The sequence below is a fragment of the Chiroxiphia lanceolata genome, chromosome 5 (assembly GCF_009829145.1).
Source record: "Chiroxiphia lanceolata isolate bChiLan1 chromosome 5, bChiLan1.pri, whole genome shotgun sequence".
Classification (NCBI taxonomy): domain Eukaryota; kingdom Metazoa; phylum Chordata; class Aves; order Passeriformes; family Pipridae; genus Chiroxiphia; species Chiroxiphia lanceolata.
In genome coordinates, this window is record NC_045641.1 from 52557274 (window position 1) to 52672891 (window position 115618).

The 115618-nt window shown below is 41.1% G+C and overlaps 4 protein-coding genes across 21 annotated transcripts; 2 read left to right on the forward strand and 2 right to left on the reverse strand.

Moving 5' to 3' along the window:
- Window positions 1-20888: 20888 nt before the first annotated feature.
- Window positions 20889-33580, reverse strand: CSF2RB (colony stimulating factor 2 receptor subunit beta). Of its 4 annotated transcripts, XM_032689098.1 has the most exons (14): window positions 33428-33579; window positions 32337-32467; window positions 30758-30887; window positions 28591-28775; window positions 28116-28264; window positions 26885-27056; window positions 26668-26800; window positions 26406-26566; window positions 25367-25512; window positions 25091-25265; window positions 23971-24061; window positions 23618-23687; window positions 22378-22481; window positions 20889-22101 (listed from the first exon to the last, which is right to left on the reverse strand). In XM_032689098.1, the coding sequence occupies exons 2-14, from the start codon at window positions 32404-32406 to the stop codon at window positions 20904-20906; spliced, it is 2784 nt and encodes a 927-aa protein (XP_032544989.1). In that variant the 5' UTR covers window positions 32407-32467; window positions 33428-33579; the 3' UTR covers window positions 20889-20903. The 4 variants fall into 4 exon arrangements, with proteins under 4 accessions (XP_032544989.1, XP_032544986.1, XP_032544988.1 ...); XM_032689095.1 differs by having other exon boundaries at window positions 26668-27056; window positions 33428-33580; XM_032689097.1 differs by having other exon boundaries at window positions 26668-27056; window positions 33310-33580.
- A 1352-nt stretch (window positions 33581-34932) lies between these two features.
- NCF4 (neutrophil cytosolic factor 4) lies at window positions 34933-91222 on the reverse strand. Of its 12 annotated transcripts, none has more exons than XM_032689537.1 (13): window positions 91075-91222; window positions 88660-88669; window positions 88443-88569; window positions 43665-43749; window positions 42341-42494; window positions 41971-42041; window positions 40452-40579; window positions 39410-39467; window positions 37756-37854; window positions 36887-37017; window positions 36728-36793; window positions 35730-35951; window positions 34933-35357 (listed from the first exon to the last, which is right to left on the reverse strand). In XM_032689537.1, exons 5-13 carry the CDS (start codon window positions 42492-42494, stop codon window positions 35348-35350), a joined length of 939 nt encoding a protein of 312 aa, XP_032545428.1. In that variant the 5' UTR covers window positions 43665-43749; window positions 88443-88569; window positions 88660-88669; window positions 91075-91222; the 3' UTR covers window positions 34933-35347. The 12 variants fall into 12 exon arrangements, with proteins under 12 accessions (XP_032545428.1, XP_032545422.1, XP_032545425.1 ...); XM_032689531.1 differs by lacking the exons at window positions 88443-88569; window positions 88660-88669; window positions 91075-91222 and adding exons at window positions 45942-46035; window positions 46838-46931; window positions 90926-90970; XM_032689534.1 differs by lacking the exon at window positions 88660-88669.
- Window positions 68216-81705, forward strand: PVALB (parvalbumin). Of its 4 annotated transcripts, none has more exons than XM_032689547.1 (5): window positions 68216-68301; window positions 71911-71978; window positions 73954-74086; window positions 74550-74659; window positions 81668-81705. In XM_032689547.1, the coding sequence occupies exons 2-5, from the start codon at window positions 71918-71920 to the stop codon at window positions 81688-81690; spliced, it is 327 nt and encodes a 108-aa protein (XP_032545438.1). In that variant the 5' UTR covers window positions 68216-68301; window positions 71911-71917; the 3' UTR covers window positions 81691-81705. The 4 variants fall into 4 exon arrangements, with proteins under 4 accessions (XP_032545438.1, XP_032545435.1, XP_032545436.1 ...); XM_032689544.1 differs by lacking the exon at window positions 81668-81705 and adding an exon at window positions 80001-81627 and having other exon boundaries at window positions 68220-68301; XM_032689545.1 differs by lacking the exons at window positions 68216-68301; window positions 81668-81705 and adding exons at window positions 71217-71235; window positions 80001-81627.
- A 27-nt stretch (window positions 91223-91249) lies between the features above and the next one.
- On the forward strand, window positions 91250-102047 carry IFT27 (intraflagellar transport 27). Its single transcript, XM_032689542.1, has 7 exons — window positions 91250-91391; window positions 94662-94741; window positions 95800-95859; window positions 96528-96587; window positions 97534-97651; window positions 97953-98062; window positions 98254-102047. Exons 1-7 carry the CDS (start codon window positions 91358-91360, stop codon window positions 98350-98352), a joined length of 561 nt encoding a protein of 186 aa, XP_032545433.1. The 5' UTR covers window positions 91250-91357; the 3' UTR covers window positions 98353-102047.
- The last annotated feature ends 13571 nt before the right edge of the window (window positions 102048-115618 follow it).

The following is a 115618-nucleotide window of genomic DNA, read 5'->3' on the forward strand; positions in this document are numbered from 1 at the left end:
TCTGCACACCATTCTAATTCTGTTGTTGTATCTGTCACATGGAGAATTTCAGGGAGCAGCAGTAATGTGTGAAAGCAAATGGAAATTGAGTTGAGAAGAGGAGGCATCAGTGCATTCACTAAAGCCCACACTATTTGCAGGCCAAGCAAATGAAAAACCAAACAACAGCTTATCCCACCTAAAGAGAATAGGAAAGCTGCAAGAAGCCCAGGACTTCTTCAACCTGCAAATCACCCCACAATGTGCACAGACCCTTACTGAAGCTCTCATAAGCCTTACTTGTCCCTGACAGCCCTTTCCCTAACTCAAAGATAAGTGTCGCTCAGAGAGAAACCTGTCCACCATACAGTCTGTACTATCTGAAATTCAAGAGCATATTTGGACAGTAAGCAAGGATCACCCAAGGGCTTGAATGATACAGGACATGCAGGGTCTTTAGAGCTTCCTGATGTGTTTTTCTCACAAGTTTAATGGTCCTTATTGCAGGATTCTGCCTTCCAGCTCCAAAGTGTAGCAGTTTGGTGTGGCAATCACAAAGTACATTTCTGGCAATAGCAATGCCCTGATCTTTCCCATCTGGTCCTAAGCTTTTCCCACTTTAAAAGATTGATGCTTTGCTCCCTGATATGAACTGTTTTGGGATAGAATTAGGATTGTTATTTCACCGTTGGCTGGTGATTAGATAACAATATGCTGACTTTGTTAAAGTAGTGAAGGAGGTTAAAATTTAACTAATATAATAATCAAGTGATAATCATTTTCCACCACCAATAATTAACCATTTGGACTTCTGATATTTCCAGGCACATGTCCAAGCCTTTGAAATTAAGGAAACTGGCCAAACGGCAGCTTGTAGAAACCTCCCTATGGGTTTGCTTTGTACATCAGTACTAACTGGCTCCTGCCTGAGCACATGCCACACTAGCTCCGGCTGAAAAGTGCAGCTCTGTAGGAACAGGCTGTTCTCTGTGTTGCAGCCAGCTCTGATGGCCAATATAACTCCAGGTACATAATAAACGCTGTCTTCTGAGACCACAGCAGGTCCTAATCCAGAAAACATGGAGCTGAGCAGAAATCTACTGATGTTGTTTGGCATACTGGAAGCAGGCAGTTCAGGGCACAAGCAGCTAATACACAACATATAATGTGGGCTGAATCTGCACGTAGAATTACAGATCTGTTTCTACTAGACATTAAAAATGCCTATTAGCCATTAGAAATAGACACTAGGGCAGGCAGACTGCAGGATTATGGTACAGCTTGAGGTAAATACCCTCTTGCTGTCTGTGAAGGGCTCATAAAGAGACTGGATCAGAAGGGAAATGGACTGAAATGTCCTGTTGGTGCACCACTGTGCACAAACTGTGCATTTTCTCTTGCGGTGGAATGAAGTCACTTGGTGTGCTTTTTACAAATTACAATATTTTATAAGCACTTAAATAGTATAAAATACTTGGCATTCTATAATGCACTCAAATGGTGACAGTTGTTTGATGATAAACATAGATGTGGCAATCCCCCTTCCTCTTCTTTGCTTTGCCAACTGTTACAGATCAGCCAGGGACAAACACTTTCAGAGAGAGGTGACACACTGAAAGCTGCAGAGATAGTTGAGATGATAGCTTTCAGTGAGGCAGCACAGCCTCTGGGAACAATCAATAACTGAAGTCTCTGAGTGCTGAACAGACAAATTTAGCCAGAACCTTCGTCTGGACCACTGCCCTGCGTGCACTCTGTGTTGACTAGAGTGCTTTAGCTACCTGAACATGTGTAGTCAAAACCAGCTTTGGAATCTCCAAGTATCATGCCATATGAAGTTAGACAAGAATAAGCCAAAATAAGTGCTCACTGCAGCTGAAATCTCTCTTCTATCCATTCTTCTGCTCTCATTCCTTCTTGTTTGCTTTGTGCAGGTGTTGACACTTCCCTACGCATCCTCTGAACTGAGTCAACTTGATAAACCACCAGAAAATCAATACAGAAGAAAAAAAAAACAAAGCAAAACAAAAACACAAACGAAGTTAATAGGTTAACAAATTAAATTTTCTAAGCAAAGGACCTTGTTGCAGACAAAGAGATGCAGATGTTGAGGAAGGAGAGTGGAAAGACAGTGGAGGGGGAAATGGCCTTTCCCTGCCTTTTTAATGCAGTGAGAAATTAATTTGCCTCCGCTATTTTGTCTCACTGGACTCAGTGCTTTGCAGCCCAGGTAGCCTGTATTTACGTGATTTTACACGGTCTGGTCATTAGGTGGCAGCTCTGAGCCAATGTTTTTATCTGACAGGGCAGAACTTGGGGGGAAAAGTGAGATTTTCTCTGGTTTAGCTAAACCATTCACCAAAATTGCTATTTAAGAACTGTTTTGGCCATCTATAAAGTCAATACACTTGAAATAAAGATAATTATACTATAAAGATTTGAAACAGAAGGGATCCGTTGCATCTAAACTTCTGCAGCACTCTCCTCTTTACTTTTTCTTGCAGTAATGGCTATTTCCAAGTTCAGGCTTATGCATGCCTGCAGTCGAGGCACAGACTATTTTGCAGGATATCACTTTTAATAAGGATTTCCTGTTCTCCAAACAATATTTTTTTCTTTTCATTTAACCCTCTAACCTCTGCCTATCTCACGTTATCCTGAACAATTCCAACCTTTGGTATCTCCACTGTGTATGACTTTGAATAGCTCATATAAAGAGATGGTGACAACTGTAAGAACAGAAGACAGTCACTGCAAAAAACTCTTATCAGAGTCTTCAGCCTGCTATTCAATTCAATCCTTTGTGCTGTAAAGCTTGCACAGAAGTAAAACTTAAATTCAGAGCTACATCTATCCTGAGGTAAGCCCAGTATTCCTAAAAGAATGGAGTACTTACTGCTGATCCTGCCTATAATGGGATAAAAGAGAAATCCAGCACTGCTTGAGGTGTCAAGAGATCACAACAAAAAGGGAGTGGGTGGACTTCAGTGGATTTCACTCTTGGGCACTGGGTTTAAAATACAATTGTGTCTTATGTTTGAAGGTATTCAAAACAGTTATTCATCCAGAGAGAATGGTGATTTGAGGGTTAGGAATTACCAATGTAGTTCCCCTTGATACTGGTAGAGCAAAGGAGCCATGCAGCAAGAAAGTTAAAAAAAAAAAATCCAAACTCAAATAGTTCATTCCTCACAGTTTGCTTTGGGTTTTGTTTGCCACAGACTCCTCTCTGACAGAGGCAAGACTTCATGGACTGAAGCTGCCAAGAGCAGTGACCTGGTAGGAGAGGTGGGATCACTGCAATTGGAAAAAACATCTCCTTACAGATGGAGAATGGGCTCTCTCAGCTCTGGGCAAAACAGGGGCGAGGGCTACGTTACCAAGAAACTTTCAGGTTCTGTTTCTGATTTTAGTAAACAGGCCTACTGATTTTTATGCTGAGTTGCTATTTTACCCCTTTTAATAACATTCTTTTTTGTTTAAACCCTTGGATTCATTGCTCCTGAGCAGGAAAACTGATTATCCAAGCTCATTATGTGCCCAAGCAAAATCATTTTCTTTTCCTATAACCTGAGAGCCTTGAACTGAAATTGATTAACTATTTTTAGAAAGAAGTCCTAGCTAAATCTGGCTTCTTCCCCTGCCAATCTCACCTGTCAGGGGAGTGCAAAACAAGCCTATCTAAATGGAGGTGCATGGAAATTATGACTTGTCCCTTTTACCAAATACATTAATATAACTAAGAAAGAGGTAGGTTTATTTGAGATCTTTCACCATGTTGGATTAGAATCAGGAGAGGAGAGGTAGCATTTGTGGAAAGAAAATGTGATTATGATGGCGTCATTTTTCAAATTTTCGGATTGGTTCTCTAAGACACCTACAACTCCAGAAGGCTTTTCTGAATCTCAGAGCTGGCTACTTTCCTTTTCCAACAGCTTTCTTAGGGCTCTGAAGACCTGAAAGATCTTTGTGCGTTTTCTTCCTTGTCCCTGATGAATCCACCATCATGTGTGGGCTCTCTGATCATTTTAATGCATTTACAAAACTTATTTACTGGGTGTGATGGGTTGACCATGGCTGGCCTCCAGATGCCATATATTCTCATCCTTCCCTCCCAGTTGTGCAGCAGTTTTTACCCTTTCTTAAATATGTTATCAGAGAGGTGCTACTAAGTCACTCTGTCACTTGCCCTCCTCAACTGGACAGAGGGAGAGGAAAACTGTTACAGTGCTGCCAGAATTAAATATGACTACACAGATCTCCAATACAGGTTCTTCAGGAAAAAAAAATACTCCTTTTCAAAAAATATATAAGGATATTTTTGTGGGTTCTGAGTGTCTGTGGGGGGTTGAAGGGCCTCCAAACACATCCAGGTGCAACTCAGGAGAAGAGGTTGGTGCTTGACCTCAAACTGTGACCATGACACCGGTTTTTCCAGGAGAAAACTCAAGGCAAGGGTGGTCACTGGGAGGCTGGATGAAAAAAGCACAGGACTTAGCTGCTACTGACAGCTCTCCAACTAGCAGCTCTCTGAGGTGCTAATACAACAGAAGATGACCTACACTGTCTTCCAGGAAGCTACAAGGAATCTTTGGCCCCATCTCTTATACACTCCTCATAAGATGCAAGCCTTGAACTTTTCTGTGCCACAGGAAAAGATCAACTGTTTGCTACCAACTACAAGTGTTCCTATTCCAAGATATGCAAGCACAATTCAGCTTTTGAGAAAAACTATATTTTTCCTGTAAATAAAGCAGGGCCAGGGACCATTCTCTGGCCCCCTGGCAAAATGACCCAGATCAGCTATGTCTGCAGACTTGCTGGTCTCCTTGGTCTCCCACAGAGTCTCTGCAGTCTAAAACACAGCTAAAGTTTTGTGTCTCTGTTCTTCATTTCAAAGTGCACTGTGACCACTGTGTTATAGCTGTACTGGCAGTGAAAAGGCATGTGTGCTGCATAGCCTGGGTGCAAAGCCTTTCAGAATACTGTTGTAGGACACTGGACACAGCCTACCCTGGTACAGTCGTGTCCATGGGGACAGTGGAAATGGTTGCTATGCTGTGCTATCTCCCAAAAGGTGCCAGGCTGTTATCTTGGAGAGCACTAGTTGGCACAGGCCAAACCATGGCAGGGAGAGTGCTGACAACAAAGCAGTGCAAGCAGTTACAAGGCATTGTGTGATACTACATCTTGGCCCTGACTTATTTAGGAGTAATAAGTCAGGCAATGTGACTGCTAGCATCAGCATTTATGAAGCTCACAAGCTTTCAGGGATACTTTTCAGTTAGTTTTTCAAAATAAAGGTCCTCTGTCTCTTACAAGCACTGAATGTGACACAAGAAAAAGGGAGAAGACAACAGTTTCCAAGAAGTTACAAACAAACCCATCTTTCCTTCACACGACTTAGAAAAGTATATATTAGAAGAGCTGACTCTTCCTCCTAAGAGCCAGATGATTATCATGAAACCCAAGAGTCAATTGAATTTGTGTCAGCTTCCTCGACTGCTCTGCAAGCTAGGATATTTTCCCAAATAGAGCATCATAGTCACCTTCCCACTCTGTCTTTGAAGGCGTGACACAAATTTGAGGCATTATGGACAATTTGGAGCTATTTCTGATCACACTAGCTAGGAACAATGCAGCATTTCTTTGTTTACATTCCACTTTCAAAGTCAGACTTTGCTTCAAGGAACAAAAAGTATGTCATTTCTGGGAGATGAGGAGGTAAGGGAATATGTGTATTTTTGTGAGAGGGAAGCTGAGTTTGGGCAGGCTGGGAGGAATTCAGCCAACATGTTTACCACCTTATTAGGTCAACATCTTTTATCTAAACCTATTTCCAAAGGAAATACAGAGGAAGAAAGGAATCAGGTTTCTATCTTCCAACTTCCATCCAGGGAAGTCAAGGTCTGGACCTGTAGTGATTCCTTACAATTTCCATAGGTGTTTGAAAGGTGTACACAGGCTTAGGATATAAACAGGTGAGAATGCTTCGTCCTTCCTATTGCAATGGGTGATATCCATGTGCAGCCTGCTCTCACCCTATGGTTAGTAAGGAATCTTGCAAGAAAGGAGTAGGGGGTGGGCTGCTTACTCACCCTTTCAGCACTTGAAGGTAGTTTATTTGCCTCAGAAGATTACTGAGCTCCTCAGAAGTGTTCTGCCAACTGAAGACCGCCTGACTGGCTGCCACTGGCCAAAAATAAATATTGCAATACTTCTGAGAAAAGAGAGATTGCGTTAAGGCCAGGAAGAGCCAGGAGCCATGGGCATAACACCAGCAGCACATTTGTGATAGACACTTAGGACAAGAACAAGCTTCCAGGCATTCACACTGTGTAATTAGATTTACAGACTTATCAACCTGTGTTTTAGAAGTAATCTTTTCTAAGTAACTTTTGTCCAAATAACCTTGCTGTTCTGATTTTTAGGACCATTGTGTTTGCCCATGTAAACACAGTAGAAACGTTGATAGAGGCAGTCTCACGTAGATGGACACACCACTCTGAAAGTATTCCTGGCATCTTCATAACCCCTGGATTTGCTCTAACATTTCAATCAACTTTTCCCTCCTTCATCCTTGCTCCTTGCTCCAGTCTGCAGTTCCTTTTTGTATTTCAGCCTTCGTTCTCTAGCTGGAACAAGCTGAGATCCTTTTCTCTTTGATCTTCACTAGCAATGTTGCTGTACTGCAACGATGTGGGGTGGGCAGCTGCCTTGTTGAGTGAACCCAGATAGCTCATGGCTGCACCTCACTCCAGCCCCAGCTGAGAGAATGTAGCTTTCTACAGAGGCTTTTCAGCCATCAGCAGTTGCTTTTACTGACACGTTTGCAGGCAGCAGCACCTGAAATGGAACACATGGAATTTCTCAGTGCATTTACCAACCTACTCTTTTTCCCCACCGTGAATCATCTCCAGAGACTGAAAACATGGTTGTTTTTTGCAATGTAAGAAGTCTCAGCTTTTTAACGTTTCTTAGTTCTCTACATCTTCGTTTTCTACTCAAATGCAATAAACCAGTAGACCACTAAATAACAGAAAATCCATACCCATGAATGTTGACAGCACTCCCTGTGTACGGGGAAGCAGCAAAGCTGTTCTGCATTTCTTGTTACTGTGAGATTAAACAGTTGTCAATGAGGCCAATGCCTTGCTGTCACCCTCAGCTCCCAGCTCACCTTCCCCAAGCAAGCAAAGTTTGCAGCTTCCATAGCAGAAGGCTTGGCAGTTTACATGTGTACATATGTCTGTTGTGCTGTGCTTACACTGGAGAAGTCAAAGAAGGTAGACCAGAGAAATATAGCCACCAGCTGGGACAGAGGTTTTGTGAGGACTGCGGGACTGCAGAGCTCCTACAAACAGAATTTATTTTTTTTTTTGCGCACTGTGGTGTCCCTTGTGCCACAGGAACATTTCTGTGGTTTGAGACCTCAATCCACAGCAAACTGCTAACATTTGGAATGTGATTCAATACTGAAGGGATAGTAAGAGCCACCTTCTCCATTGACTTCACAGCTGTAAGGTCAATTCATGAATGAATCCTACAGCTCTTTCTCAAGAATAATAGCAAGATAACTTCTCCCTGTTCTTATTTCATGTGTTTTCTTCCCACCCTCCAATCTCTATCCTGTTTATTCCTCCATCTCTAGCTTCTACTATTATATTTTTTTTCTCTTTCTCCTATCTCTTCCTTATTCTCTGTTCCTTCCTCTCCCTCATACTCTCCAGTTTGACTGTTCTGTTTTCAGCTTGAAAGGAAGCAGAAGTAACAAAAAGATAGTGCAAGACATATCTACTATCTCTGAGAGGAAACCCAGTGAGAAAAACAACTTCTGTTTTTCTCACAGTTTGTTTTGCAGAAATTATTTTAACTTAGCTATGCTCTTGCTGGCATAAGGAAGAAGCAGCCTTCTTTACCAATCTGATTAGTTTTATCACCACTGTCTCTACTGTAACACATTTTTCTCCACTTGAGTGCAATAATTAACACGTCCTGCTATATTTTGTGTGTATGCTATCACAGCAAAGGCAGGGGAGAGTGATTGAAAAGATAATGAAACCAACTGGATTAGCATGCTCTCTTTCCTGTTCTTCCTCATCCTGTACAGATCCAGCTTTCTCCCTAGCCTGGACATAACACTGGTGTCTGCAAGCTGGATACTGTGCTGGCTGCAAGATCACTTCACTGTCCTTTTGATCAGCTCCATCTCTTAGGTTCATCAGCCAAGCCTCTTTAGACCCTTCACAGAACACCAGCCAGGAACTTAGTTTTAACAGCAGTTGTTAAAGTTCAGAATCACATTCATGAATTGATGAGCCTCAGAACACTCCATCCATATGCAAGTTGTAAGAGGTATGTAGTTGTGACAGCACTGTGGGGTCCTCATTGGGATGCTCTCTGAAAAGAGGAAACAATCAGAAGACGGATCAGGCTAAAGGAAACAGTGGGAAATGGTAAAATGAACACAAGTTATTCTACACTGGAGAAGGCAGAGACAAAGAAATGAGGAGCTGGATGATGAGGTCTGTGAGGAATATCCCTGATATTGATCCCTACTGCATGTATTTCACCAATAAAAATTGGCCCTTCGTGGGAGAGTGGCAAGAAGTCTCCAGCCTCAGCTGCTGCTGTTAAGAGCTGATGGACTGTTGCTACATTGTCATTTATCAGAATTTTATTGTGAGTCTTTGAACTGAGAAAGTTTCAACTTTCTGAACACATTTGTTTGTAAATCAAAATGGTGATGCAAAAAAAGTAAGATTCTGGTTTACAACCTGCAAAGAAAATCTGGAATTGTTTTGTAATTGGTAAAATTAATTTTCAATAAATATTCTAATTCAAAAGATAAGTCCAAAGGGTTAAGCTTGATGTTTGGAATTCATTGGACTTCATACCTTTGAATCAAAAGGGCCTTATAACACTGGCTAAAACCTCAAACATGTTTTTCTCTTTCCCTTCCCCACCCCCAGACAGGAATCACAGCCATTCCCATACAGTGAACTATCATGTAAGATTTCTGATTGTACCTCTGTCTTCCTGAGCTGCAGAGGCCTGATGCCCCATGAAAGTCCAACACAGATGGAAAACTGTCCAGCAAGTGTGAGTATAACACAGAAAGCCTAACAGAGCAGCTCTCCCCAGTAAGAAGCCTGTTGTTGGAGGAAATGACAAACTGGATATGCTGAACAGGGATTTATTTAGCCAAGCACTCACATCAGCATCAGTGTCCTAGGATAAGCATAGTTCTGAGTCCTGGTAATTCTCTGCATGTTTTGCAATAAACAAGGGTCCAAGCTGAATGGGAAGACCCTCAGGACCTAAGCAGTGTAGTGTTGACTCTTCTACCCCTTAACAAGAGAAAGAGTCTGGCAGACATCTAGAGACATAACTTCTAAAAACAATTATAGATTTTTTAAAAGCCAAACAAATGCTCTTACCAATCCACTGCTCTTCTAACAGTTGAAAGAGGTCTCAGTAAAAAGTCAGTAAGGGCAAGATATGAGTGAGTGATTTATTGTTTAAGGCAAAAAAACCTCAGATGCATTATTAAGCAGGACATTCAGCTTTGCCTTTGTGGGTTGTTTTAATTTGGTGAATACATTCCTGTGCTCACTGAATAAGCCCACTTGCCTTAGCAAGGAAGCTTAGCTCTAGGAAGTCATATCAAAACGACACCTAACAATGGGACAGGCAAAGTCACAGCTCACTCTGGTAACAGTCAGACCTACTCAAGTGTGAAACTTCATGACTAGTCAGTTTAAGTAAATATACTGTCACGCTTTGAACACTGTCAACCCATGAAGTTTGGGGTCTTCCCTAAATACCATTCACAACTCTCCCACTGATACACCTGTGGAGAGTTGGGATATGTGTGTACTCTCACAGAGCCTCCTTCTCTTTCTGTCAACAAGATGAAAATAGAAAATAAAGGCAGGATGAAGAAATGCCAGGCTAAGGGAAAAGGAGCAATAATAGAAAAGGAAGGAGGAAAAAAAGAGTCCGAAACTCACATCTAGTAGTTCCAACCCCCAAACCCAAACAAGGAGCCAGAATAAAATTGATTATGAGCTCTCTCATCTTTACAGCTTTGCATGCAAGCATGATTTTATGTTAGGACAATTCCTGGCATCACTGACTGTTCTTCCTCAAATGAATGCTCAGCAGTCACTGTTGTTCCTTCTTTGTCACTGAATGTAGCTGAAATCAAAACTCTGTGGTTAGGTGGGAGTCTTGGGCTTTTTAGGCCCCAAACCACCTCTTCAATCAGCACTGGTGTCATGTCTCAGAGTAGCTTCATATGCAGATGATTAATAGGCAAACTTTCTGCCTCTTCACCATAGGACAAGGACTGCTGTTTGGAACTAATGATAGGAATTTCTACCTTCTCCCTTCACCTTGAGAGTAATAAATAACCCCTAGGTTCTGAGAAGGAATTAATTATCCATGTTGGTTCACACATCTGATTCATAAAAAGTACACTCCACTGAAACATAGCTCCGTTGAACCATGAACCTGTCCAAAAAGAACCACTTCCCTACCTTTCTTACCACTCTTGCTCTCAAAAACACACTACTGGTGAATTGAGAGATCTAGTCCTCCTATTTCTTCCCTTTAAGACCTGATTCACAGGGCTGTTAGGGGTGAGAGGGCTTGTTTGTTAGGGGTGAGAGGGCTCCTTGCCAATTCCTTCCCCACAGTAACAGCATGTGGGCCTCACCTGAATGCTGAGTGGTCTTCAAGGCAGGTGTTATTTGACTGTCTCATCTCACACACTGAGTCAGTGCAGACGTACCTGTCAGTGGGACACCCAGAGCCCAACCCCTCCCAGCAGAGCCTGGACTCCGCTTTTCCCTTTCAGTTGTGCTGTTGTAGTCTTCAACACCAGCAGCAGGTTTGATTTCACAGAATCCTAGAATGGGTAGGTTTGGGAGGGACCAAACTTATCATCTGATCTGCCCCTCCTGCTCAAGAAGGGTCATCCTAGAGCACGTTGCACAGATTTGCATCCAGGTGGTTCTGGAATATCTCCAGTGAGGGAGACTCCACAATCTCTCTGGGCAACCTCTTCCAGGGTGTGGTCACCCACACAGCAAAGTTCTTCCTCATGCTCATGTGGTACTTACTGTCCCACATCAGTTTCTGCCTGAAAGATTTGTTCTCTCTGACATTCTTGACTTTAGCATAGATCCTGCAGTTAGGTTCCTGATTAGATGTATAAAATTAAGAGGAATAGGGAAGTTCACTGTTCACTGTTACACTTTGCTTAAACAATTTCCCAGAAGAGTGATATTTTTCTGCAAATGAGACGTAATGATCTCTTGACAGAGGCTGAACTTTACCACTTGTTCCCTTTTCTGTTGATCTGCACTCAGAACCTGTCCTTTAAATCATCATTCTCCTTGTGTGCAATGCTTTCTGAAATTCATTTCCATGGAATTAAATGGTCATTAAATAAAATATTAGTTTATGTTGTCAGTGTTGTCTTAAAGACACATTCTTGCTAAGCCTGACATGTATAAAACTGTCTCCATCCAGTAACAATAGAACTGTGGATTCTGCTTAAACCAAACCCACACAGTTGGGGGATAAAAATTCAAGCCACACTCTGACTATATATTTAAGTGATATCACTCTGCATCAGTAGAAGTGAGGAAAATACACTCAAATGGAGACAGTGTAATTTAACATATATTTAGATCTTTTTAATCTCAGGAAAAAAATGAAGGGGAGTGGTGGCATTTAGATAAGTGAGAGGCAGTGAAGTCTCTTACTGTTTTCTCCAGCCTAGATTGCAACCTCTTTGAAGAGAGCACTGTAGTTTTGGGCAGTACTTTCAGCAATTGAAAGTAGCAGAGCTCAGGCAACTTTGGATTACATCTTCCACAGCATAGACAATTTTTCGTGAATCAGTGCCAGCTGGAAGTGCTTTACAAATAAAAAATTAAAAAAGTAAAAGAAAAACAGAGTGGGCCAAAGAGAGGAAGAAGAAGGGAAAGGCACTTGACAATAATTTTCAGGATATATTGTAAAACTTAATGTTGTACACAGTGTACAGACATGAACTTGAGAGTGAAGATTTCTTATCTTCACATTTCCCAAAGGACACACATGCACTCTCCTTCTTCATACTTTCCCAGATCAAAAAAAAAAAAAAAAGAGAGAGAGAGAAAGGGAGATGTGTAAGCTTATCCTTCCAGTTTTTTCTTAACAGGCAGAAGAATTATCCCACTTAGATGGAGAGACCTCAGTGGTGAAAAAAATGAGGACTGGTAGTGAATATCCATGCACTATGTCTCTTGAAACTTCAGTCATTCATAAGTAATTGCTTTTTTCCTTTTCATGCTTGTTAAGCACACCCGCACTGTGTGTGATTCCAAGCAATACTTTGTTACTCCTCTCACTTAATTTGCTCCAATTAAGTTTTGGCATCCCTAGACACAAAGAATCTACCTATCAGATGGAGTGTTTTTGCAACAGAGCAATGCTTGGTGAACATGAGATTAAAGTTCCCTTGAGTAGAACTGAGGCACGTCTGTTCAGCAAAGCTGCTACGATAACTTGGTCTTGCATGGAATGTGACGGTATCACTGACAGCAAATTCACCATGTTGGTCTCATGGCAGAGTCTGGCACTAGCAGTTACCTTGTTAGTTTGCACAAAAATGACTGTTCCAAGACATAACTGTGCTAAAAAGGCCCGAAGAGCTTTGGCTTGGGAAAGGTGAAAGGCAACTTCCTCTGTATAGTCAGGCTGTGAAGCCTTTCTTTTTAAAGGCTGCACAAAATTAACTGGTGTGTTAATTTCTATCTAAAGTGGTATCAAGTAAGAACCCTTAGCAGCACCTTAGGGCAGAGGTTCAAGAAAACTCTTCTGATACAGTGACCAAGTAGGAGGGATCAGTCTGCTCTGTTTGCTGACGCATAGTGAAAGCAACTTTCATGGGAATATATAAAAAGCAGGGCTACTGGGATGGGCTCTGATCAGAAACACTTTGATTAATCCTTTCAGAAAACACAGAATTGTGAATTGACAAGACACACAAAAAGGCCATTTGTAAATCTGTCAAAAACTTTTATCCCAAAGAGACACTTAATTGTACTGAATAGATGGACAAGTCAAGCCTTTCAGCTCCAAGACAGGACATGAAGATGAAGACAAATCATCCTTTAGACACTGTGTGGGTCTTGACATATCCATATAGGCCATCCATAGCCTCTCTTGCACTCAGTGGAAGTTTTGTCAGGCATGTGATGTCATGGATTGATATCACAGTAGCCAGGCATCATCTGCTGGATTTAGCCTTCACCCCCAGGAGCAGGTCACCTCCCAAAAGGAGATCCTGAGTTACATGAACACTACCAACACTGCACCATGAGTTACTCAACAAGTAGCATGTGCAGCAAGGGCTGATAGGTGTCTTTGGTAGGACGGGTTCCCTTCAGGAGCAGAAAAATGGAAAATATCTCCTTCATTTCTCATGACCAATACAAACATGGACAAACATTTTGCTTGAAAAGACACGTGCAGTTGAAAAGACAATGTAGCACAAGGAATCTAGGCATGCCCTCAGTAAGTGCTAAGAAAGACCCATTGGCGGTGGCTCATACCCACACTACCAACAAAGAAACAGCAGGTGAGAGGTCCTGAAAGCAAAGTTTAAACTGGGAGGCTGAAAAGGCAGTCCTACATAGTAGCATTCTTCAATGGTCCTGCTTCTATACACTCTGTCAGATAACGGAGTCTCAGTGCATGATTGATTAAACCATGTAGGGAAAGAGGGATTATATTTAATCATATCTGGTAAAACTTCGAAGCAGATTAAGTGTATACAAGTTGGGTTCCACCCAATAAAAACAGAATCAGTGCTGCTGACATTTAAGATTAAAGACACTATGAGGCAATTCTAAAATGAAAACCAAGGAAATTATGCCAGATGTGGAAAGTAAATTGTTCAGATTGATCTATTTGTGTGTTCTGAAACCACAGAAAGCCTATGACTCAGAAAAAGGGATAGAACAGAGGGTAAGAAAAACAGAAACAAAAACAACCTGGGTAAGCAGAGCATATAAAACTATACAACCAAATCAAGACAAATGCCCAAATATGTCTGTATAAATATTTGCCTTTAAAAATACATTTTAAATGGCAGAATCATTGGCAAATGTCTTAAAAAAAAATTAATAGGCATTAAGGAATGTTGATGAAAAGAGTAGATTCAGTAGAACACTAATGCACAGGTTTTCCAGGACAAGGCAAAGGTTAGAGTTCTGGAATGGGACCACAGACTCCACTCAACTGTTAGCGAACACTTTGACACGGCTTTTGTCTACACCAAAGAGAAAGCAAGGGATAGTTTCCAATATGCAGTGTGGAAAAGGCCTTCTACTGTTGGGGAAAGAGACTGGGTACACAAATCTTCCATGACTGCTCTTACAGCCAGAAAGGAACCTTGATCTACTTTATTTGCTGGTACGGATCTAGTCACAGAGTCTACCTTTTTAGACACTGTGAATGATTGCTTCTTGCAGTTATTTGTGAAAGCACTCATGAGAATGCAAAGAAACTGATTTAGTCCTGAATAATATACAAGACCTAGTACAAGTTGAAACGGCGAAAGCCACAAGTTTTCTACAATAATATTTTTAGGAAAAGACTGGCAAAAATAAAATAAGCCCAAGAAGCTGTTAAAGAATCAAATGTGACAAAGAAGCTGTTTAAAGAATCATATAAAAATTTAGAAGTGCACTTAGGCCTTTCATAAGTCTCCCATGCTATGAAATTATGGTTATCATAGCCTTAATGTTCTGAAAAAGTAAATGAGGCAAGACACATAGAGAAAAAGGATAACTTATAATGATCTTTTCCAACTACATCCTTCTGTTTAATAAAACATAATTACTTTCTTTACAAGCCTTGCATAACCTATATTCATACTCAATTGCTTTCTTATCATATGAATCTGTAAAGGAAATTGAACAGTTAATTGCCAAACAAATAATTGAGGTAAATAATCAATTGAGGCTTTGACAGGCCTCAACATCAGAGAAAAAGAAATACCAAATGAAAGCTTTGGAGGTGTACTCAGAAAAGAATCCAGGCAACTGCTGACCAAATAAATAATTGAGGCTTTGACAGGCCTCAACATCAGAGAAAAAGAAATACCAAATGAAAGCTTTGGAGGTGTACTCAGAAAAGAATCCAGGAAACTGCTGACCAATCACGCTGACTTTTGTACAGGATAGGTGATACAAACTATAATGAAAAATAAAAATAGTAGAGAAAAATCTTCCGGGGAAGAATTAACATCTCCCTATAAAAGAGAATAGTCGTGCTTATAAAGCTGGTAGAGTTGTTGGAAGAACTCAAGAAGCAAATGAGTACAGGGTTATCCAATCAGTGCATCATACCTAGATGTCTAAAAAGCTTGAAGTCTCTAAAAAATGCATTTCTAAGAAACGAAAAGATAAAAGGAAGGTTATCATGGAAATTAAAGTCATTTAAAGAGAGAAAACAAGTGGGAAAAATTAATGGCTAGTTTTCATATTGCAGGAAAGATTTAAGTGATGTCTCCCAGGAGAATTATGATCTTCAACATAATTATAAATTATGTGTAAGACTGAGTGATGAGAAATCTCTTACCTGAGAGATCTGAGTGACTGAAAAGGCAAAATTTTATCCGGGTTACTCCAACCTAATGATGAGGGAGAAAACACTAAGTTATTAGGTATAAATGGGATTTGACATTAGAATCATAGAACCAGGGATTCATAGAATGCTTTGGGTTGGAAGGATCCAAACTATCTACCATGGGCAGGGACATCTTCCATTAGACCAGGTATCTCAGAGCCCCATCCAACTTGGCCTTGAAGCTTCTAATGAAGAGCCATCCACAACTTATTTGGGCTGCCAGTTTCTGTGTCTTGCCAGCCTCATTTAAAAAAATTTCTTCTTCTAAATCTATCCTCTTTCAGTTTAAAACTGCTGCCCATTTTTCTGTCACTGTAGACCTTGGTAAAATGTCTCTCTCTGTCTTTCTTATAAACTGCCTTTAAATATTGAAAGACCATAACAACGTGACCCTGCAGCCTTCTCCAGGCTGAATAACCCCAACTCTCTCAGCCTGTCATCAGAAGAGAGGTTCTCCAGCCCTCCAATCATCTTCATGGCCTCCTCTGGTCCCACTCTAACAGGTCCACATCTTTCTTGCTCTGGAGACCCCAGAGCTGGATACAGCACTCCAGGTGGGGTCTTATGAGAGCAGAGCAGAGGTGCAGAATCATCTCCCTCAACCTTCTGGCCACACTGCTTTTGATGCAGCCCGGGATACTCCTGGTTTTCTGGCCTGTAAGTGCACATTGAAATATAGAAACATAGACATTCACGTGACTGAAAAAAAATAATTTTAACTATACAACAAGACCTAAGAACCTGTTAGAGCAGACAAATAATAATGGGAGAGTCCAGTTATCATAGACTGTCTAAATAACATGTTTTCTTGAATTCAGTTCTGATTATCTCATATCTGAATTAATACTGTAGAATACTGTGCAGAAACAGAAAAAGTACAAAGTTGTTAGAAGAGTTACATGATCTATAGGAAGAGAGACTAATTACTATGGAATTCTTCAGCTTGGAAAAAAAAACAACTGAGAAATTATTTGACAGAAGTTTGTAGCATCTCAAACAAGAGATGGTGAATAAGGAATGATGGTTTATAAACTCTTCTAGAACAAAAGCTAAGGAGCAACTTACCATGCAATTGGCACAAAATGAGTTCAGGAAAATGTGGGCATTATTTTTTTGTTTGTATGGTTTTATTTATAAACAAATTTAGTAATACTTTCCTATCAGACATTATGAAGCCAACAATTAAGTGGTTTTAGAAAGGAGTTAGTTGAACCTCTAAAGGCAAGAGACATGAAGCACATATTGTCTACAACACCTTAGATGTAACCTCCAATTCTGGAATGCTCTGGGCCAGATACCAGGTAAATGTATCAGTTGAGGATTTACTTACTTTCTGGATACTGTTTCATGTTTACTACACTCGGGCTTTAAGCATCCACTGCAAATGTTGGCAAAGACAGAATACTGGGCTAGATGGAATGATTGTTTAGATCTAATGTGTTAGTCTTATCTTCCTATACTACAGTCTCTGCTGCAATTAGAAGGGAGGAAAAGGGTGTCTTTAGATGCTTCATGAATCTCTCATGAACCTGCAGTGAATGAAATAAACTTGAAAATGTGTGTCAACATCTTATATACGTCCGAATGCTGCAGGGCAAACAGCTTAGAAGATGAAAAAGTACTCATCTCAAAACTTTGCAGTGTATGTGCATGCTGTGAACCAGGAGCTGGAAAATTTTGAAAAAGAGAATAGGAAAAGCCACCCACTTGTTTCAGACAGCTTTAGAACTCCTTCTCTGGACAAACAAATTATCCTTCAAGAAGGAGGACCATATGCTTCTCTATCAAAGAGCTGGAAAGTACAAAACAAATCTGCAGAGGTTTTGAATTAAAGCTGGCTCATATTGAGTGAGTTTGCAGAGGAGTTTGGGCTCACCCACTGAACATCATGGTGAAACATCTATTGTGTAATATGAGGAGTTGTTAGGATCCAGATTGTAGCATATGGAATCCTGGTAGGCCCTTGAAAAGGCTTGTAAAAAGGGCCAAAAGAGGCACAAGTGCTACTTATTCCCCATGTAGAGAATGTGACACATTGTGTTTCTTTTCATGGAAATTTCATCTCCAGAGTGAGAGCAGAAGGGAGCAAGCAGAGAGTGAGGAGAAGAGGCAGTGATCATTCAGTGGAGCTCTATGGGAGTAAGGCTGTGTGTACAACGTGCTTGTGAACAAGAAACCAAAAGGACTGCAGGATCAGTTAGGTTTGTTTTCCGTTACCCTGTAGAGGTACAGGATTCTATGATTTTATGATTCTCAGAAATTCTCCAGCTGTCATTCCTTGAGGTCTTGGAGGGCTTTCCACTGCAGGTTTCTTTTTCTAGCAAACCATTCAGCTCCATTTTCCTTCCTTACATAAAAGACAAACCCTTAGATAGCAGGAACAAAACAACAGAGCAGTTCAGCATTGACCTTATTTAGAACCACTGAGAACACAATATACTTCCTCCCCTAATCTCATACAAATTCAGGTAATACGTTTCTGGTTGATGAAGATTATGATACGGAATACTAAAGTGATTACTTCAGAGCAATGAAAAGAAAAATGTCTGCTGTTGAAACACGGGCAGAATCTTTTATGCTTGAGTGGGCAGTAAGGAAAGGGTTGCAATAATCTCATAACTGTATATATACTGCAGTGTAAATAGAGAGCTGTAAAATATGATTTACAGTATTGAGATGCTTACCTCTCTTTTTTTGACTGTATCAGAAACATAGGTAGCTCATCACACAGATATACAGGCTGTGGGGCTGGAACTACTTAGTGAGAAGCCGTACAGAGAGGGGCATGTCATAATTGGCTCCTGAATCATCACAATGATGATTCCTCTCCTGCATATTAGTGCCTAGCACTGGGAAAGGTAACAGCAACCTGTTTTTGCACAGTAACTTTGGGGCTTAAGCTAATGATCAGGAAGTTGAAGACCTGGGACTCATGACAGCTTCTAAGTCTTGAATCACCACACCAGGTTACAGTATTGTAAAATGCTTTTTACCACCAGCACTGCACCTGGATCTCATGCAGAAGAGCATGGAAGATTCATAGGATCAGCACCAGAAGAAGTTTATGGAAGTTTTGATTTGGTAACCCAGTAAAAAGTGTATTCCTCTGGCACAGCAGAACTGTAGATTATGAGCCCTGCTTCCAACATTCATTACAGATTTTATTTAATAACACTTAAATGGATATTGAACAAGGAGTCCCTAGAGCAGAAATTCATTTTGCCCTAAACCGATTGTTATAGTTGCAAAGAAAACCACTGCTCAGTTCCCCTAGTTTGACAGTGGCATGTTACTCTGCAAGTTCCAGGTTTCTGAAGTGATCTTCAGACGATAATATCCACTCTGTGGATATTAAGTGCTTGTGTCTGTAAATCCTGTCTCCAAAATCAGCCTCTGCAAATGCCCAGTGAAGTGCGGAGAGACAAAAGGAACAGAGAGCTCTTAGAGTGCTGATGACAATGCAAATGGGCTCCATTCAAAAGCCACTGAGTTGAATAGAAGTTCTCCCACTCACTAATCTTCTTGATTATCAAACCCCAGCAATTCAAGGCCCAGGAAAGTGATGCATATCTAAGATGTGAAACCAGATACAAAATTTGCATATGAATTTAAGCATCTCCTTTTACGACCCTATTAGAGCACAATCATACAACCTGGAAGAAATTAATTGTGCCACTCTAGAAAGGCCAAAAAAATACATTGGTTACAAAAGGTCTACATTGAAAATCTCGTGAAGTGGTCATCAATATTCTCTATCAGAGGCTATAACTGCGTGTCTTTTGCTGTCAAGAACACCAAACTCAATTTGCACACCTTTCAGATTTAAAATGGTATTTCTGAGAATGAAATCCTCAAAAAACAATTCATTTCACTGCAATTTCTGAATCAGCGCTGTCCCATTAACCCAGCAGGAGGAATCAGCTGGCAGAAACACAGAACTCATTATCTCTGTCAAATAATATAGCAAAGTCAGGAGAAAGTGTCCTGCCTCACAGGTGGCATAGCTAACATACAGAATTTTTTGAGGCCTGATCAAACAAGCTAATAGTAATTTTATTGTAACCACAGTATTTTAACATGAAAGGAAATATTTATATGAAGAAATAATATTTTTATTAGTACAGATTTTATATTTGAAAAAAGAATTTTTTTTTTTGGAATGCAAGTCCGCCTTCAGGTCTGAAATCAAAGCCTTTTCGCTGGTCACAAAGTCACAGCTCTGAACAAAGGCTCTTTCCTTACACCACTTTCTTTACAGCAAAACTAGGAAAAAAATGTCTCCTCTTTCTCAACACATCTTATTACTCAGGAAAAAAAAACGAAGAATCAATTACACAGTTAAGATTAAGAATATTATGTATAAACAGTCAATGAACTTAAAATAATATGGTATTTTAACACTTATAAATAGAAAAGCTGCAGCAGATTTAAGCTTATGCAGCTTCCCAACATTTCTTGTGTGCCATTTTCTGTTACCTGCCCCACTCCCTCTCTCTCACTGAACCTTAAGAGTCCTTGGGTTTTCTTTCAGCCATGTTTCTTCTTCCAAATGGTTCTCTACAGCCTACTTTATGTATCCCACTAATGTTACCTTCTTATCCTTAACATTTGCTGTGATATACTGCACATTAACATTAAGAAAGCTTTCCTGGACTTCAACATTTTTTTTTTCACATTTTATAGTTACCCTTCTATAACTATCCTGTTTTTTGATTTTTAGGTTTTGGGGGTTTTTTGCCTTAGACAATACCTATTTCATGCCATAGTGGAAAGGTAGAGATATGAAAGTCCCTTGGTGACTTTTAGATCTATTTTATAAACACACAGAAGTTCAACAAAATTGCTCTTAAGAATCTAAGTTTTCTTTCCAAGGTTTCCAAGCTTATCTTCTTCTGTTAAGTCTGCATTTCCTGCAATCAGTTTTGCCAGGCAATCTGGTAAAATTGCAAGATGATTGTGGTTTGTCACAGGATCATAAGGAGGATAAACTGCTCATTGTGGATAAGTCAAAAAGTTTAAAAAACACCAAAGGCAAATACATGTATTTCATGCCAAATGTGTGAAGAGCACTGAGAATGATACTGAGCTACTTCAAGTTTTTCCATATGTTGGACTGGAAGCTTGAAAATGAAACTGGTGTTTATTCGTTTCTTGGTTTGAAGGTTCATTTTCATCAGACAGTTGCAGCCTCTTTCAGTTATCAGTCTCTTCAGTATTGATTAGTATTTGCCCATTTAACAGATTTCTTTGATCCTCAAAGATTGCTGCCAGGAAAAGTAGTCATCTGATTTCAGGATTTTGAAAAGCTGAATAGCCTGCATTTTTGATACATCCTTTTCTTTGCCAGTGATGGAGTCATCATCAGATACAGGCTTCCCAAGTGTTGTCTTGCCCTCAGAAGGTTTCTTGACTTGTTGGTCTTCTTGACCACTATCCATCTTCACACTGGGTTTTAGGCTGTGAAAGCAATAGTCACCAACCTGGCAAAGGAAAACTGGCTCAGTGCTGTCAGGGTTCAACACCACTAAGTTACCCTCTGACAACGGCTGCTTTCTAGGAAGACCATTTTCCTTCTGTAAGACAGGCAAAGGAATCTTTGTGGCTTCTGAATGTCTGTTGAGGCCTAAAGGCACAGTAAGATAGTCTCCAAACCTCTCCAGGTGCAATTCAGGAGAAGAGGTTGGTGCTTGACCTGAAACTTGGACCATGACACCAGTTTTCCCAGGAGAAAACTCATGGCAAGAGTGGTCACCGAGGGGCTGGGGCTTCTGTGAGCCACCAGGTGACTCCCCAGCAGTGACAAGTGGAGGATGGGTGGAGGCACTGGCTGATGGCAGTAACAGGCTCTCTGTGGTGATGTACTCCAAGGGACACTGCTGAGGAGATGTGGTACAGCTGAGAGCTTTTGGAGAGCTTTCTTCTTCTGTTTCCCTCTTGGTGCCTTTCCTACAGGCTGGTGGGGCCGGTGAGACTTCTTCCTTATCGCTGAGGTGCTGCATCATTTCCTTCTGATCTGTGAGTAGGTAGGGCTTTGGAGGACCTGCTCCTGGTTCTTCTTGCCTCTGTGGAGCCTGAGGACAGTCTTCCCTTGGGAGAGTCACATACTGAAGGGAAACTGATTTCTTACGGAGTCCCACCTGGTCCAGTTCCAAGGACTGATGTATATCAGGGTGGGAGGACATCACTGGATTGTACAAGTATGGACCATTGAAAGCAAAGCAAGGGATTGCTGTGTGGGAAGCAATACTTGCGTCAGCACTGTTTTTCCTTGAAACAGGAAAGGAATGACCAGCAATCTGACTAGAGCAGAAAACTGGGGCATGCTCTGCCTCATTTAAAGCATGGTATGAGTTCTGTAGATCCGGTGCAACAAGGGAAACATCCATCTTTTCAGTCTGCCCTTCAGGGCACTCTGCCAAAGTCTTCACCTGCCTGAAAGGGGGAAAGTTAAAAGTTGCTCATGAGAGAGATTATTGTGGTAAACATTAAACATAAAACAAGCTTATCTGAAAAACACATAGCTAAACACAGGCTTAGAAAACAGTTTTCTTGGAGATGCAGCCTAACCCAGGTAATAAACAATTGTATCCCTTTCTCAAAAGCAACCTGTACAGGCTTTTTAGTGACAGAGCATTTGATTGTATCCTGCCATGATGCAGGGAGTTCTTAGAGGCTATCATCCACAGTGTCACTGTGCTGTTCACTCACCTGTCCAGAACTTGAAGGAAACTAGCCTGCTCCATCTTCTCTGAAGGGTTGTATTTGTTGAAGTCCAGCTGGTTGCTTGTTGGCCAGTTTCCCAACTGTGGTTTCTGAAAATGAAAAAGCAGACATGACCGAAGAGCAGTGTCTCACTGGCCGTAGAATCAGAAACAGGAACTGTACGTTCCTCATGGACAAAGGTACAGTTTGCTGTGTGAAGAACCGGCTGAAGGGCAGGGCCTCAAAGGTTTTAGTGAATGGGGCTACATCTGGCTGGTGATCAGTCACCAGCAGTGTACCTCAGAATGCAGTTCTAGGGCCAGTTCAATATATTTATCAATGATCTGGATGCAGGATTTGAGGGCACCATTAGCAAGTCTGCTGACAATCCCAAAGTGGGAGATGCTGTTGGCTCTCTCAAGGGACAAGAGGCCTTGCAGAGGGATCTAGATAGATTGGAGCATTGGACAATCATCAATGGAATGAAATTTAACAAGTCCAAATGCCAGATTCTCCACCTGGGACAGCATGATGCTGGGTACAAGTACAAATTAGGAAAGGAGTAGCTGGAGAGCAGCCCTGCAGAAAGGGCTGGGGGTGCTGGCTCAAATCAGTGTGCACCCTGACATCCAGGAGGGAAAACTCTGTCCTGGGGGTCTTCAAAGATGGCATCATCAGCCAGTCGAAGAGGCAATTATCCTGCTGTATTTAGCAATAGTGTGGCCTCACCTTGAGTACTGTGTGAAGTTCTGGGTCCCAGAATTTAAGAAGGATTTTAAGGTACTCAAATGCATCCAGAGGAGGACAACAAAGCTGGTAAAAAGGCTATTTTGGAGAAAAGGAGCATGTCAGGCAACCTCACCTCTCTCTATAGCTTTATGAGGAGGGAAAGTCGAGAGGAAGGTGCTGATCTCTTCTTCTGGATATTCAGTGATCAGCATTAGCTAATTAAGTTTGCTAATGACACTGGATTATTTCAGTCAGTTAAAATTTTAAAGTACTGAAAATTTTCTAGCTTGATTTTACGTCACAGTGGTGCTGACAAGCGCAGCACAAAGAAGTCTGCTGGAATAAATATAACACTATTACGTTGAGTAGGACCAGCACTTCTCCTAAAAATAATTCGTCATCTAATGAAGATAACCATTCATTGTGGACTAGGAAACAAGAAAGGCTCTTAAGATTTCTGGAAGTCCTGAAAAAGAGAGAGAAATAATGAACCCTTCAAGTTACAGTTCCCTCTTACCCCCACGTAGCTCTGGATCAGGAGACTCTTTCTGGGGTTTGGAATATTTTCCTCCCACATTTTCTTCTTCCTGCAGCAACAACACAGAGTTTTCAAGATTTGCTTCTCAATGTGACTGCAACCAGAAAAGACTGCACCCCATACACTGTGCTGCTCTGCACAGTGAGGCACCACCAAGGCGATGGCACAGCACCAACCCAGCTCTCACCCTTGCACAGACATGGACAAGGCTGCCCACCAAGGTTCATCTCCACATAGACATCTATCTCATGGGGGACAAGAAGTGCCTTAGCCTTTATGCCACCCACATGGCCAACAGGCTGCTGAATATCCTAGTTGCAACGCAAGCCTACCTGAGGAAATATTTATAGCTGCAACAAGCAACTATTAGCAAAGTGATGATGAGAGCTGGGAGCATCACTGGGAGAACCACTGGTGGCAGAACTGAAACAGAGAAAAGAGAAATAGGTATCCACCTGTTGAGTGGCCATTTCCTATAACAGGTTTTTCACTCTGGTCACTCTTCACACAGGAAGATCAGGAAAACGCAGGGGTTATGTCAAAAGACAGGATCATAAGGCTTTCAAACCGTTGGAATACCCTCCAAAGCAGGACAGACCAAACATGGCCTGTACAGCTTACTGACCAAAGGAGTTCATTGTTACCTTTACTGATACATTTTTTAGTTCTTACTGACGTCAGAGTAAACAATTCATGCTATTAAGAAAATGGTTAGAAACCTCAGTCCATCCTGAACAACAGACATGTCTCCAGGCACCTTAGGTCTGCCTGACTCTACAGTTCTGAAGAAATGGGGTCTCAGAGATTTTCTAAGAGCTTTCTCTGCTATCAGCAACAACAGCACACCAATTTCTTCCTGAGTATACTCATCAAAATTTGCCTAACAGTATCACTGCTACAAGTTTCCTCAGAACAAATCATGTCAGATCATATTACTTTGGGCACAAGACTGTATGAGGGTAGATATTCTGCCTCTCAGTCAAGAAACAGCAAAAACATGTAAAGGTTTTATCTCCAGCATACACTACTGTGTATTTTACACAACCCTATAGTCACTGTGCAAATATAAAAAACTGATGGCTTATATTCTGTCTTCTTTCAGTCTCAGGCTCTTCAGTCACTGACAGCAGAATGCACTACTGGAACCAGGAAACAAAGATGATCTTTTGGGCAGGATCTCTGTTTCATTTTCCGTGTCGAAAACTTTATGGTTAGTTGTACTCACCTTATGAAGGCAAGTATGAAAGAAGCTTAAAAGGTCATTCACCTTATTCACTGGCATTGGTGATGTACTGCAAGGATGCAGGCAGAGAAGCTACCTTAAGTGACTCCAGATAGCTCATGGCTGCACCTCACTCCAACCTCAGCTGAGAGCATATATTTTTCTCAAGAGGCATTTCAGTCATTAACAGTCCATGAAAACCTTACAAAAGCAGCCTGCATGAAAAGTACCATTCTCAGTCTTCCAGGTGAACTCCTCGCTCCATTCACTCCAAGGCCCCTCATAATCCAGGGGCATATTCACCCTTGCACGCATTTTCCCCCTATATTCTGTAGATGCTGCCAGCATCTGCAGAGTGAAGATGAAAGGAGGTTCGTCATTGCTGATATTTAACTTCTGGAGAGTCTGGAAAGAGGAAATAAGCACAAATGGCAAGGTAAGAAGAAGTTTCTTTCCCTTTGTCCAGCAAAGAAATATCCAGGACTCCTGCACTTTGTGAAAGTTACCTTTTCATATTGGTTGTTTTCCCAGTATTCAACTTGATATCTCTGTGTTATGAAGTTGTATCCCATAGTGTGTTTTACCCATCTCAGTTCATACTCTTGGTTCTCTGTTGCTTTTACTGACACGTTTGCAGGCGGCAGCACCTGAACTGGAATACATGGAATGTCTCAGGGCAACCTACTGGGCCACTGGAAAAAGTGATTCACTTTTCCCCCACTGCAAATCACTTCCAGAGACTGAAAACATGGTTGTTTTGTGCAATGTAAGAAGTCTCAGCTTTTTAACATTTCTTAATTCTCTACATCTTCATTTTCTACTCAAATACAATAAACCAGTAGACCACTAAATAACAGAAAATCCATACCCATGAATGTTGACAGCACTCCCTGGGTACAGGGAGGCAGTGAAGCAATAGGTGAAACATCGTTACTGGTCCACCACATTTCCAGAGATTTTCATCTCTCTTGGAGCTACCTCCTGATATTTTCACCCTCTGCAAGGAGCTCTCCCATCTTTAGTCTGCAAAAAATAGCTCAAATACCTCCAGATACATGTAGGTAGAAATGATCCATCTGGTGCACCTCACTAGGCAGAGGATTCCTACCTCATAGAGTATTCCGGGAGCCAAGGCACAAACCCACAAGAGCTCCACTGGCTTCTTGAGAAATCACATAGTGACACAATCCCCACAAACACCTCTCACCACAGCTCCCTGTCACCTGGGACACTCTTGAAGGTCAATCACAGAGAAGTCAGCAGGGTGAAAATCACTCATTGATAAGCTCTGGGTTACAACCTGAATTTCTGCACAGCAGTTTCTGTCACCATCACCTTCCTCAGAGTAACAAGTGCCACTGAGGAACTCCACACTTACATCCCAGAGCTCTGACCTGACACAGTTCCTTTCTTCATCAGTAATTGATTCTTCTTCTCCCTACTCCCTTTTCTTCCTTGCCACTGTCTTCAGCCCCACTTGCTCAGACAGGCATCTCTCCAAGAAAGAAGGAAAGAGAAGAAGGAAGAAACAACACAGTAACTAACTGTTCTTGTAGCTTTCAATCAGTTTCTCCTCCGTCTTGGCCCGGACAGACACCTTGTACTGGCTCTGGCTGCTGGAATTGCTAACAAGGATCTCACAGCTCTGCACCACATACGGGATGTGGGGCAAAGTCTTCTCATGCACAGGAGAGCATTCCTCTTCTCTGAGGGGAAGAAAAGAGGTTGAACTGAGATCAGGGGAATGGGGCGGAGCAGAAACCCCATAGGAGAGGCACAGACATGCTGCCATGGGCAGAGCACGTACTCTGATGATGGAGTGGCCCTGAAGAACAAGCCAAAGAGGACAGAGGTGGTGATCGCTTTCTTCACTTCCCAGCTGCAGGTCAGACGATCTCCACCATTGAAGAGGCAGCGAAGGTTCCTGGGCTGAAGGCCACCTTCAATGAAACAAGTGACAGGAAAGGTCTGGCTTCTCAGCCAGAGCTTCCAACCCTGCACAACCCCTCTCCATCCTATACTACCTTCAGGGGTCTTCCATGATGCCTCCATGCTCCACTCACTGTACTGCCCAGAGAAGCCACTGGCCTGCCCCGGTCTGGCTCGCACACGGGCAATGTAGCTGCTCCCTGGGACGAGGTCCTCACGGCTGAGATTGCAGTGAGTGGTGTTGGAGAGCAAGAGTGAGGCAGCTCCCTGTTATCGGGGGATAAAAGGGAATGGAAGGGAGGGAGGAAATTGGGGAGTTGGGGAATGGAGAAGAGGGGTGGAGGGGGGAAAGAGTGAGAGGAGGTGACTGCCAGCTGGCATCTCTCAACAGTCCCACACATGCAGTGGTCCATGGCCATGCTGCCATGCAGTGGTCCTTACTCCCATACTAGAGGGGCTTCAGCACACATGCTGCCAGCATGGCACAGGAAGGCTGAGGCACAGGCGCTCTCAGGTACAATCTCTCCCAACAAGTAGGCCAACTTCTGCAGCTTGCAGAGTCCTGACTGTGTTCACCTCCAGCTACACATGTTCATAACTCTCAGTGCAGAATTATGTGGGAATCTGGACAGGATACTTCCCTTAAAAACTAAAGATTAAGCTGACAGATACAGAAGAGAAACATCTGAAGATCCAGGGAAACAATAGAGCAAAGGATATGGACTCCTAAAAACTAAAAATTAAAAAACAGACAGACAACCAAAAAAAACCCCAACAAAACAAAACAACAAAAAATAAAAACGAAAAAAAAACCTAAAAAAAAAATTCCCAACAACACAGCCAACCAACCAAACAAAACAAAACAAAACAAAACAAAACAAAACAAAACAAAACAAACAAACAACAAAAAACTCCACCAAAAAACTCCAAAACATATCTTTCTCCATGGGGGAGCAATTTCAAATGTATTTTGCCATTTTCCCCTCATGAACCCACAGCCTCCTGTTGGAACATGATTTAATTCAATTTGGGAGGGATTCAGGGCAAAATCAATTCCAACTGAAAACCCAAGCACAGCACCCCTTTTTGGTTTTTTTCAGTGGAGAAGAGAGCTTTGCTTTCAGTTCATGACAAATGGTATTTCACTGGGCAAGTCACTTGCAAATAGAAAGAGAGCCCCTTCTGCCTGACCCAAAAAACATTTGTTGCATCTTCTTAGTACCTGAGAATGGAAAGGCCATTAATTCACACAACTTTTACCACAGACTTTCAATTGCCCAAAATGGTGCAGCCCAACCCAGGACAGCTCAGCTCCTTCACTCTTACCTCCCAGGACTCCCATTCCCGCTTGTAAGTGACTTCATACTCCAGTGCATTGCCCAGCATTTGGCTTTCATCAGCTGTTTTCCAGGTCAGCAAGAAGTCTCCTGATGTCATCAAGCTGACTGAGAGGTTCTGAGGAGGATGGGGCTGGACTGGAAGGTGATGGTACAACACATGAGTAGAGACAGTGAGGGAAGGACACAAAGAGGGGAAGAGAACACCTAGGTAAGCTTCCCCATTTCCAGAGTATGTTATCCCTGCCACACTAAGTATCTTCCGACTAACTCTTGAGATGATACCAGGTCCAGCTGCTCCCAGAAACTTGCCTTTTCCTCTCCCTGACCCACCCTTTCAATGTGGAACTCTTTGGCAGTTTTCACGATGGAAGTGGAATTCAGTTCTTGGCTGAATGGCAAATACAGTCCCAAAGATCCTTAAAATTCATTGGAAAATGAGAATTTGGTATTTTAAGTCTTACCATTTTGGAAAAGATCAACATTTAGTTCTGCTTGAAGCATCTTGTTAGGTTTGAAGCCATAAATATCTTCTACCCCCATTCCAAAATAGTCTGTAGAGTTGCGACAAACCCAGCGCACATACACATCAGGAGTCTCGTGTAAGTCATTTTCTGTCTGGCGTTTGCAATACATCTCCTTGTTCTCCCTGTGTATAAAGTCATCTATAAAGATCTGATCTGGAGACCTACAGTTAACACAAAATTAAATACCTGAAACCAATTTCACCCCATTCTGTTGTTATCATTTACTAAGGCACTTATATCCTCTTCTCACCGTATCTATTAGTCCTGTTTTGCATCAGTTGATATGACAAATATTTTTAACACCACGATTTTTGCCAAGTGCCTCCCCATTTCGAAGTTGTACAGCAGAATGCTACATTTTAGTACCAGTCTGTTATTGTTACTTTTTAGCCTAGCTCTATATAATCTCATATTTTAGGTGAGAAATAGTATGATGAAAATTAATGTCATGTAAATGCACCTTTTACTCAAAGTGAAAGGCAGTAAAGTTCTGATGATCCTTAGCTTATTGAAGACATTCATTTTGCAGTCCCAAAAAGACACTTAAAAAAAGATTGTCCAACCAAAATGTACTTCTGTATCCTTTGTAGTTCTGTTCTGACAAGGGACCTCAAACATTCATTAAAGAGTTCATCCAAAATGTTAATCATTCTTTCAGATAGCCTTTCTCCAGGCCAAGGAACATCATGAAAATTAGAAACAGTATTTTAAACTAGGCAGGAGAGGGAAATATTTGTGTGTTTGCAGCAGCCTTAGCTGCTGGAGAGAAGTGTTACTTTTTTTTGTACTCTCTGGAATTATTTTGTGCTTGTGGCTTCATGCCCAGTATATTATATTGTTCCAGTTCACATGAGAAATATTAACTTGCAAATATTTAAGGCCAAATGCTGTCTTCCAGGATAAGATGGAGTCTTCTAGCCAACTATATGTCAGCAAGCATTATTCAGCACTATTGCTAGTTTTAAAAGTTGAGTATCAGCAAGGAAACCAGGGAAATTGCTGAAATATGGGTGGGACTGACCATACATGTGCATAACCTCAAACAAAAGAGTCAGCCCAAGGGTTGTGAAGTCCTAAAGATATTTCTGTCTACTCACCATTACCCTATAGTTTGGGATTTAATCAACTATTCTTCATCTATGAGCCGATGGTGTTTAATTGCTGGCTGTTTTGATTTCAGCTGTGTGATTGTCCATGTTTAATACTGATGAGTTCAGTCATGTTTCATGATCCACACACTCCATCAAGTAACAATGTTGCAGAGAATCCTCCAAAAGTCCAAGTAACTTTATATCATCTTTTCCCAGAAGCCTTAACTTCAAGGTCCTGTTCCAAAGTTCTTCCACTGATTTCAGTTGCTTTTAGATCTATTAATTCTCTCTTGTTTGCAATAAAATTAAGAGTTCTTTCTCTTTACTTTCCTTCCTGTATCCCCATACTCTAAATCATTTTCTTCTCAGCCATCCATCTTTGCCTTCCTCTCTCCCCTAACTATTCCTCCCTTCTGTCCTTTCTTACCCTCACAATCGATCCAGTCTGATGATTCGGTTCCCTTTTCAAAAGGAAACAGATGTAACAGAGAGATACTGTCATAAACACACCAGTATCTCTGGGAGGAAAACCGATAGCACAGATGAACTTACCAGTCTTCTCTATCTCACAAACACAGAGTCTATGCATGTTGCTCAGAAGTGATCAAAACCACACTCTCAGTGATGCTTCTAAATTGACAAAATGACACGGGGAATGCCTTCTTCCTTTTGGGTTTATAAAAACTGTCCTTCATGCTCACATTTTTCTGACACCATCTTCTGCCCTCCATTATTAGCATCCTATATGCCCCATCTTATTTCTAATCTATTATCTCACAACAAAATCATGGAAAATGATTGTAAAGGTGAAAAAAATAACTCCACTAGCATGGCCTATTCATTATTCCTTTCCTGAATGAGGCCTCAGAAGCAGGTACAACTTTTGTTTTAACCTGATGACAGAAAGAGGTGGGCATGTTTTCTTAAAATCTGCCTGCTGGTCTCTAGGATTCCAAGTTATGGCCAGTTTCCCTTTGGTCTTTTATCCAGCTCAGCATATTATAGGTACTTACATTATAACATCATCCCTGTGGTAAAGAATCATACCAACAAGGTCATGAGCATCTGATTGCTCCATCCACGTGCAGGTGACCTGTGAATTGTAGTCATTCAAGCAGCTCAAGCTTTTCATAGGGGTGCTCTCTGAGAAAGGAATTCAGGAAAAGAAAAAAAAAAAAGATGCAGTGACTACAAACGTAAATAGTGAGAGATAGTAGGAGTACAAAACAGGTAAGGCACTGATAACAGTACTTTCCTCTTGCCACCAGAAAATTATAGAATTGTAGGATGGTTTGGGTTGGAAGGGACATTAAAGATCATCAAGTTCCAACCCCCCTGCCATGGACAGGGACACCTTCCACTAGGCCAGGTTGCTAAGAGCCCTGAACTTGGCCCTGAACACCTCCAGTGATTGGGCACAATTCAGTGAAAATATGTACAGAGTTGTGGCCATTCTGCACATCTCTACAATACACAAGTGTCCAAACCAAGCTATAACTACCCACAGTTGAGAACTTTGTGCCTGCAAGGAGTATAGTTCCAGCCAAGGTATCACTTTTCCAACACTGATTATTTCCAAGGATTAGTAGACACCACGGACAGCAGGCACATAGCAATCATTTCATCTTTGTTGTGTTGGTGTATAGACTTCTTTGCCACTAACTTCCTAGTAAACATTATGATGTTAGAAAGGTATATTTAAAAGTGAGATGCTCTGAGAATAGTCTTGTTATGACTCAGAATAATGCCCAAACTAATTTACTGGAACTAGATTCATGATCCAGAAACAGCTAGACCTCTCGTGAGAGATAAATGTTTTTTTAAAGTTCACAATTGTTAAGTTGGAAAATACAGACTTGCCTCTAGCACACGCACTAGGAGGCAAGTTGCTTTCTTATCCTGCTTAATTTTCTCTGCAGGTAATATCTGTGCTGTGCTATTGGGATATTGCAGCTTCAGATGACAAAGATATCAGTGTGCATACATGAGTGTGCTCCCTCAAGTAGTTTTTCATGATGAGAGCTACTATCAGCTTATTTAAGGGCTTTTTAGGGGTAAAGAGTAGTTCTCATTGCATGAGAAAGGAAAGATATTAAACTCAGAAACACAAGCAGTGGATATGGCAGATGGTCTCTTTATCTGTCAGCAATTCCACAGGAAGAAAATCAGGTCATCTGGATGTTGCTCTTGGTAGCCCCCACCACCCTGTCTTGTGTCTGTCCACATGACTACACTCCTGTACAGTTCCATGGGAATTATGCAGCCCTTCATTTTCCTGTTTTCACTAATTGTCAGGGTCTACTCCTCCTTTCCATTCATTCATTATCCAGTCAGTTTATTTATCTCATCCATTTATCCAGTGTTTCACCTGTCCTTGCCACCAACATATAACCGATTTGTCTGCACATGCACCTGCTACACACTGGTTTTAGTCACAATGTCTGTTCTCCTATAGTAAAGAAGACGGTATAGAAGGAAGCAGAAAAGCAAGCAAAAAATGAGGAAGATCATTAGCTGAAAGAAGCAAACAGATACAAAAAGAAAGGCAATGAAGGAAGGAAAGATAAAAGAGAATATAAATTTGAATGTCACCTCGAATGGCTTGAACACTGAAGACCAAATACAGGTTCAGCAGCAGGATGAAAGTCTCTTTCATGTTCATACTGTCCTTTGCCAGCAGGCTTGATCCTAATTCAGATCATAGTCTTCTGCTTACTGTAGAGCTGCTTGTTTTCATTTCACATAAAGAGAAGTAAAAGTGAATGAGGGAACTTCTTTTATATTTGTGTTGGAGTGGTATTCAGAAAGAACTTCTACCAAGCATTTATTGTAGGACAAAATTCATGTCTTCTTGTTGTGTGAGCTTGCAATACAAGCAAAGAATGAAGCAAATGCACATTTGCAGGAATTCTGTCAGCTGAGTAGCAACAAGAAACATTCCTGATCTGTGAAGAGAACTCAGCCTTCAAATTTATTTATCTTTCTCCTCTTTATGCTCAAAGCCTTCCTAATGAGCCACTACAGTGTTCTGTTTTTTACCCTTCCTCAAAAATATGATCTCCAACCACATAATTCCTGGGAGCTATAGTGGTTGAATTTCCATATTCGTTCACTTTCAGATTTTTCATCAACATGCTACTTTTCTAGCTGCTCCCCAAACAATTTGCAAATTGCAGACATAATGCCAAAGAAACTATTTTCTTTGGTGATTGTAGAGAGTGAGAGTAGATTGAGCAGTTCCAAGACCACGGACCACACCATACTGGAATTCAAGTCCTTTTGGCCATTTCTCATTGCTCTCTCAAAAGCATAATGCACTCACCTACTTAAGTACATTGCAGATCTGAGACTTTTTTCTACTTTAGGGGAGCATGGAAAAACTCCTTTTAAATTCCTATTGACTTCCAGACTCTTGAACATCAATTCCTCATGCGAGAAACAACTGGCTGAGCCAATGATATTGAATAGTCATTACAGCTAAGGAATCCCTTGGTCACTCACAAGCCTTTGTATTAGGACAGACTCTACCATTTTGCTTCCCCCAGAAAGGAAGCCATTCCCTTACCTGGACCCAGAGACGTCTGTGAGGCAGATCATTCAACCTGATGGGTGAATCTCCCTGTCCAGCCTGCCCCCACAGCACCAGAATCCTCTGATGCAGAAACCAGCAAACCCACACTTGCCTAGAACTGGAGACAGAAGGTATCAACCAAGCACAGGATTTTCTTGGCAAGTAAGTCTTCAAAATAAATGCTGCATCTTCTGTGCCTCAGAAATGCCATTTTCAGAGAAGCAGAGCCCACCCCTTCAAGGGAAGTCTATGCAATTTCTTGTAAAATAGGAAGTCTGTAGTTCCTATTTTAGCCCCCAGAGCATGCACTTAAATGGCACTAAGGGAAGGGAGGGAAAGGAAGTTTGTCAATCTGCGTGTTAGCAATTAACAGATCATGGGACTAATGTATTTTAAGAAAAAGAAAGGATTGACTGCAGCAGAAGTAAGGAAGACAAAGAAAGAATTTCTGGTGTTCACTCCAGTGCTGTTTCTTGCTTTAATCTAGACTAAACAATCTTCATGGCAGGGTTGGACTTTCCTTTGTACGTCTATATTGAGGACTAGTGAACTACCTTTATTTCTGTAGCCCTTTAATTTGAGCAATATTTCTAAAAGCAAGTTTTACCTATTTCAACAACAATTAATAAGTGCTAGAGTACGTAGAAGAAACAAAAGAAAATTGATGAGAAGAGTTGATCTGAAGTTATCCTACGACCAAGGCAGCCATGGTCTTTTAATCCAACTTTAAAATTTAGGCCAGTAGCCTTCAATAATAAGATCTCTAGGAAAGTTAGGTAGCCATAAGGAAAACATACACTCACGTTTTTGCTCTGGGGGGTGAACTATGGAAGACTGAGCCCCCAGATAAAGAATACAACTGCTAGAGTCTGTCTATCCTGCGCTGATATATACTACACCTCCTCTAAATTCCTGGAGCATTGACCAAAACCACAGTTAGCTCAGTTACGCTCTCACCAGAACTGCAGCAATAAACAAGGAAAAAAAAGTATAATGTGAATAAGAGAAACATGCAGAGCAAGATGAAGAACATGAGAATATCTGAGGAAACTGTGTGTCAGGAGGTGTCTATATAAAACCTACAGACAAGAAGGGGAATATGTGACTTTGCTGGATGGGCAGAATTTACTTTGTACGGAGTATAAAGGCAGAGAGGAATTATCCTGCTCTGATTTTCAGAGGCCAGTATGTTTATGTTCTTCCCCCACCCTTAGAAAAGAGGTTTCTTGTTTCCCAATAGACATTTTCCCTCCCTCCCCTTCCTCTCTGAAAATGTTCCTCCGTTTTCAGACATACATGCTGCATTGCTGTTTACATCACAGGATCTAGCTGTAAGTGAAAATCTTCAGATGTCATTTGCTCTGTTAAACTCCAAGAACAGGTAACAAGTAATCCTGCACACCAGAAGCTTTGCAGACCATGCATGTCATTAGGTTTCAAACTTACAGTGTATTTTCTTATGTATCACAGCATGTAAGATCACTGACATTATCATTGCATATTGCTTCATTTCCTTTCTAAACTGTAATGTCTTTGAAGCAGGAAGTTACATTTTGTAATAGTTCAGTAAAATAATGTCAACCAAATCCCCCCCCCAAAAAAAACCCCACTTTTAAATAAAAATTGATAAACTCATATTTAACTTTATTTGTTGAAGAATCTGATACAGTAATTTCTTGTTAGTTCTCCTTTGAAACGAAGCGTCCGAAAGCAGAAGATAGACAGAGAATAAACTCTTGTTTGAATAGGCATCATGCATGTTTTCCCAGAATGCAGAAATAAGTAGTCTGTACAATTACAAAAAGGTCTATGAGGAACACCACAGGTGTACTAAGTTTGATTCAAAAAATTCAATATATTGGGCAATGGAAAGAAGAAAGCTAAGGTGGGCTGCAATTTCTTCACTGAAGTACAAAAAAGTTTTCTTAATCCTTCTAGAACAAACTCTGAATGCCTGGTCAGACAGACAGAAACATGACAGAAATAGTTATGCGCTGGCACACAATGTTCATATCAGCAAACGAAGAGAAAATTATGGCAATCTAGAAAAAAAGAAAAGTTTATGAAGGCATTCTGGACAAATAATTAGCTCTGGGAGTGAGTATAGAGATCAGAGCAGGTCTTGGGACTCCGGACATCTCTATTGCAGGCTAACACTGACTTGCTTTGTGAATATGGCCAGTGATTTTATTTCTCTATTCCTCACCTACTCTGGTTTCTATGTAGATGTCTCTATCGCAGAGGAGTGCTAAAAAGCTGTAGAAGCTAAGTACAGATTTTACATTGAAAGGTAACATATTACTAAAAATTACTCTTTTCAAGGTCACTTCAAAGCCATAATAAAGGAAACTGAAGAGAGGGATTATTAAAGGACTGTATAGCTACCTACTGGAATATATCTATCTAGCACTTACATTGTTCCTGTTTGAGTAGCATCTATTCCTGGACTAGTGTTGTAGACACCCAAGTCATCTTTGTGAGTGATGTGCAACCTCCAAGGAAAAAAGTGCTTCTCAGAGGGCCTTCTCCTGCTCTGAGATACCATGAGTTCAACATCCTCATCGGAGAGCAACCGGATCAGATCCCCGTCAAGGTCCCGATAATTCAAAGCAATGTCATCTTGGTCAAACTCCCTCCTGGTAGAAAAGGAATGAATTGATCCCCAGAAATCAAGGAATGCCTGGGAGGTGCTACATGATGAACAATATACTGACAATCTAATTAACTCTGCTAAAAGCCACACAAAGCCTTGCATGTGTTGGCATTCTTGATACAGCTAGTACTGGAAATTATACAGCCACATTCGTGCTGCGCTGGGTTTAAGCTAAGAAATCTATCAGAACCAAGAACCATTTCCAGTAACACCACACAAATGGTACAATTAATCTGTATGTTTGATAAAATTCCCATACAAAAAATGCTGACTGTAGTTACTACCCACTTTTGCCTACTTATAGTTGCTTTTTTCCTGAGGAGTGTAAGAGTATTAGCATGGGTGTTCTATTACTAATATTTGATGTTCTAAAGTGTTGATATTCAACACTAGATCAAGTTAGTTTAACAGTAGTTTAGCAGGTGTTAGAAGGTGAAGTCCTGCATCCTGAAGAAGTGTATTAGGCAAAAGATGTTTTCAAGGGGTCATTGCTCTGATCTTAGAACAAAAATGGAAACTTCTACACAGCATAAGTGAATCAGAAGTGTGGGTCATTCCATACTTATTGACAATTCCAGGAAGACAGGTGTTTGCACAGATTGCCCTGGGCCAAGTCAAAGTATAACTTCTTCAAGACGTTTAAAAGTATTTCACACCCAAAACCTGGTGATGACCAAGTAGAATGTGAAAAATCTAGGACTGGCATAAACTTGACAAATGTTTAAGTATTAAATATACAACTAACTGCTTGCATTGTACCTCATCAATTCCATGAGATCTTTGAATGATGGAATGCTGCTCAGATCCTCTTCCACTGAGATATCCCTGTAATCAGAACAAATCTATTCTTTACATATCATGAAAAGAGAATTATTGGTGTTTCTTCAGCAATAATATGGAACACTATTTTCTTATTACCTGATAGTGCTCACAGTCTCACTGTGGTAATAACAGCGGACTTTATTGACTGTGTCTTCCTGCTGTGGTAAATCTTTTATGATCTTCACAAAAGCACATGGGAAAATCCCAGTGGCATCATTAGCAGTTCCCTGGAATGATGGGAAATATTAGAATCAAGAAAACCACGCCATTTTGGCCACATGCATAAGTTCTGGAATTCAATTAATTTCCACAGAAACGACAATAAGAATTTTTCTGCTATAATCCAGAAAAGAAAGGCTATGGAAGTGACCTGATGGCATCCCTACAAAAAGATTATACAATTGCATAGTCAAATACCAGGCAGGAGAGTGAAACAGTGTGTAAAAAATGAAAGTCAGATGGTTAGCAAGGAAGGCTGTGGTGTTTGAGCAAGCAGAGATATCGTATCAGCAAACACGCAGTATGTTCTCCTCATCCTCTTTCAGAAGACTGCTGCATTACCCAAGTTCTCTCTAATCAGGCTGACGTGTGTTGTGGTATGAAGCATGAAGCATACAGCAACTCACCCTGAGGCAAGAAACCAATTAATCACTGAAATGGAGTTTCCATCTCCTTTCTGTGGCCTTTCTGTGTTCTAATCACTTCCAAAGAATTTAAGAACATTCCAGCAGAAAAAAGTGCAAATGAAAACTGAAGTCTGGAGGGCAGAAAATTTGGAATCTAAAAACCATCAAGGAACATCCAATTACAAATTTGGAATCAAGGATTTATTCTTGACAGTAAGACCTGATTATGGTAGAGTTTCTCCTTGAAAGGAGGAGACAGGTCACAAGGTTTAGGAGAACCCTTTCTACTCATATACGTCAAGGTATGCTAATAATTCAGTATTGCTCTTGCAGTCTTACCTCCAACCAGTCTTTATTTACTCTGCTGAGTAGGTAGATCAAGTCTCCCTTCTTGAAGCTGAGTTCCAGTTTATTGGTTCCAGGAAAATCAAACAGTGCCTATGGAAAGTAATAACATTGAATTTATTAATTCACAGAATTACAAAAGTAAATCTTTTTTTCTGTTCTGTACTTGAGGTGAAAGCATAAAGTAGCAAGATAGTGTGCATTTTGTCATCACAGACCTATTTCTGGGATACGGTCACATATATTTGACCACAGTCTGCAGTTCTCACAATTTCTTCTCCTACTCAGCACACACGAAAATGCTTTGAAGAAATAGTGAAAGCACTAGGATAAACATGGCCCTGAGAGAACTGCATGCTAGGATTCTTAAAGTGGCAGAACCTTGAGCACCAGAGAAATATACATAAGCTGAAAACACTTAAGAGCAAATAAGACAACAGAGCTGAAGGCAACTGACAGCTTGAAATCCTGAGAATTGAAGAGATATATTATTTCTGGTTGCAGCTTTACAACTTTTAGATTCGCTGTAAAATATCATAAAAAGCCTTAAAAAATTGCAGAACTGTTGTGTCCTAATTTAAGGGTAAGTAACTGTTGCTCTTACATCTAGCTTTCAGGTCTGTATGCTGAACTGAGAGATTTGGGGAAGCCTGGGAAATTGACACGTAGTTAAAATGGAACTTAGATGTCCTCTTCAGGGGGAAAAAAAAAAAGGAAGTGAGTACATGCTGCCATCCTAACAAACTGTTCTTGGATAATTAATGTTGCTGAGTTACAAAAATGCACATCTCCCCCATTGTCCTTAGAGAACATGATAGCAATTTAAACACTCTTAGAGGAGCAAAAACGAAAAGGTGTTCTCTGTTCTGTGTTGAGATAGTTCTTTCAGTCTTGTTAATGCCAAAGTTCTCCCAACAATAAAAAATAAAATACAATGGCTACTGTTGTGCTCATGTGTCTATTTAATAGCTCTTTCAAAAGCTTTTTTCACCTCTTGAAAAGTTTTGGTAGGTATAATTGATATTAATCAATTCATAGATAAAACCCAAGAGGTATGACTGTTCCAAGATCTGTCACTGTCAGTGTGAAAACCAAAACCAACAAACCTCAAAGCATTTGATGGCCTTTTTTAATCTTACATATCAAAGTTCCAGTAAGCAAGACGATGCTCAGACAAGTACTGGTTACAAAGCAGTCCCATGTGCTTAATACTGAGACAACATACCACAAAAGACAAGGGTATAGGCACTTTTCAGTAGAACACTTATGCTACAGAAAATACTGAGATGCCTCACCTGCAAAAGCTTTTAAACATATGCTGAAGTCAATGAAGCTGAAACTTGTGCTTGTTATAAATTTAATTTATGGTTATCACTATGCAAATATGCACCATTTGGCAGCAAGCTGTACATGTCTCGTTTTTGAATGTCCTGTCGTTCTGACTTCACAATGGACCTTCTTACTACTCAAGTGACGAGGAACAAAACACTTCTTTCCATCCTTTGTTTCACTCCCTGGTGTTAAAATCAATTGTTTTTCTCTGTTGATTTCACTTTCTTCCCCCAGGTTCTAATTGGAAAAGGCAACTTGATGGATGAGGTACCAAAGTTAATCTCCTATCCTGTGACAGGTTGTGCAGAGTACTCACCTCAGCCCGCGGAGCTGCTGTGCGGTCAAAAACAGGCACTTGATGTGAAATGCTTTTACTGCAAAGGAAGGGGACAGCAGGGAGATAAACATGCCTTTCTAGTCATAAAAAATGCTACACAATCAGTAATACAGTGTCTGCATTTTTACTATTTAAGAGGCAGGTAAGCCACAGACCACTGGAGAAACTGCATGAAAATTAATCTGTGTGCAGCACTGAAGTAAAAAAATATGGATGCAACAACATTGCCCTAGTTCCCTCAGTTTCAGTTCAGAGTAGCAGCAATCTAATGGTGTCTGCTGCTGAGAACAGATGGAATTTTCAACACAGTCAGTATCCTGGACTTCCACAGCACTGCTCAGCCCCCCTACTCTGCCTTCTGGGCATCTCTGTTTCTAGCATTTATGGCATTTAGTTCAAACTCTGTCATCATACACATATGCAATTTCTGCAGTGTTTGAGGTAAGTGAAAAGGAAGCGGGTCCATCTTTGCTATGCTGAAAGGAGAATTAATTTGTCTAAAGGGTAATGAAGTATGGTGTCTACTTAACAGTTCTCCAAAGGGATGTCAATGATGCTATGTAGGACAGGCCCCTGTTTAGACAAAGGACAGAAACAAATTAAATATTCAGTTTCATTTAGTGTCTGAACCAGATCTCACTGAATTCATTGCCAAAACTCACATTGACTTCAGTGGTGCAAGCCTATGTCATTAAGCTTGGCCTGTATATTCTGCACATTATAATAGAGATTACCATTAAAGAAATACAGGCAGATAGAACTGGACAGTATTTTTTAAAAGCAAGCTATAGTCTCCTTTTGGAATTTTCCTTTAATGCAAGTACCACATCAACTTTAAAAATCTGAGGTTACTGAAAAGAAGAAATGCTCTGTGTTCACTCCACCACAAAGATCCTCATATTGGGAATTCATGGATTCACATGGGAAACACAGTGGTGACCCTCATCTCTCTCTCTCCCCCCCAAAACTGGACAGCATCTTTTACATCAAGAAATGCTGAAAAAACATGTCAATCACTTACACTCGGCGTGTCCGAGGGCGAAGCCGTCTCAGTCTGTGAGGCACCTGCTCGCTATCGAAGGTTGAGTGGTAGAAGAACAGCCGTACATCTTCATCCATCAACACCCAAGCAGGGAGGCAAAGTAGGTTCTGTGCCAAGAGCAAGGAGGAAGCAGAGTGTAGCAGTGGGAGAGACCAATTCTCTATTTATTTACATGCAACAAATATGCCTCTCTGACCTACAGGATCACGAAGGATATTCATTACTGCCAGAAATCTCTCTCCTCTCCCTTCTCACTCAGCAGGACACAGCTGAACAGCTGACAGTTTCTCTTCTTTACTCCTGGAGTTGGCCAATGTATTGCTTCACTCTTTTTGTACCTGATTTACTGCAGGAGTAAATTGGTTTTTGTGTTTCCCTTCGGAACATGAATGACTGTGGAAAAAAGGTAATCTTAAATCATGTAAGCCTTGGCCAGTGCTTCAAGCTTTTAGTGATTTGAAGTCAGGTCTTCAGTTAACCTGCACACAAAGAATTTCTCTCCTTGATATTTACTGGATGCATCTTCACTGTAGAGCAGGTATAACCAGAAGCCCACCTGTCCTGATTCTGGCTGTGACAGAGCCAGTTTTCTTCTTAGTAGCTGGTACAGCACTGTGTGTTGGATTTAGCTTGAGAATGATGTTGGTAACACACTACTGTTTTAGTTGCTTCTAACTAGTGGCTTACTAAACCAAGGACTTTTTAGTTTCCATGCTCTGCTAGTGAGGAGCTACACAAGAAACCAGGAGGGATCATGGCCAGGACAGCTGATCCAAACTGGTCAAAGGGATATTCCATGCCATAGAATGCTCAGTATATAAACTGTAAGGAGTTGGCTTGGAGCCACTGGTCACTGCTCAGAGGACTGGCTGGGTATCAGTCAGCAAGTAGTGAGCAATTGTATTGTGCATCACCTGTTTGGTTTTATCTTTAGTTTTATTTCTCTCTGTCTTTTTCACTATCTCCCTTTAAATAACAATTATTAGGATTATATTTTACTTTATCTCAATTATTAAACTTTTCTTATCTCAACCCATGGGTTTCACCTTTTTCTGATTCTCCTCCCTATTCTGTTACAGGAGGGAGCAAGTGACTGCACAGTATTTAGTTGGTGGGCAAGGTTAAAACACAACCCACACACCATTCTCCCAGTCTTTTAGATGTACATACTAATTCTGTATTCATGCAGCACCTGGAGATTCACCATTTCCTCATACATCTCGGGTTGGGGGTTTTTTTTTGCTAAGGATATCTATCTGTACACAAAGGGAGTGAGTGAGCCTCTGTGAACAGTGTACTCCAGCAGATCCTACAGTCTGAACAATCTGGGGAAGAGGACTGCAGGTTGTACCATAGTGTGCACACTGTGTATTCAGAAAAATCAATACAGAGAGAAGCAGATACCTAGGATTGTAACAGTACTGTCTCTCTTAGCTGATTTCAAGGGGTAAATATCTGCAGTGCTCAGTGCATTCTCCACCTTAAAATTAGGTTTTACCTTCATGTAGACATTCAGGATAGGAATCCTGTTCTCAGCAATTTCCCTTTTGGCACCAACAAAAACTTTTCCTGGAAAATATAAAACCTGTGACAGTTATTGAAGAAAAAACAAAGGAGGTTGTCAGAGAAATTAAGCAATCAGGAGAAAATAGGATCTCCAAGAAAATACATATTTTCTAAAGCATTTTATGTTTCTAAATGAACTTTACCACAAGTGAAAGTACTGCCAATGGAACTTGACTTCTCTGGCATCTACAGCTGGGAACTAGTTCCTTGTCACAACTAGTTCCCTCAATGAACTCCTCTTTGGGACAGCCTGGGGCTGATAAAGCTGTTAATCATGGAAAGACTTGGTACTGACAGCTTACCTGGCAATACAGGGAGTGTGCAGGTGAATGGGCTATTATCACTCTCTGGCCCATATCTCTCCTCTAGTTTGGTGTGCAGGGCATAGAACTCACGATAGCGTCGGAAAATCAGGTATCTGCCACGACCTTTAAGCTTTACTTCAATGACAAACATCTGAAACAGAGAAGAGGGATTCAGGCTGATATTCATACTCATAAATGCTTACCAAATGAAAGTAAGGCAATAGGATCATAAGATCAGTGCTCCATTAGAGGGAATATTCTCTTAGGGGCAGAGTGGAAAGCAAGCTTTCAGTTAAGCATCTGCAGACTCAAGAACTAGAAAATAACATGTTAGGACCAGCGTTGCATATTTGTAGGTCCAGATTTCCCATGATGCATATCCCTGTGGCTGCTTTACTTTGTGTTATATAATCTTAAAAGGAAACATGAAATGACTAGATTCTACTTCATGCTTACACTCCTTCCCTCAGTGACAAACAAATCACATTAGGGAGGTAAATACAAATATTTTACAGTGAGATGCTTTGGACATCTAAGTCTATAGACAGGCATCTAAATGAATTGATTTTCAGAGTTGAAAGCATTCATACTTCTTTTTGACTTTAAGGTACACAATTTCAGAAATTATGGTCTGACTGCCTCCAACCAGTATTTTATTTCTTATCTCCTGACAAAATTGCTTTGCTCTAAAGAAACCTATGATTTCCATACACTGACCTTTGAGCCACATTGCAGCCAGATCCTTCAGAAAACATAAAGACAGAACAATCAAACATCACTACATTCCAGACTAAAACCTGCATACTGCAGTGGGAAGGGTTTATGAGCAAAGTCTCCAGCAGAATTCAGACTGAGCTGGTCATATTCAAAATCTTCAGAACCTTAGTGCTTTTCCCTACTATTCCCTTCTTGTGTGCTCTTTCATATTTTATTAATATGCTATCTTCTGTGGAGATGGGAGCATCCTAACTTGCCAGTACTAAGGAATAACGACTCTGCCCTTCTACCCTTCTTGAACTCCTTTACCACTCTCTTCAGCAAAGTACAGCACTCCAACAGGAAAAATTGGAGATTAGGTAAGAATTTAGAAAACAAGTGATGTTAGAGGATACCTCTGTCACATTTCACTCAGAAAATAAATTTTTAGACTAAATCTATGATAGACTATCTCCATTCTAGAAAAAACAAGCACTGAGAAGTTTTCCACATGGAACTATTCATGGCAAAAAGCAATTACACCGGATTAACTGCATTTTGCTTCCCACGACCAAACCAGTCACAGATGAAGGCATATAGGGATAGAATGAATCTCCCTTCTTACGAAGTAGTTTGTAAAGCCTTTCTTCTCCTCAATATCTGCAATGTTAGCTGAAACAGGTACATCATCTGGAAGCTGGTCAAAATCACTGTGAAGCAAGAACAAAAGATTTAGGTTACTCATACTGGTATTAGCCTTCAAGGTCTCTGTGCCATACAGAACAAAGGCAATATCACATTATCTACTATCAAAATCAAGAAGTTAGAAAATGCTGGTGTCTTTCTCTTCCTCTGGAGGTCTGATCTCAAGATTTCAAGTTTCTGTAAGTTCAGCAAAGTCGGTGACCACTGTGAGGATTCAACATGCCTGAAAACCACCCTTATCATTCCTAGGCTTTCTAGAGGAGCAGAACTACAAAAAAAAAACCGCTTGAGCTGCTAAGCTTTTCCTGCAAAATGTGATCAACTGTGGATGCATTCTTAATCCTTCCTACAGCATTTAGAAGACTTATAGTAATAACTCTGCAGCAGTATATCTTATTCTAAGGAGATCATTATATACCATGATTTATGCTGTTATTATTACTGCATTACTGTAGGGAAAAGGAAACAGTTCTGAGAAAAGAGCTTGTTGTGTTAGGTGCTGTAGAAACTGATAGCACAAAGCTAATTCCTAAAAACCTTACACTCCGTGTGCAAGATGCATACAATGTACCTTGTACATATAAGATAAGAAACAAAGGATAAGCACAAACAGAAAAAGAGCAAAGAAAGACAAACATAGTATTATTCTATATCATAACTAGTGGTGCCTGCACCAGCTGTCAAAATTTTATTACATTTTCTTGTAAACATCACAATAAAGCAAACTCTTAAAGAGGCTTTAAAAAAGAATGAGTAGGCTAGCAAATATTTACAGGGAGATCTCCCAGTCACAATAGATAAGATTCATCACAGAATCATAGAATACTCTGAGTTGGAAGGGACCCACAAGGGTCATTGAATCCAGCTCTTAAGCCCGTACGGGGATCGAACCCGTGACCTTGGCATTAACCTTCACAGCAGACAACCTGAAGTAAGAGCAAAGACACTTGTTTGGAAACATCAAAAATGTGTGAAGGAACATATGATAGTAGGCAGGGTTAGAAAAACCTTTGCAGATCTTAGAAAGTATTGGATTTGAAGCAAAAGAGAAGGAAGGATCCTCGCAGAAACACCTAAAGAGCAGCCATATGAGGGAAACAACTGAGCTGTAGGCAGCTTAGGCCTTGAATTTGAGCAGTTATGAGATTGTAAAGGAATGTAAACACTGAAGATGAAAAAACAGAAAAGGAAGAAGAACTGCAGTAAATAACAGGTGTTGTTTTGAGAGTTGCCAGCACGTGAAGGAATGCTGACCACCTATTAGAAAAGGAGCTTAGGCACGTGAACAAGAACACTTAACCAATGAGATATGGTATATTTGCGCGTGGACAGAAGGAAAAGACTATAAAACTAAGCCTTCCATAAATAAAGTGCTCGCTGCCTGTCAACTGACTGAGTGTGTGTTTTTGTGGCCGCTGCAGCCATATTACTACAAAGTCATATTACTTGTCTATAATGCCCACACAACATAACAGCAAGGATTGGCAGGTGCTTTTTTGTCTGTGACCTTCTCCCTGGTACAACAGCTCTGACAAGCAGAAGACAAATTCACCTTTGCTTCAGTCTTATAATTCAGTGTTGTTAGAGGGGTATTTATATTAACACCTAAGTAAAAAGCATCAGGAATGAGGAAAAAAGGGTAACAAATTAGGTAGAGAGAAACTTTTAAAAGGATCATCTAAGAAATTCCAAGCTGACATAATGTTAAATATTCCGATAATACAAAAAAAAAAGCTGTCAGTTCTCTCTGTTTATCCTGCCAGGAGAATATCCCAAGCAGGTGTTTCCATTTGAAAGGATGAAGTAATGATGCAAGGTCTTCAATAGTTTGCTGTTTGAGGAGAATGCCATGAATCACCACCACCCACAACACAGTAAATACTATCCCTTACTGTGAAGAGGGATGTGGTTATGGAGATATAATTAGTCATATCACAAACCCCAGTAAAAGGGAAACTGTTTGTAGCTATAAAGAGGACAATTACCCATTATGGCCTAGGTGCTGACTATTCCTCACAAAAAGAAGAAAGTCCACTCCAACCTAAGAAATGGACTGCTCCACGCTGACCAGCCTAATAGTGTGGAAGCTAGAATAACAAGAAAAATCACCAAAGATGCTTGCATCCAAATTAAACAAACAGATCACAGCAGTTACATGAGGCTTGTGGGGGAGCAGGAGGAGGGAGAGACACGCTACCTCTTTTCTCGCAGCTGTCGGGGAAGAGACATGGCTTCAGCTTCTTGAATCCAGGTGGCTAAGCTCTACTCCTCTGCTTCTTGGACAATCCCTGGTTGAATAGGATGAACAAAGTCAAATTCTTCCTGTGTGAAATAAGACTCCTTTGCAAGGCCTCAGAGATCTTTTTTTAATGTTTCAGAGTCAGACGATTTCTCCTGTATCTCCCCACCCCCACAAGATTGAGGAAGTACCAGAGAAAAAACAGTCATAAAGAAAGACTGTTCTGTCATGTATCAAAACTGCCACAGTTGAGAAACCAAAAGTCCAACAAAAAGCAGAAACTATGAGCCACATATTCTGTTGTCCACCTCACCACCAGAACACTTGCCTCTGTTGAAAGCCAGAATGAGTGGGCTCAACAAATTCTGTTTTTTCAGCTAAAATATCCCCATATGCATCCCTACACTAATGTTCATAAGCTAGGATGAATACTTCTGATCCCTTCTTGAGGCTCTGTGATTCCTGAGAATTCTCCTTTTCATGGACCAAGAGCCAGGAGGTGGAGCTAAAGAATAAATTTTCAAATGGGAACAGAAAGTGTCATCAGAAAATTCAACCTTGTCAAACATATGGTATCAGACACAGGAGACGAGCTTTGAAGGATGGATCAATGTAAGGGAGATGTAAGTCCTTGAAAGATAGAGACCTTTTCATCTTCATACACTCAAAACAATCCACATTTGCCACATACAAAGATAAGGTAATGGCTCGCTCTGCCTTGTACTCGAATGGTAGTGATAGAGCATTTGTATAAAATCAGCTGACAATTTTTCAAGAAGAAAATAAAAGCAAGAAAGTGATGAAGAGCTCATCATTTCCTAACACTGTAGATAAGTTGCAACACAGCTTATCCACCTTAGTCAAAAGCTGTCATGGGTATCTGCCTCTCCATTTCAGACTCTTCCATTTTCATGTTCAATACGTATTTGCTTCCTTCTCCTCCTTCCGCTGTCAGGCACAAAAATTCCCATCTGAATGGACAAAAAATCAACTGGCATCCTTCAAAATAAAATTCTATTTACAACTGTAATTATCAGCCTTGAGAGTAACTGCATTTCACTGCATTTTAATGAAGTAAATTCTTCACCCATCTCTTTTTTGTGGGTAACTGAAGGCACCACTATAGAATTGGAGAGGGGATATAGTGCCTCTTGATGAGAAGGGACCAGGAGAACCTACAAAATTCTGAACTGCATTTTCTGAGTGCTACTCTGAGCTTCCAACACAGACTTAGCAGAGTTGTTTTAAGTGATGATGTTGGACCTAAGTATTTCCACAGAACTTCACACTCTGATGTATACTCTACTTTCTTGATTAGGCCTGCTAAACGTGCAGTCCTCATGTAACCCTAAATCAGGCTCATTATACTCTTCCCTTGAGTGAGAGAGACAATAATCAAGTTTTATAACTGCAGTCCTCTTGCTCTCTCCTGACATTCAGAAGGAAATAGGAAGAGATCACCTTGACCAGAATTCTTAATCACAATATCAATGTATACGAACTCTTGAAAATTCAGGGGAGCCCTCCTGACACACACAAAAAGATGTGGAAAGCACAAGACCTGTGTAAACTTTAATAGAAGCAAAAGAGAAAGGTGCTTCTAAGGTACCTTTCTATTTGATGAATATCATAGTTTTGATATGAAAATCGTAAAAAGGTTATTCTAATGTTTTCAAATCTCTTGGAAGAGAATATAAATACAATGCACATACATTTTTTTAGTAGACAGAGGATATGACATAATACAAAAATACTTGCTCATTGTTTACCTGGAGATGTGGCTTTTCAAGAACAAGTCGACAGACAACCTCACAGACAAATTGTCTATGCAACTGCTTTGCTGTAAGCTGAGAAAAACTAATTGAGAGCAGCTCAATTCCACTACTCTCTACTTGAGCTTACAGCCAGTAATAATGCTAACCTGACAGAACAATGCTAAACCTGTTAAGAAAGTTTACGATTCTGCAATGTATTCTTGTTCTAAACTCAGTCAGAGCCAAGACTTTCTTTTCTGACAAAAGGCAAATTCCTACCTCAGAAGATTGATTAGAGGAATCACCAAGGCTGTGAGACTAAGATTGGAAACACTACTTTGCCAAATCAGTGCCTCAACTACCAGCGGTTTTCTCTCTATTCCTGTTGTGCTACTGTAGCAGAAGTAACAGTTTCTGTTATTTAGGCTGAGAAAATAGTCTGAGTCTAGTCAAATCCACATGCTCTCTCTGCTAAAATAATTATTTTATGAATGAAATAAATGTCCATTACAAAACTGATACCTTAATGACAGTACCCACATCAAGAAATATGCCTCTGCTAGAAAAGTAACCAATGTCATCAGCTGACATGGTCAACTCCCAGTTTTGAGAAAACCCATCAATACACCGTGTCTGGCACAGTCATTATGGCCCTATGCACCGGCCCTTATACATATGCAAGAGAAAGCAGGCATCCATCCAAGTGCAAGAAATAGGAACAAATTAATTAATTAAAGGAGACTACTAAGAAAATCCTCAGATGGCTGAATCATGACCATATGCTGACACCATGACACGCCTATTCACAGTTCACAACCTACTATATTATTTTAGACATGTATGCCTGTGAGCTGTGAAATCATGGTCTTCTGTCTAATGCACAAGTTGTTAGAAAATACATGTACAAGGATATCCAGCACCTTGGAAACCTGAGAGTATCAGCTATAACCGAACAACCAGAGCAAGCATGGAATTTTAATGAAAAATAAGAAAGTAGTCTCAAATCACTAAAGATGCGTGAACCACTAGTAAAAGGTAAATCAAAAAAATCGTACCAGAAATACTCAGCTGAGTCAAGTTCTGATGGTAGCACTACATACCATCTCTACTAGGACAGCACTACTATACCATTTTGTCTGTGCATGTCTGTACACTCTAGAATAATGGCTTCTCTCTGGTGCACCTAACATTAGAAAAGAGCTGTGTAGTTATGCTCATCAGCCATAGAATAAATCTGTTAAGTGATAGGATAAAGCACACAAGAATAACATTTTTAAAATATGTCTGATCTCACCACAGATTAATCTGCAAAGGAAAAAATGATTTAACAACCACTGCAAGGAAGCTGAACATCAAGTAGAAACACATTGGTTTGCAAGATACTTACATTCAACATTTTGTTTTCACAGGTTATATGGAATATTTGTTTCTGTACCATACACATCATTAACAGTTGAGTGTTTTGACCCCTGGGTTGCTTGAGACTGAGCAACACCTGTGATAACACTGATTTTGGGTTCTTTAATAATACTTGTACATATATTTAATTTATGGTTACCATCAGCTTGACAGTATGCTTTAATAGACTTTTACAATATTTATCTTCAAATATAGAGATGTTTAAACTCACTATTACAGCACATGAATAATTAATTAGAGCTATGCAAAATATTTGGACAAAAGTTACATAAGATAAGCTACTCATGTCTGCCCTGCAATCTTCAGAACGTTTTTGCAGGTAGTGCTCCAAAATACTTAGGAGGCAGTTGGCCTAATGGGAACAAGACCCTCTTTCTTTGCTATATGCTTTCAGGACAGCTGAAAATAAACCCATTAAAAAAAAAAAATTGAAGTTGTCCTACCTTTCTGAACTTCTTGGGAAAAAAACAAGGAGGACATAAGTTGAGCTGATTGGTTTTGTATTATTCATTAGATAACAACTCAGCTCATAATGTCTGAGTGCATGGATACTCTCCCGGTCACACGTTGTGCTGGGAGGAAAAAAGGCACAGGAGTATAGATATATAGAAATTTGGAAGTTTGCTTTGACTTAAATCTGGACACAGTTTCCATTACTGTTTTTTAGGGTGAAAAGCAACCAGTAGTCATTTACAAAAAAGGACTCTGTTCATGCCCTGCTGATATAAACACAACTAAATAATCCATCTTGAACTAAAGAAATTTAAAGGTCAGCATCTAACACTGTTCCTGGTAGCGAATTTGATGGTGCCATTTCTAGAATAAATTACTACTCAACATGAAAGGGCTTTACAGAACCAAACATTAAAGAAAGAGCAGCCTTTTTTTAAATGACATTTTTCTCAAAACTTCAAACTAAATCACGTACCTGAATCTTGGCTTTTGCAACCTCTATTGCTTTAGCAAAGCAAGGAATAAGTATTGCAGGGAAAAAACCCACTCTGAAAAGTGAGGTTTTTCTTTAGACCTTATCAGCTATATTGGAAATATGCATTCAACAGTTCCATTCTGGCGTTTGATAGTTCATGATGCAATAGCCAGATCTTGTCACCTTTTCTTACGTAGAGCAATATCACAAGCAGTATTATGATCTTCCTCACTGTGGAAAACAATTCTTCTTTTAAAATAAACCTGCTTCCTTTAAAAATACTTTAACAATATATAGGATTTCTCTCTGACATAGTAGAATAACTTGGATTGGAAGAGTTAGAAGTAACTTCTCCTTAATGAGCAATCGGGCTTTCTATTCTTGCATAGCTTGGGTGGATGCCCAGGACTAGGCTGAGTGAGAAAAATGGAAGCTCAGGAACAGCAACAGAATGTTCCTTCATCCAGATAGCATATCACTTCCAGGATAAGAGGCAAATAAGGAAGATATAGGGCAGAGCTTGTCACTACTATTGTGCATGACAGATGTGGGCTGGAAGTATCCCTATGCTCCAGTCAGCTACATCAATGTCAAAATCTGGTAACTGGCCATTGCAGACAAAGAAGCAGGAAAGAATTTCTATGTCTACAACCATTCCTCCAGAAGTTTAAAACCTAGTTTTAGCGCATAGCAGCAGTGCATCTTTGTGGCAGGAGAGTCTTTGTGTTTTAAGTCTCCTAATCATCTTGAGAATCAAAAATCTGCCAGAGTTACTGCTGCTCAAGACAAAGAAAATCCTGCTTCATCTATTTCACAAGTTCAAAAGACCTGTTAAAATTACTCAAAAAAAAAAAAAATATTCACTGAACTTTCCCAAGTTGCAAAATAGGGTTGGGATTTGCTAAAATTTGTGCAGTGCTGCATTCAAACCATCCTACGCTGTTACTAACAGTTTAATTTCCCCAACCATTTGACAAAATCCTGTGACCAAATTCCTTTTACTTAATTTAGAAACTTTAGATGAGTGCCTTTAGTTGAGTGAAGTTTTCTGAACAGTGAACAGAGATGGGTACCACTGGCCAGTAAATCAGACCTCAAGTGGGCCAACTCCACCTGTGAAGGTTTTATCTGTCCCCTAGGAATATACATAAATTATAAAATAGCTATATTCCCAGTTTTGTCACCTCAGGTTTCTGAAGGTAAGGAATTAAATCTGTCCCTTACTGTGGACCTAGTTATTACTGGTACAAAGGTACCTTCCCATTTGGGACTCAGCTATATTTGGATATGCACTTTTACACTGGTATAATTGTCTTTACCCTAGGGGAGTTGTACTACTTAAGCTACACCGATATAGTCAAAGAAGCACAATTTTCTGGTGCAGAAATATCCAGTCTGCTCATTATAGAGAGTTTATTTTCTAATGGTTCATAAATTGGGACAATATTCCTTAATAAAATCAGGGGGCAAGGGGGCTAGAGATTAGGATAGGCAGGCAAGTGGCAAATATAGAGGCAATAAATATCAAGGTCCTGTAATTTTCAAAATTCTGCCAGTATTCCTCACAGTATATACTTGCAGCCTGTCTCATCTGCTGCCTCACCTACTGGTCGTTTATTGCCTTTATTTCTTGAAAGATAAACTTGTAGAACGAGTCCGCCAATTACTATACTAATAAGAAATTCAATCCCAAATCAGTGGCCAGTCTGTCCATTTCAAGTGTGGAAGGCTGGAGTTTGTGTCTCCCATACCTCAAAAGGCAGAAGGCTGCCTCGTTATGTGAAGCCAGGTCTAAATAAGAGACCTTTCAACTGCCACAGCCAGTTCAGCCACTGGCTTGCTGTGTGTGATTCCTTCTGCCTTAGCTCTGCCATCTGTAAAATAGGGCTGACTAATACTTTTCTCATGAGGGTGAAAGTGAGAAGGAAAAATGCTCAATAGAGGTATAATTCTTTGGGAAAGTCAGGTGAAAAGTGAGAAACTACAGCCATTATCCTCAGCAACCCACCTGCACTCAAAATCACCTGCAGTGCAAACAGAAACAATATAAAAATGTAGTTCTTTCAAAACGTGCCAGCAATGCTCCAATGCCAGGCCTTAGAACAGATGCTCAAACCCTTAAAAAAGACTGTAGTGGCTAAACTATCACATACGTTAAACAGCAGTAGCTAATGGGCCTGTCCTACCATGGAAAAGAACAAGGAAAGGAAACTAAGAACAGCTTTCTGCCTAGAGTGCTACCTAATCTGGGAATATCATTCTGCTGGCAGATTGCTTCAATAATCTGAGCCAAACAAAGTTAGTGGGGGACTGTGAAATTGTGATTTCAAGAAATGAGTATGTGGTGATGGTATCAGCTTAGGAAATTCCCTGTCCTCACATACTCTTGTTTTTTCCTGCCCCACAGCATGGCACCTCTGAGGCTCTGCTGCAAAATACATCAGCTAGCTAATCCAGCTGTAAAAACGTTTTTTTCTAAACTGCAGATCAATTTCCCAGCCCAGCTCACAGCACAGACATCAATAGGGAGAACGAATGAGGAGGAATACATTAAACCAGCACTGCCTGATAACTTTGTCTTACAAAGTTGGAAAAACACAGCAAATGTATGTGTGCACATGTACATCTCCAAACAATTCATTTATGTCTCCTGACAACCCATCTCCACATACAGATACTAATGTAACCTCTTTCACACATATGCTTCAGGGCAACATAACATTGGTGTGGCAAGAATTTTACTACTTTTATGATGTAAGAAAGAAGCCAAAACACACACTCTAACCATGACTTCTTCTGTAATAGCTTTTCTGAATGAGATAGCTGCTACTCAGATAGTATCTATAGAATCCAGTCCTTGAATAGCTGCTCCTCTCTACTTCAGTGCCTTTGCCCTGTTTGCCTGCTATTTATTTATTTTTCCAGATTTCACTACAAACAACTTGTATAAGCTGTTGCATGACGTAAATGTAGTGCCATAACAGTGGGTTTCTCATCAGGAATCAGACCACAGGAAGGTGGAAAGGAAGGCAGAAAATTATGTCAGCAGCACTTCTTCATGACTGAAAAGCACCTTCCTTGTGAAAAGGCAAAGAATAAAAAATCTTCAGAATAAAGGAAAAGCAGGAAGGGGGGAGGAAGGGAATGAAAACCAAACATCCCTATTACTAAAACATGCAGTAAAATCTATTCACTACCCAAACAGTTTTTACTCCAAACCAGCCAGTTATGACACTCTCAGATATGTCTGCTGCAAAACAGTAAAAGGTAGAGGGGGATTGATGTCCCGTTCCAGTTCTTTCTGTTCCACGTCTCGCCTCTTGAGTTCTGCTGAATGTGACATTTTTCCCTGGCACCTAATACACAGAACTCTGCTGCTAATTTTATGCACAGAATTCTCAAGCTGAGTAATTTGAGGCCAGAGACTCCTCCAAGAGCCTGCCAGACAGAGTGCACACCCTTCAACACTGCTTCTGCTGTAGAGAAATGGGGGATGGGAGAAGGAAATGAGCCAAACAAGAAACAAAAAACAAGCTTCCAAACTTGCCCAAGATGTTTAGCTGATTTTTGGCTCTTAGATCTACCAGGGATCTATCTCCAGCTCTCTCTGTCCTGTTTGTCAACAGATGGTCCAGTGGATTTCCCAGCAATTACAAAGACTCATTCAGCTTAAGATGCACAGTTTTCCCCTTTTTTTCCCACATTAGGTTATGTCTGGCTGCTCTAAAACTAAATCAGGTTTTTGGACACAATGCTCTTTTAATACTACCCCGATGAGATAGAGTAAGAAGTGATTTCTGCAATATTATAATCAAGGATTTAAAAGAGAATCTGGTTTCTCTTTTCCCCACCCCAGTTAACATCTCTGCATCTCACAGAGATAGCCTGCACTGTAATATATTCCACTAAATGAGGATGAACAAGTAACCTTAAAAATATGGGCTGATGTACTTAAAAGGGGGTTGAACCTGATGTATCCCCATTAACTGATCAGAAAAGGCTTTATGCCAAATGCCCCTCTTTGCTTCCAGCTAACTGAAGAAATCTTTGCTGATGCCTTTTATTGGAATCATCTACTTTCCACAGTAGAGAAAATATTGAATTAGACCCATTTTCAATACTACTTACTTCTACTTTGGTGCCAATAACGCTAGAAGGAGAAAATACCACACCACTGTCTTCTCCCTACTCCAACTTTCTTTCTCTTGACGGTATCCACAACACATAGTCAGTGGACTTCAGGTTAAAAAGAAAAACAAAAAAGAACTTTGATAACGGAATTATATCAATAACTTCTCCTACTGCAAACACTTCACACCAGAACAAAATAAACCGCACTGCCTAAAGACTTCTTTAGATGGTACAGCATCCTCCTCACCAATGCTTCTCTGATAATTATGTTGACCAGCAGTATCAAGAGAACATCACAAGCTTTAGCATCCAGAGAACTTTCTTAGCAGTTTGTCCCATCGTGAAATATGTACCTGTGCAGAGAGAAGAAGGGAAGGACTGGGAAGAGTAATGTAGTCCTTTATTCCATATCTGGGGTGTCAGATAAACAAAACATGAGGCATAAAAGTCAGATAACTTCATATGCTGATCTGCTACAGCCATCAACATGTTCCACTGCAGAAAAAGAAGAGAGTGAGAGGAAAAATAGGGACAGTGCACAGCTGACAAAAAGAGGAACATAGAAGAAAAAATAGGGATGTGTAGAAACAATCAAATGTAAGGAAGGATTGGGAAAAATCCATCTTTCCTCTAAAAAAGTGCAGTGTATTTCTAAACTTGACCCACATGTGTCTAGCTATCTAATTTATGAGACATGAAGCTGACCAGCCAGCAGGCTGGCCATAAATTATATCTCTTAGATATGCCAGGATAATTTAGATCAGGAGATAGGAAGGGGAAACTGATGAATAAAAATTTTGATCTTACCCTTCAGGGAGCTGCCTGGAATATACTGTGTTGGTACCTAGAAGTCTTTAGGTGTCCTGAGGTGGTAATATGCCTTGCCAAGACCTCTCCATTATAAAAGCTAATAGATCACAGCCTTTTTTCCACTGTCTGACAGCATGTCTGCCTAGCACAACTATACTTTCAGATCCACAATACATGCGATTTTGCAGACCAGGCTTAAGTAAAGGCTATCTTTGTTTAGTGCAAAAAAGAGAAGACCAATAGGGAGATATAACTGTTAATCCAACTAAACAAAGTGGATTGAAGAGAAAACACAGCTAGACCCTTCTCCTAGGTGGACAATGAAAGGACAGGACACAGAATCTCAAGATGCAACAAGCAAAAAAATCTCACTGGACATAAGAAAAAATAATTCAACATGACACTGGAACAAGGGCCTAGAATGGCTATGGGATCTCCATCTGGGGAAATGTGCAAACTTTGACTAGACAAATTTGACCTATCCTTTATATTATGTCAGCTTTGAGCAATTCATTGCACGGATCACATCCAGTGGCCCCTTCTAACCTTATTTGTTCTATATTCAGATATCAGATGCTAACTTCAGCTAACCAAAGTCTCCATCAGTTACTGGTCAAATTATCCAAAACAATCTGCTTGACCTAAATTAAAATCTCACATGCATTTGGCAACTGTGAACACTTCAGATAGTCTATAGTACTGTGCTATAAAATTAAATTTCTTGTATAAAAAGAAAAAAAAAAGAATGGGAGAAAGGAATGGGAGGAAAGACAAGTTCTAAAACTAACACTTCTAAAGTCATTACTTTAATAACTTCATAACCAAATGTATTGATGGATATTCTCAGATTGGATTGCCAGGAAGAAGCAATCAACTGATCTACATGCCTTGCTTATACTACCTACTTTATGCATCTGAAAATACTTTTTGAACTCCAACTTTTCCTTCTTCACCATTTTCCCCTTATGGTGCTAATCCCTCTCCAAGCCCATCTTCTTCCTCAACATGCTTCCCTTTTCACATCACCTTTTATTGTCCTTTTTGATCCCAATCTCACCCTTTATTCTTCTAGTCTTGAATCTCTGAGTTGGAAAATAATTTCTTAAGGCAAAGAGAAGCCCAAAACAGCTTTGGGCCTGCTTCTGCTTTGTCAGCTCCCTTGTCATCAAGTCTATCAAGTGTGTGGGGAAGCTTTGGAATGACAAAGAAAGCCTTAAACTGACCTGGTAATCCCAGGGAAAACCTGGTCTGCACTAATGATACTTGTAAAATAATCAGGGGAGCTAGATGCCTAAAGTTCCTCAGAGCAGCCTTCCTCAAATGTCACCTGACACATCAAGTATTCAGTGCTCAGAATGGGGGGAGGAGGGAAATATGTCTGCCATGAAAATGAATAGAGCAAGCACTAGACCTGCACTAATTTTATTAACAATTAATTAATTGCTAATTAATTAATTGTAATTAATAAACTTCTTCAGGTTTTCTTTTGCCTTAGTAGCTTGGCTCCCATTACCCTCAGTCTCTTTATTCCTGCTAATGCTGTGGCCTTTAGACATCAAGAGTCATAGTGTAAGAAACAAAAGGGTAATAGACACTTAGCATGCCTGGCTATATGCCTGACACAGTGAAACAAAGGATGAAGAAAAATTTACACAACTTGAAATTGGACTCTTTAGGCTGTTAACCAATGAACAATCAGAAAGTCTGCAGAGTTTTATGGATATACCTGGTTCAGAGAACAAGAATCACAGAAGATAACACTTTCACCATATAACTACAAAACTCCGATTGGTATTTCAGATATAACTTGAAAAGTCAGGGACATTTTGCTCTCAGTTACAGAAAAGTCACTGTTGACATACATTTGAATGCCAGATACAGGGGTTACCAGTCCACCTACATCATGATGTAAATATACAAAGAGTTTATGAACATCAGAAATTTTTATACTAGAAAAATCATTAGTTTCTCTCACTCTTGAATCCATATTTTGATTCATCAAAGCAGACCTGTATTTCTACTCTGAATACTGTCTTTCCAATAGTTACGAAACAAAAAAAAATTTTAATACACGCTTGCCTTGGCAATATAGTTCACATTCTTACTGATGATTGTCTTATGCTTTCAAAGTCTATCAGATTTAGCTAGGCTAACAGCAGACACTCTACTTTTACATATAATCCTTCTTCAAATCTCAATAAACTCTTTGTTAAGATAATAGCCATCCAGCTGCTAAACTCACAAGATAATTAAACAGTCTGTGAAAGGGCATTTCTTTTTAAGCAGCTTTAAATTTTATCAAATGATTGCTCCTTCTTAGTTTGAATAATAATTATTCAAATACTTTTTTCTTTTTAACCTTTTCTCACCTAAGTTCTCTCTTGGGCTCTTGGCCAATAAAAAAATTAATCTATAGCAGATAGCAGGATAGCAGAAGGCGGCCTGAAGAAGGCAGGAAAAAAAGGCATTAAATAGTTACTGGATTCTCATTTAGGTTACAAATCTAGCTTGAGAGGGACTATTCACGGTTTAAAAGTTATGGATAAAGAAGACTGTGCAAGATCACAGTGCCTTTGGCATAAGAATTTTTTCTCACTATGAGACATAGAAGTACAATACTTACAAAAGGCCCCAGTTACAGTTCAATATAGAAAATGTGGTGCACTGTAAAAAAAGTTAGAAGGAGCATCTAGGAAGAGAAACTTCTAGTAATTTCTAATAAGTCTATTCTGTAAATAAATATCTGTCTGAGTTTTCCTGTATTGATTTGGTTTGAGTCTCCATTTTTGACTGGACATATAAAGTACTGGTCAACATGTCTACTTTTACTATCCATAGGTAGATTTAAAAAGATGTGGTAGCCACGCTCTAAGAATTTACACTTGAATTAATGCTGCCACAGAAGTCCGAAGACTTTATACAAATGTGAAAGTCCTTAAGAAAGATATAATGGGGAAAATGATTTAACAATAGCTATTTTTAAAGGGCTAGCAAATTATCTAGAACTACAGGAGAAGGATGTTTGCTATATGCTATTGATTCCAGTCAAGATATCCTCTCCTTCATTTTGTAAAGTGAACAACTCCCTTAAATACTCACATATTTGGCTTTCTTTTTCAAAGTGTCTATATCTATGAAAATCTCTTCTTGCCCAAAACCAACCTATTTATTTCTCTAAACTCAGACTGTATGGTGTGCTATCATTCTAAGGCAGACTTTAGCAGATGTTTTTGTTTTGCTGTCTCATTTTCAGGCTCCTTTTAAGGAGCTATTAGTCTTTACGGTTCCCTAATCCCCCAACTAAATTTATCAGCAGTTGATTGCAGCCAAGAGTTAAGCTAAATTAAACTTTGAAATCCCTGTACAGTGTATCAGATGCACTTTTGGGGTAGGGAGCAGAAAGCTCCAAATGTTCCACTTATCAAAAGGTAGGAGAACCATGATTTTGTCTACGAGTTTGTCAAAGCTTCCATACATTTTTCAAGATGGTAACAATTTCCCTAATTTTATATGAGCAAGCACTCCACTGTGGAAACAACTTGTCATTTAACTTCACATCAAGTGTGTACATACATGCATACCCTTAATTTTTCACATAGGTATATACTTTCCTCTACAAATGTGTATATTGTATATGGAGGAGGTATGTACACATACACACTTAGGTTAAGGCTGCGTGCATGTTTGAGACATCTGGTCCAACTGACACCCATGATGAAAAGGTATTTATCTACATCTCTCTCTCTCAGCGTGTTCCCCAGTCTCCATCCTCACACACTCAATCATTCCCTTGTTTGCTTCTCTTACACACTCATAAGTACTTATCAGAAGAGATATCTCTCCTGCCTTTAGTGAGTAATAATATACAGTGTTTTTAAAAATGTGCATGTCAGCATCAATAGTTGATTAGTTTTGATGACAATCTATAATCATCCCTTATTATTTCAAAACTGTGAATTTTGTGGTTCTTCTGTGTCAGAAGATGGACACTTATGTATCCTTACATATATACACACACACTAAAAAACAAACAACAAAAACAACAACAAACAAACAAACAAACAAAAACAAACACCAAAAAAAAAACCTCAAAACAAAAACCCAAACCAAAACATAAATAGGACAGTCCAGTACCTACTCTTTCTTATAAAGAAAAAAGCACATGCATTAAATATGGAAGCTTAAGAGGAAATGGCGTATGATAGAGATTTATTACAGACAGTAATTGCAATCTAAAACATCAGTAGTTTTCAGAAGTCACTGATATCTAACAAGAGATCAGTACCCACATAGATTTACAGTGTCAATTAAGTCCCTAACAAATTGGCCTTTTGTCTACAAAGTAATTATTCAATGGTATTAATTGATCCCCATTGCATTGCAGTTCCTGAGAAAAGCTCTAGAAAAGGGACCTGGTGAAATCTCCATTAAAAACATCACAAGAGTCTCAACGACAACAGTGGAAGATGGTTCAGATCCTAAAAAGACAACTAAGTTGAGAGTGCAGCTCCCTGGATATAAAAGTAATTCTTGCAAACCAGGTTACACTAAACTGGTGAAATAAAAACAAACTTCCTCCCCAGAGACTTCATAGCATTTACTCTGAGGCCAAATCAAAGATTTGTTTCCAAAATCATTTGTCTATCCTTTCCATAAGTTGTTTTTTCTTAGGAGAGAAATTGTGTGTCTAAAGTGTGATTTCTGCTGTCTGTATTCCCATGGCTACTAGAAACCGCTAGAAAGGGAGCTGGGCACATCACATAAAGTGTCAGGCTAACAAATACCAACACAACAGCTCAGAGAAACAGACACTTTCTCCCACCTTCATCCTCCCATATCACACTATAAGAAAAGGGAAAAAATAAATCAACAGAAAACTAGCCAAAACCATATAAGGGGATCAAATGTGTCCTTCAGAAATGTAAGCTTATCTAAAAATAGGATGAAAGGCTAAGCAAGTCACTTGTTTTTACTCATAGCAGTAATAAAGGTTCTTGTAAGGGATTTGCACAAGTTCTGTGCTGTTAGAGCAGCATCTGTCTCCTCATTGCCGGAGAAAAATGGTGGCGAGGATTTAGAGCATGTATAACCTGAGAGAGAAATCATCTGTCATTCCCTCACAGGGCATTAGCAAACTTTCCCTCTCCTGGGAGAAGGCAGAGCCACTCTCTTTTCCCTGTCTCTTGTGACCACAGCTTTAAGCATTGTTACAATATGCCTATATTTCATGCTTATGAATAATATTAATAATTGGAACAAATCCATCTCTATTAAGAAAGAGTAAAAAAAGCCCAGTTGGAAAGCGAAAACATGCTGTGCAATAAACAGGGTGAACCTGGTAGCAAAGAAAAGGTCAAGTAACAAACAGATCCTCTGTGTGAAAGGGATGATCCCTTTGCTCCACCGAAGTCAAACTGCTGTCACAAGCAATACCTCTCACCATCAAGACCTAGAGCAACAAAAAGGGAAAGGACGGCCCATTCTGGAAGATATCATCCCAGGACAGGATGTAACATGCAATTTCTTGTGCCACTGTACTGTGTGGTCTCATGTAAACAGTGGATTTCTCAGCATTTCAGTTGTCTGCCCTTTAACAGGAGTAAGTGTTGGAAAAATGAGTTCTTAGGCAGCCAGGCTATAGTAATGGAAGACATGGAGGGGCGCTACCTCAGAGATCAACAAGGTTTTTAGTATGCTCTGATACTTGTTTTTTCCTTCCCCAGTTGAAGAGTAGAATTGTCAACAGAAGTGCAGAAAAATAACAGAGATGATACATTTCAAAGAGGCAAAATGCTGCCAACCAACACATCATTTGTGTCTTGTGGGTCTCTCCTTCATCCACAAGCAAGATATTAATGTCCGATTTTCTGAAATATTTCATTCTTCTTCAAGACAGCAGCTTCTGTGTCCCACTGAGATCAAAACTCAAAGGCCCTGGGAGGCTACTGCCTCTTACAAATAACTGTCAAAATACCATAACATGAGCTAAAAGTGCTGATGCATCTGTACCACATGCTGTGTGGATGTTCCACTTCTAGATTACAACATACAAGCCTTTTTTTACCTACACAAGGAATATACATACAAACTTCTGAAAGGAGGAATGCAAAAATGCCCTCAGTAAGGTGATTGCTACAAGAGATTGCCACTACGAACCTTTTTGGGAAGGAGAAACAATACAAACATCCAAGAAAAAAAAATTATGCCCATAATGAGGATTGATTCAGATGTGCATAATATAAAAAATGTAATATAAACATAATATAAGTTTCTATAAAATGGGTTAGTCCAATAAATATTTTTTTTGCAAATAATATTTTAAACTATAAGAATAAACTTTTTCACTTTCTGAGGAAACTAAAGAAATCCCAATACATAAGATTATGAACAAGGTGATAAGATGATTATCAGAAGGAATCTCTAAAAGGAAATTGTAAGAAGAAGTTGTGATACACTGGAAATGGCAGAGAAAACATACTTCCCTTAGGAATATGCCTGTGAGTCTTTCTTTAATAATTTTTTCTCATTAATTCAGAGGATAAGGATGTTACAAGAAACAAACTCAATTTTTCAATTTGACATTTACCTGAGGGAATCCCAGGTGAATGCTGCTGGACAAGCTAACACTTGAATGTCTGTCCATTCTCTTAAGAAGTTTAGAATAGGCAGCAAGAGTAGAGGTTTCCTTCCTGAAGTCTTCTCCTTAGGCAACCTAAAGAGATGAAGAAAAGAAAGCACAGGAGAATTCAGTGTTTGGGTCTGATTTAGGCCATGAACTACATGGATATATGTTTTGAGTGCACATAAGTTTGTTTTGTGTGTATCTGCTTATTAACAACTGGACCGATGCTGTTCAACTCATTTCATCAGGGTGACTGAAACAGCACTACAGATTTATTTACTGTTATTTTCCTTGACTGGATTCAAATCATGAATTAAACTTGAGAAGATGTCTCATTTACCAATTATGTAAATGGAAGAATTGTTTTCTAATGAAATATTGGCAATAAATAAACAGCTGACACAACAGTGTTCCTGTTCTGTAGTAGTTATAGACTTCCTTAGCTAGCAATTTCCACCTGGGAGGTTGGCAGGAAAAGCCCAAACTTGCCATTTGAGCATCACTGCTATAAAATTCTTCCCACTTGCTGTTAATCCAGAAAGATATGACTCCCTCACAAACCTCTAGCTTTTAAATCCATCTCACTGTGCACTAACAGCTCTGAAATGAATTATAAAAGCGTAAGAAAAAAAAAAAGGGAAAAAACCCAACAGATTAATTAAAGAATAACTATCTAAATTTGGATTATCACAGGATTCCAACTGCTAAAACTAAAGTCCAATTTCCCCCAAAGCTGTTTACCCTGATCTAAGTACTTTGACTGTTCTCCCACCAGCAGCCTAGTATAAATAGGAATAAGTAATGAAGCCATGGCTCTGCTGTGCTAGTTTTTCTGGAATATAATCCCTGTGGTAATAATTACATGGGTTTATCCATCCCAGTGTGAACACCACCAGAGTGTCAATTATGACAAATATCTGATACCCACAAGTGTCTGTTGTAAAGAAAACCAACTGTTTCCATTCTCTTAACCTTGGGGTCAAGGTTTCCCACTGGGACTAACAGCTTTTTTTCCTGCTGTAAATATCCATTTGAGATTTGCTAGGAGGTGTTATGATACACAGACCTACTCTTTTAGCACTAGCTTTTTTTCTTCTTGGGTAATTTGAGCCTAACTCTCCCCAGGGGTTTACACCTATCTCTTTTTTTCATTTGTATTATCTCCTTTGGGTGAGACATTTCACTTTCTTTTCCACACCATTTGCAGTACAAGCTGGAGAGTCCCCAAAGCCCCTTGGTAGCATGGACTATTAGTGACCTGTTTCTCACCTCTGGGATATCACTTGCAGCCATTTGCTGTTTTCAGCTTTTGAGACAATTATCAGAGGAATGGAAAAATCAGTAAAACCGGAACCACTAAGCTTCTATCCTAGGAATACAGACTTCTCCAAGGCAAACCAAAGAATAGGCCACTGCAGAAGGAAATGATGATTAGTATGTCTAAAATAATGGACATTTTCAGTCACAGAGTAGTAGTATAAAATACACATATACCTAACCCAGTATACTCATATGAAGCCTAAAGAGGGCATATATGAACTCAAGAGCATTGTATAAGCAAAGAGTCAGAGTACACGTGGAGTGAACATTTAAGGTTTATATTAGGAAAAAAAAGACTTTTTTTTTTTTTTATGGGTACTGTAAGTCATTCTTTTAGTTGATTTACTTTCCATATACATTCTGGCCACCTGATCCTTCCACTTTTCACATGTATGTGGTATTATAAACCACGCTGAGGAAAATAAGAACTACCATTGTGGATCAAAATTATTTCCTTCCAGTTATCTAACCCAGCATCCTGTCCCCAACAGTGGACATAGAAAAAAGCCTTTGAAGGAACATTATGATGCTTTTACCTAATACCATCCCAAATCTCAACTACTTTAGCTCAGGAGCTTCACAAGCTGGATGTGGCCTGTAGGAGTTTGGTCACTTTCAATGGATCTCTTCCATGAATTTACCCATTCTCCTCTCCAACATATAAAAGTACTCATCATCACAACAGCCTTGGCAGACTAAATGTAATAGATGCTACATTCTTTAGTAAGTAAATTTATCTTTTGAAAAAGCTACAGGTTGTATTAACAAACCTGAAAAGTTTAGTGGTACTTTTGTCATCAGAGGTTTCTCCTAAAATTCTGGGAAACTTCTAATGTGGGTATCAACATTTCATCTTCCCAATAATTACCCGCTGTCATACTAATTAAAACTCATATTTACTCCTATTCCTCCAAAAGGCTTTCAGTACAGGATTTCTGGAATCCTGAATCAATGTACTGTATGGTTTATGGTTATAGAGAGCACCTAAGGTGTCTCATTTCAGCTAAGGATAGCAATATGATATTTCTTCCGTTTTTAGAAGTAAGATGAAAGGGGACAATTTACCTAGGACCTTGTGAAAAGGGGCAGGTTTGATAGCAGGAGCAGGAGGAAGAAATGTACACCTATGTCATAACTTAGAGACAAAACACCAAAGAAAATACTGCCTTTGTAAGGATTCCTGTCCTGCCTCTAAACATAGGTGAGACCAGCACTGAGCTTTGTCTTAGAGGAAATAAAGAACTTCCTATGTAATAAATATTGGCTATAAAATGTTTCAAAATCTTTTTAAACAAAATATACTGCAGGCATACAAAATATTTTTTTAAAATATTTTAAATTGTTGTATGAATTCTTTCCAAATCTACATGTCCTGTGGATGGGTTAGTACCCACCAACATATACATAGTATATACATGTTGGACTGCAGCAAATTTGCCTGATTTATCATTCTTATATAACAGGGTGGAGTCTATAACAAGCAGTTTAGAATACTCTACAAGCTCAGACAGCAAAGGAACTCCATATTATGCTGTGCACCACAGTATCAAGAAGATGCCAGCAAAACAAGGGGAATACAAAAAAACAAATAAGAAAAATTATTACAGGTCTAGAGAGGCTGATTCATGAGAAAAGGTGTAACATAAATAATTTTGTATAGCTTAGCTTACCCAAGGACTGAAGAATATTATAACTGTTTGTAAAATCAAATGAAAAGCGTAAGCACCAAGAGAGACAAGAAAAAGAAGGCTGATCCAGAGACTTATATGAGCTACTGATGCGATAAAAATATATAAGAGAAAATTTAGCTGGCAACCAAGAAACATCTCTTATCAATAAAGTCTTTTGTCAATAAAGCCTCTAAAATTTTAGAATGCACTTTCAAATAAAAAAAAAAATCATATGACTTTGAGCCAGCAGTGTGCCTAAGTGTCCAAGAAGGCCAATGGCATCCTGGCTTGTGTCAAAAATAGTGAGGTCAGCAGGACTAGGGCAGTGACTGTCTCCTTGTACTCAGCACTGATGTGGTTGCACCCTGAATCCGGTGTCCAGTTTTTGGTCCCTGATTACAAGAAGGACATTGAGGCACTGGACCATGTCCAGAGAAGGGCAACAGACCTTGTGAAGGGTCTGGAGCACAAGCCCTATGAGGAGAGGCTGAATGAGCTGGGGTTGTTTAGCCTCCAGAGGAGAAGGGTCGTGATGACCTTATCACTCTCTAAACTACCTGAAAGGAAATTGTAGCCAGGTGGGTGTCAGCTTCTTCTCCCAGACAACCAGTGACAGGACAAGAGCAAATGGCCTCAAGCTGAACCAAGGGAGGTTCAGTTTGGACATTAGGAAGAATTTCTTCCCTGAAAGGGTGGTTAAGCGTTGGAACATTCTGCCCAGGGAAGTGGCAGAGTAACCATCCCAGGAAGTGTTCAAGAAATGACTGGATGTGGCACTTTGTGCTGGTGGTGTTCAGCCAAAGGTTGAATTTTATGATCTTGGAGATCTTTTCCAACCTTAATCATTCTATCATTCCATTATTTCTTTAACAAATAAGGAAAAGAAACGGTGAGTAAAAGATGGCTGGCTGGTAAACCTGAAGACTGAAGTTGCTTGTTATAACACAAGTAGTAGACATGGGGGATAGCAGCAGGGTAAGCTTCCTTTTTAAGGTGCTATGCTAATGCTGTGATGATACCATGCAGAATATTGGTATATTGGCTGATAGGGACCTGGACCACCTTATTATTCAGACTACAGTTATTTATGTGTGGTGGGAAAGAGGAAAAAAATTATAATGGATGGTCATCCCCAACTCTGTATTGTACATGTATCCTAAAGGGGAAACCCAGTCCTTATCTTTTCCTGAATGAACGTAATTGAGATGATAGTAATATGTAACCACATTACCAAAACTAAGGAGTGCTGTAATACAAACTTCCTCCCTAAATTCTATCATTTCACACAGGTGAACTCTCAGTGAGCCTGTTGCCACAATTCTCCGTGTCTTTCAGTTTCAGGCAGATTTTTACAAATAATCTAGATGTGTCAGATTTTGATTGTATTCTTCTTATTTTAAAAAAATGAACAAAATGCCTTTTAATTAAATACTTGACATGTAACAAAGACGTCACTATATGGTCAATGTGGTCATAAATCTGCTTCTCCCTTTGTAAATAAGCTTTAGTAAGAACTAACTAAAAGGATAAGAAAGGATTTCCACTAATCAGGATTGCTTTCACATGGCTGAATTACACAGAGGAATCACAATGACTAGTCCTGCACTTGCTCTTCTGTCACCAGTGGAGAAATGCACTCATTCCAGTGGAGCAGACAGAAATGGAAGCCACACTCCATTAGCCAGAAAGACAGTCCTACAATCCTTATCCTCTCTAAGCTGCCAAAAGAAGGAGAAAAGTTGTTCTGCCAGCTACCAAATGGAAATGAAGCATCCCGCTAGCAACCATGAAATACTGGTATCCCTAAACCAGAGTCTAATCTTGGTACTACATCAAGGGTTTATAATATGTGACAGTTTAAGGCAAACCCCACATCACTGAATTTAGCAAACAGCATACTATTATTACACTACTCCAAAGGTGGCACACCAATTGGTTGAAACATCTGAACCCACATGAGTCAGCTGTCTCACACTGTAATTATCACCTGCTCTGAGCCAGAGCACGGACACAGTGTGAGAAATAAAGGAGGCTACTGAAAAGTAATATTATTTTCTCTACTACTGAAGCACACTGAAAATTCAAAAATCACTACAGGAAGTGTAATAAAAAAAAAAAAAGAGAGAGAGAGAGAGAACACTAAAATGATTGAATTAACCTTTGTCATGTTTGATTCAATAAAGCTACCTCTTTAGAAATTATCTAAAGCTGCTGGAGTACTTCCAATTTATCAAAGAACTCAGCATCAAAATTATATTGGCAGTAGAGAAATATTTTTAAATATTCCTATCCCATACATATCTCATTTATCCTTCCTCACTTCTAGGATCAATTAACCAAGCTAGAAAAATCAAATTTCAGTTTCACAGAACCTGCCCTTCCCCAAAGATAATTTCCATTGTATCACAAAAATCTTGGTTGCTTTTTAACCTAAGCAATGTTGGGTTTGACTATTGAAACAGAAAAGATCTTCTTTTTTTATTCATAAATATACTCCAGGTAAAAATGATGCATAATCCTTTATAAAACGTTTTCCTTTGCCAGAAAAACATTAAATATCAGAGAAAGTGTCCCCAGACGGATTACAGAATAGCAAATACCTCTCAATGGCATTTTTAGTTTTGTTATTATTGCTTGACAGAGTAAAAATAGAAGTGTCTTCAAAGGTGTCTTTCCCTGGAATAAGCAACTCAGCATAAAGAAAATTTATATGCTGAAAAAGTTACAGTCAATGTATTATGACTGTATATATCATATCTCTTCATTTACAATGTCTTGTCTCTCCTAAGAAAGCTCAGGTTGTAAATTTTTTAGACTTCTATAGCACCTTGCCCAATGGGGCCCTGAATGCAGATTTTGGATGCCCCTTTAAGTATGAGCAATCAGAATTACACAATTGAGTTTGCTGTTGCCTGCAGGAAAAAAATATTTCTGACTTCCTTCAAGGCCAAGCCGTAAGGTTGAATGTTGCAGCTTCAAGCGCAGGAGGCAATTTAGAGCTGTTCCATTTTGTTTCAAATAGTATCTGCCAGGGCTAAAGAGAGAAAAGGACAAATTCCCGAGAGTGTCTTTGTTCCCCTCACTCGGATGAGGGCATTACATCTTCCTATCCCCTTTCTTCATGAGCAGAGTCCCATCTCTCGAACTGAACGTCCTGATTCATCGTGATCTCCCCGATGCCACTTTCATCTGATGTATGATTCACGGCCCTTTATAAAATGTTTTCCCTTGCTAGAAATACATTAAATATCAGGAAACGTGTGCCCAGATGGATTACAGAATGGCAAATAGGTCTCAATGGCATTTTTATTGTTATTTGCCTATTTGCGTCGAAATAGCTCATTTATACCGCTTGCCTCTCCCCTTAACACTAAAGTTTCAAGCGGACCATCAGTTTGCCAAGGTAATGAGTTTTCACAGCCAGGGGAAGGTAAGCGCCAAGGATTATTAATAGTGTTCTTCGATTAGTTAAGGGAAAGATAAATGTGACACCGCCAACAAACCCCCTGAATATCTGATACCAGTGAGGAGTGGGTATCACCTGCCGAAAATAGAAAGAGCGAGAGAGATTATATAAGTGGGGTTCCTACCCCGAGTTCCACCTCTTTTTGACCACCTCCCTATCTCACACCCTTTTCAAGCGTGCTTAGCAGAGATCCAAGTGGTAAGTAGTAAGAAAATGCTCAAACTTCCACAGCAAACGTGGATTCACCAGCTCCTGACAAGAAGCAGGACCTTCGCCCGAAGGAAATCAAACTAGGATATCTTCCATCCTTCCGACCCCATCCCCCTTTCCACAAACAAAAGCTCGGAAACAAAGAGATGCAAATCTCTCAAACACTGAGGAATGGCTTCCCGCAGAGGAGACTTCAAAGGAGAAGATAAGACCATTAAAAAGGAGTAAATAACTGAACACATTGAGGGGGCAATGAGGAGAAAAGGAGGGGAGAAAGTGAAAATAACAAAAGAAAGTGAACGAGAACGCAAGAAAGGACTCGGCGAGCAGAATTTACTGAAATGTCCAGCCGTGAACTGGCAAAAAAACCCTAACATCCAAAACACATAGAGAAATGGCATCTCTCCTGCACACACGATCGCAAGTGATGAGATGAGGCTGCTCTCTTTGGCGTGGTCATTAGAAAGCTAAAGGAAATGTTTCACTCTTTTTGCTAAGGACCACCGTCTTTCTACTTCAGTGTTTGGCGTGCGGGCTTCGTGATGTTCAGGAAACTCTCCCTGAATTGTTTGCCTTTGGCAAGGGTGGGTCGATTTCTACTTAATTTATTTGGTCGTTTACTTAGTAAGAATTTCATCATTCTGGCGCTGGTGGAAGGGGGAGTCGATCTACATGAAAGCTTCTGGGCAGACAACTTGGAAATCCACGGTGTGGATTTTGCAAATAGTTCGGGCAGGAAAACTGGCAAAATCTCAGAGGTAAAGGAAAACGCGTCATTCATCTCTCAGGGATGATGAAAAAAGGTGAAGGGTCGAGTGTGAAACCGCCAATTCGTGAAACGCCTTTTTTATTAGAATAACAGTTTTGACTACGGCTTGGTGTTACAAGCTTCTGGAAGTTTGCTAGTTGTACTTAAACAGGGGCGGTGCTCAGCTTAGAGATGGGCCCCAGTCGCTCTCCCATGCCAGATTCCCAGCTGTCCGCTTTGCAAACCTGTGTGTCGCTGCTTTCACTTTTCTGGCCATGGAGGGTACACGGCTTCTGAGCAAGGGGACAGGGAGCTGAGGGAAATGTTATTTACGCTCTACAGATGGCTCCACCTGATCTGAAGCCTCGTTTTTCTGACACCTCTCACTTTTCGCCTCCACAGCATGATTAGGCCGTAGAGCCCTCACAGATCCGATGACGGAGGGAAAGCTGGGCAGTTCGCGCGTCGTTAGGGATGCGGAGGGAGCCGTCGGGCTCCCATCCCCAGGACACAGACACGGAATGCGCCTCTGGCCGGCTTGCTTGGCATGAGGCTAGTTAACCTGATAGGCGTCTGACAGCACAGCAGGCAGCGCTGCGCATCGCTTCTGCCAGCTACCTGCTTGAGTTACCCCCAGGGCAGCCTTCCAAATGTACTCTGCCTTGTCAGCAGAGCGGGGTTAACACCGAAACACGAGTCACCCGCAACGACAGCATCTTCACTGGCGGGAGGTCAGGTGCGTTCCTGTTGGTAGGGACCTAAAGGGAGGCTCTGTGCCTCCAAGAACGAGGGTACCTCAACAACGGGTTTGCAAAAGGTTCATAAAGGAGAAAAACCTGCGGAGCCTGAGGCCCATCTCCTCTTCAGACCTCACCGATGCTGTACGCAACGAAGGAGGGTGATGCAGTATCGGCGCCACCTGCACTGGGAGCAAGAAGGGATTCTTCTCTTTTCCCTCAGTTAAGAAGAAGTAAAGGAACGCCAATGACATAAGGTCTCGACATTTATCTCTGGCAAATAGTTGTATATTGATTGGTCTACACTTAAATTATGTGTAAAATGGACTAACGACAAGGGTTTAACCTGTTCTACAACGAGGCGTTTTCAACTCAGCCCTCCAAGCTGAACTCCACTAAAGCAAGAGACCCGAGTACGCCGAGTACTGTCTTTGCTGCACCTTTCAACCTCCCACATCCGAAACAAGGGGGGCTGCTGACCCACGTAGGAAGGTGCGTGGAGCTCTTCTGTGGGGCTGCGGTTTATCTCGTTTCAGCGCCCCAGCGCTCAGCCTCTCTTTCCCTGTGGATCAAGGAAGGATGCGTCCAGCCTGGGGAGAGGGACTCGGCTCCCCCATCCATCTCCTTGTTTGTCCTCGGAGAAAACTAGGCATCCCTCATACCTCAGGAAATACACGGAAAAGGGGGGAGAAGGGGGACTTCCAACCAGAGAAAACCGACAGTCCCTCCCACAACGAAGAGACGCTGTTTAAAAAAAGAAAAGGGAAAAAAAAGGGGGGGAGACCCCAATGTCACCTCCTCCTCCGTCCTTCTGCGCTCAGTGGCATGGTAATGATTCACCCATTATAGCTGTACTTGGGCCGCGGAAATAAAGGATGGGGCTTTTACTTTTGAAAGTACAGAGCAATTACTGCAGCGCGACCCGAGGTTCTGCACCAGCCGTCCCCTTTTCGAGGCCGCTCTCCGGCGGCCCCATTCAGAGGAAAGGTGTGATCGTGGCAGCGGGACCGGGCCGTACCCGCTGATCGCGCCCGGGGATCTCGCTGCCACCGCTCTGTCCTCCCCCGTCTCTCCTGGAGCAGCGATGCCAGTATTCCTGCAGAGATCTGCCCTACTACTGGGCCCAAACCTTGGCTATCTCAGCCTAATGGCTCCTGCCCAAACTCTGAGAGCAAGTTGGACTTCTTGCCATATTTCCCTTGAAAAATGGGCACAGATTCTTGGAGAAAAAGAAACAAACCTAGAAAACACATTACAAATCCTAAATCCTTTTTTTTTTTTGATGCTACCGTAGAGTGCCCGGTCCCGCCTGAGAAGCCCACTACCTCACAGGAGCTCCGCACGAGCATGTTGTCACCTTGCATCTCGTTTCGCCATATATCACGGAAGATTCTGCAGCATATTGTGTATTACAAACGGGATCTGTAGGATTCGCAGGCATGTGATAATTAATTCAGCGAGGATGATGCTTAATATGGACTGGCCCGAAAGAAACGAGGTCTAAAAGGAATATGTGTGTGAAGGGGAGGGGGAAGGGAGAAGGGGGAGATGTTTGAAGTGTTTGAACGATAAGGCAAATGTTCAAAAGCTACATTATATTTGCTTCTCGACCTGAAGAGCAGCTTGAAGCTTGGCATATGCTGCAGTTCCTTACTCATCACCGAATATAACGGGTAAAGCTCGTCCTGACTTACTAAAGGAAAAGGCTCTGCTCTGCACCACTAGTTTGTCCACCGCACCCGAGGACTTGACCTTGGCAAAACTCTTTCTCCAGCCGGTATCTCAGCAGACTCTGGCACTGCTCCAGTAAGGCTTAGGCTCCAGCCTCCCAGGGAGCGACCCCCACTCGCGTCCTCCCCCACCCCAGTCCCCTCAAAGGCATCCCCGTGCCCTCTCTTTAGCTGAACCCTCGCGTCTGTGGACTACTTGGTGCTCTGCAAACTGGAGAGCGACAGCCCACGGCACTTATCCACGCAGAGCTATAGAGCTGGCACAGGTCCAGCCTTTCCCGGTGTGCCATCCCCACACAGCACTGCAGCTTTGGTCATATGAGCAGAAATGATGAGAAAAGCACTTTTTAATCTTTTCGCACTTGCTTCCCTGTTCAAACAGTTGCAGGATGGCTATGACTGACGTGCTCAGCGCTGAGGATATCAAGAAGGCTGTGGGAGCCTTTTCAGGTAAGTGCTTTTTTCTTTTTTTTTCTTCTCTCTTTTCCCTCTTTCATCTCTTCAGCTTAGGATAGCAGTGCATTTATTTAAGCTATGGGAAGATTAGAGGAACCGGCTAGACAAAATTTCAAATGAGGATGTGTTTTCAAAAGTGCAGTGAATGCCTCTGACAGGTTTATGAAGTACAAGGCTGCATTCTCAGCAAAGTTGTCCTGCACGTTACAGAGGTGAAATATTTATTTTAAAGGAAAGCAAGCAGTAACAGCAGATAGACGTTGCTTCTACGGAGAGGATACTTTCAAAGGGAACAAAACCCTCGACGAACCACTCTGCATTATATCTTGATGTGGGATGGGAATTCAGCAGTGGATGTCGGCAGCTTCCCACTCACATTGCTGAAATTCAGTTTCAGGTATTACAGAACTCTGTTTCCCATTTCAAGGAGATAAGAAACCGCTCTTGTACTTCCTATGCGGAAACCCCGGGTGGATTTAGCTTTTCGGGATGGAGCAGAAGGCAACAGTAGAGCAAGCGGGTGCACTGCTCGACTGCAGAAGCTCTCTGCAGGGCGAATGGCTGCAGCGGTCCACACTTTCCTCTCAGACTCCTCCGGGTTTCAGATATTCCTTATCCATCTCATTCATCGTGACCCCTAAAACTGACAGCAAACCCTCTTCTCTGTGCTTACAGAGATTCAGGTAGTTAAGGTTGCTTTCAAAGAAACGCTAGAAATCGTGCTCCCGGATGCACGTTCTCCACCCCCTCCCCCAAACTACCTGGCTGACCGCACCAGCCCGGAGAGACGCCTCTGTCTGTCCTGGTCTGTGCGATGACCTTCCCGAACAGACAGAAGCGCAAAACCCGCTGAGCCCGACTCATCTCAGCAGCCGGAGAGTCGAGGGGACTGACAAACTGCTTTGCTCAATTGAGCAGCTGTTTTACTCATTAGCTTCCATTGTCCTATGGCCATCTCCAAGTCTCGGAGCAGATGCAATTAGCAGCAAGTAATGACAGATCTCAGCCAGGCAGATCACGAAAGACTGAGCTTCCTTAATTTTATGTAATGGGAAAATTTAATGCGGCGGGAATAAGAATGCACGGGGAAGGGGAAAAAAAGTCCACCGCAGGTTTTGGAGGTCACTGTATCGGATTTCTAATCCACATCACAGTCATTACACTACCTGGGTGGGACAAAAGCGGGTGCGGTTAAAGGACAGGAGAGGTGGAGCAGGTAAACTCATTTATCTCGGCTCCGATTTCAAGGGCTCCGGGTTGTTTAGGTTTTTTTTTCCTCCCCGGAGACCGTTCCTCACAAGGTCTTGCAGGCAGCGCGCCGTGCAGCACTCCCTTGCAGGATCTGAGCTCACACACCACGATTGCACGTACCTTTTAGCGGTTGAAGTGCAACACTGATTTCTAGTAAGTCTCCAGGAAAAAAACGAAACAGAGCTGAAATAGTCGTGTGTTCTGAAACACTTCTCGCAATGCTAGGCTCCATGGTTGAGCAAGAGCTTTTTTGGGGGTTGTTTTTTTCCCAAGGGTGGAAATGTCAAAAAGTGACAGCCATGTAACAGTCAGAGCCTGCCCTCAAATGTCTGTTCTGACTTAAAACTTATCAAAAATAAAATAAATAAAAAATGTTTAAGGCACTGAAATGAGACTAAGCAGGTTAGAACTCAGCTCCCAACTCTATCACAGACTTCTTGTATGACCTTGAGCAAGTCTCGTACCCCTGTAGCTCAGCTCTTCATTTGCAAAACGGAGGCATTGCCCCTCTCCCCCTGCGTTTATTTCCATTAGCACCTGTGAAGCATGGACGACTACACTGCATACAGTGTCACATCCAGCTCCTACCACAGCTGGGCTCGACTGTTCCTCCCAGGACAGGACAAAGAGCAGCATGGAAAAAAAAAAACCACGGGTGTGGGTTGCTGTACGTTTCAATTATTTTTCTAAGCATTTCTCTGGTTTTCATCTCTTATAGCGGCTGAATCTTTTAACTACAAGAAGTTTTTCGAGATGGTAGGATTGAAAAAGAAGAGTCCAGAAGATGTGAAGAAGGTTTTTCATATTCTTGATAAAGATCGAAGTGGCTTCATTGAAGAGGAAGAACTGAAGTAAGTAAAGATACATCCTTTCTCTAATAACCCCACCTTAAGAGTCTAATTCCCTGTGGGGTTGGTTTGTTTGTTTGTTTGTTTGGTGGGTTTTTTTGGGGGCGAGTTGTTAACAAGAATCTAGGTAATAACATACAATTCAAGCTCTTGACTAGTATTTGTGTGCAATGTGAGCTGTTTGCTAAGCATATGATCTTAAAGTGTGTTGGAGATATGTAGCTGTAACTTCGATTGTAGGATGCCTGAAACACATGAATGGTCAATACCTTACAGATAGTTCTTCAGCCAAATGCAGTTTCAGAGTAAAGTGCTTCTCCTGAATGTTAAAGAAGGTCAGGAACAGAAGATACAACCCTGGATTCCAACTTGCATATCAAATCAGTGGTAAAAAAAATATGCAGTGTAACTGCTCTGGGAAAAAAAAAACAACCCAACTTTCCTTTTTTCCTTGCCTCCTCTTCAGGTTTGTACTGAAGGGCTTTACCCCAGAAGGAAGAGACCTATCAGACAAAGAAACGAAGGCTCTCCTGGCTGCTGGAGACAAGGACGGTGATGGTAAAATTGGCGCTGAGGGTATGTGATTAGAGGAGTAAACTTTGACAGTAACATTCGAATATTACTCTTATATACAAGAACTGAGAAAACCTAGGGATCACTGGGGGCTGTGACCTTCTGAAGGACACAGTTTGGGTTTAATGAAATGCCAAGTCCTGCTACATTTGCCATGCCTTGCTTGGAGGCTTTTAGGGAAGAGGATCGGAGTTCTGACACTAGAGGGGGCAAGAATTCACAGAACCCAGGCTGTGGTTCAGGCACAATACAGCGCAGGACTAAGTACCCATCCAAATTCTAGTTCAATTAGTTTAATTTGTCTGTTATCAGTGGAGTGAGGATCAGGACACTTCAATTTCAAAGGTCCAGGCTCGACTATAAAACTTAGAAAGAAAAAAAGCTGGGTACCAGCATTTCTGCTTGATTAGTTAGCAGGAAAGTAATGCATGACTTAGCAAAGCAATGCTCTTAAAATTCAAAGCACACCCATTTTGCTACAGACTTTCTATACAATAACAGTCTATCCAGCTTATGCTAGTGTTTATGTGGGTCTTCACAGCTAAGAAAGCTTGTCACTCCCTTTTACTGAATATGAGAAATACAAGAAAAAAACAACTTTTCCTCTCCTGCAAAAAACTACTCCTGTTTACTATTCCCCCTTTGGATGAATCAGTTTAGCTCATATAAAAAGTTTTTCCTTTTTCCTCTTTCTGGGAGGTGAGAGTGAGTGACACACATTGGAAGAGACATGAAGAGATGCGATTCTGAACTAAAACTTTCCTCATTGCAGAAGATAGTAGAAGTTTGTGGCCAGAGTACTAAGTCACCTAGAAGCAGGCAGTTGCTAAGTTTTTGCCATATTGATAAGCCGTATCATAAGTTAAAATCTAAAAAAATACCTAAAATGCTCATATCTCTCTGTGTTATCTAATCTCTGGGATTTGTAAAAAGATGGAATTAAAAAAAAAAGAAACAAAAAGCAAAAAGCAAAACACAGTAAACTAACATACTCTCTAATTTAGAAGCTGAAAAAATGACACACAACATCAGCCACTGACATATTAGTCAGGTGATACATTAGCTGAACTGCCCATTCATAGCACATTGGCATATCAGTGACTATGCCCCTGTTCCTAGACCAAAGTCTCTTAATTTCTCAGATTATGACTACAGTATGGTTGCAGAGGAGCAGTTGTGCAGCATTTCGGGGAGGCTCCTGCTAAACTTTAGCAGCACTGCTGAATCCAATATGGGTATAATTATTTGAAATTTCATTATAATATAATTTTATTCATTATTCTTTATTATATGGGTCTTCCTTATACACATTAAAATTAGTGATTAATAGTACTACTGGGCAAGATTTTCAAAAGAATACCTAATCCAGGTAAGTAAGCTTATAGCTGATTCACCAACCTCACATTAGATAAATTTTCAGCTATTCCAGAAGACTGCAAGCCAAATCAAAATCAGTCTCAACTGGAATAAAAGAACTATATTGCAGAATGATTTTGGCTTATATGAGAGAATACAGCATTAATATTTTTACTTAAGATTGACCACTTTTTTCTTAAAGTTGAAACAATGCCTGAAAGCCAATACATTGTAATAAAGCAATATGAAATGCCTCTTCTCCTTATCTCTGTCTTCTACAACTTTTATTGTTCCTTAACTTTGAAATGGAATTACTCTCAATTTACACTTGATAATGAGAAGAGAATGATGTGCCTTTTTCTTCTGCTTCTTGTGACTATATCTCTATCGTACAACACTACGAAGTTTCTTTTCTATTTCTTAAATTTGACTTCAACAGCAAATTGTTACACCAGAAATGCTTGAAATACATTCCCCATTTGGGACTGTGCCCAAAGGATGAGGAGGACAGACACTTCTCAGCTTTTCCTTTGGTTCATAAATCCAGTTCCAGAATATAACCACATAGGTAAATAAAACATAAAGTCACGAATGTACATTGCATTCATATTCAGCATTGCAATGCTGTATTTTTGTTGCAAACTGTTTGTTTCCCGGTAACTGAATTGTCAGGCATCCCTTTTACCCCTTGTTTCAAGCACCAGCTTCAAACAACACTATATGGTCACAAGCATGCAGCCTTTCACAGGGGTTAATGTTAATTCTCCAGATGGCCCTTGAACGCTGTCCCTCAGGAGCCCAGAGCAGTTGTAAGAACTGATCTTCAGGGATTTCTAACACCACACAGCCAACTTTGTCAGATATATCACCACAAACATTAATCCCAACCTAATCAGCCTTCTTCTAGCTAGGGTCTCACATTACAAATTTCTTCTTAAGTCTCTCGCTTTAAACCTCTTCTCATTCCTGCAAGACCATTCAGCTCTGAAATAGTTTCACCAGTTTACCTCTTGTCTGATCATGAGTTCTAGCTTGTGGTTGATGTGCCAGTTTCAAACAATTGAAAACTTGAAGCCAGTTCATGTAAGACATGATCATCTTCTGTGTGGTGTCAAACCCCCACCATACCCCACCAATGTGGACAGATGATGATGAATATGAAAAAAGCTGCAGGTCCAGGCCAGGTTACCTAATAATGCTACCAACATTAGCTTCCAGATTGGACTGGAAAGTGATGCTGAAGCAGCTCTGCACGCTCAGGAAAATATTTATAAGAAAGAGGAGAAAAGAAAATTAAAATTTCTGCTCATAATGTTGGTTTTAATCTATTTTGTGTATTAGCATTGGACATGCAAGTCATGCCTTTCAGTTTCTTGATAACAATAGACTTGAGAATGTACATAGAGACTTTTCAAAGATCATGCACTGTAGGCAGAACAAATCCAAATTTTTATCCCAGTAAATCAGAATCTTTTCCTTATCACAGCTCAACTCCCGCAAATATTCTTAAGCGTTTCAATTATTTCCTTTAAATGTTGTAAAAATGTGACATCAAGCATTCAAAATTACAACTGTTAAGTCATGACCTCGTCACAGGTAAAAGTCATGACAAAAATGAAGAGTCTTTTGGTAGTCCTCCATTTTTTATCCCACTTTGCGCCCTTGTATCTTACATAACAAATTACTGTCAGTCATTACTTATGAAGTTTCCTAAACAGATTTGCTATTGCAAAGATAATATAAAAAACATAATCTGATGAGAGAACTCGTGAGCCTACAACATGTTCTTTGTAATTACATCTGTCATACTAGAGGGTATGCATTAGGCTGGTATATACTACTAAACTGTACTGAACACAGTGAAACAATCCTCACCTAAGTCAGAGCTTTGACACAAGACAGTTAGTAAATTATGTTACGTGACAAAATAGTTTAAATGCTCGTAATTTAAAGCTATTATTTGTGCAAAGAAAGACATAATTTTATTTGGAAGGATAACTACAACTGGAAACGAGGATGTAGTCAATCACAAGGATTCCCTTACTAACAGGTCACAGGCAATAAACATTTACAAGAATGACCAACAGGCAGGGGCTACTATATACAGTGCCTTATCTCAGAAGTTTTTCGTACATGAATACCCTTTGTAGCAGTGCCTCCACAAGCCACCTGTGGTTGGGCTAGCCTTCATAAGAAAACAGTGAACTAATTTACAAGATTATTCAACTGGAACATCTTTGAAATATTTAAAGTATATTGAAAATCCTGGGGAAAGTATAAATCATGTAGCAGTTATTCATGAAGGAGTATTTTATGGTTTGCTGGCTATCAGAAAGTACCTATGAAATATATTGCCATTAAGTGATTATATCGCTATCAAAATGTACTATAGAAAATATTTGGCTGCAAGTCTGAATAGCCTTTTCCAAATATATTCTATAGATACAAATTATTATAAAAAAGATTTAATTTAGCTGTAGCAAGAATGACAATTTTTTCTAACAGTATACACATAGTTAGTTTTCCCTTTTGCAAAGGTCTCATCCATTGCAGTTCACGTTTCTCCCTGCAGGATTTATTCACACAGTGATTTAATAATTATACCCTTTCTCCTTTTCTGCCCAGAATATTCAGGGTGTCTATCACAAGCACTTTATGTTATCTCTTAAATTCAGTTTGCAACACTTTCGATCTATGTACCCACCATGTACAGGATTTATACATGTTTTGTGTTAACTAATCTGCATTACTAATCCTAATTTGGATTTACATCTTTCAAAACGATGGATAAATTGGAATTAGTTTAAACACTCTGACACTTTTATTTCTCAGTCTGGTTTGTCAGCATTTGGCAACATTTTTTGGACATGTCATCAAGTGCTGTCTGTTTGCACACAACAGTCAGTTAACATCTCACTGGTTCATAGTCTAGCATTTTTCAACTGAACACTAGAATATTCTTTAAAATGCCTAATTTTCACCTTCTATCTTTCTTAGCTGCCAGACATTACTCTTCACTATGTCAAACTTCAGTGATTTTTTTCTTGAGCCTTTACAGACGACTGCCTCCCTTATTTGTCATTTTCCTCTCAGCTGATTATGTTAAACCCATAAACCACTCTCTCTGCATACCCTCTAATCCCTTTATCATCTTTGTTGCCCTTCTTGGGATTCCCTCCAGTCTGTCATTTTTAACACACCGAGGCACATACAACCGTGCAAGGTATTCTCATGTGTAACCGCTCCAAGGTTAGATGGAGTTAGGAATTATAACCAGCCAGCTATTCACTGGGATACAAATGTGCTTTTTCCATGCTTTATCTCCCTGCTGAAAGGCATTATGTATACTAAAGCATAAAATAACCCCAAATTGCACATAGATACATTTATGTAAATATTATGGATGTAACACTAATAAAAGCCACAGGGTAAAGTCCTGGCCCTCTGAGACCACAGAAATTTTTCTCATTCTCAACAATATGGTCAAGATTGCTACATAGGTTGGTACCAGCCTTCTGGTTTCGTAATTTGTCATTTTCAGCCAATTTGGCATTACAAAATTGAGTTTAAATGCAATATGATTATAATATAGGCAATACTTTGAAAGACTCATTAATGATTCTCTTTGCCAAACTCTGATATAAAGGAAATTTATCTTACTGCAAGATTAAATTTCCAGTTCTTGCCTTCATCCCATTGAGATTTACAAAGGAATAACAGGGAACTAATCAAGTTCTTCAGATGAATAGCAGTGGACGGTCCTGACAGTCTGGCATGTATAGCATTTCTCCCTTACCCTCAAAAATCCTTTCATTTCACTGTAAGATTTCCCAAGTCATACTTTCCCTTTAATTAACTTGGATTTCTTTGCTCTTCTGTTATTGTGATGTTTTTGCTACAGCAGTGACTCTGTAATCATTGTAATATGCTTCCTCCTTCTTTATATTTTCTTTTTTTAATATTTTTAAAAATTCTTTCCCTTCTCCAGAATTTGCAACTCTGGTGGCTGAATCATAAAGGCTTTGACCAATGCAAACCCTTCACCCATCCTTCACTGCCCAATTCCAACCACCTCCTGCTGACTGCTTTGGCTCCTGTTCTATTTATTTATGTTATTTTATACTCCAGCTCTGTTCTCTGCAATCCTGCAACTCTGTAATTGTGCTGAAAGATACTGTTAAAATAATAAAGGTCACATCAATCTGGGCTTTCTTCTCTCTCACTACAACTTGTTTCTTATTTTGTGTAGGCTTGGCACACACTGAGAGAAAATGTTACTCTTTTTTGCTGACACCCCTGCTGCTTTATCCCTAGCTAGGGTAAAGTGGGAAGAAATTTAAAAAATTATTTGGGATAAAACATGCATATAATGAATCATTCAGTCCAAGTTCTGAACTGTGGCAAAACTGACTGTATTATTTTTAAGCTATCCCTGCTAAATGGGTGCATACTCATAGCCTGGAAAATCTCTAGTGATGGAAAATCTCTAGTGATGGCAATTACCCAACTTAATTTGGCAGTTTGTTCTTTCAACTTAATCAGTGTTATAGCTAAAAAGTATTTCCTAATATTTAACCTACATCTCTCTAGCTGCAGTTTGGTGATCAGTAAATTGATCCTTGTCTGTATAATTTGTTAAATTTGCCCGGTCCAGGAGAAATTTGGGATAAAAGGTTTGACAGGAATATCAGTTGGTGCCAGTCATACATCGAGATAACTTCACAACCTATTAAAAAGCAGTCACTTCTAAAACACAGGGCATGTTTACTAGCAGCATTACACAACTATCTAGGACAGTAAGAATGGAATATTCACAAGAAACAACAATACGTATTTCAGGAAAAGGGACACCAAGATTCAGGTGTGATGCTGCTGTTGACATTCCCTCTGTTAAAACACTAAATCAAAAAATCCCACCAAAAAACATTTATTCTAACATTTACCAGAGAAGTGACTATCTTCTTTGAAGTTACATATAAGAAACTGAGACTCAAGCTAAGGAAATTACTAGACTAGAGTCAGCCTATGGCATAGCTCAAGGAAATTACTAACTAACAGTAAGCCTATGGCAGAGCTCAACACTTTTTTCCTAAATCCCGTTCAGTGACTTTGGCACCAAGTTCATGCTTTTCACCTCTGTCGTCGTTGTTGTTGTTGTTGTGTTGCTTTTAAAGCAAAGATTAAAGCAGGGGGAAAATCCTTTTAGGCAACATCTTCCCCACATCTTGACAGAACATTGATTACTACTGCAATAAAAAGGAAGGATATTTTCCATTTCTGCGTTCCAAATGAATCCCTGCAGCAATAATACCTTATTCGATTTAGATTTATTATCACTAATTTAGCACAGACAAAAAGATAAGGCTGAAACCCTGTCACCATCACACTGTAGAGAACACATCCTCTGCCACAGCGATTACCCAATGCTACTCGGGAAGCCAATAAATTCTCCCTAAAGCCATTGTAGATTTTCACTCAGTAGTAACTTGCAAGGAAGACTTTTTGCTGAAGCTGCTGTGCGTTAAAAAGAAATCCTTTGGTTTTGCACAATGTATATACGGTTCTGAAGGATGTATTGATTTTTAAGTATTCTAAATAAAGCAAAAGAAAATGGATTGCAGTCGAGCGAGTTTATTTATTGCTTTTCCTCGGCAGCTGCTGACCTCACGTGGCAATAAAGCGCCATTACAGGAGCACACAAGGCTACGGAAAAAGCATCAGGAACTCCGCCGTTGCAGGAACGTGAACGAAGATCCATGGAATTCGAGAATCGACATAAAAATCACTAAATAAACAAAGCCTTTTATAGTCCCTTCCTATTCTTTGAAGCTGCAAGGATTTGTATTTCAATGCTTCACTGGATGGCATGAAAGCTGAAATTTTATCCAGGGCTTTAACAAAAAAATAGGACAACAGAACAAATAGGAAAATAAACAGAGCCACTAATGAGTCTAAAAAAACATATTAGTATGTTTCACATATTAGTATGTGAAATAAAGCAAGTTACAACAATATTAATGGGAATATTTCACTAACATAGAAGTCTGAAGACCTCAATGATCCCTGTTTCAGTCTTTCTTCACATTATTCCCTCAATCACTCTGGAACAAGCAACACCGAGTGCCTAATTTGGCCTGAAAAATTTCAGCTATATAGTAATGGATAAGACGAAAAGAAATATCTCCCACTTTCAAACTGGAAAAGTTGCAATGGGTAGAGAGACCTCCAAAATACCATTTTTACTTTTCATGGTGACAGTACTTGATATTCTAAACATGCATTTGGTCAGTTCAAATATACAAATATCTGGTGTAATCAGATCCTATACTCAAATTCTGTATTCTGAGATCTTATAATCAGAATTCTCAAAAAATCTATTTTAACCCACTTTTTTCCCCTAACTGCATTTTAAATTAAAAGTTCAAATTGTAGTATTTCATGTCTCTGATACTAAAGAAAAAAAAATTCAAATACATGTGTGATATAAGTAAATCTCTGCCGAGAGACAAAATTACTGTTTTATCAATTATCATCAAACTATTATTTTTTTCACTGCTGAGTCTTCAATGTTTCTCTTAAATTCTTACTTTTCCCATCCAAGTTTCTGCCAAACCTTCTCCAAATCTTGAATTGTCCTATTTCCAATTTAAAAAATTTTCATAATTTTCTTGGTAGGTGGAAGTTATCTAGTTGTAACTCAAAATGCAGCAAATAAATGCAAAACTTTGTTATGACAAAATAAGAAAACATTCTATACACAAAATATTAAATTATTCATTTTCGTATTGCTCTTATTTTAATAAGACTGCCACAGAAACTGCTGTAAAGCCTGAAGAAAGCAGAATTTCCTACAAAATTTAATCAGGCTTTCAGCAGAGTGTGGATTATAGCACGCTTGACAAATAAAAAAATCCACATTACCCCACAATGTACTATTTTGTGAAGAAAGGTGGTTTAGTTTTCATATGCATAAGCAAAGGAGCAAATTTGCTTTTTCCCACAAAACAGTTACCTTAATTTTCTTAATTGGCATCTTACATCTTCTTCTTTGCCCTGAACAATAAGTGTTCCGTAATTATCTTCCCTGTTGTAACACAGAAGTGATGAAAAAAAAAAGACTTCAGCCATCATGTTGAAGACAAATTTTAAAATAATCAATACACATCCTTTCCTTAGATTCATATCCAATGGTTTGTAATGAGAAACAACTGGATGACATAAAATATGTTTACAGATTAAAAAAACAGACCCTACTTGTTCATGTTGGTATTCTATATTGCTAGGGAAGAAATACAGCTCATGCTCAGCTACAACTCAAAAGGAAGAATAACCAAATCCTCAAGTCATAGCTAAACCATCACCTCCTGACATTAGCATTTTAACAAAAAGGGTTTGTATCAACAGACCATCACCAACTCTTAAGATTTTTCCAATCACCATTTACCATTACTAAATCTTTAATCAACAAATGCATAATAGTTTGTACTTTAAGGGTCGTGCCAAGCTCTTAATGGAGTTTCATGGATCAGCAATTTCCCACATGTCTTATTTTGGGAATCAATGGACTGGAGGCCAAACACCTGTTCACTTCGTAGAAGCTGAGTTAGGATTTATATTTACAGTCTATTCACCAGTCCTGAGCTCAACACTGTCTAATGTCCTGCAATTGCTTCCACACTTCAATCACTGTTGTTTGCTTCTTTTGCCTTTTCTAATTAAACTAAATACTTTTGAAGACTGGTAATGCAGTTCATGTTCTCCTTTCCTGCAACACACATAAGAATTTTAGCAAAGCCTCTGTGCCGTAGCATCTAAACATTAACAACATTCTGTCCAAAACAGAGTTAACATTGTTACAGAATTAAAAACTGCAGCATTGCACAATATTTACAACAAGCTCTGCCTTAACAAAATAACATAAAAAATTATGCCTAAAGGTTCACCGAAGTCACAAATTAACCCACAAAATTCTTATTAATGAGCATAATGCACAAAACAACTCCATTTCATTAAAAAATCCTAGACTGAGATTTAAATGGTTGGCAGATAAAGAACCCATTCTTTTATTTACAAATCAATTGCAAATCAATTTCAATCAATTCCAGCTGAGGTTAAAGCACACATTGAGGTTGTTCTAACACCACTCGGGAGCCACGGGTAACACAGATAGCAGAGCCCAGGCTTTAGCATATGCTGGTGATTAAAATACCTCCTCTTCTAGGTCCTGGGCTCGAACCTGAGCTGCTGCTTCTTCATTCTGAGAGAGCATTTTAGCAGAGCTCTCCAAAGAGACACACCCTTTAGAAATCCCTGACTGTCTGACTGCGGGATCTTCTAATGTGGGATAGTTACTTAACAAGGGGAGAAGTACATTTCTCGTTATTGCTCTTAACAAAGTAACAAAGCTTAACAGAGGGTGATGCACTTTTAAGGACAGCAAATATAAATATAGATACCAGAGTCCCTTCTACAGCCACTAGAAAGACAGAAGGGACTGCATGAACTACAACAACAAATGGATCACACAGTCTAAATATAAATACTGAAAGGCCTATGAAACTAATAGGAAAGCCTAAGCTAATGACCCCGTGCAACATGCAGCTAGAAAAGATGTTTCTTTCATAAACTCATTCAGTCCCCCACCTAGAAAAACCTAAGTGAAAGGATCTTGTCTGAATCAGATTGTGCAACTCATATCACAACTAGAGTTTTTAATTCCAGGAGATGCTTTGTGAGCAGTTAATGGTTTATGTAAAAAAATACAGTTGGTTTCACTGGTGTTACAGTAGCACAAAACAGGCATTAAAAATGGATACTTAGGCTTTCAGTTGGTAAGAACACGGTAACTCTCTATTAATGTGGACTTTGATTAGATATTAGGAAGAAATTCTTTAATTAAGCAGGTTGCCCAGAGAAGCTGTGGATGCCCCAACCCTAGAAGTGTTCAAGGCCACGTTGGATGGGGCTCTGAGCAACCTGGTGTCCCTGCCCATGGCAAGGGGGTTGGAATGAGATGATCTTTAAGGTCCCTTCCAGCCTAAATCATTCTATGACTCTAGATAGGTCATGAGAGGCTCAGGATCAGATGTTAAAGGCTTAACCATTAATTGCTGGAGGGAAGGTCCATGGGTTGCTGAAAATCCAAATGGTTCAGAAATATTTTCAAGTTTTGGAAACTTGGCCTGAAAGAATTTTTTAATTATAACATTTAATTGTTTACAAATTCTTTTTCCTGTGTTTTCACAATGCAATGCAATTTTAAAAGTGTATCACTAGAAAGATGCTAAAATATATAGGTAATAGCAAATTATCTCACAGTTATTACTTTTTTAATATAAAGAGGAATAAGAATTATGTAGCTATGCTAATTTTATGCTTCCTTCTGCAGATGAATGAAGATTTTCTGTCTTAAAAACATTTGCATTCCTCTCCTTTAAAGCAATTTTCAATTTTGCTGGATACAGCACAATTGCATCTACTCTTTCAGCTGCAATGGGTTGTTGAAACTGAGCTATTGCCCAGCACCTCTCTTAGTCAGACAGCTGAAATCAGAGGTTAGGGGGAAAAAATAAAGATTTTATGTCATTGTAATGCAAGTCTCCTTTTAGGTTTGCTGCAGTCAGTGTTCAATTATGTTCTGTAACAACCTCCATTACTAAAGCCAGTGTTTTGCTGTTCCTCTCTGCATATATTAACTTCCTTGTTCACACGTGAAAGCCTTCTTAGCAAAGCAGAGTCTTAAGAGACAATTGCCCATAGATTTAATGAGCCTACATCTTTTGGGGGCTGTTGAGGATCCTAACGTTCAAATGCATCTTCATTTTGAATGCTCAAAAGAGAGGTAACTGATACAATAGAACTTAAATGATTTCTCACTGAAGGTCTGATAGGTCAAAATTAACCCAAAATTCCATCTACTCTATTGAATACAAAACACAGAATAAGTAACAGTGAAGGGCTCTCATGTAATTTTTATCCTATTTTTACAAGCTCTGAATCCTTCTCGTTCAGAATTTTTATCAGTTCACTGTGTAGCCCAGAAGTTTAAGACTTCATCAGAAGCAGGAACCAAAGGCCTACAGCTGTAGGAAGAAAGCCACAAAGATTTTGACCAGCAAAGCTCAGCAGCAAATGGGAAGGAAGTACCTGGTCTGAACAGCTACTGGGAAGGCAGGAGCGGGAGCCTTGCTTTTGAAGTAGGAAATAAACGGACAGAGAGCTCTGAGACAGAGGCCAGAGGGTGAACTGAAATTCAGGGTCTGAGGAAAAGGAAATCCAGTGCAGCAGGAAGGATTGGAGATGATTAGAGTGAGGATTTGAAAAGCTTAGAACAGAAGACATTTTATTATAATATAAATTCATTGTAATAAATTGACCTTGAAAAGAAAGAACATAATTAAGGTGAGAAAGTTTGTGCCTAAAAATTTAACCTGCTATAAAAGTGAAGAGGATAGAAAACAGTGTTGTAAACTTCTGAAAATCCAATAAGGAGTCTCAAAGATTTCTCTTCTTCCTCCATTAAAACTCCAAGTCCCGGAATCACATGGCTGACACTTAGTCTTCAGCAAAGGGAAAAGCATTCTAGCTGTCATGCCTGCAGGGAGAACCTTGAACATTCAAATCCTAAAAGCACAAACAGAATATAAAGCAAAACATAAACTTTTATTTTTTAATAAATCTCATTATTTTATTTGAATGTAATCCGTCTCGCAGTTTTTAACACAAGACATAGCATTAGTGTAAACCGAGCAGCTGCTTTTTAAGCAGACAGCAGCTAGAGATCCAAAAAAAGACTCCCAGCTGCTATCATAGTCCTCATCACCACATAATGACTGGCGAGCTGGAATTGTGGGTAGCTCATTTAAAGCTGTCACGTATTCATATATTCTCTGTTTGGCAGATTAACCCCTTCCCCGTGATGCAGGAGCGTGCTCGATGCTCACTTACCAGCATCCAATCCCCCTGTGCACGGCTCTGTGCAAAGGAGCATGACACAATTGCTCCAATAACAGCACTCACAGCTGAGAAAGGCTCAGGCCACACACAAGGCCACAGCAAGCCCTCAGTCTGTCACAGACTATCCCCCATGGAGAGATCCAGACAACTTTCTGTATGAAGTTCCGGTTCCCCGATCAACTATCCACATCCAATCCTTTGGGGTATATTGTTAAAAAATAAGTAAAGACTTTAGGGTTTGCTCCCAGCACTTTTCCTTAGCTTCCACGTGCAAGAACAAGAAAATAAAGATTCAAGCTGGAATTTTTCCAGGCATATGCAGAATAATTACTCCCTGAAAAATCTCTTTATCTTTATCCTTGTGGATTTGAATGCATCCTTGAGAAATCTTTCCCTCATTCCATATTCATTAGAAAAGAGGACAAAACAGTTTCAATTAGCATACTCAAACCAAGTTTACATCTTGTGGAGGCACCTACCCCACTTCTAGTAATTTACCACTTTTCATTGATGCCACAACTGCCATCCATTTCTAACTTCCACTCTCCCAACAGAGTAGATCAGAAACAAGTGACAGATATGCCAGATCAGTCAGAAGGGTTGTTGTAACTGCCAACAAATCCTTTGGCTGATTCAACCATTTTATAATCATCTTACATTTCAGTGCAAAAAGCCCTCATAGCTGTGTCTCAGTCCCTGCCACAAAAGAGCAAAATCGGAAGACCTGGAACTATAATGGCATTATCAACAGTGATAGAGAAAGCATCCAAATTCTCACTTCTGTGCTAATAGCCCCACTCTGAGAAACAAACGGCAATTTTGGGGGATGCCAAATGAAGTAGCCCTCAAAATAGATGAAGTTCCTATTTATTCCACCGCCTGGGGAAAGTATAAAGAACGGAAATCTACAATAAAATTTGCACATCCGTTCTTACAGTTTTTCAAAGCTCTCCAGAGATATCAAAAAACATTCATAGCCAATCCTGTAAGAATCTATACAGATTAAAAAAGCTGCATGAACTCTGAATATTCATCCATTTGCAAGATAATTCTGATGCCGTTTTGTCACACTGTTTCCTTTTAGTAACATAAGATTTAAAAAAGAACTGACAAAATACTTTGTATTTAAGAGACTTCTTACAGAAAGACCTACTAATTCCTTTTCCTCAACATTAATGCCCTCCTGAGAAGCACTGATACTCCAAAGAAAGCTACAGTACTTTCTCAGTAGCTTTTATTAGGCAGTATGTTCAAGTTACAGGTTGTAACCTGCCCAACTCTGAACATATCCAGAATGTTTGCATCGATACATGAATAACTATAAAAACAAGTCCTAGGAATATCAGTGAATTCTGCCTCACAAAAAATCACTTTTTAACAGGTATGTTTTGTGAAGTGCCCGACAAAACCTGAAACACAAAACATGCATCAAAGACTGTACAACCTTGGTTTAATCCTCAGTGCAAAGCCTTACCTTGAGCCTGAAATTCCTTACCACTCCCGCTGGAGCTGCAGTTCCACCATCGTTGCCTTCTGTACCCTGACGAAATGCAAGCCGCACACGGACACGTGCAGTTCATCTGCTGTTTTGTGACCACTGCCTAAAGGAGTGTGACTTTAAATCTCAGGGTCTTGGGGCTGTCAGGGCAACTTATCCTGCTCACATGAGAGAAGGAGTGCTTTCCACTCACAGGAATCTTGCTTTATTTGAGGAAGAAATGAAATGTGTGAATAAAAAGAGTGCTCTATTTCTCCTTAGCTGATAAATACAGGGTTTAACCAAATAAACACTTCTCTAGGGTAAGGACATCATCCTCTGTTGGGGGGTGGGGGTGGGTTTGTTTAAATCCACAGGATTTCTCTTCCCCTCTTTCTCACGTATTCAAGCTGAGAGAAGCTTCAGTGAGCACAGCTACCAGTATTCCAATTTATTCAGCAGCAACCCCTGTGGACTGCTAACAGCAGACTGTGATTCTGTTTGGATTACAAGGTGCAGATAAGTAATTCCATCCTTAATCTATCACTGTCAAAGCTGGTAATGGAACAACTTTTACCTGTGAGAACTCAGGTGGAGGAAAAGACTGAGACTGAGTAAAAAAAAAAAAGTGTGGGGCAAAAGGACAGAAGAAATAGAGAGGATACAAGTCCATTAAGAGTTCTATGCACACATGCATGCAGAGGTAAGTAGAAAATGAGGGAATGGGATAAAGGACCAGGATGCTAATAGGAAAGCAGCATAGCCAGATTCCAAGCAGAATTTTTCAACAGCAATAAAAATCTCACTTCCAACATAATCTATGCCTTCTATTACACTGATCCCAGTGTAAAATGTTAGAGATGTTTTACCTCAGCAAATGCTGATGGATACTACTACATTGCAGCCACGATCAATAATTCTGAAGTAAATCATAATGGAGCCTCAAAGCCTTCGCATACAGACCTGTCAGTAAACTGGGACAATATTACAAATAGACAACAAAGGATAATGCAAAGATTGCAAAAATGGAACAACACAGACGCAAGTGGATTTCTTGGAAGATGGAGTGGAAGGCAGAAAAGATGAAAGGGGAGGGAAGCTATTTAGACATAAGTGATGGAGAACATCAATAAGCCACACCTGTCTTATGTGATGGAAGATTCAGAGATGGAAAACAGTGAAAGCAATAAGGAGACCTGGAATTAATTTTTCTTTTTCTTTTTAAAAAAACCCTCAGTAGTGACTCCATCACTATACTTCACTACAGTTATCTTCTACAATTAAGGTTTACCCACTCAGGCTGGAGAAGTCCCTTTCATATTTTTAAGAGAAACAGTGTTATTTTATGTGCATATAAAAGACTCCTTTGATTTTGCTATGGGATCTCATTATTTTTATGTTATTTTCTTCCTGGTTAGGTTTCTGGCAGATGTGTCACATAGTCCCAAACATGTAAAATGGGTCATTCATCCTAGACAAAGGTAAAAAAAAGCTGCCTTCTAAGCAGGCACTACCTTGAAATTAATATAAAACTTGGAACAATTTATTTTCAACCAACAGTACTTCTGGAATGTCCAGTGTCATAACCCCAATATAGATGCACTATTAATTATTCTTTTCTTCCCAAGCTTACTCACTACTTTTCACAGCAAGCAGATTCTGTGCTCCAGAGTAAACAACCCAAAGTGTAGACAAGCAAAGTTTATACCCTAAGAAGTTTATACCCTAAAAAATGTTGTTTGCTTTTAATGGTATGCTTGGTGATGGCGTAAGACATTGGAAGGAGAGGAAAACACAGGAAGCTTTATTATCACCTTTTTCAGCTCCAACCCAAATCCACTGACCTGGACTGCTTAAGGAAGACAGAAGATCAGTTCAAAGAATAAGAATAGGGCAGAGAAATAGTTTAATAGTAGTCAAGGGAGATCTTAGCAAAAATATTTGAAAATTAAGAAAAACAATAAAGAAACCAACCTACTGCAGCGTGAAAGACTACAAAAACAACAAAGGGGGGGGAAAGGACCAAAATCCTGAGATATTAAGAAGAAAGCAACTAAGAAATCAGAAAGAGAACTTTCACCGTCAGTATGATAACAGTCAAACACAAGGAAAAGCGTGAACTGGAGGAAAGGATAAGGGATCAAATGTTGGCCCGGGCTGGGAAGAAGCACAGCTCAACTTCCATTCTAGACACAGCGGCCTCACAAACTGCCTGCTCTAAACGTGCTGATCAAGCCTCGTGGCCGACTTATAAATCTGCCGCAGCAAAGCACAAAGCCTGGTGCAATTCCCGCTCCACCTCCAAGCCCCGAGGAAAAAGTGACCCAAATGATGGGACCGGGCGGAAGGGACGGCTGCGGGCGGGGGGAGAGGCGAGCGCCCGGCAGAGCGCATGCGCAGGAAGGCAGCGGGTGCCAGGGCCCTTCCGCACGGAACATCGGGTTCCGTGGGTTCATAGGCACGAAATGGAGGTTTCTCACCGTCGCTTGCCTCTTTCCTCCTTGGTGCTGCCGCAGCCCTTTGCCGTTACTTTTACTATTTTCTGCCGCGTCCCTAGAGGGTTCATTTCAGCCCCGTGGTATAGTACCCTGTGCTCTACCCAATAACAAGCCGAGTCCCGATGACGTACTTAGTTGCCGGGCAGAATTCCGCTCCGTTCCTCCCATAGCGCCGCGGCGCCACCGGGAGGGGCGGGGGGGGCGGGTTTGAATGACGGCGCGCCTGGTGGGCGGGAAAAAGTCAAGAGAACCAATAACAACTGCGAGAGGCGTTGACGAGCGGAGCTCGCAGCCAACCGGGATGGGCGGGCGGGCGGTCGCTCGGTTGCCAGGGCCGCGCGGTTGCCAGGGCCGCGGTTCAGCGCGGTGGCGGCTCGGCCGCTTTCCCGTCCGGCCCGCCGCCTGCCCGGGGCCATGGTGAAGCTCGCTGCCAAGTGCCTGCTGGCAGGTGAGTCTGGCCCGCCCGGTCCCGTCCGCCCTGCTGGCTGCAGGGGCCCAGAGCGGGCGCCGTGGGGTGCGGCGAGGCCGGCAGCCGATCCGGCCTGGCTTCCCGCAGCCCCTCGTGGAGGGGCCGCCCCGACGGAGAAGAGGTGGGGAAAGGAGTGAGGACCTCAGCTCCCTCGGGGCGGGAGCGGTGGAAATCCCGTTTATCGGTGCCAGCCCGGTGTCCGCTCCCTCCTGCGACACGCGGGGAGTCAAGAGCTGTGCCCAGGGAGGGTGTGAGGCGTAGTCGGACCGGCTGAAATGCAAGGAAAGGATCTGAAAAAACAAAAAAAAAAAGGGGGGGGGGAACCTCACCAAAAAGAGTATTTTTGCAGTGTGGAAAGGAAGGCAGAGGATGGAGAAAGTGTGAAGGGAGCAGGGTAGACAGCTGGGTCCTGCCTCATTCCGGAGTCTTGCTTTGGGCTGATGTGAAAAATTCATGTCAGAAATCGGGGTTATTCTGAGGGTGTTAGAAAGGTAAAGCCTAAGTAAGGAATAGAAGGATGAAGCACGTGCACTTCACAGACATGTCTTTTTCCCCAAGCAAGTTGGAGGTTAACCTGAGGGGAAAAAGTGAGGTGAAGATATCGATTTATTTAGTCAGGATGGATTATAGAGCTGTTGAAAGTAAGTACAGATGATTGTTAACACCGCAGGAAGAAAACTTCTTCTTCCCTCCCTCTACACTGAAACTCTGTGCAGCCTCAGCCAGAAGCACAAATCCATAAAACCTTTGTGTGCAGTCAACTCCCAGCTTTAACTCTTCACTCCAAATTCTTTCATATAGAGTAAAATGTTTGCCTATTTTAACCTCGGAAGCAGCTGGCCATGAACTCGCACAAAATCATGTGTGGTCTTTGGCAAATGCAAAAGTTAATCTCCCTTGTGCCTCTGTTGCTGTGGACAGCATGAGTATCTTGCATGTCTTCTAGATTTGAAACTTACACATCATTTCCAATTTGGAAGTTTCCTGCTTCCAATACACAGGCTTTGTAAAGTCTTTCTAGTTTTGTTGTTTACTGTTGCCAAGGCCAATTCTTACAACCATTTTTAAATCACATAGGTTTTCTTTGGATGACATGTTTATGTGCTTAATCCTGATTGGGTCTGGGGCTGACTTTTCAATTCTGTTTGCAACACAAACAACAGGAAGATCCTGTCCTTTATGTAGTTCTCCTATGTGCTACATTAATATCCATATATTATTAAAAATAATAAATTAATGAAGTAGACCAGGCAAAATCGCTTCTCTCTTGCAGAAGAGACCAATATAGTGAAAGAGACATAAGAGATTAGTAACCACAACAACCTAAAGTGAACAAGAAAATGCAATTACATAGGTAGGAGCAAAATGATCAGAAATGGAACAGGGAGCTTTTGTGTACCTAAGGAAATGGTTATGAAGAGTCAATGGCTCACAGAATTGGGAGCTGCACCAAGGTCAAAGGGGAAAAGGGCTTTTATTAGGAAAACAGAGACTATTAACTTGACAGTAGAAGTGATTCCTGTGTTATCCCAAGGGTAATTTACAGACACACAGTAAAAGGTATTCTTGTCTGAGCTTGCTGTGGAGACGCTACACAAAGGTTTTCATTGCAGAGACAGTTGGCAGTAGGAGGCATTTTGGACACACTACAGATTCTGGCGAAATAACTGAAATATGGGTAGAATATATGCTGTGGGATGCAGTACTGGCAGATGAGACCAAACTAATTGAAAAGGGCAAGGAAACTTATTTTGAGGAAGTATAGTGGTGTCGGGCTAAAGAGGATGGCAAAGAATAAGGAAAGGGAAAGAACAACTGGGGCTGTCAGATAGAAAAAAGGCAACGCATTAGTTAAGAATTTGTGCTGGATGATGCCTTCGAAGTTTGGAGCAGTGTGTACTTCTCTCATTTTACAAAGACCGATCTAATTGTCTATTGAAATACGGAATAGCTTCCACTCAGAACAGAGTGTTGTCTTCCGCACGAGCTTGAACTGATCAGGGAACAAACAAGCTGACTTACCAGATTTTCCTGTCTAAATATTATGAGCCCAGCTCAGCTCAAAGTAAGTAAGCTTGCTAAAAATGTTTAAACAAGAGCTACATTTGGTTAATGCATCTAGGAGCAATCGTTACTATCCAAAACCTCCTTCCTCCTCTGTAATATTATGTGGGCAGATAGGTCTACCAATTTCCTGCAAAACACTATCTAGGAAGCTGTAACAGGGTCAAAATATACCCCTTTCTGGGTTAATTTATTAACAACATAATGTAAAAGATTTGTATTCCAGGCTTGGCTGTTATAAGTGTACCTTTAAAGGGTAAAGCTTGAACCACTGAGGTATTTAATTCCTGGCTCCTGTCCTTTTAACTATCCAACCTAGAAGGACGTTATGTGAAGAGATTATAAACCCTTTGGAAGCATTAACTTAAGTCTTTGTTTTGCAAAGGTTACGATATTTTTCGTGAAGTAATAGGGGCATATGTGAATTCTGCAGTTCTCTGCCATTGCTTTGGATCTTACCGAGTTTTGTAGCAGCAGCCAAAGCCAGCAGCTGCCAGGTTTGCCCAAAGTGTTGTGCAAGCCATATCAGAAAGCCTTGGCTCTAGAAGAGCAAAAACTAAAGCCCCTTGGTTTTCCTTCCATAAAGGGATGAATCAGCAGGCTCTTTCTCTCTGACATTTGCTTCTGTTATGCCCAGGATGCAACTAATGAGCCACCAGCAGCATTGAGTCAGCAAGAGCTGCTCTCTTAGCAGGATCAGCAAGAAGAGTTCATTGAGGAATGTTACCAGCTTAAGCAGCTTTGTCTCAGTATATAACAAGGATTTGAATCTGGGGAAATGGGTAACATAAGGAGTGGAAATAGCCTCCTATGCAGCCCACTGTCCCGGATCACATTGCTATTTTTTCTACATGGTAGCATATCTGGGAAATTTTAATTGTTAGATAAGGGCTATGGCGTAGGCATGAATTTTAGAACAAGCAGCAGTTCCACCCTGATCTGGCAGTCCTTTGCTGTTGTTCATAGATCATAAATCTAATGTCAGCACCAGTATGCATAATGGCAATATTCATTTCCTCATGTTGGTATTACCTTTTAGATTGCTGTGTGCTTCATATGACAGTTATCTTGCCCGTAGTCAGGGTTAGAGCATCCAGGCTTTCAGGGCATGTGATAATAAACAGAACTGAGGGAAAATAAGATTCTCTGGAATGAAACAAAAAATCTATGTTTTTGGTTTTGCAGGAGATCCGGCTGTGGGGAAGAGTGCTTTAGCCCAGATGTTTCGCAGTGATGGGGCTCATTTTCAGAAGAACTACACACTGGTAAGCACACAACAGGCTCCAATTGCTGTCTAACATTTTTCTAGGTAGAATGAGGAAATTAGGAGACCTAGAGCAAAATCAGTATGATTTTTATTAGAGGCATTCAGTGTAGAATCTTGTAGGGTTTTCTTTCTCTTACACCCTAGATTCTGAAGGGAAACCCTTTAGTATTATGTAAGTCTACATTATGTGGGTGCTGATGTTGAAACTTAATGCAGAGTAATTTAGTTAATTTTCCTGACGAACCAATGTTTTCACAAGCTTTTGTGGTGTTAGAGAACTTCCCCCTTTAGGGAGTGCTCTGTGAAAAAGCCTTGCTGAAGGAGAAGGCTTTTAATTCCAGCTATTAAATGTGCATGTGGACAGTGTGCTTATCACTATGCAAACACGAAGATGTGCTGCATAGCCCCAAGATAATTATAATCTACAGAAACTGTTCCCAGATGAAGAGGATACAGTTTGCAGTCTTTCAGTGTAAGAATCAATGGTGATGACTAATCAGAATCAGTATAAAAATGAAAGTAAATATAAGTAAAGTAAAAAAAGGAAAATATGAGTGTGGAGGAAAAAAAGCCCTAAATTTTGTTTATTCATTGAAATAAAGACGGAAACCAGAAGTTAAGGATAGAAATAGAACAAACAAACAAGCTACAAAGCAGAATGAGATAAAAGGTGGAAGAAGCACAAATAACCTCAGTTCCATATGTTAGCTGATCACATGGTTGGTGCAAAACGTTCTCAGGCGTGTGTTAGAGCAGCAATGTGAGAGTAGGTGCAGCCCTGCAGATTTCAGCTAATACTCTTAGCTGTATATAAGCAAATCTCTTTGGTTCTTCTCCTCCTTTTTCCCCCAGCTGAGCAAATCTACGAGTCTTTGACATGTTGGTGGGATTATGTTACCAGAGCTCTGAGGAGTATTGCTGAGTTCCCAGCGGTTTGTGTTTGATGGGATTGTAATGATTCACGAGAATTGCCTCAATCCAATGCATAGTTGGTATGCAGTTGGACAGGCTCTTAAAAACTCTTCTGATCCTCATTTTCCTGATTCTTCTTGACAGACCACGGGCATAGATCTGTTGGTAAAGGCTGTATCGGTTCCAGAGACAAGTGATAGTGTGGTGAGTTTTTCTGTGACATAAATTGGGTCAGAAAGAGACATCCAGAGCTCAAACCTCACAAGTCTCATTATGATGGAAGATCACTATGCATGTTCATATGGCAATTAGGTTGCATTAAGGAAATAAGCCTGACTGTGTACGGTTGCTGATACTCCAGGGTTAGTTCAGTCTTAAAAATATAAGTTTTACATACTCATATCCAACACAACATTGTAAATCAAAGTTGTTGCCAGATTTGTTGAGATTCTATTCTGTCCTTTAGGGCATTCAGGTTTAGTTCACGTTTCCTGGAAACTAAAGAAGCTGAAACTTATCTGTTATTTTCCCTTAATGCCCTATACCCCCACTAATGGAATGTACCCACATGTATAATTTCATGTGAATAGTACAGGTTACTGTCCCAGTCCACATATTTTGTTTCCAGTAGAGATGAAAACCAGACTTGGAGCCTTGGAGGTAAGCCATTGATTGGTTATACTTGAAATACAGCTTTTTATTTTTCTCACACTGTCTAGAGTTTTCTCAGTGCGGGGAATTTGTCCCTTAGGGACATGACATTGCTGTACTGAACAAAACGTAGGAGTTACAAGTTGCAGTATTTACTTTCAAAACCTTTCCCTACACTGCATTTTTCTTGGCAAGAGCCTTCTTTCTGTTTCCGCTTTCAGGAATTCTTCATTTTTGACTCTGCAGGAAAAGATCTATTTTCTGAGATGCTGGAGAAACTGGTAAGTCTTATGTAACAGTCCTCTTCTTCCAAAGAAGTGCTTTTGCTTTGAAGATCTGAACTCCTCAGTCTGGCAGATGTAGCAAACTTTGTCTTTAGTGTAAATGGGAGCAATTACCTCAGTTGCCAACGCATCCTGTTCTACCTCTCTAAAACTTGTAGAAGTATTAGGAGAAATACTTTCCAGAGGAAGGAAAGTAGATAAGCAGTTTTCTTACAAAAGAAATACAGATTTGTTAACTGAGAATTTCTGTGTACTGTTGGTTAAAGTTATTTTTATTTCTTAGAAAAATACCTATTTTGCTGCTACTTCAGTAGTGGGGGAGGGGGTTGTGTTACAGTGATGTGTTTGATCTAACAGGATTCATTCTTGTCCTTTGAGCATAATACTGTCCTTGGTTTTTTTCCTTCACGTATCTGTGGCCTTAGCCACAGTTCTCTACTGTGTTATCTCATTTTGAGAGGTAGAATCACTTGATGTGAGGTTTCATAAGATGGCTAAGTCAACCTAATGATTCACTGCTCTACCAGAGGCAATTCCACTTTTGCCCTTGCATTAGGTCTGGTTTGCAAGGGACTCCTTTAGAAACTGGCTCAGCTTCTCAAACTGGAAGAAAACCTTTCTACTTTTTTCTCTAGGATTAATTTTGTGCTGATTCAGCATGAAGAATCAGCTTCCCCAGTGATCAGATGAAAGCCAGAGCGGATACAAGTAAAGGAGCAGGACTGTACAGACAAGAATAGGGAAAGAGAGCAAGACCACCTCTCCCAGTGCCAGTGATCCATTTAGTTGGGTCATTTGAAATGTGAAACCTCAACCAGGGCATAGGATTCCTATATATTCGGCTTTTTATTTTCATCTTAGCAGCTGTTTGCTGTGTTTACAGCCTGGCTGTTGACAACATCAGTTTCATTAGAGCTGACAATGTTCCTCTCTTGCTGCGCAGTGGGAGCAACCCAACGTTCTGTGCCTTGTGTATGATGTCACTAATGAGCAATCTTTCAACAACTGTACCAAATGGTTGGAGAAGCTGAGGGCTCAAGCAGTTGGGGTGCACATCCCAGGTAAGAAATGGCCGTGATTCTTGTTATGTACTCCCCTCTTGTATGACAGCAGTTTTTCCCATTGAGATGTGACATAGAGCGTTTATTTTAAGTCAGGGCTTCTTCCAACTCATTTGCTTTTATCACAAAGCATGTAAGGCATGAATATGTTTCCTTTTTTGAACCTTTTCTAGGTAGTTGTAGACTTTTCTCCACACCTCCAGCTTTTTCAGCTACTTCTACAAATGTTCCAGTCTTTGTTACTAATGAGTCAGCATTGATGGGCTGTTTTTTTTCTTGTTTCATGTCTTTTTTTCTGCAGCTGTCTTAGTGGGGAATAAAACAGACCTAGCTGATCGCCGAGTTGTGGAGCAGAAAGAAGCACAGAAGTGGGCTGAGAAACATGGCCTGGAATACTGTGAGATGTCAGTGGTGGGTATCTGCTCCTTTCACCGCCTGTGGAAGCGGATGTTTGTAGTTATTTTCTTTTTCGGGTAAAAAAAGATAATCGGAGGTTCTCTTCCCCTTGTCATCTAACTCGGTTTTAATCTTCTGTGAAGCAGAACATAAATAGTCAAGTGATTATTCCATCTGTCATTCATAACTTTCTTATTTCTTTACAGAAGGAGATGAAAAATTTTGAGACCCCTTTCCACATCCTGGCAAAGTTATTCCACCAACTCTACAAAGAGAAAGTGGAAACTTTTCACTCACTAGCATGACTGGTATGACTTATTTATCCTCTAAGCTTCTTCTGGTGCCTAGAATCCTGCTGGATGGAATACTGAGAGAAGAAAAAAGATGAGCTATTTGCTTCTTCATGGTCATCTTCTGGTAATTCAAAATAAACTAGAAATAAGCAAGTGGAAAGACACTCTTCTGAAGTTGCTACCTCAGCATTCCTTTCATGTCCTCTAACTTAGTTCTCTGCTCACTGAAAATCTGCTAGGTTGGAGGAGGCGGGGAGTAAAAGGGAAGGGCAGAATGGAAATTGCCAGCTCTTTGCTTTGATATCTTCTTGTCTGAACAGACTTCCTGCTGCTACAAGCAAGGATTTAGAGGTTTGGAAACAGAGAGAGGAAGCTGACAGGATGCTTTTCGACTTAAGCAACCCAGCCCTGATACATACATTGCAGGGCAGGACTGATTTGGCCCTACCTCTTGAAAAGCATTTTCTGGAGGAGGCCTATGCCCTAAAATCAGCACCCGGAGACTGAGATGTGTGGGGACTGAGCTGGATTTAGGTGCGTTTCTAGGAGTGCCCACAGTTTGGGGCCTGTTTTAACAGTGTTGCCCTTAGCAGTTGTAGGAGTGATATGCTGGTGACTAATGCGTTTTTCTGATTTCTAGAATGTTTCTTTCCTTCGACATGGCTCACTGTCACTGCCTGGTGGGAACTGTCTCGCGTCCGTACCGCTGTCACTTGGTGACGCAGTGCCCTCTGCTGGTCCCAGGTCACAGGAGTTCTACAGAGGCTGCCACCTCCCTTGAAGTGAGCGGGAAGTCCTGCAGGCAGATCCAAATCGGTTAATCTGCAAAATGGGGTCAAATTGCAAGAATACCTCTTCTATTCTAAAGACGAGTCCAAAATGTAGAACAAATTACCTTTTCTTCATTATGTCTTTGTCATCTTATGTATTTTTGTATCATTTTTGTCAGCTGAACTTGGCAATACCATTCTGATTAAGTTCAGTTCTCAATCTCAAAATCAGAGTCCTGTTTCTTGTTAAACTCTCCCTGCTTGTCATTGACTTTAGGATTAAAGACCACAGTTCTGGTGTTGCTAGTGGAAACGGGACTAGGGAAATGAAAGACAGCCTGGATAAGTTACTCTGACTCAGCCATTTCTGGGTAGAAGTTTCATATTAGAAAGGGTGGAAGCCTAGAGAGAGCTGCTCTTTTGTGTGGAGCACTGACGTTGCATGTGTAAGAGTCGTTCCTACTGCAGAATGCAAAAGCATCCGTGGTAAGGTCCTGGCTTGTAACTGAGCCTAACACCGAGAGTTTCAAAAATTTAACCATTCTCTTCTCCCAGATTATGGTAGATTCCCTTGAGCAAGAGAAGCTGAATTTTGTAGAGAGTAAGCACTGAGTGATTTTTTCAGGCAGGCTTTTCAGGAATCTGTGTTTCAAAACTTTTGTACTTATGGTTTATAATCATTTTTATGCTCAGTGCTAGGAAAAGTACATTGAATTGAACGTAAGAAATATGGCTGCAGATGTTGTAGCAGAGTTTATGAAGCACTTCAAGAATCTGGAGAAGCAGCTGGGCTCATTTCACTGACAACAGTGATGCTGGGAATTAACTAGGAAACATGAATACCAGCTAAAGAGGTTGAGTAGGAGCTCAACCTACACGAAACAAAAAAGAAGAGGTTCTTTTGCTAGAAACCACCTCAAAAATTACAGAACAGCTGGGAAGCTCCTGCTTTCTCCGAAGAAGGAAAGGGTCCTCCATGATCTCAGGGTAACCAGAAGACTCACTCGTTTTTGAATTGGATTGGCATTACTGGCATATGTATCTTACATGGGTTGTCTTGTTAATCCTGGGGATTGTCTGTTGGTTTACATAGGCTGAGTAGACTCTTGCCTGCAGGTGCTGGTACCTCTGACTATTGAGGATAAAAGTTATTTTGAATGCTGTGCTGATCTAGTTAAAGAACTAAAGAAGTTTTGTTTTGATTTGGTAGCTCATTTCCCCCTGGTTCTATTGATGATATGATTACAAAACAAGACACATGTTTCTTCATATTGAAAATAACATACCAGATGTGTATACCACCTGTGACCTGGTGTACATAGGGGTACGAATGTCTTGGGAATAGGTAATAAAATGAATCCTATGCAATCTTTAACCAGGGAGTCCATCTCTCTGCACCAGAAGGACCTCCCATAACTTCAAATAAACACTTTAAATGCACAGTAAGATGAAGATTGGTGAATTCTGTTTTATTAAATGAATGCAAAAGCTGGAGGATCTCATTAAGGGAATGCTTGCAGAGGTGATTTGTGATTTATGGGGAAGCTGCTTTTGAGAGGCTAGTGAAGAAAAATGCATCCCATGCAGGGAAAGATATATTGCCTGAGAGAGGAAATGTATGATCCAATTAGCTAGCAGTAGGGATTCACCCACTGCCCCTTTCCCTCTTCCACAGGCCATAACTACAGTTGGAAGTGATGTCTAAAACGTGTTGTCCAACTTGCTTTTTACAGGACTATTTCAAGCACTAATGTAGAGACACAGTTTAATGTCCTTCAAAAGGGTGTGTTTGACAATAACCATCCAACCCTTTCGATGCATTTTAAAAGCACAATATATTGTCCTTCCTGTCTAATGTGCTATATAATACCAGCATGATGCAGGTGGTGCTTGTTGCTATTTTCCTAGCTTATTTGTGACCTTGATTGTAGAGGCCGGTAGTGAAGAGTAGGAAGAGAACACGAGAGCCAGACATGGGAAGGCTGTGGAAAATAGTTTTGTGGCTGTGTGAAGAAGTTCAGGGTGGTGTGTAGGTGAGCTGGGCGAGCAGGATGAGTAAGAGTCTGAAGCCATTATTAAGTTTCTCTTACTGTATTTACAAACTGTTGTGGTCACATCTGTAGGGTGAGAATATGCGTTTGCTGCCTACAGCCTTAGCATGTCTGAATTACAAGCGCTGTGGAGAACAGTGGGAGGAAGACAGAAAGCCTGTCTGCTGACCAGGAAGCTTGTTGTCTTCTTACAGCTCCCCTGCTTTGTCCAGCTGTGCAGTGCTGCAGGTGCTCAGCATGAGTGTTACAACACAGAAAAGACCCAACTCAACCAGAACTGAAATTTCAAAAGAAGGCGGAGGAAACAAACAGACCTTTAACTGTTTTTAATAGATATGTAGTCCTTTTTCCTGCTTGCTTATTTGATTAGGCAAAACCATTTCTTTCTTCGTTGGAGCCTCTCATTCTTACCTTTCCTTTGGTCCTCATGGTTTTGCTCAGAATCCCTGTTATACTTGTGCCCTGCTTCACTTAGCTTGATACATCACCAGCTGATTTTTTTTTTATCCTTCTAATTTCTGCATTATCTATTCCCGAGGCTGCAAGACATTTCTTCTTAGAGAGATTAATAGAAGAAAAAAAACAAAAGTGGAATTTTTAGTCAAATTGTCTTGGAAGAAAGAACCTTAAGAAGCTGTCTGACATTCTGAAATTTTACTGGAAATTCATTTGTGTAAAGTTGTCATATTAAAGATGCTTTAATGGGTTTGTTTTGTCTTGCCAGACTACTGTGCAGTGAAATGCAGGATGTAAAATTCCAGAAAGATCAGGTTTTATTGTGGGAGTAATAGGAGTTTCAAAGCTGATCCTACTGTGATAAGATCTGTTCAGTCTTAACAATGGAGTGGTCACTGCTGTTCATAATAAAGCATTAAATATACTGAAATGGGGCTGTCAAAACAGTTTCTTTTAGAGATTTGTTCATTTTAGAGACTTAAAACTTAAGAAAGGACATCTTTTAGAAGACTGATCTGATAAATGACACCATTTGGACCAGGGTTATTTCTGATATAACTTCAGTGACTTAAAGGGCTAGATTTAGTCTTTTATGCCAATTGACTCCCCTGGGTAAGCTTCATTTCTTTACCCACTATACATCTTGGATCAATCTGACCTGATAGCAAAAGACACATGATGTTGTTGAAAATGAAATACTGCCTTGGGGCAGAAGGATAAACTGTGTGGCCTCCTGAGGTCCTCCCAGAAATACTTTCTATAATTCTATTAGATTAAATGGGGAAAGAAGTAGCATGGAAAGCACAAAACAGGCTAAGTCATAAACTAGCAATTAAATTGGGAGCTGGGCTGGGCTGCAGCAGAAAACGTACAATCTATCCCAATTAAGAGCTGTATCTCAAGAGAAACTAGGAGCCTGACGCAGGTGCTGACAGCAGGGAAAACACTACATTTCTGTTCTGGAGGCAGCAACTGCTTTCTACTGGTGCTTACACAGATCTGTGGGGGTCCTTACCCCGCTCAAGGCTGTGCTCTGCTTTTAATAATTACTGTATCTATGATGTTCAGGTGGCAACTGCTTGTAGTTGTGATCTCATCTGCCTGTGCAAAGTCAGCAGTGTGATGGCAGGTTATCTGCTATTAGCAGGAAGACAGTCCTATTATTGACACCTGCATGATGGGACCCTTCTGTCCCCATGCATTCTCAGTCCTTTTCCTATCTCGTACCTGCTCCTTGATGGAGAATATCTGCCTCTGTTTGTTCTTAGCGAGTAATTTTTCCATCTTGCAGATGGTACTCCTTGGAAGCTGGGTCCGAGGGACTTCTAGGACCTTCTGCATTGGAGATGGAGTCTGAGCAGGAGCTCTTCGAGGGCCATGTTAGCCCCTGCAACATCTCTCTTGGCCTAAGGGCACATCATCTCTCTGCTTCTTGTGTCCTATTTCCTTCTCCTGCTGTCATCTTGCCTTGAGAACAATGTCTTCTGTGCCAGTTGCCCTTGGCTCTGTTGACCCGGAACAACAATGCTTGGGGGAGGGAGAAGCTACTCAGTCTCCAGGCTTTTCAGGGCTCTTTAGCCATTGTGACTCCCTGTCGAAGTCACCTGAGAGATGGGGATGTTGCTCAGACTAGAGTGTAATTTCCTGGCAGGAGACCACCAGCTGAGTCCTGGCAGCCTCATCTTGGCTCTTCAGAGCTTACCGCAGTATAACTTTCACAGACACTGGTGGTTCTCATTCTGAATTGGGAGTTTTGGTGGGGGTTTTGGATGGTTATTTTTTTTTCTTTTACTGCTTGGGGGTCTTCCTCTCATTCTTCTGCCATGACTTCACATATTTCCTCCCCTAGAGCTGTTTGTCGGGAGAAGCCTGGAATTGCTCTCTTTCCTGGTCTCTGAGATTGAATTGGCAATGTTTAAAAGGGAAATGTAACAGACCCTCCATGTCAAGTTGGGGTCAGGGAAGGGGTCAGTTTGATGAGTTTCCCTCCAGCCAGATATGCATCAACTGGAGAAATGTGGAGCCTGTAATCTTTCTGCACAAGTACTGGAAAAATAGACAATAAGAGGACTTCCAGTTAAGGACTGTGAGCAAAAGGGTATAAAGGCAGAAGTGATCCACTTCTGTGTCCCAAACAGGGGAAATGCAGGAGCAGTAGGGGAAAAGGAACATGTAGGAAATATGTAGGTCTATATTCGTTCATGAAGAGCACAAAGGATTTGCCGAGGCAGAGTGGAAGCGTGGGATTTAGGGATGGGAAGACCTAAGGCTTTTCATGGCTTGTAGAATGATACATGGAAATAAAGTGGGAGGAAAAGTAGTTTTTGCATGAACCATTGAGGCAAAATGAGGATACAGGGTAGAGCTGAATGACCTTGCAGGTGATAAGTATAAATAACTGAAGATTTTCAGGACCAAGATCTCGGGGCCAAGCTCAGTCTGGGGGATTCAGAGCCATGATGAGAAAGGTCAGTGGTAGCCATCAGTTTAGATTCAAGATATGAGGCCTGTGTTAGAACAAGGCAGAAGGAGTTAAAGTCTGTGTGACAGGATCAACACTGGCAATAGCAAGAATCCAGAATGATAAACCTAGGAGTAGTGTGGGGAGATAAGAAGAGCAAGCTGTGATGCTGTGAGCAGCAGTGGCTGGAGACAGCATATCCAGATGAGACCAGAAAAACTGGGTAAGCTAAGGGCACCGTCAGACTATCAGGGTCGAAGAGTGTGAAGAGGTGTTGGAAATTCATTTTGAGTACAGTTCTTCAGAAAGGATTTCTGAGTGGAGGGAAATAAATGTCTACAATTGTTACCAAACATCTTCATAAACATATTTAAAACACAAATTAATTCCTTCACTATCTCTATTTTCTTTTACCAGAAAGTGTCATGATTTTTCTGCTTAAATTCTTTATTTTTGGATGGTGGGGGGAACAACACATGCACTTCTACCTAACTGTGGCTGCAGCATCCTGAATACATTATGTTCATCTATTCAGGGAATGGAAAGAGAACCTGCACCTCATCTGACCAAGCAGAAGTGCCCACTACAAATTGAGCACTGGCATCTCAGAACAGAAACTTCATGATCAGTTCATACGGCAGAAAACCTCCCAAGAATATCAACATTTAACCTCAAAAAAAATAGAAAACATGCAGTGTCTGTGAGGTCAGTGGAAGGCAGGTAGAAATTACTCTGTTCATGAGTAAAATCCTACCATAAAAAATGCCTTCCACTCTGCATGGAAGGAATCTCTTTTCTGTGTTGGATTCCCTTCTCTGCTTTTGCTAATTCATTTTGACTTGCTTTGAAGCAAGTCAAGGCTTTGAAGCAAGGCTTGACTGTGAAGCCTTGCTTTCTCACAGTCTAACAGTTGTGTGTGGCCACTGTGTGTGATATCTATGACTTTGTTTCTGTTATATTGGGTGGCTTCAGTTTGAGGCCCACAAAGCTGATTTTGAAATTCAGGTTGTAGCTGAAGCATCAGGCATAAAATCGGCTTGTATGCACAACAGAAGAGAATATCTAGGAAAGATGTCTTACAGGGTTAAGATAATGCTTTTCAGTGCTGTTGTCAGCAGAGAGAGGCTGCAATGAATGTGAAAATGTTAGATGAGGAAGAAAGGCTGGTGGGTTTGGAAAAGAGTAACAAACGAGTATGGGTTTCTTGTAACAGGTAAATGCAGAAGAAAGGATGTTACAAGTCTCTGCATGCAGATATCTGGGGAGGCAGTGGAGGAGGTAAAGTAGCATTCTTGAACAATGTCATGAAACTGGGGAAGGGCAGGAGGACATTTCTGTTATGAGCAAGAGCAGAGTAATATAGACCCTGTCCTCTAGTTTTTGCACCTATTAAAGTATGGGGAGTGTTTCCCTTAGGCAGTTTCTCTTGCTGGCCTTCACAGCTGATTGCCGGTAGGGTGGCTTTCTCATCACTGAGACAGAAGTGATCACTGGATGCCATCTCTGTCCATAGCTATTTTGATATCTAATTCCTCTTCACTGTCTGTGCCTCTTGCCTTTTTCCTCCTGTCTCAGCACATGGAGGTCTTACCTTACAACTGTATGTTCCCACAATTCTGCTACACCTCCCATGATAACAGCCCTCCCCGTGACCTTAAGACTTTTTTTTCTGGGATTATGCTGTGGTCAGAAAAATAAACCACTGGTCCTTCCATCCACTACCACCCTCTCCTACCCCTCTTCTCTCCATCTGGTATTAGGGAAGACCTTGTGCCCTGTTCAGCTGGCTAGTTCTGGCACAAAGCTGGACTGGTATGGGAGCGAGAGCTGTGCCCATGTCAGATGTTTGTCTCTGCATGGGTGAGGGGCATCCAAGGCAGGGACCCTTTCCTCCTTTTATCAGATTGCGCTCATTTATTATACCATCTGTTTTCCCAGTGCCTGAGATGATGCTGGGGATATGTGACTTGGGGCACTCAGGCAGAAACTGGCCTGCACAAGGCCAGCCACGTGTTTGCCTCCTAGCAATGCAGCGGTCAGCAGCAAATTCTTTGCTGCCGCCTCCTCTCAGTATGGGAGAGAACAAGTGTGGGCCTGGGTGTGTAGGAGACACAAAGAGATGAAACATAGCGGGGAGAGAAGGGGAGAGAGACATGGGGGTACATGTGTGTCAGCTGGAGAGAACTGTGGGAAGGAGGGACAGACAGACAGATGGGCGGAGGTGGGGAGAAGGAAAGAAGAATGGATTGAAGGGAGAGAAAAACACAAGGAACTGTGCAGGAGGAGACAAAGAGATGGACTGGCTGGGGGACAGGAAGAAAAAGGCTGTGAAGGAACGAAAGATTTGGCAGATTTGGCAGAAAGGCAGTTTTGGCAGGGTTATGGTGTGGAGATAGATGGATTGTCTGTGCGAGAGAGATTTGTGCCAGCCAGGTACTGCGGTCATAGGTAAGTGGATAACTACAGAGCTAGAGAAAAATTTTGTATGTGTGTGTCTGTACGTGTGTGTATGTGTTTATACAGGACTGAGTAAGGGTGAGCTTATTGAATGACAGTGAGGAAGAGGAGCCCTAAGGAAAGAGGAGAGATAAAGCAGAGGAAGAAAAGAACAAGGCTAGAGATGAACCCTTGGAGTGCATTGGGCAGAGGGGAGGAAGGGGATTTGTATGAGAAGAAGGGAGACTGAAAGCACTTATATGTTTGGGGCTGAAGTTTTCTTATTGGAACCTGACAGAGGACACAGGGCAGAGATCAGAGCACATTCCCTGCTACTAAACAGAAGCATTCTTATGCATGCAGGGCTCGCTGCCAGTGCACAGAGAGACCCAGTGGACCCAGGAATGTAAATGCCACTATGCTAGTGCAGACTTTTCCTGCCTGCTGAACTGCAATGTGTACCTGATCATTTGCAACCTGTGGACTGCCTATTTCAAGCGTACTTGCTTGACTACTAGAAGCTGTTAAAGATGGCAGCTCAGGCATTAATTTATCCTCTTTTCCCCCTCCTCTTGCCCTTTCCTCAGAGTGTACTCACAGTGGAAAAGGAGAGATGAAAAAGTAGTGCCCAAATTGACAGGCACCTTCTTGATTCTTCTACCTTATGTCACAGATAACACCTTGCTTTCCTGCCTGACTTGACCTCTCCCCCTTCCCTTCAACCCTTTCTGTTCTATTCTTTCCTCTGCCTTTTTCATCTCTTTCTTTCTCTCTTCCTTCAACTTTCTATAATTTTAAATTTTTAGTCTTTCCTGTATCTCCATCTCCCTTTTTCTATTGTGTTCCAGACTAGGAGCCCTGTTTCCTTTTTCTGCTCCTTTTTCTCTCTCCCTGATTCTTCCATCTCCTTCTGTCTGTGCCTGTCTGCCTGCTTTCTCTCACTCACTGTCTGTCTCTCTTGAACTGGGTTGTGAATTCTGTTGGCATCAGAGCGGGACAAACTGTAAAACCAAGGTTCCCGGAGGGCCAGGTTGTGATCATTTTATTTTTACAATGTCCTTGGATGTGTAAAGGTGTTTGTTTGAGGGGGAGGAGCAGTGCATGAGCTCCATGTGGGAGAAGAGAGAGGAGTGCAGGCCAGAACGAGTGAAGCTTATAACCAATATAGGTCAGTTGCAGAGAAGAGTCCCAATGGTCTGTGAAATAGAGAAGTGCTTTGTCGCTTCAGACTGGCTTGTGGAAAGATGGCAAATGAATAGTTTTATCTAACAGACACAAGCAGCCTGGAAAAGTGTCCTCTCAAAGAATGCAGTAGTTATGAGCATGGGAGGAGGACCAGCTCTTCACAGGTCACTGCTTATCTTCCAGCCACCCCCATAACCCAGGAGGGAATAACCCCCCTTTCTCCTGCTCTGAGCTGTCTTCTCCTGTGAGTGTTCCTCTGTCCCTGATATGGAGTGGGGAGCATGGCCGAGATATATTTCTCTGTGCCCCCTGACAGACTCGCTTACTGTGCCAAAGTGGACAACAACAGAGCAAACAAATTAGAGAAACACAAAGGAGAACCCTAACTCCACACCCTTGGAGGATGGGCTGGAGTGCTTGGTCAGCCTCTGCTGGGGTCAATGCTGCCAAGGAGACCCACTTAGCCAGCATCATCAAGGCCCTGAGCTTGTTCTGATGGAGCTGTATGAGCCAAGTGCACTGCTGGGAGTTGTTCTGCTCTGCAGTAGACTCCTCACTTCCCATGATTTGCCACCGTATGAGTAACCTCTGCTTTCAGATCTTTCCCAGAAATTTTCAAAAGTGGTCAGTAGCTGCAGTGAATGACTGAAAGTGTCAGATACTGATGAACCCGCCTATTGCCTTGGGATTTAATTTCTATTAAGAAATTTGTTGGTTTATGAGGCCAAAGTTAATCTGTTAAAATTACATTAAAATATCAAAACAGAAATTCAAATTTTCAGAGGTATTTGGAGCCCCTACATCTCTCTGAATTTGATGTGAGATGCTGACTGCTCAGCACAACTGAAAATCAGGCCAGTTCTTCGATGTCTAAACATGGAGTTAGAAACCTAAATAGACGGATGTGTTTTGCTTGCTTTTTTAAAATAGACCTTTATTCCCAAGGCGGAGAATACCACCTTTTCTATCGAATTTCTATCCATGGAATACTCTTCCGTGCATCACCATAATGCTTCAGTCTAGCATTTGACTGGCTTAATCTGATGTGTTTAACCTACTTCCTCGATAGGAATTCACATGGGGGATCCTAAGCCATTACAATGGTAATGTGAAACCAAATCCTAGGAATTCATACAATAGCTCTGAGGACACAATGTATCAGCTGACTTTCTCTGAAACAGTGTTTTAGGTACATACCCATCTCACAGGATGCCACTCTGACCATGTGGGACTACAGAAATAAACTCTTCTCACATTAAAATTGGTAACCTGTTACTGACATCAGTGCAATATGGTAATTCTGAATTTTTCTAGGAAAATTCTTAAAAACTGAACTCCTGAATAGGTGTTGGGTTATGAGTTGCTCTTGATTTGTCCCTCTGAAAATTCAGAGTGACAAAATAACCTATCCTAGGGACTAACCATTTCTCTTGTTTTTCTTAGGATGTTCCTTCAAGAATCTCTTTTGACTCTGATTTATTACTGAGCATCAGAGAAGTTAAAAGTTCAATATTCCTCTCCCTGATATCCTAAACTATCTGACAGAAGAAGAGCTAAGGATGTCCTAAAGGAGACGAAAAGTCTGCATAGCTGTCTTGCTGAGGGGTTCCCTGTGTCAGTACCACCAGACCTAGGAGAACAAGTCTGCCCCATGAAGGAAGCCCAGTGATACCTCTGTAGCTGCAGAGGACTAGATGGCAAAAGCTCATATTTGGGCTGGGCTGTGGCTTTAAATGATGATACTGAATAGATGAGGCTGCACAGGATCCTCTGGACTGTCCCCGTCTGTGCCCTTTACACCGAAAGAAAGATTGATATCACAGAATATCGATCAGTGTCAACACGAACCATCCTCACTGTAGGCCTCACCTTTCCCTCAGCATTCATCATTGTGCTGATGCTTCCAGGAAGATTCTGAAAACCTTCAGTTCAGAAAAAAATAAGGCCTTTCTCTTTTTTGCCTTATTCTTTGCAATTCTTTGAGTACTGATATGTTTGCATGAAAATAGGCTTTTTTTCTTATTTAAGAACTAAATCACAGCCAATGCACATTTCCTCACTGGTGTTTCATAAACCAATTTGTCATGAAATGATGACTTTTTTTTGATTTGAGGATTCTGAAGTTGACTAGAAGAGACCATCACTTCCATAACAGACAGATCAAGAGTGAGAGTCTAATCTACTTACAGTCAGTGGATGGATGGACAAAGGCTTTACTGGGGGCAACACAGTTATTTGTGCCCATATTTCAGGCACAGTGGGCAGTGAGACCCATTGCCTCTCTGATGCATTCTGGAGACTTTTCCCTGTGGCATAACCTTTTCACCAACTTTTTGTTGCCTGGCATATGGTTTCAAGGTTGGATTTATATGGATGCCAGTGGGAACTGTCTGTGCCTTGTTTTGGACATGAATGGGAAGGAAAAAAAAGGATTTCCATGGAAGATCTGGGAATACAGCACAGGAAAAGCAATGGCTGTATGCTTGTGAATAAGTGGGTCTCAAGCTGGATTTCTGTGGTGTATGGTTTATGCAGGGGTAAGGGTGTGTAGAAGCACGTATTTATTTATACACAAGATGGTTCATCATGAAGGTAGCTTGGGATTATAAATCAAGTGTAGAAAAACATGTGCTCTGGAGAGGATAAGTGTGAGGGACAGCATCTGAGTGGGGGATAGTGCCTTTAGTTTAGCATAGGTATGCCAATACATAGGGATAGACATGCTGGTGTGAGGGGGAACGTTCTCACAACTTTTCTCTGCTAGTCTTATTCAGTAAGTTTGTGTATATATGTATGCATATATCCTTACTGTGAGTACTTTACCAAATACTAGAATTCCAGCTAGAGTGACTTGTTAGCAGCCTGCCCTCTGTTAGAGCTAATGGGTTGCAGGCATTGATTTTTTTTTTCTGTTTCTATTGATTAGGAGGCTGCTGTACATACAAACCTTAGCACAGCATGGAAAGAGAAAGGGAGGCAAAATAGTTCACATCCCAGCAACTCATCATGGCGGAAAATTCATCCTGGGAACCTCTTGTCTTCTCCAACCCACAGGGTTCATGAGATGATACTTTTTTTTTCCCCAACCATCTTCAAATAGCAAACATTTCAGAGGTTACCATTCAATGGAAGAAAAGGTTGCATGAGAAAAAGAAGTCTCACATGGGAAGCACAGGAGTTCTAGCTTCAAAACTCAAAATGAAACAGATCTCTTGGGTATCCATGGGTACCCAACTCATTCATAACAGCACCCAGATCCCACTAAAATCAACTCAAACACTTTCAGTTGGGTGGGCTTTGTGATTATGTTCTGAATTTTTCTGTGCCTCAGTGCCTCTGCAAACTAATGAACATGTTACTTTGTGAGAGGGTTGTGAGAGGCTAACTGAACTGTTTGCACAACATTTAGCTTGGAAGAGGATATAGGTCAGAAACTGAAGGATTTATGTATGGCAGCATTATAACCTCATATTTGGTGCCTGCCAGAGTTCCACTCCTGTCTATCACGAGGTTTTTGTGCACTCTCAGGGCAGCACCCACACCAGTTTTGCATGGAAATATGCTCATTTTAACTGTTAGATCTCTGTATCCCGTATCTCGATTTCTTTCTTACTTTCTATAAGAAAGTGTTACACTAGAGATGACTTTGCTGTAGGATTGAATATTTGACGTTTAAACTGTCTTTTAAGTTGATCTTGAAGTTATATGAACCTGAAGATAAGAAAAGAGGACCAGTGAGGCTTTTTCCGTGTGTATTCATCTCTCTATCTCTATCTCATCTCAATTTCTAGCTCCTTCACTTGTGATTCTTTGGCAAAAACCCACAAATCTTCTTTTCTTAGCTTGCTAGTTTGTTAAATTGGTCTGAGAAAACCACCAGCATGAAGATACGATGCGAATAACGTTTCTTAGGTGCTTTGGGACCCTCAGCTTTGGATGTCAGTGATGACTGCTCTGATTGCCCCCTCTGCTTGTCTAACCATACAGATATGTGACATTTTTCTTTCTTCATGAACTGTCGTAGATTTTAGTTCTCTTTCTGCACCTTATCTCACTTTTATCTTCTCTGTCCCGTTGGCTTCCAGTTCTATGATCATCACCCTAACCCCAATTTGTTTTTCCTAACATCTCCTCTGCTGGTGCATCTGCCTATTAACACCTCTGCTCTGCCTGCAAATACAGCTGCATCAACTCCATCTCTTTTACATCTCATTACAGCAGCTCCTTCTGAGCTGGCCTCCCCAGGATGAAGATTCCTAGATACCAATTTTTATACTCTATTGCTGTCTGATTTTATCCTACCTACCAAAGAGCTCCACTGCAGGACTCAATCCGCAAACACTCTATTCAGTCTCATTACCATCCCATGGAGTTCCTTCTGACTTTGTGCCCTTCATCTTGCTTCCTGTATCTTTCTCATGCCCCTTTTTTTCCTACAGCACTGCCCCTTCTCTCCACAAATAGCAGCACTCTTGGTTTGCCATTGGAAGCAGACTTCCTGTGGCTCCCTGTCTCATCAGCTTCTCATTTCAAGTAATTTAAAATGTAATTTAAAATCTCTCTATTTCCTCCAGACTATTAATTTCTCTCTCCTTACTCTTCTATAGATGTCATTCCGTGTTGTGCTATTCAGGAAGATGCGACTTGTAAAAATCTGCCACAGTGTTTTTATTCTGTGTTCTTGTTTTGTGTTATCATTTTTAATGATTCTTTGTAGGAAAGATGAAATCTCAGCACAGCATCTATCCACAGCACAAGCAGTCACACAGGACAGTCTGGCATTTGCATTGCCTTTGTTCCATTCTTCTCCTGTGGCATTTAGAACTGTAGAGGGATTATTGTGAATGGTCTAAGGGTGTATAAGTAGGGTAGCAGGAAGAGAATTATTTCTGGAAATGGGGAAGTGTGAGGCAGGAAGCCGTGTTTGGTTCTGATCCTGAGATGTGCTGAGTTCTCATAGGTCTCACTTCTCTTAGCCAGAGATTAAAGAAATTGCCACCCTGCAAACCTGGCCTTCTTACACTAGCAATTTCTTTGGGGAGAACATGCCCCTCTCTTGTTGCTGTAATACACATTTTTGAGAGTACAGAGTAACTGAGGAGCCCACCTTCCTTGGAGGTATGAGCTCCACAGATTTCCAGAGTGGTTTTCCTATCCACACATGCAACGTTTGTGCCTGATGGATTTGAGTGCCAGAATAACCAGATGAAGTTTTTTCCTCTTCAGAGTTTTTCAGGCTCCTGGCCCAGATTTTCTACCTTGCTTTGAAGAATGAGAACATTTGAATACTGGATAGAGTTGCAGAGGAATGACCACCAACACAAAAAGAAAATGCTCAGAGTCCCAAGAACTACTTATTCTTCCCTTATGCGTTTCCTCTTCAAGGCACCTTCCTTCTTCCAGTGAAAATAGAAGGGAAGGTCCTTGAGTGATCTTCTCTAGCTTTCCCAGAGAAACCCTCACAGAACCTTCTCTTCAACACAGGCCATCCCTGTAGAGCCCTAATCTCCCACCATCTTAGGGGTGTTCTCTGCATCTCTCTGCCTCTCAGATTCCTTTGCACCAAGTATAACAGTTCAGAGAGCCTGTCCACAAGCTACCGTCCTCCACACTCTTGCAGTAGGCTGTACTCAGGGTACTAAAGATGCTTTGGAGCCACCTCCCCCCTTGTTTATCCCCAGCTTTTTGGCAGCTCTGTGAGTGCAGAAAGAGGCCCTGCAGGCTCCTATGGCAGAGGGGGCAAGGCTAGGATTCCCTCAAATTAGGCCAGGGTTTGTTCATCCCCAAAAAATATCTCAGTGGCCTCAGTCCGCAATGTCTCCTACTACCCCTCCCTTCTGCCTTCCCCAGGGCCTTTCCTTCCTGCTAGTGGTGATCTGCATATGGTTGATGCCAGACACCATGAGTGCTTGCTGACAAACCCCTCTGCCTTGTTCTCAGCTGTGAGGGCAGCCTGGATTGTACCCTCCAAATAGGGGAAATGATCGAGGGTCTGTAGGGCAGCCAGCGGCCCCTTGGCTGCTTGCTACAGAGCCCTTCATTTCCAATGGTCCCGGGGCAGATTGTCCTGGAAGGATAGTCTCAGGCAGCACACAGAGAGGGAGAAGGGAGAAGAGATAAATGGAGTTACGAAATTGCGGCATGGCTGAAGCCCTCCAACTGGTTCAACTTCCCAGCACCCACTTCCCTCAGCCCTGCTCCCCCGCACAGAACAGCAGTGAACCTAAAGCAGCTCTTCTGGTCTCCTTTTCACTGAACAATGAACCTGATCAGAGAGAAACAAAATCGGTAGCATCAAGAATTAGATTATTTCTTTTCTTTATGATTGTTGCATTAATGAGCAGCTACATGTATAGAACCAGAAGGTGACTAATGTAATTAACCTGGTGTAATGATACTGCTGAGGAAGAGAGAGAGGATTATGCCATACTTAGATGTCAGTATTGCACAATTTTGTGTATGTTCTTGGTACTATCAGGTTGTGTCTGACACAGGAAACTTAAGCAGTGATAGATTTCAGGCTGCATCCATTCAGCTCATACATCTTTATGTGTAAAACAAGGATGTGAAAGGTGGATTGCTTTCCGGGAGTTGTGGGGGTGGAGGTATTCAGTTTTGGTGGTTCCTTTCCGTAACAAAATTATAGTAATTACCATAAAACGTCCTTTCTCATGAAGAATCTTCCCAAAATGTCCGCTTCTTGGAGCAGGCATTGGGATTTCACAGAAAGCCATAAAGACAAAGTCAGAATGCACACACTGGGTCCACACAACACTGGTCAGGAGGAGGCAGAGGGACAAAAAACGAGCAACACCAAGACATATGCAACTTGCAGCGAACCCGAGAAGAGTGAAGAGGAAGCACTTAAAAATCATAACAACAGCAATAAGAGCAGAAATACATGCTTGTTTTTAAATTACCCTTCCGCGTTACATTTCACCCATCTCCTGGGGAGAGAAACGGCTGACTGAAGTTCTGTGCGGGTCTAACTGCGGTGTGCGGGTCGCACTCGCGGCTCCAGGCACCTACGGCGGGGATGCGAAGGCGGCTGAGCCGGGGGACGGCGGTGGGGGGCTAAAAGGCGGAAAGCGAGGGAGAGCCCCAGCGGCGCCTTCCCCTGAGCTCCGCGGCGGCTCCCGGGGAGCGACCCTTCGCGGGGCCGGCAGCGCCGGGCGAGGCGCAGGGCGGGGGCAGGCTGCCCCCCCGCCCCTCGCTGCCTGCCTGCTGCCTGCTGCCTGCCCGCGCAGAGCGGAGCGGGGCGGAGGAGGAGGGCGGCTGCCGCCCGCGGATGCTGGGGCGCGGGCGGCGCGGGCAGCGCGGGCGGCGAGGGCAGGGAGCTGTCCTTCAGCACCGCGGGCCGCGGAGCGCTCCGCCCGCACCGCCGCCCGGGGAGCTGTCCTGCAGCACCGGCGGCCCGGGAGCGCTCCGCCCGCCCCGCCGCCCGGGGAGCTGTCCTGCAGCACCGCCGGCCAGCGCCGACACCGCCGCCGCCGCCGCCGCGGGGGAGCCGTCCAGCGCCGCGCCGCCACCGCCGCCTTGATGCAGTAGCGGGGCCCGGGAGTCGCCGGGGGCCGCCGCGGGGCAGGGGGTGCCGCAGCTGGGCTCCGCTCTGCGCCCCCCGCCCGGGAGGGGCGCCGCGCCCGTCCCCCTCTTCCCCCCCGCAACCCTCCAGCCCCAGGAGCCCCCCTCTCTCCTCGCCCACCTCCGCCGGGAGCGAGCGCCGCGGCTGTGCGGAAAAGCCATGGGAGGCGAGACCTCGGCACCTGTTCAGCTGAAATCAAGGGCTTACAGTATACTGGGCACTCTGGCTTGGTGGTAGGAGCAAGCGAAAGGAAGGAGAAGCAAGCAAGAAAAAGTGAGAGAGGATTGGAGCGACTGCCGCTGCCGGGAAAAAAAAAAAAATAAAAACCCAAGGAAGA

Coding starts and splice junctions, on each gene's coding strand:
- NCF4 (XM_032689529.1), bottom strand. CDS start 91,011: ATGAACCCTCTAGGGACGCGGCAGAAAATAGTAAAAGTAACGGCAAAG. Junction 42,042..42,340: donor CACACTCCCTGTATTGCCAG/GTAAGCTGTCAG, acceptor TATATTTTCCAG/GAAAAGTTTTTGTTGGTGCC. Junction 37,855..39,409: donor CAGCAGCTCCGCGGGCTGAG/GTGAGTACTCTG, acceptor TACTTTCCATAG/GCACTGTTTGATTTTCCTGG.
- CSF2RB (XM_032689095.1), bottom strand. CDS start 32,406: ATGAACATGAAAGAGACTTTCATCCTGCTGCTGAACCTGTATTTGGTC. Junction 27,057..28,115: donor GGGAATGGGAGTCCTGGGAG/GTAAGAGTGAAG, acceptor CCCCGATAACAG/GGAGCTGCCTCACTCTTGCT. Junction 26,567..26,667: donor AGGGCCACTCCATCATCAGA/GTACGTGCTCTG, acceptor TCTTCCCCTCAG/AGAAGAGGAATGCTCTCCTG.
- IFT27 (XM_032689542.1), top strand. CDS start 91,358: ATGGTGAAGCTCGCTGCCAAGTGCCTGCTGGCAG. Junction 94,742..95,799: donor TTCAGAAGAACTACACACTG/GTAAGCACACAA, acceptor TCTTCTTGACAG/ACCACGGGCATAGATCTGTT. Junction 97,652..97,952: donor AGTTGGGGTGCACATCCCAG/GTAAGAAATGGC, acceptor TTTTTTCTGCAG/CTGTCTTAGTGGGGAATAAA.
- PVALB (XM_032689544.1), top strand. CDS start 71,918: ATGGCTATGACTGACGTGCTCAGCGCTGAGGATATCAAGAAGGCTGTG. Junction 71,979..73,953: donor GGCTGTGGGAGCCTTTTCAG/GTAAGTGCTTTT, acceptor CATCTCTTATAG/CGGCTGAATCTTTTAACTAC. Junction 74,087..74,549: donor ATTGAAGAGGAAGAACTGAA/GTAAGTAAAGAT, acceptor CCTCCTCTTCAG/GTTTGTACTGAAGGGCTTTA.